At 37.4% G+C, this 138,452-nt stretch overlaps 1 protein-coding gene across 2 annotated transcripts; it reads left to right on the top strand.

Moving 5' to 3' along the window:
• The first annotated feature begins 25,601 nt into the window (after positions 1 to 25,601).
• Positions 25,602 to 107,698, top strand: epha5 (EPH receptor A5). Of its 2 annotated transcripts, XM_084401036.1 has the most exons (17): positions 25,602 to 25,929; positions 31,124 to 31,188; positions 45,199 to 45,862; positions 67,575 to 67,730; positions 67,809 to 68,144; positions 81,002 to 81,126; positions 83,571 to 83,730; positions 85,100 to 85,202; positions 89,148 to 89,215; positions 90,682 to 90,807; positions 91,226 to 91,411; positions 91,970 to 92,031; positions 92,965 to 93,174; positions 95,274 to 95,423; positions 103,205 to 103,398; positions 105,665 to 105,820; positions 106,220 to 107,698. In XM_084401036.1, the coding sequence occupies exons 1-17, from the start codon at positions 25,845 to 25,847 to the stop codon at positions 106,323 to 106,325; spliced, it is 2,952 nt and encodes a 983-aa protein (XP_084257162.1). In that variant the 5' UTR covers positions 25,602 to 25,844; the 3' UTR covers positions 106,326 to 107,698. The 2 variants fall into 2 exon arrangements, with proteins under 2 accessions (XP_084257162.1, XP_084257163.1); XM_084401037.1 differs by lacking the exon at positions 31,124 to 31,188 and having other exon boundaries at positions 25,882 to 25,929; positions 106,220 to 107,622.
• Positions 107,699 to 138,452: the final 30,754 nt, after the last annotated feature.

Raw genomic sequence — 138,452 nt, 5'->3', positions numbered from 1 at the left:
ACAACAGCCAAAAAAAGCAATTTTTTTGTTTGCATGCCCTGCGAAGTTTCGAGATTTTGGGTTATTTGGCTTCTGCTGTTGTGTGTTGTTCCAGGCTAGTGAAAAGAAAACATCAAAAATACACTTTTAAATGGTTTTGTTATTGCACTTTATCTATTTGCATTATGTCGATTTTTATTGATCTGATTTTTCGATCATATATAATAGGCCTGATCTTATACATTTATACATTATTGTGAAAATGTATTGGTTGACAGTATTTTTTGTCAGTATTTTCCCCTCTAAAATCATTTGACTCTAATACAGTTTGTCAACAAAATGAAGCAAAAATTTTGATCCCGCCTTTTTCGGATTTCTGGAAATGTATGCAAATGCGGTGTCCTTGTTACACGTTACATTTATTTACTGTAGTAATAACTTTCAATTATGTATAATTACATGCAACTAACCCTAACCCTAACCCTATAGTGTATTAATATTACTCATTAAAATAAAGTGACCACAAATGCATATTTAATTAGTTTACATAATGCATCATTTTCATATTTAAACATATTTCAGAAAACGTGTAAAAATAAAAATAGTAATGTCTTAATGTAATCGATCAGCTGGGGAAATAGTGATATTTAGTACTTAATATTTTATCCTTTTCACCTGAGGTGTCTTGCCTTAAATCAGATTAAAATAATGCTTTTTAAAAAAAATCATATAAACAAAAAACCCTGCCTTTCTGTGATAGTTTCCGCATGCGAGAAAGATCTCTACATCATTTAAATACAGCCAAACTCATAACAAAGGACGACATCTAATTAGATGCAATCAATAATGAGAAAACAGATGGACTTCCTCTATATAAAACGAGCTGCCTTCAAACCTGATAGAGATTTTTAAGAAAAGAGAAATGCTGACTTTGCTAATTTGCTGTCAGATTTGAATTTGCAGGCTTTGTATGATCTATATCAGCAGTTATGGCTAACATTGACGCCTCTTATTCACCAAAGACAAATATCTATTGATTTAATACTTCCTACTGCAGTCAAATACAGTTGTTCTGATAACATCAGCGGTGTAGTTATATAATAGGCTCTTTCCCCCCCATTGTGCTGCCTTTGCAAAGAGGATCTGTGGTAACAATCACGAACTACCGGGGATATGCAGTCGGGGATTTAGGAAACGACTCACATAACTTTTACTTCTGAATAATATAATTTGTTTTTAATACATATGCATTTGTTAGATTAATTTGAAATTCTAATTTATGCATCAAAACACAATCATTGCATTATTGAAATCTTCCTTTATTATTTTTGTGATTATTCTCTGTTCTAAATATTAAGTAAGCCTACTGCTAAATATTGTGTTATTGTAATACTTGGTAACACGTTATTGTTATGCATGCATGTACTTATTATAGTAATAACAGTAAATTAACTAACAGTAACAGTAAACAGTAACAGTAACAGTAAATTACATGTAACTAACTCTAAAAATTCAAACCCTAACCCTATAGAAATTACTATAGGAGTAATAAATTGTAATTATTAATGAGTACTTCATTGTATAATTACACTGTAACGAAGACACTTTAGAATAATAAGTGTAGCCTAATACTTTCAGTAGCACTAATAAAAAGACAATTCCAAGTAATAGCAATAGTAATAGCTATTCATACATTACTAATGTGTAATTACATTGTATCTGTGATTTGTGCAGGATGGATAGATGGATGGATGGATGGATGGATGGATGGATGGATGGATGGATGGATGGATGGATGGATGGATGGATGGATGGATAATTTGATGGATGGACGGATGGACAGATGGATGGATGGATGGATGGACGGACGGACGGACGGACGGACAGACTGATGGATGGATGATGGATGGATGGACGGACTGATGGATGGATGGATGGATGGATGGACTGATGGATGGGTGGATGGATGGATGGATGGATGGATGGATGGACTGATGGATGGACTGATGGATGGACTGATGGATGGACAGATGGACGGACGGATGGATGGATGGATGGATGGATGGATGGATGGATGGATGGATGGATGGATGGATGGATGGATGGATCGATGGATGGATCGATGGATGGACGGACTGATGGATGGATGGATGGATGGATGGATGGATGGATGGATAATTTGATGGATGGACGGATGGACAGATGGATGGATGGATGGATGGATGGATGGATGGATGGATGGATGGATTGATTGATTGATGTTGCATGTTTTTACCAAACTTTAAATCACCTAGTTGTTATGTAAGTTGTCACTTTTTTTTTTTCTTTTTTTTTTTTTTAAGTGCCTTCCCCTTCCATTCAAAAAAAAAAAAAAAAAAATGGTTTGGTTAACAATACACTTCCATTTAAGTGAAAAACAATCCAGTTGTTCACTTAGATGCTCATAAAGTTACTTAAATGCATATTTAAAAATTACATTTAAAACACTAAGTAGAAATACATTAATGTGATTTCATACTTCCTGACAGAATGATTCTGTGTATAAATCGACACTCTTAGCTCTGTTTATTGTCTCCGATTTGCACTCACAGTACATTTCCTGTACAGCACTATGAAATATTCACACTGAGGTTATCGCAGCAGCGGTTATGAAATTTTAAAGACCGTTATCTGTTGAAGCTATACTGTAAAAGCCCAGGCGAAGCGGTCCATGTTTATGGAGCACTTCTTCAAAAGACATCAAACGAATGATTGTGATCTTAAAATAATAACCACCACAATATACAATAATCTATTTTAAAACTAAGTCATTTCACCAGAGGTACCGCTTATCCAACTGATCAAAAGAAAACAAACCATTAGTTTTAAATGTCCCAGGCATTCACAGAGACAGTGCTCAAATAATGTATTTGATAAAATAACACAATGATAAAAATATCTGTTTCAATTAAAAATAAATAAATAATAATAATGTTAATTTAAAAGCAGTGAGATGGACATAAAATAATACTTTGGATTTCTGTGTGTAACATTTACATTTTACATTTTCCAAAATATGCATACAATTTTATTTTAATGTACAGTATATCTCGGACAGGGCTGCGTTTCCCAAAAGCATCGTTAGCCAACTATGGTCGCAAGTTCTGTCGTTATCAGCATAGTTCAACGAGTCCGTGTTTCCCGAAAATATAGTTCCAACAAACGTCCGCAAACAGCATCACAGAGTTGTGTGGTTGAAACGACAGCTCTCGACCTGTGGTTAGAAGCAGAGTTGTTGTTTGCATGACATGTGGACTCAATAAATCATTATATTGAGCAAAAATAAGCAAGCTGACATTCAGTAAAATTTTTATCTTTTATTTAGAATACATACAAATGTCATTTACGTCTTTTAGTTTGTCAAGAGATTTAAAGCACCGTTTTTGAAGAGTGCGCATGTGCGAACGTGCTCTAGTAAGCAGGAACCAGTCTATGATTGAATCTGCAAATAAAGCAAAATGAGAAATAGTCCTCAGATGACATGTCCTTAATTTAAAGCAAAACATCTAGCATTAATTCGATCTCAAACAGATTCATTAACAGAAGTTATTACTCCTCCACATTCATGACATCATTAACCAACGTGGTTGGATGACCAATTTGCGACAGTATGATTTTGGGAAACAGTCGTGACTAGCTAGTTGATTTCTTCAACGATGCATCATACTATGGTAGTGAAGCAGTGAGTTACGTCAGTGTACGGGAAACACACCCCTGACTGACTCAGTTTTGCACATCGGTTGTAACAAATCCATTCAACAACATCAATTTCTGACACCAAATTTCCTAAACATGTCCAAAACTCACAAACAACTATTCATGTATATATTAAAGACAATCATTTTATTGATGAAACGTCTTTATTCTGTTATGACATCCCATTTTTTCCCCTCCCCGAATATTCACCTACATTGAAGAGACATGAGTTTTTTGGACTGGTTGTGTCAGTGTGGTTCCTGCCCCCATCCACAAGTCCCGAGTAAAACATGGCAGTTACGAGCAGCAGGCTGTTTTGCGATGGTCTCGTCTGTCTCTCTCGCAGTAAGTGTCCTCTGCCCTCACTGGCTCGACTGCGTCTCCCGGGCTTGTCCTGTCAATCAACCGCCAGAGGCAGATGGCCCGTCCTGCAGACGGAGGCGACCGGCGGCCCTGCGAGCGGCCCCACAGCTATCCCCACCCGAATGGAAAGCAGAGGAGGATGGAGACATACAATGCCGATGATGCCACGATGTCAACGGTCTGCAAACATTCCCACATCTGACATGTTCTGAAAGAGCCCGAAGCCTTTCGTTGACACTGTGGCGTAATGGAGCCGTGCCAAGCCAGGGTGTGTGATGGGAACCGTGGCACCCTACACAACATCATTTGTCAATTTGGTTAATACACTATTATTCAAGCTAGCAAATCATTCTGAGTAGATTTTGGGCATCAAAGTCTCTCACGAAATAAGACATTTTGGTAACACTTTATTTTACAGTGTCCTTGTTACATATGTTACATGTACTTACCATAGTAATAACAGTAAATTATGCATAATTACGTGCAACTAACCCTCAACCAAATCCTAACCCTATAGTAAGTACATGTTGCTTAATATTACTCAGTACTTAAATAGATATAATTACACTGTAACAATGACACCTTAAAATAAAGTGTAACCAACATTTTTAATTGCAAATGAATCTATCAATAAAATCCAGATTGGACTAAAAAAAATAATTCAACTATTTGTATAACACAATTTTATTATAATATGAACAAGTGTGAAATATATGCAGTCAATACAAAGTGCTGTAATGTTTAGCTGGTCTTTGGCTGGTGTGGCAAACTTATGAAGGCGACTTTTTATCTCACAGTTCTGACTTTTTTCTCACAATTGCGAGTTTAAATCTGAATTCCATGATATATTGTCACAATTGTGTGTTATAAAGTCAGAATTGTGAGATATAAACTCGCAATTGCGAGAAATAAACTCGCCATTGTGAGAAATAAACTCTTTTCGGACTTTTTTTCTCATAATTGCCCATTTATATCTCGCAATTCTGACTTTATAACATGCAATTTGGAGATGTAAAGTCAGAATTGCAATTCGCAATCTTGTGTTATAAAGTAAGAATTGTGAGATATAATTCCTTAGAATTGAGACTTTATTGACTTTATAGCTCACAATTGTGTGTTTATTTCTCACAATTCTGAGAAAAGATGTCAGAAATGCGAGATATAAACTCGCAATTGCATGCTATAAAGTCAGAATTGCGAGACGTAAACTCGCAATTGCGAGAAAAAAAGTCAGAATTGAGAGTTTATTTCTCACAATTGTGAGTTTATATCTTGCAATTCTGAGAAAGAAAAATGTAAACTCGCAATTGTGAGCTAAAAAGTCACAATTATCTTTCAAAATGTTTTAATCTGTGGCGGAAACAATACAAACTAGATTCCATACAAACTAGAACGGAACAGAATGAAAACGAAACCAGAACTATAACAATTGTTGTTTTATGGCTATATAAAATGTTTTATTGTTAAGTTTATTAAAAATCATGGTTATACTAATATATTGCACGCTAATTATGAATAATTAGTTTATAAAAAAAAAAAAAAAAAAACTATGTAGAGGGGAATTATGGCATACAATGTAAACCGTGTAAAATTATTATGTATTATGTAATACTGTAGTCATAAACATTGCGCTTGTCCAGTATTTTATATATCGACATCCATTGAAAAGTGCTGCACAATGGATACTCTCATCTTCTAATTAGTCTGGGTCTCTGAATTATTATAAATGATGTTCATCAACTGGAAAGGGACATTTAAGTCTTTAAAAAGAACATTTTTGAGAAGGGACGTTAAAGTATTTAAAAATAAATTCTTTATCATTTAATGAAGTTGGATTACATTAATTTTGACAGGTAGGGCGGCAGCTTCTCTCAGTGGACACTCAGTCTGAAAACTCGCCTGCACTGAGGTTTGTGAAAAAACATCATTTAGAATAAGTCTTTAAAAACATTTTTATTTTTTTATTTTTTTTAATGTAAATGTTGTGAAATACTGCTGGATTTTTACCAGCAAAATCAATAAATACAGGTATCACTTGGTAGAGAAGTACTATGTTTTACATGTTCTGCATTGTGACAGCCTTGAGGAACAAAATTGTATTTAAAATTATATTTTTATATAATAATGCAAATAGATCATCACTTAAAAAAATTACAATAAATCAGCAATTCAATTTAGGGAGATTTACAAATGTCCTTTGCTGTTCTTTTCACTTTATTCTTTTTTGTTCATGCAATTATTTTGCCTTTCACTGTCCTTTTAGAGGAGGTTTCCCCTCCCCTTGAATCCAATAAAACGTTTTTATCTAAATTTAAACTGACAACTGTGGACGTTTTTTTAAGGCTTTTGAGAATTTACATTTCATTTGCATGCTGGTGCAGTTAATGGCATTAAGGTGTTTCTCTGGATGAACTCAGCACTTCTGTGCCTCTTCATTATCTCTGAAGATCCTGTAGATTTTCATTCTTTAGATCTATAATTATCTTCCAACTGGAAAACCAAGAATACATTGCGCTCACAAGCAGAATTCATTGTTTAAAACTAATAATATCATCACTACATATCTCTATCTATGCTTTGTGCCCTAATGAAGATTCAGCTGGGAAGGAAGCTCGATGGAATGCTTGAACAATATAAAGCAGTGGTTTACTACTGGTATTCTTCAGTCACTTTTCATCAAATATGGTGTAGCTACATCCTGACCGCGTCCTGCTAGAAACTCTTTACTATTTATAATCTCATTCCTTATCCCAGTGTGATTTCTCCTGAAATATTGGTAAGATCAGTTGGTGTCAATAGTTGGTTATTGCTCCCAGTGTCTGGAGCCACTGTGTTTCAAATTCATCTTCATTTGGCTCATATGGACCACTCGCAGATCATTCACTGACAGTGTTTTGAATATTGCACACAATTTTTACAAAAGCTGCCAATGCAAATCTGATTTGGTGGCTTACACAGCTTCCAAGAGTTAGGATGCACCAATCTATATGGAAACTAAACCATTTGTACTTGGTACAGTTTTGATACAATGAACACTTTGAGGAAGGTAATCACTCCACAAGCCAGAATTTGCCAGGTTAGAGGCATCAGATCTTTCAAAGAGACTCAGATTTGAGTCTTTTCCTGTGTGCTGGCGATTCTTTTTGGCCGGAATATTCGTAGCGTGGGCAAGACTTTGTGCCGACAGTCAAAGGTTTGGCTACGCAAGGCTAATGTAGCTTCCAGATTTTGAGAATCTCTCGGGCAAGGGTGTTCAGTCGTTCTCCGGGAAAGCTTCTGTCCCGCAGAGTTTATCTCCAACCCCATTCAAACACTCCTGAAGCAGCTGATCAAGGTATTCAGGGTTATTTGAGAATCACGGGCAGGTGTGTTAAAGCAGGGTTGGGACTGAAGTCTACAGGAAGGTGCTGTAAGTCTCTAGGAGCAGGGTTGGAGACCCCTGGGGAAAGGGTAAACATACTCACACGATTTTGTCAGAGACAATCAAGGCACTCGATAACAAGTGAACTTGAGTTCATAAGCAGAAACATGTGCTCTGCTTGTATGAATGAGAAGTTATCTCTATTTATTAATTGTGGCCTGACACCTTCCATCCATTTTCCAAACCACATGTCCTATTTAGGGTCGATCCCAGCAACTTGATCTGTAGGCAGGGAGACATCCTGGATCATGGGGTGTCTAATCTTGTTGCCGGAGGGCCAATGTCTCATAGAGTTTAACTCCAAACTGCCCAAACACGCTTCTAGTTATCTTGAAAACCATGATTAGCTGGTTACAGGTGATTAATTAGGGTTAGTTTCACGAGTTCACACTTACATATAATTAGATGGAGTAAAGCATCATGCGCATTTGGCGTGCTGTCCGGGGGGAATTTAGCCCGAACAAAGAGTACTCCCGCTGTGGTCGGAAGAGTTAGAACTAAAGGTGTGGAGAAGGGGTGGTGGAGGGATGCTGATAAACTGTCAATGAACAGAGGTAAGTCTGCTGTATATATACCTCTTATCGTTGATTAACAGAATGCTCTCCACTCGTGTTAATTATGTTAATTGTCTGAACGTGCTCCTCCCGAACTTTGTTAATAAAACATCATTTCATTATTTAAACTCTGAGATTAGATAGTGGCCCTCCAAGAGCAGGACTGGACACCCCTGCCTGAGATGCACCTGACCTGTATGTCTTTGGATTGTGGGGGAAACCAAAGCACCTGGTCGACGCCAACACATGCAAACTCCACACAGAAAGACCTCTTGGCTCAGATGGGACTCAAACTGTTGCTCTGCTGCAACAGCGCTACCCACTGAGCCACCTGAATCGTGATTGAATATAATGACACAAACCAGCTGTACATTACTTTCAGTCAGATGGCCTATTCCTGTGGGGAGTTCCTCAGAATCTGATGTTGTTGGTTGTCGTTCAAGCCCTGAGAATGATCGGCCAAACATCCAAGGTGTTTCCCTGCCTGCAGCCCCTAGAAGTTGGGATAGGCTCCAGGATTCTCTGACCCTACATGGGTCAAGTGTTTCAGAAAATGGATGGATGGATGATTCTCATTGACATTCCTGGACTACCCTAGAACTGTACATATTGAATGTTTCCCTAACTGACAGGCAGTTTGTGGCTTGATCCTCATACTATTGTTTTATAGCAACAGATTGCTCTAATGAATTGGGGTTAGAGATACAAGACCTTTTTTTTCTTTTTTTTAAATCAGCTTTTTATATGTCTAAATGGCTTCACTGTCCTCTTCATGCAATCATCACCAAAGCCCTTATAATGCTCCCATGGGAGTTTCACAAACATCTCTTTACTTCTTATGTGTCATTCATCCATTTGAAACCATTAATATAGTGTCCATAGTTTGGCTGTACGAAGCGATAATAGATCAGAGTGTTGCTCAGATTCAGATAGCGTTGATTAATAAAGCAGAGCGCTTAACTTTGTGTGGGTAAACACACTTTGTAACCTACACTTACATTTCTCTGTTGGATCAATAATTCATCGCCAGCGATGATTCTTTCATGAGACTTGCTGCACATTATTCATGCTGGGCTGCAGAAAGTAGGACACATATAGAGTGAGTGAGCTAGTGCTGCTAGCATAAGGATGAGAGTATCGCTGGAAACTCACAGGCTTCAGTCGAGGGGGGAGGGGAACGCTCAAAGACGTCTAAATTAGAGAGTTAGCAGGTTTGTGGCTGACACAAAGATGGAGAAGAGTAGTTGGAGATCCTTGGTGGCCACATTTGTGTTTAAGACTGAGTCAGGTAGAGGAATCGTCTGTGTGTGGGATGAAGACATCTCAGGTGTCGAATAAATGTTCAGGCAGCAGTTTTCTCTACCGTCGTTAGCTCAAGGGCAGTGTGTTTTCAGGAAGGTAACGGCACACACAGTGTGCTTTCGGGAGGGTGTGCGTTTGATGAAGGGAGAGAGTGATAGGATGCAATGTTTTCAGGCTGTAACAAGTGTCAGAAACCATCTGGTTTTATAGTTTGTGGCACATATATATATATATACTGTATTTTTTTTTCAAGATAAATATATATATATATATGACAACCATGACAGGGTCAAACATTTCAGCAGCCTTTTGGTTCCCTTGACATGAAACAGATGACAGGGGAAGACGAGTCAAGTCTAACAGAATGCATTGACATTCCAAAGGCATTTTTTGTTGTGGCCTCACAGCGACCATGTAATTGTTGCTGTACAGTACGTAGCCTGAATTACAATCGCCATGTGCTTATTGTTATGAATTTACTTTGTGTTCCTCTAGACCAGACGGCATGCCCACAGTCTGTTCACAGCCGCCTGGTGCATATTGCTCAAAAAACTGGCAAGAAATAGCGGATATTCACAAGCTTCAATCAGACTACCCAAATCAACTCTTTCCCAGCCAGCGTTTTTTTTTTTTTTTTTTGTCGGCCACCGCCAGTGTTTTTGGTCATTTTCACAAAAATGTCATGGCCCTAAGAATATTTTGTTGTATGATTATCTGAACATGCAATGATTTTTTTTTTATCAACACTTGGTAAATTTCATAAAAAAAAGAAAAGACAATTTTTGAGTGAAAAGCTGAGAAAATCACATTTTTTGTCAAAGGCTATGTTCAGATCGGATTCAGAATGATGATCAAAACACAGATGGAGTAGATCGAGTTCATCAACACCCCCAAAACGTCACAGTCCTGTAGCTCGTCCTGGGTCAACATTTCATTCAGTAACATTAGGCCATTTTGATTTTTATACTGTTTAATGTTTAATGTTTAATGTTGATGATCGCGTTGTTTTTCATATGCAACTGCTTACATATGAGATCGCTTGTTTCTGCTTCTTCTTTGCCTGTGTTTTGATCAGGACATTTAGTACTTTTTCAGAAGATGTGTAATAGCGCCACCTAACGTATAACAGTGAAAACACAGAAAGCCGTAAAACCAGCATCAGGGTTTGAGTTCAAATAGCATGTAGTTTGTTTTAAAATCACAGTTTATTCACCCATTTAGGATGTCTATGTTTCAGTGGTAATATTCTAGTAGTCCATTAAGAGCTGAAAGGCTCTCTCTCTCTCTCTCTCTCTCTCTCTCTCAACCAATGGAAGTGAGGAAATATGTTTCAGGTGAAATACCCAAGAGGTTAGTCTGCTTGTTTGTTGGGAATAAACACAATCTCTTTCTTATGTATTGTATGGTGCGGTTCATTGTTAGCACACCTGGACTTTGTTATCAAGGACAGGTTTGTTCTTTCCTTCACCTCGTTAACTGTGAGGACATGTTTTCATTCTTATCTATATTGAATGTGCCCTCATTGTGGTCCAGACGAAGTCCAACCTTTGCACAGGACAACAAGGCATTGATGTCGCATGTGTTCTGTGATAAAGCGTTTATGTCTGGTTTATGTTTGCTGTGACAATCGAATGTCACGTCACTTATGAAATAGCCAATTATGAATTGTTAATGAGTTGTTTCAGTGTGAAAGTACTATAGATTTCTCAAAATTGATCATAATAAACAGAAATGTTTCTTGAGCATCAAATCATCATATTAGAATGATTTCTGAAGGATCATGTGACACTGAAGACTGGAGTAATGATGCTGAAAACTCAGCTTTGATCACAGGAATAAATTGCATTTTAAAACACATTCGAATAGAAAACAGCTTTTTAAAATTGTAATAATATTCTGTAGTATTACTGATTACTGTATTTTTAATCGAATAAATGCAGCTTTGGTGTGCGTAAAATACTTTTTGCAAATCTTACCGACCCCAGACGTGTTATACAGTAAAGTTCTGATGACCACAGTTATATTCTTACGACATTTTACAGCCAAATTATCTATGTCGTCTTGCCAAATACGGTAAGATGTACAAGATCTTAATAGTACAACCTTGTTTGTACAGTACATCGTGTTTGCAGAGCCTCCCAGAAAATCAAGCCATAAAAACAGAGGAAGTATCAGTTTATCATGATCAGATTACTCTTATAGCGTTTACAAGATGATAACAATCGTCTCCATATCGACATGCACTCAGACGGTATGATGACCGGGAGCATATTATATGATGAAATAATTGTTTTCATAAACAAATTAGTCCCTTGAAATGGATACGGTCCCAAAGTGGAGAACACGCTTTTACTGTAACCGACTGCTTACCTCATTACAAAATTATATATTTATATTCATAAATGTATTATAAGCTAAAAGAGACTTTATCCATTCTGATAAGCCTGTAAAGCACATTTACTGCTTACCTTTTTTTTTTTTTTTTTTTTTTTGTCTGTGGCACACCAAAGCGATTTTTGCTCTTTGTACTCTTTTTTTTTTTTTTTCTGCCTGAAGACAAGTTCAAAGTGTCCTCCTAAAGCTCCATTCATCACTATGTCTACTTTAGAGGTCAGAAAGCCCTTCAGAAAAGAAAACACCCCCTCCCCAATGATACGCTATGAGGTAATGGATGATTTGAAGGCAAAAGTTGAGCTCGCTATCAGCGATTTGGCGAGGTATATTTGACAGATAAGAAGTCTGTAGTGGTCATTAGCGCGTGAAGAAAAGGACATCCAGAGAATGATGCAATCACACACCTGTGATGATAGACACATGCAAATAGCCATGACCGACCTTGCAAGGCGAGCTCTTTCTGGATCACTTGTATGTTTTCAGATAATAGCATCTGTAATATGTATGAATGTCTAATCATAAATCAGCTGTCGCATTTTAAGATGCTTTGAATGCAGATACTGACCTTTTTCGTGTGTCTGTAGGAGTGCAGAGAGTCGTTTGCACGCCTCATTTGACTTCAAGGAGGAATTTCAGCCAATTTCCATTCATTGCCGAGCAAGTGAAGCATTTTAACCAGTCTGTGCAAATTACTGTGTGTTGTGGAAAAAAGAGTAGAATTTCAGAGAGCTAAGATATTATCAAACCATTTATTTTAAAGAAAGATAGTGCAAGTATACATTTTAAGCACAAATAAATACATTTAGGATTTTTTTTTTTTTTTTTTTTTTTTTTTTTAATGAAGTTTAGGAGTTTATCAATTAAAACCAATAAGACATGTATAATGATTTGTATGAAATAAAATGAAAATGTGTACTGGTTCTTTCTTTATGTTACCAGCCTGACATATGAAATTATAGTCCAAAAAAATAAAAAAATAAAAATAAACAATGTTATTTTTTAAATAATACAGAAATATTTTGTTTTGTTTTTGTTGAGTAACATATTTAATCATATACTTTTTATAATCTCAGTATGATATATGATAATATGGAGGATGGAAAAAAAAAAACATTATTATTTTGCTCAAAACAAGCAAAATGAGCAATTTGGTGCAGTTGTTCATATTTATATGGCCAAAAGATAGAATGAATTTCGTATAGCTTGTAATGTAAATACATGATATCTTTATAACAATATTATATATGTATTATATATGTATTATAACAGATGACATACATAAATGCATATCATTATCAATGTCATTCTACTTCTCTCAATAATATGTCTCAATAAGATATTTAATTCTTAGATTTATGATCAAACTCTGTAGTTTTTATTGTTGGGGGGAAAACTGCAGTGCATTACAATGATGATAAATGATCATCAAAAGCTTGATGGATCATATTTGATACTCACAATTGATTTGTTTATTTGGATAATCAAGTAAACAAGTTGCTTCAAACTAGTAAGAGTTCAACTTGAAAAATTACTACAATATAAACGTTAATCTTCTGTTTATAAAAATCAATAAATATTTCACAGTAAAAAGACACATCAAACATAGAATTATACTACAAGGCCTTTTTTTCTTGCTAAATCTTTTTTATAAACTATCAATCAGATGTGGTAGATTGTGAAGCTTTTGAAGTTTTACTTATTTAGAGACATTAGAAATATAAAACGAAATATAATTGAGTTCTTTCTTCTTCCCCAACTTGTAACCCAAGTATAACTATAGCTATATTGTATGTTTGACTCACATTATTATTCTGTGTGTTGGCCACGACTTTTGGAAAGTGTAACAGCTAAAGAAACATGCAATACAAAAATGTGTTTGACAATGCTCAAAAACTATTTACAAATGTACCGCCCAATAAAATAAAATCAAATGTTTTAATTCTATACATGCATTTTGTTGAATTTCCTGCACCAAATATGTAATTCCACGGACAATAAAGTCTATCTAAAGTTAGTATGGAGCCCTGCAGCTGAACTTTAGATGTGTGTAACAGGATTCGGGCCGTGTGCGCGGGGCTAATCACTTCACAGTGAAACCCAGCGGTCGCATGGGGCGAGAAACCGTCTTTGATGTCCTGTGTGTGCATTGGGGTCAATTGACATCACACTCCCACAATTCTGCGCTAGTCCAAATGGCAAAGCTGGTGAACACACAGCAATTCAGCCCTTCGCTTTTAATAAAGCTGTCAGAAATGACACAGCCAGCCGGGGTCTGTGTGCGTGCCCTAACTCTCTCTCTCTCTTCCTGCGTTCGGGATGAGGGGGATTATGGAGATGAGGCTGTCCATTGTTATAGACTGGGGAGCATTGTCTTCTTTTTTTTTCACGCGGAGCAGTCTGCAGTTTTCCTCCGGTTTCATAAATGCCTGCACTGATGAGCTGTCTCTTTGTGCTAAAAAACACCTAACAAAGCTATTTAGCTCAGCTGTTAACTAGATGTGGCAGGCTTTGGCAGGAGGAAACCATGGTGTTTTTTTTTTTTTTTACTTCCTTTTCTTTCTGCCCTTTCAAGTTTTAATTGCCCTTGTCCTGCCAAGTGCAGCCAGATCTTTCACCACTGTCACAGAAATAGCAATTACGCAGCATGAGCACAGCATTTTGTGTATCAATTAAAATAATATCTGAGTTTGCTTTTTTCTTTTTTTTTTCTTTTTTTTGGAAAATGTAACGCATAAAAAAGTATGCAAAATTACACAATTGCATAAAATGATCAAACAAATCATGACTTCGAGCTGTATATACTCTAAGAGATAATTTCAAGATCTTATCTAATGTATGGTAATATTATGTATTATTTAATTTCACACAGGTCACAGAAAGAGTCCTTGTTTAAGTGTAATTAAGTACCAATATTAAATATCTTCATGTTCTTACTTTAGGGTTAGGGTTAGATTAGAGTTTGGTTTAGGGTTAGTTGCGTGTATTTATGCATTGTTTGTACAGTAGTAGTAACCCATCTAAATTGTATGCATTGTGCAATTTAGCATTCTTCTTCTTAGTTATTATTATATTTAACACACATTTTAAACATGCAACATGAAAATGTAGCATACTACTGTTTGAAACCTAATTTGTGCATAGTTTGTACTGCTTTAGATACTATTTTTTAATATACAACTTAATTTAGCATATACACTGCAGTATGCAGTGAGCAACAGCACTCAAAACTATTTTGAACATAAGCCTTGCAATAAAAGCATGATGATTCATTAAAAATAACAAATACAATCTACATGAAATATTTGTTTTAAGCAATATAAACAGGATTAAAACATAACATGTGTGTCTAGTTTTTAATAAATAGGATTTTAATAGAAATGCAATGTTGTTATACAATATGAGGTTACACTTTATTTTAAAGTGTCAGTATTACACTGTAATTATACATTTAAGTACTGAGTAATAATAATTAACTACATGTACTTACTATAGGGTTAGGATTAGGATGAGGGTTTGGTTGAGGGTTAATTGCATGTAATTATGCATAATTTATAGTTATTGTAACATATGAAACAATGACACTGTAAAATAAAGTGTTACCCAATATTAACACAGTTATTACATTGTTATAACATCAACTACAACATGTTCCCCGCATACTCCCAACTACGTGTAAAAACAACGGTGTTTCAAATGCCTTCAATGCAGAAAATGTGTTAACATCTGAACTTGAATTTACATTGCAGAGCAGAGAGACACTGCTTCCTCTATTCAGAAGTTCACCACTAATGACACTGTAAGTATCTTGACAGGATAAACGGCTATGCAAAGCAAGTGATGAATAAACTCATCAGCTAAGTCTCCTCATGTTACTCTCCCAAATCCCTGAGGCCCAATCAGTGTTGTGGGTTGTGTGATTAGGAGTGTCATACGCATGTACGACCTCAACAGCCACACACCGGCCACTGTAACCAGGATCAAAATGTTGGTGGTTTCTCTTTGCAGCCCTGAAGTGCCAGTGTCAGCGTGTCAGAGGGTTAGAGTATAAATCAGAGTATATTACTGGTTTTCCGTGTACTGTGGAGACAGGGATGTTTCTGTGTGAGATACTTGCACATGCACGGTAACAGACGGGCTTGCAATTTTAACAACCCACTCTTCTCCGCCCCCTCCCTTTGGACTAAGAAGATTTGTGGTTCAGACAGCTGGGCCTGGCAGTTCATGGCCCAAACCAACCCTCCTCAGTATTTAACAGAAACCCCAGACGCGTTTCTGAGTAATTATCAGTTGATAGATTGGGATAATATGCAAATATCTGCTCACATTCATGATGAATGAACTTTATAGCTACATTTTGAAAAAAAGCCTAATGCAATAATATGTAGAATGATGCAATAATTGCTGCACACTGTACAGAGAATTTCACCATGTCTTTGTGACAAAATGCATATCTGTGTCATATATGATTATCCACAGCCACTAGTCCAAAGATGACACACCGAGTGCTGTCAAGATCTATTATTCATTTCCACCCTGCATGTGTTATGATGGTTTTAACTAGAGACAGAACTTCTTTCTGACATTGTTTTGGAAGAATGAAGCTCTGAATGACTCTGATGTTAAATGTGTCAAGTTGCAGGACAGTTCTTATAAGCAGTTACACTACAGTAAAGATTTTACAGTGTGACATGACCAGTAATACAACATTCAGTCACACTACTATGTGACTGACATATACATTGTAAAAACATGTATGTACACAATAAGCACATTCTCTCAAGTTATTAATTTAAATGTTAGTACATAGTAGTTAAAGACACTTAATATAAAAAGTGGGACCAGCTTGTTAGCAATTATTAACAGCAATTATGGAACCTCAATAACAACCTGATCTCCTGAGAAAACATAATTGTACAAGATGGTGATCTCATATGAATTCATACAATTACATTTGTAAACAAAATAAAGCCTAGCCCTCATTGGGGGATGAGATTGTACCAAAATGTATGAATGACATCCTTTGAATTGATACTAATTTGCCATTTCGCCCCAAAATTGTAATAGTTACGAATTATGAAAAGAGTGTGTTATCTATAACGTAATATTTTGCATGAAAATACAACCATGGAAACACTGAGTTTTTGACCACAATAGGCTTTCATTAACAGGACTGTGTTTTTTGTGCTTTTGAGCTTGTCACATCATGCACTGAAAAACTGGACAAAAGACAGATATAAAACTTTGCACTTAAAATATTTAACCCCATTAAGCACTGCAAATAACGTAATCATTTTAAATAATTGCATAGAATTTTAAATCTAGATTAAATATACATCTCTTTAGCCAAGCATTCACATAATGCATCTCATAACCTTGCACTCCAGTTATATCAAACGCAGATGACTATGTATTGCTTGAAATGTTATGAACAGCTAATGTTATGTATGCTAATTATTTCCCATTTGCTTTTCTGTTCGGTAACAAGAGATGACACCAGCTCCAGCCTCTTATGAGGACTTCAGATGACGCCAACTCTGAATCAATATGTACTACTGCCAAATGTTCCATATATTGTAATCACTATGATCACGATTGCTTTATTGAGCTCATTGTTTGTCTAAATGAATACATGATGTTAGCTAACTGCTTGATTTGGATTATCTTAGATCTGTTTCTTACATATGGATATTATTTTGACACATCCACCTCTGATAACAGATTAATCTAAATTGTAATATAGAGAGATGCATTTTCTGATAGGCCGTTATGTATTGTGAAAAGTGCTATACAAATAAATGTGAATTGAACTGAATTGATCAAACCAGGAACAATGGTATAAAATAAAACTACTGCTGATTGATGGTGATTGATTATAAGTATTACAAAGTTTAAAATGAACATTTGTGCCAAGTACCGACCCAAACAAATGCTACAAATGCAATTTATAAGGTATGTAAGTTTATTGTCAGATTCCCAGACAGCAACAGAGCCGGCCCAGATCCGGCCCACATCTGGTACTTGTACGTGTACCAGATGTGGGCCAGATCTGGGCCGACACTATGTTGTTGTCTGGGTATACACAAATATTGGTAGTTTGAGATAGTAGTTACTATCTATGCCATTTAAAATTTCACATGAAAAAAGTTGAAAGGCATAAAATCATATCTTAAGCTGAATAGAGGAAACCTAATAGCACAAATATCCAAAGAGTCTGAAGTCATGTGGTTTGACTAGTTTGCAAGCATCGGTGTTGTTTAATATCACAGGAACATGTTAGCCAAACCTCACCACGGGGGGTTAAGCCTTTCACCCACAATCCAGACAGCAAGTGGGATTTTGCAAATTGCATCAGATGAGTTGACTTGTAACGAAGAATCAAATTAAAATAAAAAAGTTTGCATTCAGCATAACGTCTTTCAATGTGAGTGAATTGCATCTGGCGGTGTCATAGAGAGACGCAGTGTAGCAGACGTCTGGTCTGCTCGTATGCAGCTCACACACTCACCAGATGCTTGAGTTTCACAGTGTTACCTCAGGAGCCTCCAACATGCTCAAGGACTGGCTTAAAAACATGCTGCGATGGATCGCTCTCAATATCTCTCTCAGTTTATTTTGAGATATATGTGAAGACAGTCATTGGCTGCAGTGAGATCAGCTTTAAGCACTAGATTTTCAGTAGATTTTTATGATATGCTTTGAGGCAAGCTTCTCTATTACTCTGAGGAGAAACTCATTGAAGTTTCATTGAGATCCTACAGAATGGATAACGTAAGGGCAGAATGAAAAGGTGCTGACGAAATGCAGGATGTCCCATCGGAACCAAATTAATTGAAACCAAATGTATTCAAATAAATGTAGTGTAGAAACAATGTCCACTCAGTACATTTCATAATTAATTACAAATAAATAACACTTTTCAATAAGCGTACAAGTTTGAGACTGAAACAGTGTTTTCTTTTTAAAAATATTATCCAATATTTTATTTTATATTTTATATTTTCAATATTTTAACTTTGAAAAGTCTTCTTTTTTTTTACATTTTATGTGAAGATGGAAAAATATTTCACCATCATCATTTAAACACTCAAATGCTCAAAAAGGGCATAAGTAAACCAATATCCGTCAAAAAGGTCTCTTCAGTATAACTTCAAATAAATTAGTAGTCAAAACCTACTTGCGCTGGAAGTGCTGGTTTCGGCTGCAGTCGCGTCCTCGTCTCATATATGAAACACCTGCTAATGCACTCGCATTCACGTAAAGCAGCCATGTTGACCAGTTTGGGTGAGTGAGGGCAAAACACACAGATATAGTACCTTCAATGCCCTGTAGATGGCGATATCACTTCTACTGTAGCGGAAATAAACTGCTGCAAAAACGTTAGTTAAAAAAAAAGTAATTGCATCACTCATCACACATGTACTGGACTAAAGAGTACATATACTTATTCAAAAATGTAGTCAAGTAGAGAGTAAAAGTTGCTAATATTTTGATACTCCAAGTAGAGAGTAAAAGTTGCTAATATTTTGATACTCAGTAAAACTACAAAGTAGCCAAACAAAGATACTTAAGTACAGTAACATTAAGTCGTATACTTTACGCCACTGGTTAACCTTATTTGACACCCAGTTCTTTCTGAAACTGTTTTACGAGACGGCGTATGCTTTCTTTTTGAAAAATAAAATAAAATAAATCTATACATTGAGTATCTGAGCAAACTTAATACATATTTGAGGGTATAATATTTACACTCAAGGTCCATTCACATCAAAGACGATAACGATAACTATAATGATAGTTATAGTATCGACGACACCATCAACCCCCCTTAGCAACTACCCAGAACACCATAGTATTTACCTAGCAACATCCCTTCAGAACACCCTAGCCACCGCATAGCAACACCCTGGAAACCAACCACAACAACCTATAGCATTATAGCAGTGACTTTTACATGGACAAGAACCATTCACATTGCTTTAAAAAAATAACATAAAAAAACTTGTTTCTAAGTAATTGCATTAAGCAATCCTCTCAGTTTCATTGAAAGACCAAATTACCTTTGGAAATGGAAGGAATTGAAAGCTTCCAAACTGCTTTTGTTTTCATTGTTAATGAAATCATGTCATGTGTAACAATAGGGTGATCAATCACTGCTATTCGTCACTGTCTCACTGTCAAGCTTTATGAAAAGAAGGGAGGGAAAAAAATCTGGCCGTGGCCAGTGACCAGTGACTCAGTGTGCTTCATGTTTGTGGAAAAGAGATACAAAGTGAAATGCACAATTAGCAACTTCAATGGCACTTGCTAAGTTTACAAAAGTGAGAAGTACACCAAGTAATCAAACCGTTAATATTGCTGTATGCATCCGTGGCCTGTTACACAACTAGGTAGCACTTTATTTCAATGGTCCACTTTAGACATTGTACTTTAAGTAACTTTGCAACTACATGTCAACTAGCAGTCATTAGAGTATTAGTAGATACTCTGCTTAATATCTGCTAACTCTTTATTGTGAAGGTCCTCCAACAGACATTATACTGACTAGAAGTAACTTTGCAAATAGGCTACTTGAACTTTGTAACACAGTTAGATGTTGTGGGAAGAAGGAGGCGGGAACCGGCGAACACTATGGTGAACACATTATGGACTCTTATTTTGATATTCTGTTTTGTTCTCTTTAGTTCCTGTTTCTCTGCTCTGTTTAGTTTCGGTTTCCTTTGTTTCTGATTATGTCCTCGTTATTTTCCTGATACTTATTATCTGCACCTGTCTGTCATTATTTTCACTTTGTATTTACTCCGTTATATTTAGTCGCTTTTCGGCTCTCGTGTAAATTTGTGTTGTTGTGTTTCTATATTGTCTCCTTTGTCGTCTGATTTATACAGCTACGCATTACAAGAACATAAACTTATTTTATTCCAGCTAGGTGCCAAGGCAACATTTTTCATTTTCATTTAGTTTAACCTGTACCAAAATAACTAAAGTTGAAATAAAAAATGAGTAAAAACTAAATAAACATTCTTAAAAAAAAAAAAAACCTATTGTAATTATGCATAATTTACCGTTATTACTATTGTAAGCACATGTAACGTGTAACTACGTCACTTTAAAATAGTGTTACCATTTATTCTTTCAAAGCATTTTTTTTCTGTAATAAGTACTCTTTTTAAAAGTGTGCTAAACTGTACTTCTTTTTCACGAGGGGATTGACCAATCAGAGTCACATATTTCAGAGAGCTATAATAAAACCTTTTTTAGTGAGTTAATGGTTATTTGAAGTGTCCTCTTATGTCTAACCATATTATAGTTTGCATTTTATCAATCATGACTACCCACTGGCTTCTGAGTCACCCTACATCCCACAATGCACCAGTGTGCTGCTCTGAGATTGTGTGTGCTGACTCTTGGATTGTTCTCTTCCTGTACTTTTGTCCAAGTCCTCTCTCTCTTAAATGCCAGGACACGATTATCAGTAGTGACAGCTCAGCTGTGTCTGCCTAAACCAAGCCTCGGCTCTGAGTGTGGTGGCAAAGACCCTGCTGTTTTAGGATCAGACAGTGCGGGTCTTTGCTGAAGTCTATGACAAGTCCAGTTCCCTCTTTAATTCAGAAGCTGCAGCCTCTTCAGTAGAGTTGGGGTACTTGGACTCGGACTCAGATTGCAATTATGAACGAACTTGAACTTGGATGTTGAACTTGTCATTGACTCAGGCATTTCAAAAAAAAAATTGGGAATACAGCCGAATACACGTCATGTAAGATAAAAACAACAACAACCACAAACAAAAAAATAAAGATAACAAGACCGTAATAAACGTCTCCCACTCAAACCCAATTGGTTCAGGACTTGGACTCCGCAAGATGGACTCGGACCCAACACTGTGCATTGGAACCATTTTGACATCAACTGCCCTTAAGATTCACTACTTAAAAAAATGTGCTTTAAAAAAATTTAATCTTTTTAAAAGAAGTTTCTTATGCTCACCAATGTTGCATTTATTTGATTAAAAATACATAAAAACAATAATATTGTAAAATATTATTACAATTAAAAAAATTTTTTTAACAGCATTTATTTTAAATAGAATTTTAGCAATGTAAAAGTCTTTTTTTTATTGTCACAAAAAAAAAAAATATATATATATATAATATTAAAGTCAACACCTAGCAACCATTTATCAATGACTCATCAATGCATATCATAACATCTTAGATTAGATCAATATTTCTTTAACACATTTAACCAGATTTAAATACGTTTGCACTTGTTTGGCCATTATTTTTTATTGTGCTCTGTTCTTTATCTAGACATGTATCATCCGGACCTGACCGTGATTGTGTGATGTCACGTGCAACAGAAACAATGATGCTGTAACCCAACTCTATCCTTTCCTTGTTTTTGTTGACATATGAAGACAAAGCCGTGGTTGCTGTTCTTTAGTTTGAGATTTTGAACTCTTCAGTTGCTGCTGAAGAGTGTGTGGTGAATGAGGATGTTGAGGAGCGTGGGATGTGTCAGGAGGGCACGGCACGGGAATATGGATAATCATGCAGATGAAAGAGATTGAGCTGCAGTCACTGAGCACATCTATCTTGTGGGTGGAAGTGCTGCTTCGCCTAAAATTTGGATTTTAAGAATGCGGTGAAAAATACAGCTAAAGATAAAAAGGCCATGCAAGCTTAAATCACATTTGTTCGGTGAATACAGACTTGCTTTTGGAAATCTATACAGCTTGTTGATTTAAATGAATAGTTGTAGTTTAATGTAGGTTACATAAGACAAATTACTATGCCATATTTTTAGTGTTTTACTTTACATGTTTTCCTTACAAAACTACAGTATGCGCACATATTATATAAACACTAAATAAAAAAAAAATAAACTGATGCATTATCATTGCCACTAACATTTGACCTATTATTCCAATTGTTCCTATTTCATGAATTTAATTGTATGTCCTCATTATAGATACATAACCATACAATGGTTTTCCAAATAACCAGAAAATAGTTGTTTGTAGAAAGGTGGCATTGAACTGTCAAACCCTTTTGGTTTTAAATAGAACCATTATCACAGTATTATTATAGATAGATAGATAGATAGATAGATAGATAGATAGATAGATAGATAGATAGATAGATAGATAGATAGATAGATAGATAGATAGATAGATAGATAGATAGATAGATAGATAGATAGATAGATAGATACAGTGAGGAAAATAAGTATTTGAACGCCCTGCTATTTTGCAAGTTCTCCCACTTGGAAATCATGGAGGGGTCTGAAATTGTCATCGTAGGTGCATGTCCACTGTGAGAGACATAATCTAAAAAGAAAAATCCAGAAATCACAATATATGATTTTTTAACTATTTATTTGTATGATACAGCTGCAAATAAGTATTTGAACACCTGTCTATCAGCTAGAATTCTGACCCTCAAAGACCTGTTAGTCTGCCTTTAAAATGTCCACCTCCACTCCATTTATTATCCTAAATTTGATGCACCTGTTTGAGGTCGTTAGCTGCATAAAGACACCTGTCCACCCCATACAATCAGTAAGAATCCATCTACTAACATGGCCAAGACCAAAGAGCTGTCCAAAGACACTAGAGACAAAATTGTACACCTCCACAAGGCTGGAAAGGGCTACGGGGAAATTGCCAAGCAGCTTGGTGAAAAAAGGTCCACTGTTGGAGCAATCATTAGAAAATGGAAGAAGCTAAACATGACTGTCAATCTCCCTCGGACTGGGGCTCCATGCAAGATCTCACCTCGTGGGGTCTCAATGATCCTAAGAAAGGTGAGAAATCAGCCCAGAACTACACGGGAGGAGCTGGTCAATGACCTGAAAAGAGCTGGGACCACCGTTTCCAAGGTTACTGTTGGTAATACACTAAGACGTCATGGTTTGAAATCATGCATGGCACGGAAGGTTCCCCTGCTTAAACCAGCACATGTCAAGGCCCGTCTTAAGTTTGCCAATGACCATTTGGATGATCCAGAGGAGTCATGGGAGAAAGTCATGTGGTCAGATGAGACCAAAATAGAACTTTTTGGTCATAATTCCACTAAACGTGTTTGGAGGAAGAAGAATGATGAGTACCATCCCAAGAACACCATCCCTACTGTGAAGCATGGGGGTGGTAGCATCATGCTTTTGGGGTGTTTTTCTGCACATGGGACAGGGCGACTGCACTGTATTAAGGAGAGGATGACCGGGGCCATGTATTGGGAGATTTTGGGGAACAACCTCCTTCCCTCAGTTAGAGCATTGAAGATGGGTCGAGGTTGGGTCTTCCAACATGACAATGACCCGAAGCACACAGCCAGGATAACCAAGGAGTGGCTCTGTAAGAAGCATATCAAGGTTCTGGCGTGGCCTAGCCAGTCTCCAGACCTAAACCCAATAAAGAATCTTTGGAGGGAGCTCAAACTCCGTGTTTCTCAGCGACAGCCCAGAAACCTGACTGATCTAGAGAAGATCTGTGTGGAGGAGTGGGCCAAAATCCCTCCTGCAGTGTGTGCAAACTTGGTGAAAAACTACAGGAAACGTTTGACCTCTGTAATTGCAAACAAAGGCTACTGTACCAAATATTAACATTGATTTTCTCAGGTGTTCAAATACTTATTTGCAGCTGTATCATATAAATAAATAGTTAAAAAATCATACATTGTGATTTCTGGATTTTTTTTTTTAGATTATGTCTCTCACAGTGGACATGCACCTACGATGACAATTTCAGACCCCTCCATGATTTCTAAGTGGGAGGACTTGCAAAATAGCAGGGTGTTCAAATACTTATTTTCCTCACTGTAGATAGATAGACAGACAGACAGAATGATATATGTAACGATAGATAGACAGACAGAACGATAGATAGAACGATAGATAGATAGGTAGATAGATAGATAGATAGATAGATAGATAGATAGAACGATGGATAGACAGACAGACAGACAGACAGACACACAGACAGAAAGAACGATAAACAGAACGATAGATAGATAGATAGATAGATAGATAGATAGATAGATAGATAGATAGATAGATAGATAGATAGATAGATAGATAGATAGATATATAACGATAGATAGATAGATAGACATAACGATAGATAGAACGATGGATAGATAGATAGATAGACAGACAGACAGACAGACAGACAGACAGACAGAACGATAGATAGAACGATAGATAGGTAGATAGATAGATAGATAGATAGATAGAACGATGGATAGACAGACAGACACACAGACAGAAAGAACGATAAACAGAACGATAGATAGATAGATCGATCGATAGAATGATAGAATGATAGAAGATAGATATATAGATAGACAGACAGACAGACAGACAGACAGAATGATAGATGGATAGATAGATAGATAGATAGATAGATAGATAGATAGATAGATAGATAGATAGATAGATAGATAATAAACAGGTAAATCTAGGCTACTAAATATTAAATTATGAATAGGTAGCCTATATTACGTAGTTAATTATTTGGGATTCAGGCATTTTTAATAGAGTAGGATTACTTTTAATACTACAATGCTTCATGGATTCATATAAAGTGCAAATGTATCATCGTTACCTTTATAATGCATCTGCATCTTAATAGAAAAGCGTCTCTTTATTAATCTCATTTGGGAAATTGCCGAGTATTATCAGTCAAACACGATCAATAGCCTACTGACACAGCGTGCACATAGATGTCATTTTTGAACATTATTTGTCTGACTTACACCTTCATTAGTCTAGATGAGTCTCATGTCATGAGAAGTCATTGATGTCTATTGGAGAGCTGTAATCGTTTACTCCTCCTCCTCTTCCTCGTGCTGTCGGCTGTGTGTGTGTGTGTGTGTGTGTGTGTGTGTGTGTGTGTGTTTGTGTCTGACAGCTCCGCGTCCGCGACTCTCAAACACTCACCGCAACGTGCGCGCCGCTTCTCTCCGCTCAAATGTGTGTTTCTCCCTGCGTGTCTTCGGTCAGCGGTCCTCATGTCCCCCGTAACTCACGCAGGATCGTTCCAGTGCTGATGTGATTTCAGTGCGTTCATTCATTTCGACACATTTCTTCAGTCGACGAGTATGCGTTCACGGTGGAGTTACATCGCCTGGATTTGCGTCTTCAGTCTCGGCGCGTTCAGGACTTTCTGCATTCCTAGTAATGAAGGTAAGACATGGGGAAATCTGGGAAATGTGGTATTTGCAGGGATATGATGGTTGATGGTATTCCGCAAAGAGAACATACAGTTCTGGAAGTAAAGGTTCTTCAATGGTTCAGCAAAGAACGCTTTTCTGATTCAAAGCCATTTTTGGATGGGTGGCTCTATGGTTGAGACAAAAACAAAAGTTCTTGATGTTTCATTAAAGGTTCCTCAGATTAGTGAGTTGTTGTCTCGGATTTGGTGTCTGCATTACTGGTACACAATGGTTACTCAATGACCAGAAAATAATTTTTAAAAGTTGTTTGTAGAACTTAAAAAGGTTCTACAATGATATCCGATTGTCAACCCTTTTGGTTTTAAGTAGAACCATTTTTTATTTATTTTTTTAAAGATAGATTATAATCAGGGTTCACAATATACAGAAGTATAAATGCATCAAACCCCCATCAGATCTTCTCCAGAACATGTTTTATGGGTCTACATGGGTATTTGATGGTATACACGGGTACATGTGGCTCTCTAACATACATGTTCTCTACACAGGTTGAAATGTTGAAGCATTATGTAATATATTGTCTGCAAAGATTTCACACCAGAGCAGAAGTTCCTGAACATCAGTGATTACAGTTCACCAAACTCCCAGCCAGGTGTTATTTAAAAGTCTCAGTTCACTGCCTCACATTCACTGAAAACACGGATAGAAGTCATAAAGTGCATTGTGCATTGCATCATTTCCTTTGAACACGTTCAATGGAGCTTTTTAAAGACTTTATGAATCGTGTTGTTCAATATGAACATCCATTCAAAGATGATCAGAATGAAAGCACTATTCAGTGAAGCTTTAATGTAGATTCAATAGTCTATTTTAAGACCTGTTGTAGGATACAGATCTTAAATGCTTGATTATTGCAGGATGAAAAGGAATGCCTAAATGATTTCTACAGCGCACGGAGACAAAGATGAGGCACTTCATGAAGGTTTTAAATTTACATTTTCTTTTCAGAGGTTAAACATGTGCTAAAAAGATCAAATAGCTCTGAAAACATATCTAATGCATTGGACCACGATGACACGTTTGGTAATAAATATGATGTCTTATTTTTGTGATAGCTGAAGTGTACACGTGGGATGGCGAATTTGCATTAGAAGCGTAGAGACAAAGGGAACATAGAGACGGCGTGCATCAAAGTTCCCTAAATTTGCTTTGTAGTGGTCAGAGAACAATAACCACCATTCCATATTTTACAGCTTTATTTCCCAGGATACAGCAGTATATTTGCATGAAAACCCTTTCAAGCTTTTGGACATTTTAACTAGAAAACATAAAAAAAATAAAAAGATTTCACCCGTGGCTACCATGGAAAATGTCAGCAAATTATCTGCAACTAGAATGAATGTGTTCCAATTTATCACTCAGGCTGAAGTGTGCGGACTATAGAATATGTAAATATTGTAATGAGCAGAAGTCAGCATATGGATAATGCGATGACAAGTGTGGGGATGAGTTGATTGATTGTGCGCTGATGATGGCACAATAAAAACGAGAGCAGGATGGGGGGAGGGCGCCTGGGTGCCTACACAGACTGGCACAATGGCCTGGCAGACGCGCGAGGACAACGGACACTTGAAAATCACAATGGCTGCAAGTATGGCAGAATTGGAACGAACCTGTCGATTCTGAGAGCTGAGAACTGCGGTGAACTGTGATCTGCACGGCAGAGTGCTTTAAAAACACTTTAAATGAACATGAACCATTATACCCGTTGCATTTAGACTGTTTAACCTTGAGTGTTCCAAAGCAGAAAGGCAACAAATCAGAATAATTGCCTTAAATATCCCGCAGTGTTTCTTGAGAATCCTTCTTTCATGGTTTACTTTGTGCAGTTTTAAAATGTGTTTTCTTCCCCTCTCAAAGTTAGATTTCCATATGTCGCACCTCTTTAAACGCTTGTATTTGCCTAAGGATGGACATAACCTCTCTTTTATCTAGTTCAGAACTGTACTTCTTCATGCTAATTGGATTTATGGGATTCTCCCCAGGATATTTTCTTTCAGTTTAAGTAGGACAATGCACATCGGTGTCTGTCATTTCAAACAAAAGACATTTAGACTCATTTAGAGACTTTTAAATGCGCCACACAGACTATTTCATTTGATGTTAAAAGCAGGTTAAATGTCAATGTAATTCGGGGGGGGGGGGGGGGGGGGGGGGGGGGGGGTTCCTTAGCAGATTTGTTCTAATGTGTATGAGTGAGGGTACGTTTACACGATGTACAGACATTGTCAAAACGATCCCCATTCACACGGATCCGCAAAAACGACTAAAAACGCTGTATTCTGCTGCCAGGCCAGTAGATGGCGATGAAACGCTATCGACTGAACACGTAATACGCATGTGTATGACGTCATCGTCTTCAGAGATTTGTGTTTTTGTTGTTTACGTGGAGACCGTTCGAAACCCGTTTTCAAAAGTTTGCGTTTTCAGGCACTCCAAAACGCTGTTGTCGTGTAAATGAACGGCCGAAACGCATAAAAAGTGTTACATTTTTAGTTGAAAATGGTGTCATGTAAATAGGCCACGAGTCTAAAATTTTGGGTTACATAACATGTAAAATCAATAATCTCTCTCTCCCATCTGACTGCATTATTGAATAGGGCTTGAAGTGAAGTATTTTTTTTTTTTTTACCTTTGACTAATGTTTCTGATATGTATTTATTTAATTTTTTTTAGCACCATTGTGTCATTTGTGTTGGTTTCTTAGTCGTTAGCTTCTTGTTTTGGAGCCACAAATGATATTGCTATTGTGAGTCATCTCACACATGCTAAATAGTCTCGCCACACAACCTTTGATCAACACAAGGTCAAATTAAAATTCAGCCCATATCGGGCTGTGAATGTAAAGGTCATCTAATTAGCTGTTGCGGTTCTCATTCGTAAAAGGTTCCAGCAGATAAAAAAAAAAAAGGACCTGTGACCTACTCTGCGTATCAAATACTGGCACAGTAATATAAAAAAAGAAAGGATTGTTTTATAGACAGCTCGCATAGAATATGCACTCAATTTAACCAAGGGCAAAGATTAGGAAAGAAATTATTTCCCACTTTCTATTATACTTCCTATAGGGTATATTTTCAATGATTGGTCTCAGTGTTCAGGCAGATTTTGATCAATATTGTAACAAGCCAATGTGATTCAGCAGGTATTCAGATGCTAACTGTCTGGATAATATTTTCCATCTGGGATTGATTTTTCAGGTGTGTTTTCAGCTTTATGACGGGTTTCCTCACAGTGAGACACACTGTGTCATTTTAGTTTATTCATTGCAATACACTCTCCCATCTAAACATTTAAAATATGAAATATAATATTATATTATTTAGAATTTCACGTACATTTTTTGACACCAAATCCTCATACATTTGTTGATGATATTACAATATCACATACTGACAGCATTTAAAACACTTTATACATGTGTGCAGCTCTACTTTAAGGGTTTATGATTATTGCATTCATGGACTTCAGTGCTTTTAATGAGATTAATTACATTTTTTAATGGCATAACGCTTCAACTCTATTTTAAATACATATGTTCATGTGCATTCTTTCTTTACTTATTAATGCCTATAAAACAAATTGACTCAAAGGCTATGCTCAGACTGCAGGCACATCAGATCTTTTCTCAGACTGTCCCCACTATTAAATGCAAGTGATCAAATATGATTTGTGTGTCCAGACATAACCAACCAATCTGCATGGGTTGCTTAGACGTAGACGTACCCACGTATGTGACGAGGCTTTTAAAACAGATGCAGGACAAATGGAGGTGCATCATCTCACTCGCCAATTAAGTTACTGTCAAGTTGTGGTGCAGAACTCCTCCGTCACACAGGACAATGCTGAAATCTTCAGACACTTCTTCAGAAGATACTTCTGGCACTAGTTTTGACATTATCGTTGTGTTGTGTTAGGAGTGATGCAAAAGTGTGATTGCAATCGTATTTCAAACCACCTCCATAAGTGTTCTTTTAGTATTATTATTATTATTTAAAAAAAAATATATATTATGTATGAACACCTGTGAAATCTAAATCTAATAAAATGTCACCCTGAACTAGATGATATTGTGGCACAATTAATGTGAAGAATTAAGTGATTAATGTGAGAATCTATAGTACAAAAATGAATGAGATCAAGCTCTGTCATGAAACTCTAGATGGCGCAGGCTGACAGGTCCTTTACTCACTCTGCTTACAATCACATCATTCCCTATAGGGCGCAGCTGATTGGTTCCTGCTCTCTCAGTAGCCAATGAGCTCGCTGCTCAACCTTCAAATACTTGGTCAGCATTTGCTACAGCAGTGCAGCGCTCTCAGAAACCCTCCACCTTCCCCAGCTCCACCTGTCTAGATCTGCTATGGGTAAATCCAACCTGATCTCACGGGAAAACGTACAAATTCTACGAGGTGGCTAATTCGTACGAATTCATACGACCTCACTCGTACGAATTTTTGCAAAATCGTACATATTTTACGAATTGCACCAATTCGTATGAATTCATACGAATGACCTACCCCTGACCCCGCCCCTAAACCTACCCATCACGTGGGTTTAGACAAATCGTACAAATTCGTACGAGTGAGGTCGTACGAATTCGTACGAATTAGCCAACTTTTGATCATTCGTACGAATTCGTACAAATTGGTCGTGAGATAGTGTTGGTAACTCATGAACGCTCTATTGTACAGCAGCAGCGTTTCTTGCTCACGGCAGCGTGTTGTGTATGTATTGGCAGTAGCAAGTCCCGTACTTGCTCTGGATGTTGTATTAGTCATTATATTTGATTACTAAATAAGAAACGTAATTAACGGATCAATCACATCAACTAATTTTACAATCTTACTAGCCCTATATTTAGACTAAAACCCTTCTCATTCATTTGGTGAGAAACATGGCGTTTTGAGCAGTATTTACACCCTGTCATGCTGTTGGCTATATGCAGCAGACACATATTGCAGTATTAAGGCTAATGATGAATCGATGAATTGATCGTTGCTTTAAACGACCGTAGATCATAGGAATTTGTGTAAATTGACATCCCTACTGTGAAGTAAAGCAACCTGCATATGAATGTTATTTTTATGCAACTCTTACAGCTCCAGATCATTGACTTGTCCCCGTTTCTTGTTCTCCTGCAGTGAACTTGCTGGACTCCCGCTCTGTAATTGGTGACCTGGGGTGGGTCGCCTACCCGAAGAATGGGGTGAGTTCCACACATCTTCCTGTCTCTCAGCACTTTGAGTTAAGAGCTGGCTTAGGAGAACATCTCAAGGTCTCCAATTCCCTCGATGGCAGAAAAGACAGTTTCAAAGTGAAAAATAATAGAACGTGGCGCGCGTAGCACAGAGAAGAGAGAGAGGTAGTACGAGAGGTCAGAGACAAACCGAGAAGAAGGGAAGCCCGTTTTGTTCTAAAATAGGCACAAAGACACACTAAACCTGCTGCTCTAATTTCTTTGTGACACTCAAAATGCAATTTATTTCTGTCTAGTCAGCCGATTGGGAAACCCTGCGAACAATGTGTTGAATTTTAATGTCAAATGGCCAACTTTATATATATCTTTGTTTTCTATTTCCTTCTGTCGTTTGGCATAATACATTGAGAATACCAAAGTGAAGAAAGCTGAAGCTAGATGAAATGGTTTGTCAGCAGAAAAGGAGCATAGGCGTTGAGTATCTAGGTTGTTTTTGACAGGCTGTCGAATGAATAAGCAGTTACAAACTTGTACAGAACGGGACAATAAATATCCCAGTGTTCTCTTAGGTCTGTCAGTATTGTGCTGTTTTTATGCCTCCACAAATATCATCTTAAAGGGATAGTTCACCCCAAAATGAAAATTAGCTCATGATTTACTCACCCTGAAGTCATCCTAGGTGTATATGACATTCTTCTTTCAGACCAATACAATCGGAGTTATATTAAAAAATGCTCTTCCAAGCTTTATAATGGCAGCAAAAGTCCATAAAAGTGCATCTATCCATCATAAAATTGCTCCACACGGCTCTGGGGGTTAACAAAGGCCTTCTGAAGCGAAGCGATGAGTTTGTGTAAGAGAAATATTCTTATTTAAGGCGAGACACGGCAGGCAAAAACATCGATTTTTCATGCAGTGGTCAGTTTTGAGATTTTGGCCGAGTTTACTCCTTCAATATGTATTCTTTCAAGCTGCTATAAAGAAAACGCTGAAAATATACATTACGATGTTTATTTTATTACATTTTGTTTACTTGCGGCAGTAAGTTTCTCCCGAATTTACCAGGAAGTTAGTATTCCAACGCGACATGCCGAGCTCCGTCTGTTTACTGAAGTCTGTCATGTCCGGGATCGTTGTAAAGCTCTGAGTCTCCTGCACAACGCTATGTAAACCAAATATGGGCATTTCCTTTCTATCAGTAACCAATCGTGAATGTCCAAAGGGGGATTTAAAGCTAACGACGAAATCTCATTTAGAACTATTAAATCTTTAACTGCCGTTTTCTCAAAATTATTTTTTTGCGTTTTTTTTGTCATTCTCCAGTACAAACATCTCAGCCTATGTAGCACCTATGTACACCAAACTTTCCAGTTATACACTTAGCAGTATTCTGAAGATATTTTCAGAGGGATTTGTTAATAAATCATTCCTGGCCTGATTTATGTGACATTTTAATTTTTAAAAAATGGTGAAAATCTATATTTTAAGGCTATGGACAGTATATTTTGATTTCCTAGTTAATGAAAGCATATATCCTGAAATCCCTCTGAACATCTTTTTTCATCTTGTGTGTAATCAAAATGAAAAAATAATTTTGCTTCTGGCTTTATCATATTTTCAGATATATCTACTGAAAAAACATGCAAAATTGCACATATTTAATGAGATAATACCTAATTTGCATAATTAAACATACAAATTTCAAAAACTTGTAAAACATTTTTTTTATGAACTTGTGTAAGTAATGAACTGAGGAAGTTTCATGGTGATATCTATTATTTAAAATTTTTACCCTATTCACCTGTAGTGTCTCGCCTTAACACGTTACAAGTAAAATTCTATCTTTCGACCAAACAAACATACGCAGTCTACTTACTGTACACCTAAAGCGCAACTTGTGACGTCGGAATTAGCGTAGTGCGTCATGGCGTAGCGTAAATATCAGCAGTACGTCACATTACTTGCATATGTTGTGCTTTACAAGTCAAATTTTAAGTGGAATCCGTATGTACGTTTGGCCGGAAGCTAGTTTTTTACATTATAAAGTTTTAAATATGAATATGTTTCTTACACGAACGCATCGCTTCAGAAGGCCTTTATTAACCCCCCAGAGCAGTGTGGAGCACTTTAATCATGGATAGATGCACTTTTAACATGGATAGATGCACTTTTATGATGGATAGATGCACTTTTATCATGGATAGATGCACTTTTATGATGGATAGATGCACTTTTATCATGGATAGATGCACTTTTATCATGGATAGATGCACTTTTATCATGGATAGATGCACTTTTATCATGGATAGATGCACTTTTAACATGGATAGATGCACTTTTATCATGGATAGATGCACTTTTAACATGGATAGATGCACTTTTAACATGGATAGATGCACTTTTATGATGGATAGATGCACTTTTATCATGGATAGATGCACTTTTATCATGGATAGATGCACTTTTATCATGGATAGATGCACTTTTAACATGGATAGATGCACTTTTATGATGGATAGTTGCACTTTTATGATGGATACATGCACTTTTATGATGGATAGATGCACTTTTAACATGGATGGATGCACTTTTATGATGGATAGATGCACTTTTAACATGGATAGATGCACTTTTATGATGGATGGATGCACTTTTATGATGGATAGATGCACTTTTATGATGGATAGATGCACTTTTAACATGGATAGATGCACTTTTATGATGGATAGTTGTACTTTTATCATGGATGGATGCACTTTTATGATGATAGATGCACTTTTATGATGATAGATGCACTTTTATGATGGATAGATGCACTTTTATGATTGATAGATGCACTTTTATTATGATAGATGCACTTTTATGATGGATAGATGCACATTTATGATGGATAGATGCACTTTTATTATGATAGATTCACTTTTATGATGGATAGATGCACTTTTAACATGGATAGATGCACTTTTATGATGGATAGTTGCACTTTTATCATGGATAGATGCATTTTTATTATGGATGGATGCACTTTTATGATGGATAGATGCACTTTTATTGATTTCAAAACAGAAATAAATTTTAAAAGAGCCAGAATTTTTTTTTATATAACTCCGATTGTATTCGTCTGAAAGAAGAAAGTTATATACACCTAGGATGGCTTCAGAGTGAGTAAATCATGGGCTAATTTTCATTTTTGGGTGAACTATCCCTTTAACATCTTATCATGACATCACCTAGATCTAGTTTGCTGATGCAAGAATAGTTCAGCGATCCAGTGCTTGATTTAAGTGTTGGGCCCCTGCTAAGCTATGGCTTGATTCTCAAGATTTTGATTAGAAAAGTGTATTTGCTTTACGACTGTGCAAACACCGTGATTTCTCCATTCTCGATAATATCAGCTTGCTCGTCCCAGCTGCTGTTTAGAGGCCTTTATTGTTATCTCGCACGGCCTGCATCCAGTGTTTACAGTGTGCTGTTATAGCTTAATTCAGTTTCCTGTTGTGATGGTAAAAAAGAGCGCTTGCATTGTGCTTACCTGCACCTGCCCACCAATGCAACAATACAGGCCGACAATAGATCCTAAAGTCTCCAGGCACACTGCATAACACCTGTTATGAGAGACGATTATTCCTCCTTTGAGATGGAAATACAAACGTCCATGCATGATATCCTGAAAATGACGTGAAATCTAGGGGGCGATAAATCAGTGTCAGATTCATCAGAGGGCTATTCAGATCCTTCTCAATGGCTATTGAGATAAAATGATTTTTGCTCTATTATTAAATGTTCACATTACTCAAGGGTGACACTTGCAGTTTATGAAGATTATGTCAACAAGGCCGGGATGCTAACTAGTCTTGCTGTTATACAAGACGCATTGAGTTTTGATCGAACGGCTGACTGAATTGGTGTAGCTGTTATTTTCTTTCTTAAGTCAGATTTGTTTTGTGACACTATTCATAAAAATATTCTATTATTTTACTAGTCCATTGAGTGAATCTTTTTTCAATACAATTTCAATGGAAATGAAGGTATAAAAGGCCATCAGTGAAGTAGGAAATTGTTTAGCCTCACAGCCTCGGATTTGATTACCAGGTAATGACTTTAATAGGATGCTAATTTTTAAATCTATTCATTTATTTAAAACACGTTAAATTGTAGTTTGTATATTCAATAAATGAAATGCACCTTTTCTTTGATGAGCATGTTTTTCTGAATTAAAATTAATTTGTTATTTCGGTAATACTTTAATGCGATGGTCCACTTTAGACATAAGTAACTTTGCCATGTACATGTCGACTTATTCTACTCACCCAAACCTAACAGTCTACTAATACTCTAATGAGAGTTAGTTAGACATGTTCTACTAACCATAAGTAACTTTGCAACTACGTCTAAAATGGACCATCAAAATAAAATAGTTTTTTTTTTTTTTAAAGGGCTTAAAGTAAAAATAAATAAATAATCGATGATGATGATGATGATACATAATGTCTTGATATCATAGTGAAGGAAAAAGTCTCATTGAAATAATTGATTTTCCAAAAGAAATACTTAGAACTGATGTTTTGTTATTATTTTCAAAACAATACAATAAATAAAAATGCAAATAAAAAAAAAAGTCCACCAAATCAAAGTTGTGTGGTGCGATCAACATTCAGAACATGTTTATGTTAAATTGTTCTGCTGTTTGTATGTCCATATTGTTTTGCAAAATTTATTTTGCAAAATAATAATAAATACTGTAGCTGGACGATAATACAGTGACAATATCTGATGGTAATATTTTGATATGCACCATTATATTGCTATGTTCATCTAACATTGTACAAATAATAATAATCATAATAATAATAATTTAAAAAAAGAACAACAACAAAAAACCATGGTATGTCATTTATTATAATTTTTTTGGTGATTGTCCGAAAAAAGAAAAAAGAAAAGAAAAGTGGTGCGTGTGCAAGTGTACAGAGAGTGATGTTGGGTAGATAACCATTACAAAATGGGGTGTAGATACAAATTGCAGTTATAGAGAGAGTTCTCACATGAAATAAAACAGTTATATAATCCAATAGTTATTTTATTTTGGACCTAGGGTAGTGAGGTTGGTGGCAAAGTGAGATTTGATATTGATTATGTGAGTTAGGGAGGAGACGCTGGTTTCTGCGAGGCTTGGGGTGTTTGTTATGCTGTTAGAGTTGACTACACTCACAATCATATTAATTCAACAGAGCATCTGGAGTGTGAGATGGATTTAGCAACAGCTCAGCAGTTTCAAGAGATTCAGTAAAGCCTGTCACTAATGAGAAATATGCCACATAAACCCTCTTAATTTATCTAGCTATTGGTTAACAGTTATTTGATGTTTTAACATATTAAAGGGATAGTTCACCCAAAAATGAAAATTAGCCCATGATTTACTCACCCTGAAGCCACCCTAAGTGTATATGACTTTTTTTCTTTCAGACGAATACAATCGGAGTAATATTAAAAAATGTCCTGGATCTTCCAAGCTTTATAATGGCAGTGAATGGGTGTCTGTCTTTGGAAGTCCATCAAAGCACATCCATCCATAATAAAATTGTTCCATGTGTCTCCGGGGGTTAATAAAGGCCTTCTGAAGAGAAGCAATGCGTTCGTGTAAGAAAAATATCCATATTTGAAACTTTATCGACTAAAATAACTAGCTTCCGGCAGACGGCCGTACGCATCGATTTACGGCAAAAGACTAACCCTTGAACTTGACACAATTTTTTCATTTTTTATACTATAGAAGTCAATGGGTAAATCAGCTGTTGGTTACCCACATTCTTCAAAATATCTTCTTTTTTGTTCAACAGGTTTGAAACAACTTGAGGGTGAGTAAATGATGACATAATTATACTTTTTGGGTGAACTAACCCTTTAAGTTTGTGGAGTGCATTCTGGGACTCCGGAAGCAGAGTTTGAGAGAAATGAGGCCTAAAATGCTGTCTAGGTAGGCAGCTCACTAGATTTCGGAACAGAACTTTTGTATAATAACGGTTTAAATTCTTGTTTGCATGGTTCACGTAGGGAACGCAATTGGGTTAGATGCTTGTTTTTGAAGACGCAGAGGCTTTTGGGGCTTTTGGATCTACAATCAGCAATCTGTACTGGCAGGTACATCACAAAATACCAGCGATTATCTTTTCTCCCCGGTTTGTTTGTTTTCAACCCTGGCTTCATGCTGCTTTCACCGCTGTCAGAACAGGCCAGATTTGCCAAGTCAACGAAGCGGTTTACAGGAGCTCAGCTAAATCCGGGCTTTGTGCAGGCCTAGGGCACCTCTGGCTCACACCGCTGTCCTTTTTTCCCTGTCTTTTACCGAAGGGGAAAATGCATTGACGTGATGCTCAACAGAGGAATCGCTTCACCCACCCTGAAAAGTCACATTCACATGTCCCACCACACTCTCACGCAAAGAGCCAAAATCATAGCAGGGAGTTGTTTTCAACCGTGCTTGTCAGTCATGTTCAGCTCCCGCCCCCCATGCACCCCCCTGTGGAGCATGGGCGGCAATGACAGGGATGGCTGGGCAATGGTGATTGGTGGGTAATGAAGGGTTATTGTTTGAAAGTCAGTGGTGAAGCGTCAGTAAACAGCTGAGAAGGACGTGCTCTGGGAGTTGGGGTTTATGGGTAAATGCAAGCTTATAGCACATGCTAACTCACACTGGGAGAATTGAAGGTTTTAGGTGCAGACAACATTGGTAAATAAGTGTGCTGTGATAGCGGAGGGAATGATTTAAATGGAGAGAAAGAGAAAATGGAGAGGGTCTCAGTAGGGGATGAGAGTTTGAGTGATGATAGTTCACAGAAATGAATATCCTGAAAGGCCTGACAAGTGAAATGGCCACAGAGGTACTGCAACAAAAAACAAAAAAAATTCATGTGGTCGGTTAGACACATAATATCATAGATGTACAGGTTGCACTGACTATTGTTGTTAAAGGGTTAGTTCACCCAAACATATGAATTACTCACCCTCATGCTGTTGAAAACCCATTAGACGTTCGTTCATCTTTGAAGTACAAGTGATAGATGCTATTTAGATGCTGTTTATACTTAGTGCAAACAGTGGCAGATACTATTAGCTCCTCAGTATATTGTTTTTTAAAATATAACTATGCAATAAAAACAAAATATTCAGCGTATATGATTATATTTATAAAAATATATTCCTAAGTTCTTCTGTTTTACCATATTTGATGTGCTCTTTGTAATTGCGTTGATCATTGTTTATATGAGAATAAAAGCCTGAATTAAAGTGACACTGTTATGCTATTTTAAAGGTTCCTAATATTGTTTTGGAGGTCTTCTACAATACGTTTACATGCATCCAAAGTCTAAACATTTTATAATATACACTGTGTCTGAAACGTGAAACGTGTCAGAGATCATGTCTTTTCAGAAGAAACGGATTGAAATGCTTGACTCTGTTTTAAGTGTTAAAGTTTTGGTGTTGTAGACTCAGTGAAGGGACAGAAATCTCTCAGATTTCATTAAAAATATTGTAATTTTGTTACAAATATGATCAGGTTGTATGGGTTTGGAGCAACATGAGGGTTAATAAATGACTACAAACTATCCCTTTAAAGTTGAATAGTCTGTCTGTCGCTCTGGTGTCGATCCAGACTTTCTTCCATGAAACACAAGGGTTGTTTTGTAGACTGTTAATGCTACTCTTTTCCATTCAATGAAAGCAAACCAGAGAACTTTGAAAACAAATATTCAGGCTAAATTCAAGTAGGTTTTTTTTTTTTTTTTTTTTTCACTAAATGCACCATCTGGCTTTAAGCTATCTTAAAGTCAAACCCAGTCTGTTAACCTCCTCTTGATTCATCGGCACTAATTGGATTTATTCCCTCACCCCAGAACTGGGCCAATGTCAGACCCAAGACTAAACCTCTAATACAGTTACAGTACTCTGTTTTTTTTTTTTTTTTTTTTTTTTTTTTACACAAGCAGCATTACAGTGGAACTCCAACAAACAGAAGTTCACTTTCCTATTTCATTTTGTCTCGCACACACACAGAAAATAGCTTACTTCCACATTGATAAATAAGGTGGACAGGTGAAGGATGTAACATTTGAAGCATTCACCAAACCGAATGGTAAAAATAATAAACTTCCCTGTCTGTAACTGGTCAGACAAGAGCTTAGTCCCGCCCTAAACTCACGCTATTGGCTGAGCCAGTGTTGCTCTAGGAATGTTCAAATGAACAGATCAATGCTTTGATAGCACTACAGAGCCACAGTTTTCATGTTACCAGAAGCAAGTGATTATAGCTTATGACGTTATACATATGGATATCTTTCTTTCATCATTTTATGATGGATGGATGTGCTTTTTTGGGCTTCAAAATATCAGTTACTATTCACTTCCATTATAAAGCTTGGAAGAGCCATGGCATTAAAAAAAATATATATACATATATATATATATATATATATATATATAACTCAGATTGTGTTTGGCTGAAAGAAGGGTGAGGGTGAGTAAATTATGGGATATGTTTATTTATATTTTTGGGTGAACTAACCCTTTAAATAGGCATGTAAGGAATAGGCAACAGGGCAGCTCTCTAGGATTTGGCAACATTGTGTTAAATCTACTCTAAGAGAAAGTACGAAGACTATAAGGAATTTAATTTCTTTTTTTTTTTATTAAAACTACACACATTGAGGAATTAATGTTCAGATTTATACTGTATATAACAAATGAAGGGTTTAAGGATTGTCAGATTTTTTTTTTTTTAAAGGCATGCATTAACGTGCACTACTAGGGCCACCAAATATGACAGGCTGATGTCCAGGTGTGCCATTTCAATCTTTGGCTTGATATGATTCATGTTATCACTACACAGCTGTGACACGCATCCTTGTGCAATCTCCTTTTTCAATGTATTTTTGTAATGAAGGCCTTTTAGAATGATCTATTCATCTTCATCCATGTGTCAGAAATGTTGTCGTCCTGGGGTGCCTGTTAGCTATTAGTAATGCATTTTCACATGAGAGCTTGAAACGAATATCCAAACGCCCTTGGTTATCTGAATTATCCACATTCACACAGGCCCATTTTCATTTCAACTGGCGACTTTCTCTAAATTGCAGCTTTGCCAATGTAATTTACCCGATCATGGCCACAGTGACTCATATTGGAGAATTCTGTGACACACATTTTTTTTTTTATCATTGTGGTACTGATGCATCACCAAACGGCTCTATAGCCCTTGAATATGATCGAGTAAAATTCAGATGGTAATGTGGGTGTTTAGCTGACTGGAATGTAATTAAAACGGTCCATTGGAGTATTATAGTGTTAGCTTAGCAACATGCTAACACAAACTCTGTTGGAATTAATGAGTTGAGTCTTCACACTATTTGCATATTCCAAATCAGTCGCTTAAGAGGATTTGTTTAGGTTAGGATGTTGTCTTAAAAGGAAGATTATCAAAAGCAAGAGAGAGCAAAAGGAAGAGTAGTAATGGCACTGTGAAACGGATTTATTTTCCAGCTGAGACTTTGAAATTGGATACAGCTCATGTCAGAATTTTATGTAAGATACAAAACAGTGTAAATAAATGATTTCGTGACAATATTTCATTAGTGGACACATTGAGTGAAAGAAGCGATGCATATCTTTCTTAGCTGCAGAATGGGGGACTACGTGCTTTGAATGATTATTCATTGAATGGTTCATAATTCTAATGAATTATTGAATGTGCTTTGCCATAGTAATACTGATTTCCTTGCTAAAACCTTGTTAACATTTACCTATAACTGAAGAATATTCAGTGCAGCATGCTCTTTTATACTGCTTATTTTGACAAACAGAGTCTCCCCATTCCTCCCTGAAGATATATATATATATATATAATATTAATGAATTTAAAGGCCACTTAAGTGTACTTAGAGAGCACACTTCCATGACTGTTTCTGATTTCACTTTATTTTAAGGTGTCTTTGTTACACTGTAATGATACAATAAGTACTGAGTAACATTAATTAACAACATGTACTTACTATAGGGTTAGGATATATATATATATATATATATATATATATATATATATATATATATATATATATATATACACACACACATGTATATATACACACACGCACACACGCAACACACACACACACACACACACACACACACACACACACACACACACACACACACACACACACACACACACACACACACTTGTACTTCTAAGTGGGCCAAAAAAGCACTCAAAAGTTCAGCTAATTGAAAATTTAAACCATACTTAATTTTTATTTAATTACAATTAACACACAGTTTAAGTGGCTGAAACGGTCAGACTCAGTTTGCACTTAAAGGAACACTCCACCATTTTTTTCATATTAAACCATGTTATTCCCTTAACTAAGACGAGTTGATACACACCTCTCTCGTCTCAGTGCGTGCACTCAATCGCTCTGGCGCGACGACACTTTGATAGCACTTAGCTTAGCCCAGTTCATTCATTAGGATCCAAAACGAGATGAAGTTAGAAGCGACCAAACACCTCCACGTTTAAAAAGGATAACTATAATGTATGGCGGAATAGCACTTGGGAGCACTTAGACTCGGCGCAGTAATATCATCACTCCTGAAAAATCCTCTCCCCTCTCCCTCTCACTTCTGTCATTAGAACCAACGTGACTTTTTACTGTGCCGAGTCGAAGTGCTCCCGAGTCCCAAGTGCTATTCCGTCATACATTATAGTTATCCTTTTTACCCGCTTAGAAAAGCGCCACGTTTTATTTTGTCACCATACTTGGTCGTGTAACTACTCGTGCAACTGTATTTAAATAGGGAAAACGTGGAGGTGTTTGGTCGCTTCTAACTTCATCTCTGTTTGGTCCCTAATGAATGAACTGGGCTAAGCTAAGTGCTATCAAAGTGTCGCCGCGCGCCAGAGCGATTGAGTGCACACACTGAGACGAGAGAGGTGTGTATCAACTCGTCTTAGTTAAGGGAATAACATAGTTTAATATGAAAAAACGGTGGAGTGTTCCTTTAAGTATATTATTTTAAAATCTATTATCTCCATAATAAGTACTCTCATGAAACGTATGCTGACATTTACAGTACTTCTTTTTCACAAGGGCATACTGCAAAAATAGATCATGTATAGGATACTATTTCAAACTAAGTTTATAACTAGATTGAGATAAAGGCCCTGTGCTTGATGTATTTAATACATTTTGAAGCGGTAATGACTTTGAATTTAATAAATTAGAAACAAATGACTGCCAACACAGACCTCAACAGTTTGTGCTCCAGTCGTACTAAAAGAGCCCGTGAGTTTTCAGAGTGTGAACTGCGAGACTCTACGATTAGCACTCGCTGTATGACTCCCAGTGGTCCAGACTTCAGTTCTTCTACTGTCCACACAGTCTCACAATCGCTCACATTCAGAGAGTGTCAGGCAGAGGTAATACGAGGCCTCGGGAGGGTCTCTCTGGTCATTGACTGCGCTTTTGAAGAGCGCTGAAGGGCCGCTCGGGCCCTCAGGGTGCATTCCGTGGTCTTGCTTTGTTAACTGCCATGTTACAAGCCTCCTGACTGCGTAGATTATAGCTGGCAGATTGTTTTTCCAATCTCTCTGCCACCTGATGTATTGTTATTGAGCATCTCTACGGACAGCAAAACATACAGCCGTATTTTGTTAGAGGTGTGTGAATGGATGCCACAATGTTCTCATACAGTAGTGTTACAATACAATTATTTTCCCTAACATACTCTTAATTATAAGTCCTCAGAACAGTGTTATATTATTATATATAATGGAATTGACTAACTTTACTGGAAGAATGTAAATGATGTTTTTAGGGCTAGGACAGAAATATTAGATGTGTGTGATGCGATGTGGGAAGAAAATATAAAAACCATGTGATGTGTGAAGGAAACAATCAACTTGTGAACAGAATTTTTTTTAAATTTTCCCAGCAAGATTTTGTCAAATTATGCAGAATGTGTGAAAATGTATTTAATCTCGTGTATTAGGATACATTAAAACGCTAGCTATCAAAAATGATCTTAAACATAACTACGGCATCAGCCATTTTATTCCACAAATGTAATTTCCATCACAGTACACAAAGTACACAATTTGAAATGCGATGGTAATGATAATTTCGCGAAAGAAAAGAAAGTGAGGATGTAAAAGGGAGTTTTGAGGATTAGTCCACAGCGCTGAAAGTTCCCTCACTTGAAGAAATCCAGTTCCACTTGTATTGCATCAGCCACTGTATATCTTTTAATATATAATTCCCAGATTGCACTTGACCCAAATGACATGAAGTGTACTAGAGCACAGGGTGTATCATTTGTCATTTCATGATTCAGAGGGGCGAGCGCACCCTTTCCGGGCATAATGTGCCCTCAATGCACCCTTTTGCAGAGCACGAACATTATGTCACCCTAATGTAGACCTACATTTGGGACGAGGCCACTCTGCTGCTAGCGTCCCGGTAGCAGGAGACTGGAAATGCTTTTTTATTCCCTGATTTTCTTTTATTTTCACATTGTATGAATGTTAAAGGCTCAGGGAAGGAGGAGGCGGAAACTGGAGTGTGTTAAATATAAATGTAATAATAAAATAAGTAAAGCGGCAGCCCCTCACAGACTATATGAACCAACTCTTTTTTTTTATTTTTTTTTTATCTTAACAAAACATATCGTTGGAACGATCTGAGACTAAAGGTTCAGTTTGGCCATAATTTCCATCAATTATTTAATCTTTTTTGGGGATAAAAGTGATATTGCTACAGAAATGTATTAATTTGTGACAGGAGAATGCATCAAAAAATCCTTTTGAATGTGGATTTCACCTATTGATTTTTTTTGGAATAGCACCTAAACCAAACCTCATAGGAAACTACATTTTTGTAGAAACTTCAAATTTGGAACACAACCTGGTTGGACATGTGACTTTGATTGTATTACAATTTTAGAGCCCAAATTATTTTGTAAAATAAAAATGTTGGGTTATACTTTATTTTACGGTGTCTGACAGTGTTCACAAGTGTGACTTTGTGGCATTTTGTTCAAAATAAAATAATTTCAAAACAAACTTCCTAGTTAAACATTATTGCACACTAGTGTGTTAAACAGTGTGATAAAAAAAATAAAAAAATAAAAAAAAAATATATATATATATATATATATATATATATATTATTATTTTTTATTATTATTATTATTATTTTTTTTTTTTATTGAATATTGACACATTTATCCACAAATAATGCTTTTCACTCAAATACTGAGGTGCATAAGCTCAGATCAGTGAGGCCTATGATTAGTCAGTTCCTATAAGAAATACAAAACCTGACTTAATTGAAAGAAAACAAGTTAACAAAAAGATTGAATCCAATATTTGGTGATAATATAGCATAACACCAGATTTTTTATTTTTATTTTTTTTGTAGGCTGGTCATTTTTGCCCGGGAACATCACAAGTGTAACAAGGTTTGGGGGGAAAATCCCACAAAAGTACAAAAATTATTCCAACATTTTGGGAAGTAATTGTACCCTGTATGAGCAAAGTTAGTACGTTTTAGTCTAATGCATTAACATTAACTAACATTTTCAGGAAAAAATTACCCGAACACAGCATGAGTAATATTAATTAGCAACATGTACTTACTATAGACAGTTAGGGTTAGGATTTGGGTTATTTGCATAAAATGATGCATAATTGAATGTTATTACTACAGTAAGTACATGTAATATGTAACAAGGACACTAAAATATGTGCATGTGTTGCCAAATTTTGTATAACATAAAACATGTTTAGTAGAATAAACTTAAACTTGTATAACTCATTTTTTGAAGTGCTAAAGTGAACAACCTTACGTCTGTATTCCAAAGCATTCATTATATACAACCATTCAAGTTTGAAAAGTGCATTTCTATGTCTATGCTCAAAAAGGGGGGTGACAGTTAACAGGTTAATCTGCTTGTTCTCTCCTTGTGTTATAGTGGGAAGAAATCGGAGAGGTGGACGAGAACTATGCACCCATCCACACGTACCAGGTGTGTAAGGTGATGGAGCACAACCAGAACAACTGGTTGCAGACCAACTGGATTATAACCCAAGGCGCCCAGCGAGTGTTCGTGGAGCTCAAGTTCACTCTACGGGACTGCAACAGTCTTCCCGGAGGTCTGGGCACGTGCAAGGAGACGTTCAACGTCTACTATTACGAAGCCAACGACGATGAGAGAAGGAATATTCGGGAAAGCCAATACTCGAAGATCGACACCATCGCGGCCGACGAGAGCTTCACAGAGCTTGACCTCGGAGACAGGGTCATGAAACTGAACACGGAAGTTAGGGATGTGGGTCCGTTGACCAAGAAAGGCTTCTACCTGGCTTTCCAAGACCTGGGCGCGTGTATCGCACTCGTTTCCGTCCGGGTCTTCTACAAAAAGTGTCCTTTGGTTGTCAGGAATTTGGCCCTCTTCCCGGATACTATAACCGGGGCAGATTCCTCACAGCTTCTGGAGGTGTCAGGGACCTGCGTCAACAACTCGGTGGCTGATGAACTTCCCAGAATGCATTGCAGTGCGGAGGGGGAGTGGCTGGTGCCCATTGGGAGGTGCATGTGCCAGGCGGGCCATGAGGAAGTTAATGGCTCCTGTCAAGGTTGGTGAACATCTTCATTATTATGCAAATGTGAGTGCTGCCGATGCCACACGTGTGTAACATATTCCCCTTGAACTGCGTCTCTGAATGTCACAGACGATGATGAGAACCTGAACTCTTTGTGTGGCGTGGGTAGACTGTGACATTCATTTCACAATCTAGTGATTTTACGGTTTTAATTTCTCATGTATTATGCCAGGCGGAGTTTATATTTAAGATGTTCATAATGGTAGCGTGTGTATTTAAGATACTGCTGGTATTTAAGATACTTTCTCAGAATGGTTAGAAGGATTTACGTGACTCAGTGGTGAGAGGCGGCGTTAATCATGCAGGAGATGGTAGAGAAACAGCTGTCAGAATGTGTAAGAATGACAGGCAAATGATTCACAATATGAACAAGACAATCAACCTAACTTGATAGTAGCCCACTTCATGCCGGATACTGTTGTGTCCATTACACCATTTACTGTAATTATAGTAATGCAATAAACTTGAGACAATCTAGTTTGAAAGTTTTGTGAAGTTTGAGCAAAATCTTCGTGCCTCACAAATATGAACTTTTCAAAGGAAATGTCGTTAAATTTGACAGGAAAGTTGAATTTGCTCTCAGATTTGTGTTCCAGGAAACACCATAATCAAACTGTAATGGATCAGTCTGTATCAGTGTCCTAGAATTTTTTTTCTCTCTTTAACTCTAGAAATGATTGCCGTACGGAAGCTCATCTACTGTACAGTGCTGAGATGTAAATGAAAGAGTGCATTGTTTGGAAAGCGGTGTGCTCTAATTTAGCCATAATTATTGAATATAAACAGCTAATAAATAGCATAAAATGAATGAATTCAAAAAAAGTTATATTTGGAGAAAAAAGTTACGTTTAAAACAGTAATTAAAAACTCATTAACAAAATTAAATAAAAGCTGAAACTAGAGATGCACCGATGTATCGGCCAATAATCGGTATCGGCATTAAAGCTATTATTTCTCTAAATCTCTAAATTTAGAGCAAGCTAACGCGACAATAAGGCTTTAACATTTAAAAAATAGCAAATGTCTTTATTTGACCCTTCTGTAAATGCTATCACGGAATTCAAACAATAAATGGCATTTTGACACTCTTAAATGTGACGTGACAGATCGCCGTAACGCCTTTTCTTCCACTTTAATACAAATTATATCTCGAAAAACAATAAAACAGCTTGAGAACAATATCACTTAATGTTGCATTTACCTCAGGAAAGTCATCCAGTGTTCACAGTTCGTTAGTTAGCTATAAAAACACTAGAGAAGAGCTTATTTACTGTTAATTATATATGTTTGTTTGAATAAATTTGCCATGAAGTGTTTATGAAAACTACCTTATGTGTAACTGAGTTGTATACAAACAATTCAGTTTGTATTAGAGTGTAAATCTTATATCTGGAGCTAAATAGCAGTTGAATATAATAGCTCTGTTGTTAATTTTAACCTCTAATATTATAGTGTACCAAAATGAGAGGGTTCCTTGTATAGTTTGCAGCATTGCAGATTTTATTTCCAACTATCAGAATCGGCCAATATAATTCTGAATAAAATACATACAACTGAAACATCCCACAATATGAATGCAAATTTAATAAAATACAGAAATTTGATAATTAATCATCCAAAGATGCATTATGAAATAAAAGATGTTTTATTGAAGTTCTGGAGGAGTACTATCCCATCGGCATGAGAGGAGGCTTATATATAGAACTGACTTACCTCTGTTTTGCTACAATTTTCCAGCATTTGGCTCCACCCTAATTGCCCAACATGCCCGAATTCAAGCTCCTCCCATCCGGTGAAGAATCTTTCCTCCATGGGGAATCGATACCGCAATCCAAAGAGAGCTACTCTCCTACACCTAACTAGTGTTAACAAAATGACCGACTTCGGTACCAAGTCGGTTCTGAAAATTAAAAAAATGTGACGATACCAGCATTTCCCTCTAGCATGTTGAGCGCTATTGAATGGATTCTTAAACACCTCTGATTGGCCATTGTGTTCACGCGCTCAACATACAGTATATGTCTGTGATTGGCTACAATGATCAACACTTCAAAAACATGTTGCCTTCACCGAGCGCTTACACAGATACACATGGGAGTGTTTAAAAGTAGGTGTCTATCAGCAGATTCCTAATATGTCCCATGATAGACGGATCCGCTGATAGACGCCTGCTTTCAAACTCTCCCGTGTGTATGTTGAACAGCGCTCAAGATGCAAGATGGAAATGCTGGTATCGTCACATTTTAAAAATTTCAGTACTGACTTACTTTTGACAACACTACACCTAACACCGCCCATGAGCTCCCAGCTTCATCTCGAAGGCGTTAGCCCTTCCTATCGGGTCACCGCACTTCAAAACGCAGAGGCCTACCCTTGCCCCCTCCGGCGAAACATCCGCCATATTCCTCCGCGTCTTTCTCCACTCAGTCACTCCGACAGAGAAATGGACATTTTAAAGTTTTGTCAATCCTTCTCCTAAAACCAACCGAGTGAGTAAAGCCCGTCGAGCCCCAAGCTCAGCCTTCCTCCAGTGTTCCGTCCCGGCCAGCTTCCACCTCTCTGTTTAAGGCTTGATCGTCATACATGGGTACAAGGTTCATACAAGGTTTTCTTCGCAATGCCCCAGCCCGTCGTGCCGAATGTCGCTCGCCGTGGAACCGCCGCCATTGGCTAATAAAATCAGAATGCAAATACTTACAAATGAAGATACTGACTTAGCCTCCCACCCAGTGAATCAAATCTCTAAATTGACTACGGCGAATTATTCTCAAGAACACAGCTTAAAATCTTTCTCGTGTTCAGTCCTGGGCTGAACTTTGCATCGCTATCGGTCCCTACACTGAAATAGTTTGCTCAGCGTTCCCCCATAGATGGTACAAATTAAGCAATGATCACGTGGGCTTGAGAAACCAACATATTAGTATACTATTTAAACCCCTTTTTTTCAAAAACTCGCGGGCTTACCCATCCGATGCTGTGCGCTGCAGGCTCCCATTGGACTCAAAGTAAACCCTGCCAGTCAAGTGGCCAAGCTCCTCCTCATTAACACCAATTCGTCAACTCGCAGCCCAATTTTGGGGGTTTTCTTTGTCAATCCGTCTCCTGTTGGCTGTCCTGTGCTTATTTGCTTTTTTGGGGGAGTACTCTGGGTGAGGGCCAAATTCTGATCTCAGAGCCCTCTCCTCGGACAGCACGCCAAATTTTATATTTTATACTATACCTGATTGTATGTAAGTGTGAACTTGTGAAATGATATTTTATTAACAAAGTTTGGGGGGAGTATGTTCAGATAATCTACCCAAACAGCACGAGAGGAGGCTTATAGAGCCGACTTACCTCTGTTTCACGACAGTTTTCTAGCATCCCTCCTCCACTCCTAAACTCCTCACTCTTGATTATTCCTATCCCAGCCAGGGATTGGGGGGGTTGATCTGGGTTCGGGCCAGATTCTGAGCTCGGACACCATGCCAAATACGCATATGTTATACTATAACTGATTATATGTAAGTTTGAACTTGTGAAACTGGAGTCTTGTTTAGTTGAGCCAAGCGGCCTCATTATTGGCCTATAACTGTCAATGGGTTTTTCAATGGCTCATGCCAATATCTTTACAGAAGAGTGGCTAATAAGTTATAATTATACCTGTTTCAGTTAAAAAATTAACAATAACAAGTAAAGTGTTCATAACATTTCTACATGACTACAGGGTCTTTCACTACTAGCAGTCATTTTTTTCTCTCTCTTTAGTAGAAGTTCTTCTAAATTGTTTAGATTCTGTGCAAAACAATTCATGTTGCTTTCAAATACTGTGTTCTTCTTAATGCTTTCACCTTTCTGTTGGTACTTCGATGAATATATGCAGTATTCTAACTTAGGTTTCTGTAGCAACTGCAGTCAGTCTTTGATCGTCAACAGTATTAACATTTAAATTGATTCATCTGTTAGCATGCTAAGTTGCAGGACGATTAAAGTACTGTTGATTTTCATTCCCTGTGAACCATGCTTCTTGAGATTGCAGAAGATGAAGTGCGGTTTTCTCTGTAGTTTAAGTCTTAGTTATGATGGCTTAACCCAACCCCCATCCTCACCACCGGAGCCCAGAGGATATAATGATGGCTCGGATGGAAAAGGCAGGAAGTGATAGAGGGATCCACGCTCCAGTGCTGGAAGAGGGCAGTGTGTCCTGTGAATGAAACGGCTCCTTCATCCTCTTCCTCCTCTCTTCAGATTGCTTCCTTTGTCTGCTGCCAGAGTTGGCGCTTTGCGATAAGGATTCTTTTTGAGCGCAGTGTGATATTTCTGTGCGAATTCATTTCCATTGAGCTGTCCCGAGGGAATGTCCGGTGCTTCTGCTATGTAAGCTTTAGAGGGAGTTGGTTTGTGCAGTTGGCCAGGTTGCCAAGCAGACCGGGCGACAAAGTGTCGGAAACGCTTTCAATGCTTTTGTCTGGGAGGACGGGCTGCAATTCAGTGGGCAAAATGGTACAATGAGTATTCGGAGCTGTGGGTGTGGGTGTGCAATGGTGTTCCTATTCAGATGTTTTGTGCAAGCAATTATAAAATTAATGTAAACATGACAGTCACCTGAGATAAAGCGGGAAAGGGGTTGTCTGGCTCTTTAGGGAGACTCACTGAATACGTTCAGTTTGTCAAATAAACAAGGACATTTTATCAGAGCAAAGAAATAACGCAGAGGTTAATGGCTTAGAGGAGAATTTGTTCCTATTGCAATTAGATTAGCATAGAAGAATAGAATAGAAAGTAATAGAAGATAATAGAATAGAGGAGAATATAATAGATAATCTGAGCTGAACTGTGAAAGATTGTAGTAGGCCTATATAATTTTGTGCAATTACCCAGCAGGAAAGGCCTTAAAGACGGCATGAAATGGAAGTTGCGCTAGTCTTTTCTTCCCTATTGTAACGTATATCTGAGTGAAATGGCTTCTGGAACTAGATCAAATGTAGGGCGGGGCTTGATTTTTTTTTTTTCTGTGGGGAATTGATTGGATGATTGTGGTTTGCTATTGGTTGATCTCATGTGATTGACAGGTTGCTCCACCCTCATCATCAGAGAAGAGAAGAGATGAGCTGCAAGAGGGAGGGGAAGTTATTCTGATTAAAGATTATGAGGCACATGAATAAAAAAAATAAAAAAAATAAATGATGTGCAATATACCATAGAAGAAGAAGAATTCTCAATTTTGATTTCATGGTCACTTTAAGGCCTATTCATGAAATGAAAACGCTAACTGTAACAGGGCTGCACGATACTGGGAAAATATGCAATATTGTTGTTGAGTATTGCGATAACGATATTTCTTGCGATATAACTTTTCCCTAGAGAAATGCTATTTTTATTATGTTTTTTTGTTAAATCATTTATATAATGATCATACTAAAATAAACAGGTAGGCTAATAAATATTCTACTGATCCTTCTTCTGATATCTCAGTTTTTTCATAAGGAGTTTAACATTACACATGCAACACTTTGATTAATGGTTGTCTGTGAGACTGTTATTGTTACTTGGCATTTCGTTAGCAGTTTTGGTAGATTTGGGCTTACACTTTTTGAAGTCTTCATATAGCTCCCTGAGGTTGCGTTCCAGATGACTGTGGAGATTAGTTTCCTCTCGAAGTGGCCAAAAATTTTCGCCACGACTTAGTGACACCGTCATTTATGTTGACATACCGTGTTTTTTGCGCGTGCAAATTCGTTATTTCAAATGCAAATGGAAGCACATTTTTCCAGGCTTATGCCTATGCCGCGACGAGATGAGAACATCTCAACTTTTCAGAATTCGGCAAGCTCACGCAGGTCATGGTTGCATAGCAACGACAAACGCAAGCGCTTGTGGAAAGGAGAGCCGTGCTTTCCATGCATTTTTAGACGTGATATGTGAACGGCCCCTTACACAGTACCTGCATTTATGACACGTCTTCTCTATTGAAGCCAAAATCTTTTTAGGCACAGGTTCTTCGCTGTTGTCATTTTCCTCGCTTGTCTCTACTCCCGCCATTAGTTTTTATTTTCCTCTCTCTGCTCTGAGCCACTAGGTTCCCCTTTGGGCCCGATCTAGCCAATAGCATAATAGCACCTACTGGGGAGGCGGGTATAAAGATAGTAAGGCCCCATTTGATTGGTTGAATTTGGATAAACAACCTATGCATGCATGCATCACACAAATGCTTGGCACATAAAATAAATGCAATTTATCGCACCTCTCTGCGATACGGATATCGCATATACTATTATCGCGATAACGATAATTTTTCGATATATTGTGCAGCCCTAAACTGTAATGATAACCACACCAAAGAATGATGATGTTATGTTTATTATACAATGTGTGCTGTGAGCATAATTGCAGATTTAAATGTAAGTGGGATTGTGGTTGTCAGTGTTCATCAGCAAAATTATTTTAATTATAAATTTACTCTATTTATATTTTGCAATCCTTTTTTTTTCTTTTTTCTTTTTCTTTTTTCTTAATACTTTCTTGTGATTCTTCATTTTTGTTTGGAATTACGTGTGGCATCATCTCCATTGTGTTACATCCAGATTTTATTCCAGTAGTTTCTGATGAATATTTCAGATATCAAGATGGCCAACAAACTATTTAGCCTAAATAAAGAGTTTTGATGTAATGTTATACTAGAATTTCCTAATCATTAAAATCAGCTTTTTCGATGTACCCATATCATACATGGTTGAGCTGGGAATTCATGTAATTTGCACTAAAATGAAATGCCAGTCCACATCTTATATAAATGAACAGTGGTGCTAATTGGCAAAGACTGTCCTGCTAGGCCTGTGGAGGTGTGAGTGAGGGAGAAAAATACTGAGAAAGATGGACTGGATGGAATGGCGTCCGGCCCTCTGTGGAATTCATTCGGGCTCTCCGGGCCGGAAGCTTTCAGAAAGAGCTGGATCTCCAATGTTCTCCCTCTATTTTCATTCCTGTCAGCCGTTACTGCTGCAAATGTCAAACTCGATCCGGTCACTCGCTACATGCCAAGGGATTGAGCTATACTGTGGAAATATACCAAAGACAAAGATATTTTTTGTTGAGGACATCATGCTAACAGCATCGGGAGACGAGCACTGGCTGGGTTATAGTGAAATGTGGAGGATGTCATTTCCACTGTGTTGTCTGGCAATATCAAACCTATTGTTACAGATTAATAAGTTACAGATTTTTAAAGGAAAAGCTCATCCAAAAATGTGTCATTATTTATTCATCCTCATATCATTCCAAATCCACATGACTTTCTTTATTTTTGTGACATTTTAAAGAATAGTAATGCTGTTATTTTATTTAGGTTGTAATTTAGGGCTGCACAATATCATAAATAATCTCAATATGTATTGTGTTATAAAAAAATAAATAGGGATTTTATCTAGACAAAAAAAAATAAATCTAAAATATTTGGTGTGATTTTGGTGGAGAGTGTTTCTGAATTAAAATAATAATTAAAAAAAAGTATACTTTTTACTCTGAAGACTTTTTAATGCAAAAACTAGGGGTGAATAGTAACATAGTGAAAAGTTTTCTGTATTGCTATAAAATAATAATAGTCTTTATTATGATGATTTGCATTGAGTTTATTATTATTAAATTAGAATGTAATACTTATAATTATAATAATTATAATAATGTATTATTATTAAAACATGTTAAAAACAATACATATATAAAAATATATTGTAAAATATTGTAATACAACTCAAATATTTAACTAATTTAAGTTAAGTTTTAATAAAAACAAACTTAAAAAAAAAAACTCTCCAAAAAATCAAAATACAAAAACTCGGCAAACAGGACAACAATTTAACTTAGACTAGATCAGACTTCAAACACAGGTCTACAAACGCAGCCCAGTGAAAGGAAACAAGCAACAGGTGCAGTGCATTAATCAAACAATGAGTAACCATGGTAACGTACTAATACAGGAAACAGAACAGGAAACTTTCTGGAGCTTGACAGCTTCTGGTCACTTTTGTGCCAGAGAAACAAGAGCTCAGCCATCTTTAGAATTTTGTTTAAACTTCTGTTATTGCGGTAGCTCTGTATATTTCTATGGCATCACTGTTGAAAAGTAATTATCTGGTCAAGTCGATTTTATCATTGTAGAGTTAATGAAAGTTATCATGATCATTGTAATGTTTGAAGCGGATGCCAGTAGACCGGGAAGATTTTAAAACTAGCGGTTCATTCATAAATCCATAAGATCTTCCCTTCATACTGTGGAAATACAAACCGTAAGACAGAAGACAACGAGCGCAGCGCTGAAAAGGTATATATGTTTTTGATGAATGGAGAAGAACAGCATGAACATATTTTGTGTTCCGTGGAAGAAAGAAAGCCATACAGGTTTGCAATGACATCAGGGAGAGTAAATCATAACAGAATTTTCTATTTTGGCTGAATTATTCTTGATATTTGTCATATGAACTGACACTTTCACAATCCTGTGTGGCATGTAATATAATACAAGTATGGAAACCAAATTAGTGATTGATTTCTTTGAACGCACTGTTCATAAACGGCTTCGCTACTTTAGTAGGATGGTTATTTTATAGTGATCGACTACATTTTTCCTGTGCCGTCAGTATGAGGATTTAATAGGGTTTTTTATGGGCTCATTTGTAAGCCGTTATACCTGTGATTTCACCCACCGGTGAAGACTGCGGTGCGCTCTGAAAAGCGACACGTCGGATATTCTTCAGAGTCCGGAAATGACAGCTTCATCCTGAGACTCTTCTTCTCACCCCGTCTGGGGGCCCTGCTGGGAAAAGACCAGCTACACACACACACACACACACACACACACACACACACACACACACCGTGAAAATGACACAGCTAGAGCCGTCCACAGTCGCTGTTGTGTGTGAAGCAGAACCAGGTTGTCTTTAATTCTGCATTTCCTCCTGCACTCCGTGTGAGGTTTATACCTTTCTACAGTTACTTCACAACCTCATTGTGATTTGACATCGGGTTTCACAGTTGCAGGTGCTTTAGGCCAGACGTGTCTAACATGTCCATAGCTTGATTTGTTATTTGTGGATGCCAGTTGTGTGCGGGATAACAGTTTCTGATGTGATTGTGTGTGGGTGAACATTGAACATTGATCTGAGAACACTGAAGTGTTGTTCTTGAGCAAACTAGGTCTGCATTGACACTGAAGAAATGCAAGGTCTTTGGAGGTTATTTTGGAGTTGCAGTCAAATGCAAATCAAGCACAGGTTTTGCCTTATTCAAACACACTGAGAAGCTTTTGTTGTTTAAATGTTTCAATGACTTTTGTTAATTTTTTTGTCAGTAACATCAACAGAATCTACCCGTATCCCCCCTCAATAGCAGAAACAGTGTTCTGCAATACAATATGAACACAATATGGTGTACACACATTGGTAACACTTTACAATAAGGTTCATTAGTTAACATTAGTCATTGTACTAACTAACATGAACTAACAATACATTTGTTACTGTATTTGTTGATCAATTAATAATTATTGTTAGTTAATACAAATACAACTGTTCATTGTTTCTTTGTGTTAGTTCACAGTTAACTAATGTTAACAAATACAACCTTTGATTTTAATAACGTATTAGTAAATGTTGAAATGAATATTATCTAAGATTAATAAATGCTGAATAAGTATTGGTCATTCTTAGTTCATGTTAACTTAATGTTAACTAATGAAGCTTATTGTAAAGTGTTACCAGTACATTGAAGCTAACAATTATTATTATTAAGTACATAGTAGTTAAAGACAACTATATAAAGTGTAACCATATATTGCTTTAGACTCAATGCTGCACCAAATAAAAATTTTAATGATATTTGAAATTAATTTTGTATGCCCAATTTTCATGCAATATGCTTAATTGTTGATACCTGTATGACATGACATTTTAAAATGTGCAAGTGCTTAAACAACATCAGATATGTGATAGATAATGCATGGAATAAACACATCACCAAAAACTGTAGTATTAGCGTTAGCTATACCAATGAATGTTGTGCCAATGCAAAAAAATCAAAGTTGATATAGCTACCTGTTCATTATTATATTGTATAAGTAGTTGCACTTTATTATTTGTATTTAGCATTGTTTTTTTCCTGCTGTACTTGATTACACTAGACCTGTGAACCATTATTTTGGGGTGGCAACCCACCAATTGAGAATAACTGAATTAGATAAAATTACAGAAATGTTCCAATTATGTATAATTATGTCCAATTTTTGTCCCTATTATATTCCCTGTGAACACCTGCACACGATTCCTTTATTCCTTTTTACAAGCAGCATGCCACAGTTCGGGAATGCTAATCACTGCTTTTCAAAATGTTTTTTTTTTTTTTTTTTTTCAGGGATTTTATCAAAACAGAAAGATGAAAACCTGAATCGAAAGCTCCTCAAATCATTCAAATGTTGATAAAACATTGACATTTTTGCTTTGACTGGATGATTGAGGCGCTTTCGATACAGGTTTTCATCCAAAAAAAAACACACAAAAAAACACATTATGTAAAATGATAATTAACTAAGTCAATTTACATCATCATTATGCTGCATTTCATTCAAGTCAGATTTGTAATATTCCCACTTATACCTTTCAGAAGATTACATTAGAACTAAAGCTAGCTTTGCCATTTTGTTTATCAGATATAAATGTACCTTGTTTTACACATCTGTCTATGAAAATGTCTGCTGACCAGGTAAAAATACAACTATGACTTCAATTCAATTTTTGCTTAAACAGTTTATCATTAACTAAACCACAGTGTTGTGTGACTTCTAACACCCATTTCTCAGTGAAACCTGAGATTCCCACAGTTTCTACAATGGAAGTCTAACATCAAGTGCTGTTTCTTTGTTGTCATTTTTCAAGTACGAAGCTGTAAATTCTGGATGTCTGTGTTTAATGTAATGCAGCATTAACCATCAGACTGGTTATTTATGCCGTATAATTTTGCGTAGATAATATCAGAACTTAAGCTTAATTTGCTCCATTTCCACGTAGTTTGCACCAAATATGGAGAAAATCTAATTGATTATTCACAATGTGAACAGTCCAGCATTACATCCCTTCTAAGCTCTTTTCATATCTCACAATGAATGACAAAACCCAACAATGACAATTTTGATGCGTTTTCAGGCCTGCGTATACCGGGCATCAGCTAGAGATGACAAGCTGTGGGTATTAGCAGACGTCCAACTAGATGTCATTGACATAATGGAATTTAGATAGCAGATTTGCTATGCTATAAATCAACTTCAATCCGCCCCGCTATTCAAACAGAGCACTGAGGAAAAATACACAAGTTTGGCCTCAACAATAGCCGAGCACAAAGACCAACACTAGACGCTGCCAATCAAATGTTTGCATATTGGCATTTGAATGTATTCGTTTAAAGTCACGTTTACTCACAGGGCGTTAAACATAGGAAAGGGATGTTTATCGGTGTGAGTCGATAGCCATCTGGGGTGCCATTGTTACAATTTATTTTGCGGTCTGTTTCTGTTTTAAAATGCATTCTTGGAAAAGCAAGTTTATGTTTTCTCATTGGTTTTTGTTTGACGGATTATTTTTTTTCCCCCTGTCTGTTCTAAATAATAATGTACCATAGATTTCAGCTAGAGATGGAAATCTTAAAGGCCCCCTGAAATCAAGTTTTTTAGCTTTTAGTGTGAATATGTTAGCCTTAAGGTTATGAATAAGCTGGAATAAGCATATGTAACCCAAATATGGGCATTTCCTTTCTATCAGTAACCAATCATGAATGTCCAAAGGGGGATTTAAAGCTAATGACGAAATCTCATTTAGAGCTATTTAAATCTTTAAATGCCGTTTTCTCAAAATTACTTTTTTTGTCATTCTCCAGTACAAACATCTCAGCCTATGTAGCACCTGTGTACACCAAACTTTCCAGTTATACACTTAGCAGTATTCTGAAGATATTTTCAGAGGGATTTGTTAATAAATCATTCCTGGCCTGATTTATGTAACATTTTAATTAAAATTTTTTTAAGGCTATGGGCAGTATATTTTGATTTCCTAGGTAATGAAAGCATATATCCTGTATTTTTTTTTTTTTTTTTTTATCTTAATATTGCTTAATAATTTTGCACCTGGCTTTATCATATGTTCAGATCTATCTACCGAAAATATATGCACAATCGTCGATATTTAATGAGATAATGCCTAATTTGCATAATTAAACATACACATTTCTAAAACTTGTGATACATTTTTTTATATATACTTGTGTAAGTAATCAACTGAGGAAGTTTCATGGCGATATCTATTCTTTTAAAATTTTACCATGTTCACCTGTAGTGTCTCGCCTTAAAAGATTTATTCATTCATGAGCTACACTTTTTTTGATAGTAGCCTAGTAAAGAAATGTATTTATTTTCTAATGCCTACGTTTATCTAATGCCTACCTCGTGGTGATTCGTAAACCACAATTAGCGTCGGGACGCAATAATCGAGTTTTTTATCTTGTGTAGTGTGTTATAGTGGACGACAACAGACTGCGACGCTTCATTGACCAATAGGAGCACAGAAGCTCTTCCGTACACAGCTTTCAAACATGATGAAACGAGTGAGAGACACTGGTATTGGTGCTGCTAGGTGGAATTATGCAATGGAGGAAAGGTTCGTTGAGCTACTCTATATCAACAATACGCTTGCCTTTATGATGTTTCCTCAAAGGACGACCACGGCAGAGTGAAAAAAGATAAACACTGGCAAACAATAGTGGAGGCACTTTAGAAACTGGATGAGTGCTGGAATTAGCATTAAGCTAACGCGCCGCTTTGGTAGCCATTGTTTGTTTACGCTCTTGTTTCCAGAAGTCAGCCGCTAGTTCCGGATTCTCAATGACATCACGCATGTCGTCAAAGATGGCAAGTGATGATTGGTCAATGACATGACAAGGATTTTAGGAGTCAAAATCTCATAATCTGATGCAGTGATTATAATAACAGACAAAAATATTGTGTAGACTGAACCCGGCTGAAGATGTTTATTTATTGTCTTATTTTGCGTTGCCCAGTCTTTCCCACAAACTTTCACATTCAATTCATTTTGAAGTTATTTAATTTTGTAACAAAATGTAATTTTGTTTGTGGTGATACTGTAGATTCAGTAGCTTTTAGAAGCAGTGTCACTGAATTGTAATGAAAATCAGTTGTTTCCAGTATTTAAAAAAGAAGGATTTCAGCTGAATAGTTTATCCTTGTGAAAAAAAAGGGACTTCTAGTGTACTTCAAATCTTAAAAGCAAAACTGCACTTTCATATTATTTGTACATTAATATTATACAGGCAATTTAATATTAATGATACAGGCAACTTAAGTGTACAGTACTTGACCATGATTCTTAACACACTTGGTAAAAGTAAAAGTTTTACTTTTAAAGTACATTTTTAAACATTGTTTTGTAGTGCTTTAAAGAAGTACACTTACTTTGATGGCATTAGACGTAATTATGAAATTGCAAACAGTATAAAGACACACTTACTGTATAGTTGACCCAAAAGTGACAAATCTTTCAAAAGAAGATATTTTTAAGAGTATCAGTGACCAGAAGTTGGGGAAAAATACTACAGAAGTCAATGGGGTCCATTAACTATCTGGTTACCCACATTCTTCAAGATATCTTCTTTTGTGTTCAACAAAAGAAAGAAACTCCTACAGGCTTGGACATCATCAGTTAATGCTGATATACATTTTCATCGTTGAGTGAACTATCCCTTTAAGTCCTGCTTAAGTGGTCAAAATCATTCTAAAGCTCAGCTAATTGCACTTAATACACATTTAAAATATAGTCCATTTGCATTTTAATTACAATTAAGTTTATGAAAGCATTGCATTCAGTTTGCACTTTGCACTGTAATTAGACTCTCTTTATAGTACGCTAATGTGTACTTCATTTTCACAAGGGTAGTGGTGTGTGCTGTTGTGTTATAAAAAGAATAATTGAGCACATACAATTAAGCAACAGATAATCCATTCTAACATTTAGCTCAATTCGCCCTTTATTAAATGCATGTCGAACACTCAACTTCCTGTTGTAATTAGCATCAAATCTTTTTGTCAGGGCATTTATCAACCGCTTTCATCGGAATGTTCTCCAACCAATTAGCTTTCGTTAACTTACTCTGGCTTGCATCTTACAGTGAGCATCATGGTTTCAATTATAGGACATGTCTGCTATCAAAGCTAGTTTGGAACGTTTTTTTTTTTCTTTTTTCTTTTCTTTCTCTCTGGTATATAAAGCCTTATTAATCAACACTTCTTGTCTCAAAATGTCTATCTTTTAACGGCGCTTATACTGAGATCCTTGCCGGCTCGTTAATTGCCAGGCGCACCACTGTTTGCTGCATATTAATTACCTATTAGCCTTTTGCACAACGCATTACGACTTTGGATAGACTCCCTGCCACTGTGAGCAGCGATGATCCCTGCATTATCAATGAGACGCTGCAGTCAAGCATGTTGGAATCAAATCGCATTCGAGACGCAGCCAGGCCAAAGTGCACTGGAGTGATTTAGGAATTTCATGGCCACCGTTTTGCTTGGACGGGTTGTGAGATAATATTTAGCATCTGTCATTGTTTGGTGGGTGTTTGTTTGGGTTAGATGTGGTGCGGTGTTGTAGGATTCTGGGTAATGTGAATGTTTGGAGGGGGTAAGCAGCTGTAGGGATTGAGTAATGAAGCGGATCTCAATCGGCTTGGTATGGTGTGATATATTTTGCTGTATACATTGAGGGTTGGTGTTTTTGAAAAAGCATGCACTGAGGAATAATGCTCAATGAGAGAGGAATGTGCAATGCGCAAAAAGTGTAGCTCCACCAACTGCACAATATCATTGGTTCAATGATATATTCCACTTATTAAAGTTTATTTAACATTTAATATTGCTTAGTTGCTGTGATTGAGTCATATTCCAATTAAATCTCACAGGAAAAGTAACTTGTTTACCAGGTGGCTTTTTCATATGATTTTGTACACTGTAAAAAGTGATCAGTTGACTTAACTTAAAAATATATATATTTGAGGAAACCCGTTAAATATTAAGTAAATAAACTTCATGCGTAATCGAAAAAAATAAGTAAAATGGAATTGTCAAGTTCACATAACTTATTTTTTTCAATTAAGCATTACGGTTATTTACTTAATAATTTTAAGGCAACAGGTTTACTACATTTTTGTTAAGTAAGTGAACTGAACACATTTTACAGTGTACGAAAATGTATGATTTTCAGAAAAAAAGTAAGCTCTGTAAACAGATCGTACAAAAACATATGAATTAGACTTTACAAATTAATTTGAATAATTCACCAATTAGCCAAAACGTAAAACAGTAATGATTGCATATTCCATGTTCATGAAAATTACTTGGTTAAAACATTTCAGGCCAGTTAATACGTGAATGAATGGCAACAATGAAGCCATTTTTCTAGTTTCACCGGTAAAACACAGATTTGCTGTGACATATTTCACTCTCTTGTGTTGGAGAGACACGGAGGTGATGATTGAGTTACCACCCAGCTGAAGAGCGATAAGAGCGCGCGCGTGTGTGTGTGTGTGTGCGTGCATGCGTGCGTGTGTGTGTCAGAATTGAAAGAGCCTGGTGACAGTGATGAATCGAGCTTGTGAGCAGGTCTCACAAAAGACTAAGCCATTGAGAGGTGATAAACAGGACGGCTGACTATCAGGTGTGTGTGTGTGTGAGTGTGTGTGTGTGTATATGATACATGAGGACACAACTTTGTATAATGACATGATTATTACACTGGTATTACAATGTAAAGTGGTTTATGTGGACATTTCCTGTGTCCTCATAATTAAAATGGCTTTTAATACATGTTTTATTAAGTTTTGTGTGATGGGTATGTTTAGGGGTAGGTTTAGTGTAGGGGGAGAGAATATACAGTTTGTACAGTATTAAAATCATTACACCTATGACATTTCCTCATAATGATAGGTGCACCAATGTGTGTGTGTGTGTGTGTTCACAGGTGCTTGTTGGCTAAAAATCTGTGCCAAGAATCTATTCTCAAAGATATCTGGGTCAATGCAGAACAGCTCATCATAAAACATACTCTCAGTGGTCATTCAGTACAGTATCTGATTCTGCACTGTCTCTGTTTTATATTATAATTAGTGAACAGAAATAATTCATTTATTTAATAATTACTTATTTACTAGTTTTTCATTTCATATTGATTAATTTCCTTATTTTAATTTACTTAAAATTAATTGACTTATTTAATGCTTTTTTGTTGATAGTTATCTTAATTCTATTTTTTGTGTGTGAATTAAATTCTTTTTTAATATTATTAATTTAGATAAAGATAATTTAGTGTTCAGGTTTGATTCATTTATAGAATCTTTAACTTGATAAAACATTTTCTGCCACTTCCAAGGCTGGTAGTTTTTACAAATCCGCACATTTACAGACTCATACACTTCTGGTCTGTGTATGTAATATTTTTGTCATGCTTTACCAATGTGTTATCAGCTCTATTTCACACATGATTGATGATAAACCTTCTTTTTTTTTTTTTTTTTGGTTAAATGAGAATTAAAATGTACGTGCATATATACGTGTTTGTTTGTGTGTGTGTACCTGTGTATATACACAGTATACATACAGTGTGTTACAAGCCTAACGATAGAAAACTGTGTGAAAACTGCAAATGATTAATGCTCATATCATGCCTAGGTATGACCTAGTTTCATTCTTTTAATTCAGATATTACATTATCAACCATACAACGTTTCGGTTATCCCGAGTGACATCTGGGAATGCTTTAATTTCTGCTTTGTTATTCTCTCGCTGTTGTTAACAGGCTTGCCATGAATGCTCAAAACAAATCAATAAAGCCATGGTGTGATAAAAATATGATTATATGTTCAGTTTACAAATCAATACAAAGACATCAGAATGCTTTCAGTCCTAGACATCTATGCCAAATCAATAAGTGGAATGAAATAAAAAAAAAAATAAATAAATAAAAAAAAAATCCTGTGTGATGGAAGATTTCAGTATTGTGTTTCCTGGTCTAATGTTGCCTGACAAGAGAAAAACAAAAATCTGTCGGTGACTGACTTTAAAAAGCCCTGCATGGTTTACAAAGGGAAAAGGTCTTTGGGAAAATAATAAATACATAAAATAAGACTACCAAATCCTTCATTTTGGAGCTATTGGATTATAGCTTGAAGCACTTTAGTAAACAGAATGCATTTCTTTTCTAATCTTCAAGGAGGCATCTGCACGGCTCATGAAACAATTTCATGAAATATGCATTTTTAGATATTTTTAAATATCAGTTCTGTGCTGGTTTGAGCCCAGCATGTCATAACAGATATATACTTGTCTGGTGACTTCATTATGTAGACAAACTGTTGAATAATCCTGTCGCCTGAGCTGTTCATTTAATAAAGACATGTGTGGCCGATGGACCCGAGTGTAATGCAATCAAAGCTTCCTACAAGCTCCATTAGTGCAGCCCAGCACCAATCCTTTATTTAATCAAAACTTGTTTCGTTTCCATTAACACGGGCTTTTATATCATAATGCTGCATGACATTTGTGGGGATTATGCAGCGTGGAGTTGAGTGAAGTGTGGAAAAATGCATTTTGCCATGTCGTGATCTATATCTGTCAAATTGCCATCTCTTCTAAATGGATCATGGTCAGATGACAAAATGTTTAAATGAAGTAGCTGAATCGACAGGCTGAAAGTAATACCCTAGCATCATTGCTCTAGTCTTCAGTGTCACATGATCCTTCAGAAATCACTCTAATATGATGATTTGCCCACCTATGTCCCTACCAAATAGGACCAGTTACATTTTGGTGCCGTGACCCGGATGGGAGTGAGGTTTAGGGGGTTGAGTGTAACGGATGCCAGCTAGTAAGAGCTGTGCGAGTAAACCTCACTCCTTTGGCCTCAAGAGGTGCAACTAGAGACTGCGGTCTTTAGTGTGCCCGCTTCACATGCCGGAGACGCCGGGTTGAATAGGACCGGTTACATCAGCAGGACACAGGTTAATGGTAATTGCAAAGTCACTAAGATGTCTGTTATTAAGGGCCCTATCTTATAACCGGCGCAATGCAGCGCCAGGCACGACACAAGTGTTTTTTGCTAGTTTCAGCCTGACACAGTTATCATTTTCACGTCCTGCGCCGCGCGTTGTTTAAATAACAAATGCATTTGCGCCTATTTGTTCGCCCATGGGCTGCTGGTCTGAAAACGAGGTGTGTTCAGGCGCATTGTTGGCGCGTTGCTATTTTGAGGCAACTGAAATAGACTGAGCCATTGACCAACTGAAACCTGGTCTAAAGTCAATGGCGCAGTATTTTTTTGTTATTTAAAGAGTGTGTTAGTAATATGCCCCTATAGGTGGGTCCACAATGAGCGTACACTGCTTATTACACACACAGGGACTCACAGCAGCACACAAACATGCCAAATATTAAAGTGGCGCTATGCAGTTTTGGCAATTTCGCTTTTTGCTCGCAGGTTTCTTTATAGAGCTCCCCCTACAGCTTCGCAATAGATATTTGACAACACTGTCATAAAAACTCGTTGGCGACTCTCCACCCTCCCATCTTCTCCCTCTGGTCATGTGCATTTGTTTTCAAAGAAGCCGGCGAACACACAGAGCCATGTCCACTAAGGTGTGTATGATACACAGAAGGCTAGCATATAAATGTATGTGTGCAGTGCCATAAAGCAATTCGTTACATCGCGAGACCTGATATCAAGCGATACTTCCTGACGCTGAGGCTGGCGGCCCGCCGGCCCAAAGTTGCAAGGGTGTTTTTTCCGCTCACAGGTGCTAGGGGGAAGCGAGATGGCCACCATTCAACCCGGAAAAAGTCATATAACCATTCCAATGACTCCGAAGCTGTTCAGATAAGATAAATTAAGCTAAAAAAACTGCATAGTTCCCCTTTAAACATAAAAGAATTACAATGTAAAAGATTAATATTGTGTACATATGGATATGGTGGAATCCGGCTTGTCCCGTAGATGGTCTCGCTTTAACCTCGCGCACGAGCAGATCCGTTTCCTCGCTAGAGAAGCGTTCAGTCTTTCCTCTTGCAAATTTCGCCATGTAAATAGCGAAAACGCCATGGCGCGAGCGCAACTGGCTTTTAAAGGGAATGGGAGATGAGGTTGGTTTTATGAATTGGTTTATGACATGTTACGCCCAAAACACACCCATTACTAATTAAGAGAATAGGGACAACCCTTTTAGACCATGCGCCGGGTGCGCCGACCATTTTTCCCGTCGTTAAATTAGCAAAAGTGGATTCAGACACGCTCTAAGTGCATTGCGCTTTAGACCATGCGCTTAGATCGTTAAAATAGGGTCCTTAGAGTCAGTTCTAGGTGAACTGTAGGGCCAGTATGGTGATTTTAAAGGGATAGTTCACCTAAAAAAGAAAATTCTGCCATTTGCTCATCGTCATTTCATTCCAAACCTGTATGTATATTTATCCTCTGTGGAACACAATTTTTCACCATACTAACCAAAAACAAGCAATCCATTTAGCTCATGTGAGGGTAGTCTCGCCTAAATGCTGCCAATGGGGCAAAGATGATCTATTTTCAGCCTCAGACAGGCGGCTACAGTTGAGCAAATCTTGTCTGGAGGCCATTGGGTTGGCACTGAAAAAGATGGATATGCAAGTCATGCAGAAGAAAAAAAGTCATGAGATCGTTTACCGGGCTTTTAGATCAGGCGATTTGGCAACAGATGAAGAGGAAATGATCATTGATGAATAGGGACAATTTGGCTAAAGAATATTATACCATCCCAATGTATAGATTACGATACGTGCTTCCTTTTCAACAAGGAATTGACTGTACCTGTATATTTTTGGTCATTTTATCTAAAATACTTGCTAGTTACTCTGCAAAGCTAGAATTAGAATTTGACATCCGATCAGAATCCAGCCGACTCTGACAAGCTTTAGCATTTAAAGCGGCAGGAGACAAAACTGCAGTGCATGCTTATAATAAATAGTAAATTATCGTTCATTGGTTTGGACACTAAGGGCCATAATTACTAAACAGGGCAAATTAGCGTGAGAGCTCAATTCCAAAAAAGTGCCGATGGGAGTGTGAAGTTCTGCTCGTGATCTACTGACGACTGTCAAATGAAAGAACAAAGACGCAACAGGATCATTTCCATAATGGCAATTAAAGTCTGGTTTAAAACATGCTTCTTTTGGGGGTGGTAAAAAATGGTGCAAACACCAGTAAATTGATGAGCACACACCTTAGTAAATCACCTTGCATGATTCATTTAAATACTCTCTGCCTATAAATTTTGCGTCTGAAAGGGAAACTCCAACAAATGCATTTGCAATAAGGTCAGCCACAAAAATAAACCTGTCCACCTCTTTTCAGCGCTAATTGTGTGTCTTTAGTAAATCCTGTCAGTCGTTTTTTACCGCCAAACGAGGGTTTGTGCTTTCGCAAGCTGTTAGAAAATCTGGTAAAATGTTATATAGTTATAGTAATCGTTCTTTGTGTGAATGGGCCTTAAAGCAATAGTGGTTGGTAGATATTTATAGAGCACATTTATTGAAATCATTTTTTTTTTTTAAGTTTGATTTACTTAAAGATTTCAAGTTTGAATGACACTGGAATGTGGAGTTTAGCCAATCATAAAAGAGATTATTTATATAGAAGTTTTAAAATGGATGTTGAACCTCATTTGCAACTTGTTTACTTCAGTAATCTTTCGAGTAAAACAGCTTACTCAATAAGGGGAAAAAACAAGTCATGATTTTATCCTTTTAAAAAGGATTAGATGCATATTAAAAAAGTAAATAGGCTCAATTTTGATTTCATATTGACATTTAAGGCAAAGTAGCAAACCTACAACTTGTTTTTGGTGCATATACGCCTTAAGTGGACTTCAGGGAAAAGCATAACATACTACAGAAGCGCTGGATATGGCCCATAAATAATAGTTAGATGCTGAATTATATTATACATCATATTATTCCACATTAGCTGCCGGTTTCAGCTGGGCTTGTTCTCGCTGTGGCTCAGAGTTGGGTTGAATTCACAGCGCACCTCTGCTGTCTGCCTCTTAATGCACACCAGGGAGGCTTTAATTAATGTCTTTGTGTGCACTTTGGACTGCCGAGGCCATTGATAATCTATCTCTCTCTCTCTCTCCACAGCAATACATTATCTAAATGCGTTTTGCGCTGACAGGATGTCTGCTGTGCATAAGCACCTGTCCTGAATCAAGAAGCATTTAAGTAGTTGCAAAAAAAAAACAGATATACTGATTCCATTTGTCGGTGTGATATTGTAAATTGTGGTTTAATGCTTTCAGTGCATGTTTCTGTGAAAATGGTGGAGTTACAAAGAGGGAATGTTTGAATGTTTTATACTATGGCTGTCAACGTTAACGCGTAGCGGTTCAATTAAAATCCTGAGCACTGTTTGTTCAAAGCATCAGCTCTCTATTGAAATAAGCACCTGCTTTTTTTAATGAAGTTGTTGAATGTTTGACTTTAATGACTAAATTTTCTCATCAGCCCTGAACAAGTACAAAGGCGCCGATCGATCGTATTAGTAATGTAATCGCCTCTGTATTGTGTTTGATATCTCTGCAGTCTGTAAGCCGGGCTTTTACCGATCAGTTCTTCAGACCAAAAGCTGCAGTAAATGTCCTCCCAGAAGTTTCACCAAGGTGGAGGCTTCCACCTCCTGTCAATGTGAGCAGGGATACTACAGGACCGAATCGGACCCCACCAATATGGCCTGCACAAGTAAGTGCCACCTCCGTTATGTGCACCATATTTTGTATAATGTCTGTCATTTAGTCGTGATACTGTATCATCTTGCAGAGCCCCCTTCCGCCCCACGAAACGCCATCTCCAACGTGAACGAGACCAGCGTCTTCTTGGAGTGGACCGCCCCGGAAGAGACAGGCGGACGGAAAGATGTTCGATACAATATCCTGTGTAGTAAGATCAGCACAGATTCGGGCCACTACGAGCCGTGCGGAAGCCACGTGCGATTCCTCCCCCAGCGGACGGGTCTGAGGAACACCTCCGTCATGGTCGTGGATCTCCAGGCTCACACCAACTACACCTTTGAGGTGGAGGCTGTGAACGGGGTGTCGGAACTAACTGCCCCTTTGCGCCAGTATGTCTCGCTCAATGTCACCACCAACCAAGCCGGTGAGTAGATTCGTCCCTCTGGAATTGTTCCCATTATATGCTTAAGCCTAACGTGACAGAGTTCATACTGTCTGCTAGAGCTTACAACAGCATTTGCAATTCATTTCACTTGTGCAGTGTGAGTATATCAGTCAGAGTAAAACAAAATGTGCAGCTTTAAATGATGTAGAGCGGGGATATATTTGATCCTTAAACGCAAAACATGATCAGGACAGCCATCTAACGTTGACAAAGTGGACAAATTGGAACTGAGGGGTATATATAAGGGAAAATGAAACTAAGGTATTTAACTAGGTATACACATAGGAGCTGTTTACACAACACCGCTTTCAACTTAAAACGTACAACTTTTTATGCGTTTTGGCCGTTCGTTTACACGACACCAGCGTTTTGGGTGCCTGAAAACGCAAACTTTTGAAAACGTTTTTTTTTTTTTAAACGGTCTACGTGTCAACAACAAAACCACAAATCTCTGAAGACGATGATGTCATGCACATGCGTATTACGTTTTCAGTCTATAGTGTTTCATCGCCATCTACTGGCCTGGCAGCAGAATACAGCGTTTTTAGCCGTTTTCGTGGATCCGTGTGAATGGGGATCGTTTTAACAATGGTATTGTCTATACGCGGAAAACTCAAAGGAAAAACTTCTCCGTTTTAAGCGTATCTGTAGCAAGGTGACATGTTGTGGGAAGAAGGAGGCGGGAACCGGCAAACATTCAAAAACTTTAATAAACGTAAAATAAACAAATACGAAATTAAAGTAAAGACAGCAGCCCCTCACGGACAACTGCTGTCACATATAACAAAACACAACATAAATCCAGGCCTGGCCTCTCTCGATCTCCACTGTTGTCGCTCCTCCTTTATGCTTCCGCCATGGCCTCGCACCGTTCTCTCGCAGCCCTCGGCCTCGTCCTGCTCGCCACAATATCATTGTCATGTAAACGTATCCATAGAAACACTAGAATAAACAAGGTATTTAACAAGACACAGGTGAAACACATGAAAAAAAAAAAAAAAAAAAACGGCAACAGAAGAGCATGAACAAAGAAAACACTCAATATTAAACTGAGAACAGTGTAAAACTAACTTAAAGACCTACGAACTTGTAAGCAGGAAAAAAAGCACATAGATTCCGATATTCTCAGATCGGTTTCAGGCCTCTTTCATATGTGGAAATAAATCTGACGTGAATCAGATACGTGCATTTGCGTCTGCCATGTAAGCGGACAGATTGGATATTCCCGTCAATGTACGTTATTATTGAAAATGTGACGGTGTCGAATGACGTCAACTCAGATGGACACCAACCGTGATCACATGACTCTTTTCAATGGCACAATGGAGGATGAAGGCTCAACCCAGTGGAGTCATGCTGAAGATCAATGTCTTTTGAGCCTTTGGGGTGAAGAGACAGTGACTTTTAAACATTTCTTCTGCGTCCATTGCAAATTGTGCCGTTTTTACTTCCTTTTTGGCCTAAACTTATCCATGTCAGTATTTCTACCTTGGGTTGTTTCGCCAAGTGTGTTGTGTAAATGCAGAGATCGGATATGAGTTAATTTTAAAAGAAGACGACACCTGGTCGTCGTCGTCGTCGTCAAAAAAAAAAAACTGATATAGTCAACAAATTGGAATTGGGCATCAAGACCTGCAGTGTAAATACGGCCTTAAATGTACTAAAGTCCTACTAAAGTGGATATAAAACCTTTTTTTTCCACTATAAAGAATCTTTTGTGCAATGGAAAGATTAGGGAAACTGTTAAAGTATCTTCATGGAACATGAATGTCAATAAAAAAAATCTTTATTTTTAGGAGTGTACAAAAAAAAAACAAAAAAACAGTTGAGATATTAAACAATATAAATGAGTTTTCTTTTCTACAGGGTGATATTATTGGTTAATCTCATTTCCCCCACCCACATGACCTTGTTTATATTATTAAAACAATAAAATTATTTCAGAGATGGCAAAAGTTATTACATTTTAAAGAAAAATCATGAAAACAGACAATTTAATTTAGAATAATGTGCACAATAATACCTGAATTAAATAGAGTAAATCCTTATAAAGGGAAATTGCATTACTTGTTGTCTTTAATGTGATAAAAAAAAAGAAAGAAATTGTTTACTGTAAACAGCAGGTATTTTTTACACTCTTTGACCAGTCAATTCACTGCATTTATGTCATTTCCATGGTTGTCATACCTCTTATTCACATATATAAAAAGGGGGATAACAATAGTAACTGGCACTAAAACCTTTTCAATTCAGTAGGACCTCTCCTGACTACCATTGACTTTTCATTAAGCTAATGATGACCCTAATGGACACTGAAGCGTAATCTGCTTTATCTGTAAGCGGGTCTGTAATTGCTGGGGATTGCCCAGAGACAGCGGGGTGGGGACTCCTGTGTTCCCCTAATGAGTGTGTCTGTGTGTGTGTATCGTGGAAGTGTTAGTGTTGATAAGGCACTTTTGAAATGAAGGATTTTGCGTGAGCCGAGTGGAGGTTGCGGAGGAATGCTGAGCGCTTTGCCTCTACGGTCGGGATAATCCGCTCGTTCGATGTGTCGAGTAGCGGTCATGTTTTATGTGAACTGGATGGCTGGAGGCTAAGCGAGAGGTTTGGCTGGAGTTCTGAGACCAGATGTGCTCACAAAGGTGCTTTACTGTCTGAACGTCAATCGCTATAGAAATATTGAGGGGGAATTCAGGCTTCCACTGTGTCGACTGACTGAAAATCACTTTTCCGTTATCTTGCTTTTGTCTTCCCTCGTTTGAAGCACAACTCTATTTGAAGATCTTTTGTAGGCCAGCATTCAAAGCAAACACGTTCTGGGATATTCCTTCTGTGCAGTACATTACATGTATGTCTTAAAGTGCCCCTATTATGCTTTTTTCTGATATTACCTTTCAAGTATAATATGGCTGTTTGTTAATGTAAAAGGTCTGCAAAGTTTCAAAGGGCAGATACGTGGAGTTATTGTCTCTCAAAAGAAAGAACTGATTCTGAACTGCCTGAAATGGAGTCGAACCTTACTTCCTATGTAGGTTTGTAACTAATTTGCATAATGACAGCCTATGGTCTTGATTGGTTGCCCACAAACAAACACTGTAGTTGTTGCTGAGGCCTGTAAGAATTTGTTTCTTGTTATCAACATGTCGAGAAGATACTGTTTTCTGTGCTGTTAATGTAAATCCACTTCCAAAAGATGAGGACCCGTTCTAGAATTGATAGAGTAAAAGTGACGCCAAAGCTACTGTTCGTATCACTGTGTATCAAGTGATGAGGAAGATCCAGAGCTGCTGTAAGCAGAAGACCAATCAGAGCAGAGTAGACCAATCACAACAGACTGGGTCATCTGACCAATCAGAGCAGAGTAGACCAATCACAACAGACCAGGCCATCTGACCAATCCTTAAAAATAGCATAACCCTGGGGCAAAAAAATAAAAATAAATAAATATATATATATATATATATCAAACTTAAAATAAATTGAAATAAAGTTGAATATTTTGCCTTGGCAACTAACTGAAATATGTTTAGGTTAAAATATTACATGTATAAAACCAACACAGGAATACATAAAAGCTTTTTTTTTTTTTTTTTTTTTTGACTTTTTTAAATTGTTAACACAACAAACTTACTCAAACTTAATAAAAAAAAAAAATCTAAATCAAAATAAATAATATAATAATTTATAAATATACTAAATTAACATGAATGAGATTATTTAAAACTGCCAGTTTTTATGTAATTATCTAGGTGTCTTTTTTATTTTTATGTAAATATTTCTAATCAAAAGGTTTCAAGCAAACAAGTTTTCTTAATAATTTATTTTTAATTGTCAGTTTTTTTTTAAGTATCCCCAAGTCCTCAATTGTACTGTTTGTCTTATAATATACCATAATAATATAGTAATAACAAAGTTCTTATAATCAAAGCAATGCTAAACCGATAGTGACCTATAAATCAATACATGAATACGGAGGTGTACTTCAGGCTTACAGACCCGCAGCACAGCAACGCAATAACAGGCGCAGGTGTTGCAGGCGTAAAACATTTATTTCCACTTTGCGTAGGCCTAATCCATTATCCTAAACTCTCAGGCCTTTTTTTTGCCACCTTTACGTACAAACACCGCATTGTAATTTAGGGAGAAATATTTAACATAATATTTGTGCCTATTTCCGTGCCGATGCATCTCTGTCACAAAAGCACAGCAGATGCGGTTACAGAAACAGTCTTAGGGTGCTAATTTATTTCACCAGGGCTGTGAGGGTACAGTATTTCCCCCTGAAGAGACGACTTCAACATCTGCTCAGCTCATTAAGTTACTCTCAAATCAACAGAGGAATTATGCTCTTTAAAACACTATTAATTATGACAAGCAAAATGATCATTTCTGCAGCACAAGGCGAGCTGCCACGCATAGTCAACAAGGCTTGTGTGTGGAACATTAGCACGCTAACGCGGATCTTTACAAAGACGCAGATGATATAAATTCTGTTTTTACTTCTGAAGTGGGGAGATTTTTAGAACTGGAAGCAGATTGTACAGGTTGATCAAATGCTCGCTAATTTCCAGCATTTTCGAGTGAGCGGGATTTCAAAACAAACTGAATAGTTTGCAGGTGCCAGCGATTAGCGCTTAGCATCGGCATGCCTCTCAAGTGCTTTCCCTGATAAATGTCGACAGACGCATGAGTGGAGACATTTGTGGAGCTCTTTTTTTTTGCCGAATTATTTTGTGAGCCTTGACTGTTTTCTCATTGACTGCTGAGTACTTGAAGTATCATTCTGAAAAGAGTTGTGACACTAAGTATTCTCAAAGCCTCTCAGCAAAGCTCTTCTGGCAAGCGGCTGTGAGCACTTGTGCTTTACTAAACTCGACACATCCGTTTGAGTCTCTGCAGATGGTGACCCGGTCACTAGTAGGGAGTAACTAACTAAAAGTAGCAACACAGCTAACTTTCAATAGTTTGATAGCCATCTTTAAAATAGAGTAGCTTTCCATTAACATGCTAATTTCAACTAGTAGCGTCACATGATATTGTGCATACGGCTTTACAGTCAAGCAAGCTAATGATCAGCATCTCATGTACAATGTTAGAAATTCATGTGCATGCTAATTAGCTGGTTTGTTTGGCCAGATCATGTAAAGACATTCATTTATAAAAAATCTATAATCATTTTGGTATAGTTAGCTATGTTTTGTTTTTAGCCTGTAGCTACACTTCTAACTACATTGTCAAAATATTAGCTTGACTTTAGTTTGACTACTTTCAATTATGAGTAGCTTGTATCTGCAAACTTCAGTTTCAAAGTAACTTTGACAGCTGTGAAGTAATTTAAAGCTATGATTCAACTTTATCTGATTAAAAAACAACAAAAAAAGTTCTTAATGAGAGAGTGCAAAAAATCCCTCATCCAAACCCTGTGTTTACCAAATGCACTATTCACCTATGTGTGTGTCATGTCATATCCATACACAGTGTAAAGTAGGCTATAGCATGACACTGAAATTGTTTTGTCACAAAAAACAAACAAAAAAAAATGGAAAAATGGAGCCTTGTTTCCGCCATGGACTAAACTAATAAAATAAAATATACAATAAAATAAATTAATTGGGACTTTTTATCTCACAATTCTGACTCTCCCCTTGCAATTATGAGTTTAAACTCAAAACTGTGAGCTATAAACTTGTAATTGTTAGAAATAAAGTCAGAATTGTGAGACAGAGGGCCAGATTTACTGCTTGCTCCAACGCAAACCCCCTTTTTGCGTTGAAAAACTACTGTCGGCATTTACTAAAGACGCGCAATGAAAAGTGAGCGCTGATAAGACGCGGACAGGGGTATTTTTGCGGCTGAACTTATTGCATATGCATTTGTAGGAGTTTCACTTTCAGACGCTAAATGTATGGGAAGAGAGTATTTAAATTAATCATGCAAGGTGATTTACTAGGTTCACTAGTCAACTTACTGGTGTTTTTACTATTATTTAACAGACCAAAAAAAGCATGTTTTAAACCAGACTTTAATTGGTAGATTGCATTTGTAATTGGAAATGATCCGGTTGCGTCTGTGTTCTTTCATTTGCGTGTCATCAGTAGATCACGAGCAGAACTTCAAACTCCCATCGGCACGTTTTGGAATCGAGTTCTCATGCTAATCTGCCCCGTTTAGTAATTCTGGCCCAAAAACACGCAATTGCGAGAAAAAACCAAACAGACAAAAAGTCAGGATTATTTTTTTTTGTATATTCTTTGGCGAAGACAAGCTTTCATAGGGGACTCGCCAGTTCTCACCAAGAAAAAAATATTTATTTGATATTTTGTCCCTCAAACTACATTCATCTGCACAGAGGAGCAGAGCTGAAACACGACCAAAACAATGTTCTTCCGCAAGAAACATACTGTATATGTTTTGAGCCAAAAGTTAACTAGTCACTTATTTATTCTGACTATATTTAAAATAAGATATTCTATAATAATCTGAAATGTTTCTCGATCATCAAATCATCATATTATGATGATTTCTGAAGGATCATGTGACACTGAAGACTGGAGTAATGATGCGGAAAATTCAGCTTTTTATCACAGGAATAAATTACATTTTACACTATATTCACATAGAAACCAGCTATTTTAAATTGTCATAATATTTTGTAATATTACTGTTTTTACTGTATTTTTGATCAAATACATGCAGCATTTGTGAATACTTCTTTCAAAAACATTAAATTCTAAAAAGTACTGACCCCAAACTTGTGACCGTAAGTGCAAAAGAAAAAAAAAGATATAATGTAAGATATATTGTTTGAAAATATACAATATAAAACTGACTTTTTACTTTTATTGAAGACGGTATTGCTTCTCAAGCACATGTATCCATCTAATTTGTTTTTCAAGTTGATGTTTCTTTTAATGGAAATCGAGACGATGTGTTTTTCTTTGTCCTAGAATCTGTGCGCTTCTTTCTAGCCAGATGCTATATATAAGGGCAGATATGTTTGGCAAATACAAGATTGTATTTCGTAGTTAATAGTTCTCAGGCCAGGCCTCTGGCTGCATGGCACAGGAGTCTGTTGGCAGGAGTTATATCTCAGGCCTGGATTTGGCCGACGGGCCGCTCGGCTCTGCCAGGGGTTCTTCATCTTGCTTCTCGGCGGGGCTCCCCAAACAACACTTGTTTACAAACACACGGCCTGTCGAGATCGTGGTGTTGGCATCGATCCGGGGCCGGAGCGGAGGAGATGACCTTTCTTACCCGGATGAAAACCACAGCCCGGCATGCTAACTTCAATCAAATTACATGCAGATATTTGCTTGGAAGATCTCGCCTACGCAAAACCCAATATTGCCTGGAGTGGCTGTGGATTCGCCAGGAAGTGATGCTGTCGGGTTCTTGTTTGACAGCTGCGATTAAGCTAAAGTCTGTCTGAAGCAAAAGACTAAAATAGTTCTCTACATGAGTTTGGTGTGGAAGTAGTGACATTTCTTGCTGTTTCGTGTTAGCGATTCCACGACTGGCGCTGATATCGAGCAGCTTCCGAGTTTAAGGATTCTCACACTAGATGAAGGCAACACTTCCCATTTGGAGGCATAAATCCGAGTGCTATCATCACACTTCCTCTGACACGTTTTCCCGGAGAAGGCTGGCGTTCCATCTGTTAATGAACTGAGAGCGGGACCTTTGCACTGGGAGTTGTCAATGGTGACAAGATCTGTTGAGGACTTACTGTTTGGCAAGTGTTCTGAATCTTTGGCCTTTTGGTCATTTTCAAGCTGTGAAAATAAACACATTTCTCACATTTATTAGATGGTCCACAATTTACTCATCATTGAACTAAAGATAGGGTTGTGAAACTTCACACGGAGGAAAGCTGTACATCTTTTTTTGTGTTGGCGTCATATAAAGCAGGTCTATGCCAAATCTGCACATTTGTTTTGCATTCCTGTGTTGATTCTGGGGCAATATATGTGGAATTAGATTAAATGGGTTTTACACTCACAGGTAAATGAAAGTAGGATCAAATTATTCCAAAATACTCTATACGTTGAAAAGCTATAATTGATTTAATGCAGGGTTCCTCAAACTCGGTCCTGGAGGGCCGCTGTCCTGCAGAGTTTAGCTCCAACCCTGATCAAACACACCTGAGCAAGCTAATCAATGTCTTCAGGATCACTAGAAACTCACAGCTAGGTGTGTTTGATCAGGGTTGGAGCTAAACTGTGCAGGACAGCGAGTTTGAGGAACCCTGATTTAATGGGACATTTCATGCAATTTTACAGTATAAAATACTGTTAAATGTTAAGTTTTTGGAAGTGAAGATCAAGTGATCTTTTGCTGTAAGTTGCAGTGAAACTTAGTGTTTTATGGTGGCTTTCAGTATATTACAAAGGTGTAAGAAACTATTTCAGTTAATAAAATATATCGTTTCTTCGGAAGATTTGGATCGAACCATTATTTTCATATAAATTATTTTTATGAGGTACGTTTGTATGAAAATTTGGTTGGACTTTGAATGGATGGACAAAAATTATCAGAAAATATTTAGAATTTTTATATTTTCAGTATTCTTTCTGATTTTGGTTTTAGTAACTTTATGTGCTTTTGTCATTTTCGTTTAATTTTAACTTTAAAGCTACAATATGTAATCTTTTCGCCGCTAGGGGTCGCTAACCTCTTACAATAACAAAAGTGTAGGTTGATGACGCATAAGCGGAATTATGGAACTTGTCGTCATGCCGAAGGATCTAATAATGTTTATGGATGAGTGAATACATTGATGTTTTTAACATGACTGTGGAATGAAGCAGGTCGCGATTGCTAATGAGAGACAGATATCAGCGCCACACGCGAGTCCCGCGGATATAAAGGAATAAGGACATTTCATTCTACCGAACTACACGCAAGTGCCGAATTACTGCTCACACAGGTCAGCTTATTAGATGAATTAATCTTGCGCTGTTTCACTTGGTATACACTATCACACTAAACTGCATTTGAGTGTGTTGAAAGTTATAATGTTATTATATGCGTTAGTTTGTTGGCTATATGAGACTATCAGTAAGCTAGATCAACATTAGAATAACATACTGATCATATTCTAACATTTCATCATGTTGAGCTATATAACATTGATTAGTTTTGTGTACATTTGCTCACCTGTCTAATAAAGTACATGCAAGAGCGGCGTCTCTGTCAAGTCGAAGTTAGTCACGGACGAGGAGCTCTCGGCATCTCGAAAACGCCACGCTGGTATTGATCCTTGTTTTATTTCTCCTTTTGTCCCAAAGTCTGCTTGCCATGGTCCATAATGTTTGAACGAAACAACAACAGCGTGCCGCTAAACATTACGCTGTTGTCCACATCTGTCGCCATGGTTACTATGGCAGTACAAGCGGAAACCAGGGATAACGCGGATATTACATCATTGACAGGCGACAAGTGACAGGCAGGCACTATATAAAATTGTGAATTTCTCTGAATTTATAAATTCTTGAAAACATTTAGGATAATTTAAATGCATAATTGAAAGAAATATATAACACTGTGCAAGTGGTTTTGGGATATTTTGATAACAAATTCTTACATAATGTACCTTTAAATTATTTTTATTTCAATTTTAGTTTTAACTCTTAAAAACAAATATTCAAGCCATTATGACTAATGTGTATGTGTGTACAGAACTTTTTCCTTTAAAATTAACTTACATTAACTTAAAATTAACTTTTTCAGTCACCTGCCAATTTGGCTACTAAAGTTTAAGTTACCAGTCATTCAGAACTTCTACTAGCCACAAAAAAAAAAAAAAAAAAAAAAAAACCCTGAAAGGAAGAAAAAAATAAACCAGATTACCTATGTCACAGCTTATATCTGTGATATATATCATGATGACTCACGAGTTGAGTATTTGGGCTAAATCTGCGCAGATTTGGTTTACATGTTGAGTAAACATAATTAAATAAATAAATTATTAATACTACATAAATAAGTAACACACCAAATTGACTAGTGATTTGACAGCGTTACCTGCCACAGTTGATTTTTACCCGCATTTGGCTGGTTGGCAGGTGTTAATTTCATTTAATAATTTGTGTGTGTGTGTGTGTGTGGTTAGGGTTGTATTTATATTCTCACTCTCTGTCATACTTCATGACTATTTTGATGGATCCCCTGCTGATGTTTTTGTTCCGTGCCATCACCAATATAGATCAAAATTCCCTGTGCTGGCCTTAAGGATTATTGAGAATCAATAACTCAAAGGGCTGCGTCTCCCGCTTGACTGAAAGTCAAACATTTAACAGGCTGCCAGAGCGTTTAAGTGGCCCATCTACCCTCTACAATACCTCTCTTTCCCTGCAGGCCTGCAGATCAGGTTGCCATAGTATACCATTTCAGGCTTTTAAGATAGGAATGATTACAGTTTTGTCTGGGCAAAAAGGATACAGTTACTCTTTGTTTGGGGAAAAAGAGGATGGGGGAAACACTTTTCTTTGCTTTCCTATGGTGGGGTTCTATTGAGCTATTGGATCAGCGCTTGAAGGATCGGCCAAAGAACTTAAACGCGTTTTATCTCTAGGACACAGTCCGACACTTCTGTTGAGGAATATAAAGCCGGGTTTGATTTCACCGTTCCACATATAGACAGATAGGGGCTTTTTTTCTCATATAAGACACTTCACACACAGTAGAGAGAGAAGGAGAGAGGGAACTTGCCAAATGAACAACTGAATTTAAAGTTTTAGTTTACTGTAAGATTTATGTGAATATTCTACACAGGATGATATTTTCTTATAGTTCCTACAGTGCAACAACAGAGTAATGAACTAGTAACAGTTTCAAGTCTGGCTCAATAGTATACAGTGGCCCCAAATATGACATACTTAGGACACTTTAGGCACAGAATAAGACTATTCCAAGTATGTAATACATAATTCATCATTATGTTGTTCCAAACTCTTAAGACTTTCATTCATATTATTTTTAATATTCTTTCACCATTTTTTTCCCATCCATTGAAGTCTACAGAACCAACATTTTCAAGCTTCAAGCTTATTGAGACACATAGCATCTTTGAAACGCCTCTCGGGCATGCGAGTGCAGCTCTATCTCTTTGAATGGGGAAACATCAAATTCTCCAAAACTGTTCGCCAAGCTTACGATTCAATTTCATATTTAAAATCACCAATGGAATCTGACAACAAACTGTCTCATAAATTTTGTTTCTAAACGATTGAATCTATAAGAGTATATAGATTAAGTAAGAGTAATAATTCACTTAACATATGACAGAAAACTCTAATGTGCATAACTGATATATAATTTATATATACATTTATATATATATATATATATATATATATATATATATATATATATATATATATATATATATATATATATATGTATGTATGTATGTAATCATTTAGATGATAGATAGATAGATAGATAGATAGATAGATAGATAGATAGATAGATAGATAGATAGATAGATAGATAGATAGACTCTTGTTTTAATGTTCTTTTCATTCTGTTGTTTCATTGTTCACAGTTCCTGTGTTTAGTTCCTGTTTCCTCAGTTCCCTAGGTTATTAAGTAGTCACTTGTTTGTTACTATGGTTACTTATTTAGTCCACCTGTGTCTTGTTTAGCTATAAGAAAAGTTTCTATATATAACGGAAAGAGTTATATCAGGCATTTCATATGTAAAACTTATTAGGGGTTCCCATCATGGGATCATTTTATGGATTTAGTTGTTATTAATGTTTTGATAACTAAACTAAACTAACTTTTGAACTAAATAGTTAGTAAACGACATACTTTATCTCTAGAAAAATTAAACACCTATTATACATGAAAGTATCATGTAAGTATCATTTAAGACGTTTCTCTTTATAAAGAACTTTTCTGGCATAAAGGGTTCTTAAAATGTTGTCAAGAACCCATATAGAACCCACTGAACTTTTTTCTGATATATATATATATACATATATAGCCCTGTGGTTCTCTTTAGTTTGTCAGTTATTAGCAAACTAAAGAGAACTGTTGGTTATCTTCCTCTTGTAGGATCATCTTCTTGTTCATTGCTGAACTTAGATTCCTCGACTCCACTTTTCCCCATCCTGCACCATAAAAACATGTAGCCATTTCATACCATGCATTATAGTGATTTTAAGATACAAAAAAAAATGAATCATAAAATCTGTGTAATACTTCATTTAGAAATTTCAACCCAACATTTAAAAGCCACTCTTGCCACTTACAGTTTGAACTCCATTTGAACTGTAAAACTATAATGTAACACTGTGAATATTTAACAGAGTTATTGTGAGTAGTATCAGACAAACTGTTTTATAGACAAATTATATAAACTATAAAACAGTTTAATTCGTGTTCAGAGTGATGAAAGGAGGTAAATCAGGACAGATTTCCCCATGCATTATTTTGTCCGCAATAATTAGGTTAGACTAAAATGAAAGTACGTCATTGCCTGAATCCACTTTCAAAGCGATTTCTCAAAGCAATCATCTAGTTAAGAAGAAAGACATTCTCTCTGATAGTCTCTATCACTGAAGTTTAGAATATTTCACACTTCTGAATTGCTTTTTGCTCTGAACAGTATGAATCACATTAAAGTAATTAGCACAATGTGATCTCTTCATTTAATTGGAATTGCTAAGGGGATGGACTTATCAAAAATAACTCTCAAACATATAGACTTAGAAACTTTCAAATGACAATTACAGCACATTGCATCAGGACCTCACTGCATCACGCAAGAAAATACATTTTCTGCCTGATTTGATGAAAAATGTTGAAGTGAGATGTAACTTTGTTCCCAGCTCCGTCTCCTATAACCGTGGTGAAGAAAGGCAAGACAGCGAAGAACAGCATCTCAGTGTCCTGGCAAGAACCCGACCGACCCAACGGCATCATACTGGAGTACGAGATCAAGTATTTTGAGAAGGTAAATATTGCATGGTGTAAAGATCCCATTTTACCTTAAAACAAAGAAACAATATTCTACAATATAAAAAAGAAACAAATATGAAATATCTTATGAAATTTTCTAAACTTTTTTTTTTATATATATATATATATATAAAACCTGATGATCATGATTTACAGCTTGGTTTGAGAATGTTTTAAAGTACATCAATGGCCCAGAAATATGACCTTGAGTTTGTATGGTCAAATAACACAAATTTGCTTACATTTGTTTATTGACCTTGAAAAAGTGTAGACTATTCCTTCTTAATTTTGTTTCGTTCAGTTTATGTTCTAACTAGGGCTGTCAGCAATTCATTTTTATTTATTTTTTATTTTATTTATTACATGATGTGCTGATTAATTAATCAAATTAAATGCAAATTAATCGCACATACATTTTGGCTGAAAAATTACCCCACAAAAGATCATCTAAAGTCATTATTGTGTTAGTTAAAAAAAAAGTAGCTGTAAAAACAAAACAAAAAAAACTTATTGCACATACAATTTTAAAACTAAAATATGGCCTTTTTAAAAATTTTTTATAATTGTAATATATATTTTTTTAAGGAGCTGCATCTGAAGTTGCATTTAGATATTTTTTACACAGACTTTAATGCAGCTCAGAGGTAGCATGGATATGCGTGAAAAAAAATAATATATATATATATATGATGTGTTACTTGGAGATGCACAACAGTTCTGCTGTGGCTTTTTTTGCAACTATTTGTATTGGTGAAAGGAAAAATATTGGAAAATATGAAGATAAGAAAAATATTGCAGACAATAAACTATTGTATGAAGTCATTATCACAGCATATTCCGGATATTTCTCAAGTGATATCAAATAATCTATAGTTTTTTGGGCTTTTCTTTAGACTAAAATACCATTTAGTTTTAGTCATGTTTCAGTAATTGAATTGTTTTAGTTCTAGTCTAGTTTTAGTCGACTAAATATCATAAAATAGTCAATTTAGTCGACTAAAATCTAATGGGTTTAGTTAAATTGTATTGCATCAATTAAACATTTCTCAAAAATGTCCAAGCTCATAATAAACTCCTGGAGAAAACATCTATTAACATGTAAATATGAATGATATTAAGGTTTGAACATGCAATACAGACACAGATTTAACTGCTGTGACATACTGTATAACATGTCTTTATTTATCTTAATAAAGCCTTGCATACAACATTCTTCATTTGTTCAAGCAGACATATTTAGTTGTATAAATTAAATATAGATTAACCCTTATTAAAGTCATTCAGTCAAGAACAGTGAGTGATTTTCTCTTTTTCGTTTGTTGTTTGATTAACATTAATGACGGACAGTATCAGGTTTATTAGGCTGCTGTCACTTTAAAGCCAATTGCACGGACACAATATACTGATACACCTCCGATATTCTAAACTAATTGTTTACATTCAATCATAACCAACTGGGTTTACGTGAATACTCACACATTTTGACGTAATTGTGTGTGTGTTTGTCCGTTCAAGTTTGGAAAGAAGCGGAATAGATCTCAGTTCAGTACTGAGATTTTTTGGGGGGGGGGATTTATCCATGTGTCTGCTCTTCTCTTTCTCCCAGACTTTAACATTTTTTAATGTTTAATGAGACACGAAGCAAGTGTATGCCAACTTATGTCCCGCCGGGTAGATCAGCACATTACAATTCAAACGTGCGCATCTACCACAAACGCAGGACATCAGTTCTAACGGGCTCTCTTCCCACATCATCCCCCCCTAACTTTTCCGTCTAGCTTTTATTCGTTGACGAAAATTTTAATCGATTTTCGTCATAGTTTTTGTCACTCAAAATTGGTTTTTATTTAGTTATCGTCTCATTTTCGTAGGAAAATGATGGCGAAAATGAGCTGTGAGAAAGAAGGACCAGTATATCAGCCATACACCTGTACAACAACATGTGATTGAGTGAACGATGACAGAATTATTCCTCTAATGAAGTGACGTTACCAGCGGTTGTTTTTGAGCGTCTCACCAGACCTCCCCGCTGGCGACAACCCTCACAAAGCCTGAAACTAAATCCCCTCTCCGATCGCCATCTCTGATTGCTCCTCACCTTGCAGCATTTTCCGGCTGCTTTGTTGAGCCATTTAAAGACAGAAACCGTCTGAAAACGAGCCTTAGCTCCTCATGACCTCAGTGTTTTGGACCGTTCTGTGAAACACTGATACGATGCACTTAGAAAAAGAAAAAGCTACGACGCCCCACACCCGGTCATATGAAAGCTAATGGACGGAGCACTTAACACAGGGCTTTAAAACAAAGCCGATGAAGACCATGAAAGCGATCCTCTCTACTGGCCCTAACACACACACTTTGCCATTCTCTCATGGGATGCAAGGCCTTTATCCCACTCTGACCGTTTTTGTCTTCTCTTGTCTTCTGGTGGCTCTATAGGATCAGGAAACAAGCTACACTATCATAAAGTCAAAGGAGACGGATGTTTTGGTGGACAGCCTTAAACCTTCCTCAGCATACATCTTTCAAATCAGAGCACGCACCTCTGCAGGCTACGGAGGCTTTAGTCGGCGCTTCGAGTTTGAAACAAGCCCTTACTGTAAGTGAAACAGGATTTTATTTGAGGTTTTTTTTTTTTATCTGAATTGATGATCCACAGTCAAAGTCATTGTAAAATAACAATATATGCACTGTAAAAAGGAATTTGTTGAGAAAACTTAAAAGTTCAAGCCAACTTTATGCATTCAGATTTTTAGGTTCTCTCAACTATTTTCTTAAAAATTGCCTTTATGTACCACTAATTTGTTTTGTCAATTTGAATTTGTCCGTTCACTAAATGCGAAGATAGGTATTTTTCCAGTTTACAGCCCCTTTAGAGTCATGCATGCTAAGAAATATTGAATTATCTAGTTATATCATGAAACTCTAGATGGCGCAGGCTGATAGGTATAACTATTTTGGTAGCGATCATGTCATTATCTACATAGCACAGCTGATTGGTTGCATCTGCGGCCAATGAGCTGCGTCATAGCATTCAAACAAATACCGGTAGTGTTGCTGTTAGTTTGCACCACGCTTTCAGAAGCCCTCCCCCTTCCCCAGCTCCACCTGTATAGATCTGCTACGGGGTTATTCATGTATGTTACATGTGCAGCAGAAGCAGAATGCCTTACATGCTCACAGCAATGTCTGTGAATGTATTGGCAGTAGAAGTCTCTGTACTTGATCTGTAGCAGCAGCAGCATAAGGAGCAGATCTATTCCGTCAAGACCAAATACATTAACATTGCCATATCCATTACCATGCCAATCTCTATTACCATACCAACCTCACGAGAGTTGTCATGACAGAGAAATAATCATATCAAAAGACATAACTTTTGGCCACTTCCATATATTCATGTTCCTAATTGAAATCTGTTACCTCAGTGTATTTATTGGCTAAATAAATCATTTTGCATTTATGAACAAATTAAAAATTTTAAAACAAATGAGTGAAATTAGTGACAAGCCCCCTATATCAAAACTTTTGCGTTCCCCCAATAAACTTTGCATTCGTTCGCAAAGAACTCAAAAGGTTGAAAAGGGAAACGTTTCTCAGGGAGCGCAAAACATTTGCAAGAGAATGAAAAAGCATTGCCATTGACCATTTTTTCTCCCATCTCATATTTTTTCGCCCAACCACATACTTTATTCATGCTGCAATGCTTGCCTGGAACTCACAAGCTGTTAACATTTGAGTAGTATTGTTCAATTTGAAAATCTTTGTTTGACTAGTTGGGACAACATTTTGAGGAATTATCGAGTAGTTCATATTTCTTAGTATTTGTGACTCAAAGATCCCATAAACGTATAAACATACCAGCAATCACCTATACATTTAATAAAAAAAATCTAATAAAAAAAAAGCTATGATGTTTCTGACGGGCTCTCGACCTGCTCTGGTTTCTCTTCTCTCTGCCCCTGCAGTAGCGGCCTCAACTGACCAGGGTCAGGTGCCCATCATCGCTGTAGCTGTTACTGTGGGTATCATCCTCATCGCATTGGTCACAGGTTTCCTGATGAGTGGCAGGTAAGAACCCACCATAACAAAACACAGATTTACGGACGGGAATGTTGTTCCAGGATCTACAAAATATGTTGATCCAAGAACATGTCTTACTCTGCAAAATCACAGTTACCTTTATTTGAAGGATAGCACAATCCAAAGCAAAACATTTGACAATTTATGTTTGCTGTAAATTATGTGATATGGTTTGTTTTAAATGATAACAAGTAGGCTTCAAAAACTAATTGATAATAAAAATAATCAACAGTAATTGCATCAAGTAACAAGTTCATAAGCTGGTATTTCACACTGTACATTCCTAAACCCTGGGAAAATGATCTTATTTGCATATTTGCTGTGTCAGTCATTGATTGGACGAATGCAGCATGTGACCTGTTTACATTAATGCTCTAGCATTAAATGTGCATTTTGTTGGACATTAAATGTATATTTAAAATAAGACATATAACTAAGTATAATTTTTTTTTTGGAGGGCAACATTGGGCATAGATTTTTTGTTCAAAATAAAATACTAAAAATGAATTTTTTTTTTTTTTTTTTTATACATTTTCTCAAATAATCAATAAATTGTATACCTAATCGACTACCTAGTCGAGGACAGTGGCTGAGAATGGGGCTCTTGGCCTCGCTTGTTAAAATATCACTTCATAATGGGGTTTTTCATACATATATATATATATATATATATATATATATATATATATATATATATATATATATATATATATATATATATATATGAAGAGTTCAGATGCAAAAGCCTCTAAGTGCCATCTGAACTTTTCATCTAGAATGATCATGTTTATCATTCTAGATGCTATCATTTTATCATTATTGCCATTTAAGTGAAATTACTGAATTTAAATATACGAGCTTGATAAAAACTATCATTCTAGAAGAAAATTTCAGATGGCACTTAGAGGCTTTTGCATCTGAACTCTTCATATATATATATATAATTATAATATAAATTGATTTAGCTGTCATGTATGAAGCTAGTGAAAGAGCTCACAGAGGGAATTATCTGTATCTCTGATTAGTCATAGTTCTATTGTGGGAAAAAAACTGCATGCAATATGTGTCTCCCGCTTCTTAATGTAAACAGCGGTGGGAGATTTGTTTTCACGATCACAAAACACAATGGCAGAGCATGACGAGGAGCCAACAACAATATCCTGTTCCATACACGCTGTCCTATTCTGCATTTCAGGCACAACATTTTAAAATGAGTCCGTAATGCATGCCATTGTCCTCCTTGGCTAGAGGAAACAAACTGAGACACGTTCTATCTATAATAAGCAGCACACAATTTTCCAGAATTACACTGGAAGTGCATTAGGTGTAGATATATATATGTGCTCATCTTTTATTTGCTCTTATGAGATGTTATGTTTTTTCATAATAATTTTTTTATTTTTTTTTAATCACTACAAGTGCACATTCGGTACCATTAAGCACAGTTATTATTATTTTTTTATATAAGAGTTTTTGAATGTTTGCCAATTAAACATTACTGGCATTACTTCTAGGCAGGGCTAACTAGCCAATGATAACCTCGGAGAGTGTGTTCTATGCCCTTACACTATTCAATTTTACAAGGTATTTTGTCATCCACTATCGGAGTCTCACAGCCCCTTCCTCCAGTACGTAATTTAAGCTGCAACATTTGAGTGCATGAAGTCTCCAACATGCCTCACATTTTTGTAATATTTTTTTTCTGGTAAATTAATTGCATTGAAGCACAATTTTAATTGTTGGAATTTTCACTCGCCATATAATTTATACTATGGAATGCCATAGAACAGTGCACACAGTCATGCACTTTACCCTTGAACCGAGCTGCGACCTTTAATTCGACGGTGTCAAGACCTCACTGAGATTGACGACTGGCACGAGAGGAAGACCTCAGAATCAGACATCAGCCGGTGGAATTTCTTACAAGCCTCAAGATTGCCACTTGAAGGGAAGTTGGAATTGTTTAAGCAAGGGTTAGGGTGTCTCTCAAGGGTGTAACGGTTTCAAGCAATTACTCTTAAAGTGTGTATCAGTGTATCATGTGGGCCACAGCCTTGACACTTGCATCACCTTTCATGTCACAGATGGTTTTGAAGCACGCTCTCCTGCAGGAAGCAATCAGGGTTGTTAATAGCCTTCTTGGCCTTACTAGGTCAAGACTTATTCATGAATGAGCTGCAAGGGCACCATCAGAAGGCAATTACAGCAGGCTGTCTGGAGAACAAGCTTACCGGACAGGGCTGTTAGTATAGCTGTCAGAGAACTGCAGTGATTTGGAGGTGATGGTGCAAAAATTCGGGGTTGAGTCGAGGACAGTGGCTGAGAATGGGGCGCTTGGCCTCGCTTGTTAAAATATCACTTCATAATGGGATTATTTTCACATACAGATATATAGCTTATACTATTCAGAAGGGTAGACTTTCTTACAGTCAGGATTTTGGTTTTGTAACTTAATGGGCCTTATTTTAACGACCGCAAGCGCACTTTGTCCGAATCCACTTTTGCTAGTTTAACGACGGGAAAAATGGTTGGTGCTCCCGGCGCATGGTCTAAAAGGGTTGTCCCTATTCTCTTAATGAGTAATGGGTGTGTTTTGGGTGTAACATGTAATTAACCAATCAGAGTCTCATCTCCCATTCCCTTTAAAAGCAAGCAGACCATCTACGGGACAAAGTGTACACGCGTTGTGGACCCGCCTATAGGCACTTATTACTAACTCACTCTTTAAATAACAAAAAAAAAAAAAAAAATAGCGCCATTGACTTTAGACTTTTAGAGTTCCAATCAAATCCAGCAGAAGAAAGTGAAGCGAATAATGTGGAGCGCAGGAAGAGGCGGGGCTTCAGGGTTGACACACTGGTCAGACAAACTCATCAGCTCTGCACTAGTGTGTGAAGTGTGTGTACCTCCCCTGGGGCTGGAGCCATACAGACCCATCCCACGGGACTACACACACTCACACATGGAGAGTTGTCTACAACTATACTCCTAAACAGAGCAGGGATCTGCCTGAAAGGGAAATTTTTTTGTCCATATTAATGTCCATGTTAAAATACTAGTGTGCTGCATAATATATAGTTTATGCTGCCAGTAGTTACAGTTACATATTGCCATTAGCAATATGCATATATACTAAATTTGCCAAGTACACAATCACAGCACTGTGTGACATTCTGTATCCCGCAATGCTCTTTATGGATTTGTTCTTTATTGCTGCGTATTACAAACTGTTTCTTTTAGCAGCATGCAGTATATATTATATAGTATGAATCTGTGTACTGCAGAAAGCTCCCATACTGTGAAATACTGTAAAAAATACTGTAGTATCATATTTGGAACGTACCCTAGAATCATTATTAATCATATTTTTTTATAATAATTAAAACTGTCATTAAATTGGTAATCATAATTACATGATTTGTACATTTTTAATGCAGTTATATATATATATATATATATATATATATATATATATATATATATATATATATATATATATAACAAAAATGAATAGAAGATAATATACAGTGATAACGTACAAATAGTTTTTACCCTATTGTCTGTATCTCAGTTCAGAAGTGGATAATGCCTTGTTTATTCTAGTTGGTTGTGGCTGAATGTTCACACACACACACACACACACACACACACAAACACTGACTGCTGGCAGATAAAACAGTGATGCATTGGGTTCACTTAAGACTGCTGTCATATTGCATGCGTGCATGTTTGGATAGTCCTCTCTAGAGTATTCTTGTGCTGAAAGCAGATAAAGCCATTGCCAGCCATTATCCACTCTGTTTACTACCCCTCCTTTATTAGGCGATTCAATTAGTGGCATTGCATCTAAAAATGGAGGAAAATGAGTGGAGGGGGTTGTTTTTTTTTAGAGAAATGTTGTATGAAGAATAACGCAGGTCTTGTTTTTCACAGACGTTGTGGCTACAGCAAAGCCAAGCAGGATCCAGACGAGGAGAAGATGCACTTCCACAACGGTCACAGTAAGTGTAACAGAAAGGGACAGACAGACACATTTGGGTTCACCCAGAGTTCAGTGGGCGAGTCTCATCCTCTCATAAGCTCCAGTCGTGAGGGCAAACATGACGTCAAGGCATTCGGCATGAGTGAGTTTTGTTTTAACAGCACTTTTGAAGCCCTCGGGTTGTTTGTATTGCTATTTTATTATGTATTTATATTAAATCAAGGGTTTTCTCTCTGAGGGAATTTTATATATTTATATATATATATATATATATATATATACATATTGATATACTTTTTTTTATAATAATATAAAATAATAGTATTATTATTTTGTTGTTAGTAATAAATATATTATTATTAATTACAAAGTTGTTAACAACTATTAAAATGTTTGGTACTACTACTACTACTGCTGCTACTAATAATAATGATAATAATTATAAGCATAAAAAAGTTGTTGTTAGTAATAAACATATTATTATTAATTACAAAGTTATTAACAACCATACAATTTGTTAGTACTACTACTGCTACTACTAATACTACTAATAAAACTAATAATAGTTTTGTTAATAAAAACACATTATTATCATTAATGTGAATTATTATTGTTAATCATATTAGCATTATTAATATATCAAAATTACAACAAAATACACAAATACAACATCATCGACAACAACAATAGCAATAATATCAATAAAAACCCTAATCATAATTAAAATGAAAACAAAATAATAGTATTATTGTTTTTGGTTGTGTAGGTGTAGTTATTAACACCTACAACATTTTTTGCTAATAATAATAGTTTTGTTAAAACGAAATTATTATCATTATCATTAATATTAATTATTTTTGTTAATATTATTAGTATTATATAAAAAATTACAACAATAAAATACAACATCAACAACAATAACAATACAAATACTATTCATAATTAAAACAAATTAATATTATTATTGTTTTATTGTTAATAATGCATTATTAATTACAAAGTTAGTAACGTCTACATCATATTTTTCATATTAAAAATAATAATAATATAATTAGTAGTAATATTCGCTGGCAATAGAAGGATGATAAAAAAAAAAAAAAAAATCCCGCTTACATTATTTGCTGTTTATCATCATTACAGTTACTTGGGCACCCATCCGTAATCTAAAAACCTCATCGTCCCATGAGGCTACAGCCACACTAACCACGTACCCAATGATACAGTGGCATATAAGTGTGGCATGCATATTTTGGCGTATTCTTATTATGTAGTCCTAGAGCAATCCATCAATATGTTGTGCTTGGCGCAGCAGGGAAGAACAAACACGGTCTCCAGAGATGAAACCTCAAACAGCATCTCCCCATCGTTCCTGCATGCGTCTTCTTCCGTGATATCACATAACCCAACCCAAGAGCTGTGAAGTGCCAGGAATCAACATTTCATCCTCTTTTTCTCTGTTTCTTGTCCTCTCTCGCTTCATCACAGTCAAATTCCCAGCGGTCCGCACATATATCGATCCCCACACCTACGAAGATCCCAACCAGGCTGTCCACGAGTTCGCCAAGGAGATTGATGTCTCCTGTATCACCATCGAGAGGGTTATTGGAGCTGGTGAGTGAGTTATGTGCAAGTCAAACAAAACAAAATTCAAATTAGCTTACATGTGAAATGCTCACCGCCTAAAAGAAAAATCTGAGATGGTTTGGAGCCCCAAATTCCAATTTGGTTTTCGAAACTCATCTTCACGACTGACTGTTCATAGCATTTTGTGTGTGATGAAATCTGTTCAGATCTTTTCCCAGTAAAAAATCCTTGAAACAAGAGGCTTGGGCTAAACATTTTGTATAAAATCTTGCTCTGGAAGCGTCACACTGCCAGACTTTATTCGTTCAGAAGGAAGCAAGTTCATTCCTCAGTAGTTTTGCACTTTGTCGCTTCACGAGGGAAATCTGCCCGAGCACAATGAGGCGTTTCATTGTCTGGCTCTTTCGTGCAGCGGTTCATTGATGGCTCTGCCTTCCGGTTGCAGGAGAGTTCGGTGAGGTGTGCAGCGGTTTGCTTCGGCAGCCAGGGAAGAGAGAGATCTCAGTGGCCATTAAAACTCTGAAAGCCGGTTACACCGAGAAGCAGAGGCGGGACTTCCTGGGAGAGGCCAGCATCATGGGCCAGTTCGACCATCCCAACATCATACACCTGAAGGGGGTGGTCACCAAGAGTGAGTCTTTTGAATATGATTATTACTGAAGATTACTGCATGTTATCTTTATTTCAGTATTATGATCGGTTCAAAGTTGGAAACATTGCTTAAGATTAGCTCAGTACTTTCACAGTATGAATAATTATTATTCATTACATCTAGTGGTGCCAATAGCAAATTATATTGCCAAGGGTGAAGACCCCTCTTGTAATCATCAGTGTTATTGTTATTATTATTCCGCCATGGAAGTCTATGGCAGCACATAGAACCATATGGTAAAAAGTTGTGAAATTTGGCACGCAAATAGAGGATGGTCTGAACACTATCCACAGCAAATTTGGAGTCTTTATCTCAAACGTTCTAGCACAAAACAACAGCATAAAGTTGCACTCGTGTTTATGCTAATACCATTTTAACCCTATAAGGGCTAGAAACTCCCACAGCCTTACTGTGTAACAAGTGCTGAAAACCTGGTTTAATGTTTTATCTTTTGGTTTGTTTTTTGCCTATAACTTAATGTGTCACACAATAATAACATAGCAATTCCCTGAAATGAGTGTTATTTATTTCCACAAGGTAAACCAGTGATGATAATAACAGAATTTATGGAGAATGGATCCCTTGACACCTTTTTGAAGGTACAGTTTCTGCTTTTTGGAAGTACAGTCAATAAAGACACTACTATGACATTCGTCAACAAACATCATTCTATGAAATGTATGGAAATGTCATGAAAAACTTACACTTGAAATGCCAGTGATGTGTAATTACACAGAGACAGTATATTATTTTAGGTTAAACTTTATTTGGTAAAACTTCATTGTCCTTGTTACATATGTTACATGTACTTACCATAGTAATAAGAGTAAATTAGGCATAATTGCATGCAACTAACCCTCAACCAAATCCTAATCCTACCCTAACCCTATAGTAAGTACATGTAGTTGCTTAATATTATTCAGTACTTAAATATAAACCTTAAATACCTTAAAATAAAGTGGGTTACACTTTATTTTAAGGTGCCATTGTTACAGTGTAATTATATATTTAAGTACTAAGTAATATTAAGCAAATACATGTACTTACTATAGGGTTAGGATAGGATTAGGATTAGTTTGAGGGTTAGTTGCATGTAATTATGCCTAATTTACTCTTATTATGGTAAGTACATGCAACATATGTAACAAGGACACTGTAAAAATGAAGTGTTACCAAATAAAAAGTAACCTAAAATAATATACTGTCTCTGTGTAATTACACATCACTGGCATTTTCACAAGTTTTTTCATGACTGTACATATAACATATGTAACAAGGACACTGTAAAAGAAAGTGTTACAGTAAAGTGTAACCCTTTATTTGAATGTGTCCTTGTTACAAATGTAATTACACAAATAGGTACTGAGTAATATTAACATACTATACTATAATTAACTTATTCGCATACTTACTATATGTAGAGGTAGGGTTTGGTTTAGTGTTAGTTGCTTAATTATGCATATTATTCCTGATTTAATTTGATATATTACACTCATAATCATACGTATTATGTGTCTTTACTGCTCCAACAGAAGAATGACGGTCAGTTCACTGTCATCCAGTTGGTTGGCATGATGCGAGGCATTGCTTCGGGAATGCGCTACCTCTCTGAGATGGGATATGTACACCGTGACCTAGCAGCCCGCAACATCCTGGTCAACAGCAACCTGGTGTGTAAGGTGTCCGACTTCGGCTTGTCGAGAGTGCTGGAGGACGACCCAGAGGCGGCCTACACAACCCGCGTACGTGCTTCAGAGCATAAACACCGGCTAACCTACTACACCTTCATCTATTAGCTACCTCCCAGCAGACCTTTGTTTTAAAACCCTATTCAAATCCAGTGCCAATATCATCCTACTTTTCCTGGACACCCTCCCTGCTCTCTAATAATGCAGTAAAGTATTAAGCTGGACTTTTACTTGATTGGATTGCATTGAGGGCATTTTAAATGGTATGTGATCATCTCCTTCACAACCTAGCACCCAGAACTAACAGGCAAGATCCAGAATTTTCTCCATGCAAATTGTTTAGCATCCCTTTTTGCAGTGATTTGCATAATTATATTAGTGAAGGGTGCTTAAACAATCCAGGAGCTGCATTCAGAAAAGTTATGATGAATTTGTAACTCTTAAAAAATACTTAAAGTGCCGCTATTTTGCTTTTTCGAATATTCAAGTGCTTGTAACAAGTGCTGAGGAAGAGCTCCTCAGATATGGTAATGAGCATTTTGTTTCCGACACGTGCCGTAAGCGGTGGACAAATCGCAACAGACTGGGACATCTGAACAATCAGAGCAGAGTAGACCAATCACAACAGACTGGGTCATCTGACCAATCAGAGCAGAGTAGACCAATCACAACAGACTGGGCCATCTGACCAATCAGAGCAGAGTAGGCCAATCACAACAGACTGGGCCATCTGAATAATCAGAGCAGAGAAGACCAATCACAACAGACTGGGTCATCTGACCAATCAGAGCAGAGTAGACCAATCACAACAGACTGGGCCATCTGACCAACCAGAGCAGACTAGACCGATCACAACAGACTGGGCCATCTGACCAATCAGAGCAGAGTAGGCCAATCACAACAGACTGGGCCATCTGAATAATCAGAGCAGAGTAGGCCAATCACAACAGACTGGGTCATCTGACCAATCAGAGCAGAGTAGACCAATCACAACAGACAGGGTCATCTGATCAATCAGAGCAGAGTAGACCAATCACAACAGACTGGGCCATCTGACCAATCAGAGCAGAGTAGGCCAATCACAACAGACTGGGCCATCTGAATAATCAGAGCAGAGTAGACCAATCACAACAGATTGGGCCATCTGACCAATCAGATCAGAGTAGACCAATCACAACAGACTGGGCCATCTGACCAATCAGAGCAGAGGAGACCAATCACAACAGACTGGACCATCTGACCAATCAGAGCAGAGTAGACCAATCACAACAGACTGGGCCATCTGAACAATCAGAGCAGAGCAGGCCTATCACAACAGACCGGGTCATCTGACCAATCAGAGCAGAGTAGACCCATCACAACAGACTGGGCCATATAGCCAATCAGAGCAGAGTAGACCAATCACAACAGACTGGGCCATCCGACCAATCACAACAGACTGGACCATAGGCTGGCAGTAAGGAGTGGTTTAGAGAGACTGAATCTTCTAACAAACCATATTCAGACTCTTTGAGAAATTAGGTTATGTGCAATGGATAAAATGAGAAAATTAAAGTGTTTTGACCTTTAATGCATGTAAACCCATTGTAGGAGAAAAAAGGTTTAACTCCAAAACAAAATTAGCATAATAGCATAAAAGAAGCAACAATCTACACTTTAATAAAATATATGTTGCTAAAACACATCAAGAATTTTCAATTTTGCCAGAGCAAATAAATCTACAGTGAAAATAAATTATTGTAGAGTCCTGAAAAAGGAGCTGCCTTAGTCTGAAAGAGGATTATTAGAGGTTTGGTGGTGGCTGTCATAATTAGCTTTTTTTTTTTTTTTTTTTTCATCTTTGTTTCTTGTTTTGGTGTGTCAAAGTATCACTGAAGAAAGCATTTTGCGTGTGTGGATGTGTGTGAACTGTCGACAAAGTAAATTAAGACATGTCTCCCCAGTGCGTGAGTTGCCAACAGAAATTGAGAGCGCTAACACCAGGACAGTCAATTAGCGATTAGCATGCAACAGCCATCCACAGACAGAATGCTTCCTGTCAGTTTTCACAGGCTGACAGCATTCTTTCCCAGTGATAATCACCCATTAAGATCTCTTGACAAGACGTGTTTCTGATCTGAGACGTGGAATTCAGCATGCGGTTTGTTTCGCAGGGAGGGAAGATTCCCATCAGGTGGACAGCTCCAGAAGCCATCGCCTACAGGAAATTCACCTCAGCCAGTGACGTGTGGAGCTACGGCATTGTTATGTGGGAAGTGATGTCATACGGCGAGAGACCATACTGGGAGATGAGCAATCAAGACGTAAGTCGGAACGATTCTATTAAATTCTGTTCAAATGTGGTCTTATTGGTGCTACATAAAGTCTTTGTAAGTGAATACGTTGAAAACAATTGAGCCTGTCAATCCCACTTTTTGAGCAAAGACCTGAAAAAGATATTTCTAACTTAAAATGTTATAAATCTTGAATCTACTTCAATACTGGAACACAAACTTAGATTTGGACTTAGACTTAGACTTTTTAACCCTCATGTTGTTTTTGGGTCATTTTGACCCGGAGAGGATTTTCTTCTTCCCGAAAATTCTAGTTAACGTTATCGCATATTGGACAAAGGGGCTGTTTACACGGTACCGCTTTCAATTAACGTTCATTTACACGACAACGCCGTTTTGGTTGCCTTAAAACGCAAACTTTTGAAAACGGGATTCAAAGTGCAAGTTTTGGGTACATTTACACGACAACGGTATGTTTAAACTGGAGAAGTTTTTCCTTTGAGTCTTCCGCATACAGACGACACCATTGTCAAAACGATCCCCATTCACATGGATCCGTGAAAAACAGCCGCGTAAACTCCATGTAAACAGCAAAATTGAGACTCTCTGAAGACGATGACGTCATGCACATGCGCATTACGTGTTCAGTCTATAGTGTTTCATCGCCATCTAATGGTCTGGCAGCAGAATACTGAATACTGCGTTTTTAGTCGTTTTCACGGATCCGTGTGAACGGGGATCGTTTTGACAATGATGTCATCTGTACACGGAAAACTCAAAGGAAAAACTTCTCCGTTTTAAGCATATTTTAGTCCACCTTGTTACAGTTGTGGTGTTCCCGGTCAAAAATGACTGGCCTACAAAATTTTTTAAATGTTTATAAATGTAATGTTGTTTTTAAATATGTAATTGCAAACGTCCTACTGGTGGGATGGTGACAGTTTTTTTTAAGTAATAAATAAAACAAAAATAATTTAGGTACATTTTATAAGAAAAATACTTCACTATTTTACATTTAATTCAATGTGTTCCTTGCTGTTTCTTTATAATTGTTTGTGAAATTAATAGCAATTTCTGAGCGACAATTGTTTCTACACCAATTCTTTTCAGTGTAGCTGTTATTTATATAAATATAATCCTATCTTACAATCCAGTGATTATATAGTATACATTTATGAAAAGATTCTGTGTAGGGCAGCGTTACAGCCAAAGTGCAGTTTTACCCTGCAGTGTTTTAACACTACAACACAATAATTGCTTCCCATGGCCGTTTTCAGCGCTCATATGCTCTCGGATTTGCCTTAGGGGAAATGAGAGCGATAGAATGCTGATGTCTATAAATGGATCGGGAAGTGAGGGTAAACTCTGAGCTAAACCGACATATCGAACCCCATCAGTGGGCAGAGATCCATGCAGATTTTGGGGTTGGGTTGGGGGTAGATCAAATCTTTCTCCCACTGCGGTACATCTGCCTGCGGTCGAGTCAAAGGTCATGTGAGAAAAGGAACACGCGGGATGCTGGGTAATGGGTGTTTGGGTTGAAAACCAGGTTTTGGCCACAGAGATTTTATTCTTGGCTTTTCTGCACGGAAAGAGCATCAGATCCCTGCAGACTGAAATCTGCCGGGCGTAATGGAGTTTGGTGTTGGACATTGTGTACAGTAGCTTTTACCAGAAGCTTACAGGATCTATTGTTTCTGTCTCTGACTGAATACAAACATGATCTCACTGGCACGCATCCCACATTTTTGTTCTTTGAACATTTGAATAGACACTGAAACATACAGCATATAATAATGTATGGACAGCTTATAAAGCATGGTGTTTTTTATTTAATTTTATTTTTAATTTTATTATAGTTTTATTATTCATTATTATACATTTTAAGCTTTCATACTAATTTTAGTAGAGTTTTTAGTAATTTCAGTAATTCAGTAATTTGTATTTATTTTTTTGGCTTTAATTAGTTTTAGTGTTTGTTTATTTATAGTTAACAATTTTGGTGCTTCAACCTCAACTTATTTCAGTTTATTGCCAAGGCATCATTTCTAATTTTCGTTTATTTCGTAAATTTATTTTATTTTATTTTATTTTATTTCAGCTTTATTCCTTATAGAATATTTTTAATAATTTTAGTTTTAGTTAACGATAATAACCCTGAGTGTAAGTATATTTATTAAGACCAATGAAGCTCTTATTTATTTTATGAAACCTCTAAGTTTATAAAGTATTGTATTTATAATAAATTATTAATTAAATTCATAAATAAAATGTCTAATTTACGAAAAAAATATTTTGAGAATTTTATTTGGTCAGAATCAGAGTCTTGATACTAATTTTATTCCACAGCGAAATGCAATTTACCATCTAACAGATTAATTAATTTAAAAAGCTAAATATTTATATAAGTATTGACAAATTAAATTATAATAAAATAAAAAAAATCTCCATTAAGTAAATATTGCTGGCAATGTGACGAGTCTGGAGAGGCAAACAGATGTAACTGTGCGGCCCCGAAGTGGTCCCAGAACAGCTGGACCGCCCGGGGATGGAGTCTCAACTCTCCCTGGGCCATAGGCTGTTGTGAGGCCTCATCGATGGCACGATTGAGCAGGCCGGAAAATTAAGTGGAATGAGGCGACCTCAGAAGCTTCTGACTCCATAGGAGGAGGTGACGTAGCGCAACGGTCGCAATGTTGTCTGTATAGACCAGTACATGCTTGCTGAGCAGCGGCATTTTGCGGCGTCTCAAAGCAAGGTGTACTGCTAGCAACTCGAGGCAGTTGATGCCAATGCAGTCGGAGGGCCGCCCAGACCCCCGTTGTTGCATGCCCGTTGTACGTGGCCCCTCAGCCGGTGTTGGTGGACACTTGTTCTAGGGGCGGCTGGCCCGGAGAAACAAAAGGTCTGATCACCTTGGGACTCGGCTGTGAAGCCAGTGTTGAAGCGGTCTTCATATGGAGGAAGACGTTCTATTGCGGCTGCGTCTGCCATACGCCACAGGAGCCTCTGAAAAGTTTCAGTGGGACCCTTTCTCACTTCTGTATAGCACCGACTGGACACGTTCCTCTTGAGAGACATGTTGGACCGAGTCCATCGCCATATCGGAAAAAGAGATCCTCAGCCCGTGGGCGAGTTTACTCTTTTCCCAGTTGACCCGAAGACCCAACTTGCTGTGGAGCACTCGAAGGGTAGGACTTTGTACTGACTTCGAACCCTCGAGCGCAAAAACACAGACATAGCCTGCGTTGTGGAAGGATAGAGATCTGAAATACGCGTCCTTCAGGTCGAACTCAGCAGACCAGTCTTGGGGACGGAGCATCTCTGAAAATGCGTCTCTGCGTTAGCCACTTGAAGGCCTGGTTAGAGGCTGCTGCGGAGGCCCAGCGGGAGTGGAAGCGGTGGCAGGGCCCTCGGGGACGAGCAGGCGGAGGATCTCAACCGCTTCGCCGAACAGCCCATCCTGGGAAATGGGGGAGTCCAGGAACTGAACCTTGTCCGCATCCCTCATATCTACCAGGTTGAGCTGGAGATGGTGCTCCTGGACCACTAGGGTGGACATCGCCAGACCGCTCGGTCAAACCGCAACGCTCATGCCCCGGAGGGCAAGGTCGGTTGTGATGTAGAGCTCACCTATGAGCACACGGTCTGGGCTACCCTTGTGCATGTCCATGAGTGCCTTGGCCTGGTAGACCTGTAGCAACGCCATGGCATGCAAAGAGGAAGCAGCTTGCCCACAGGCTTTTCTCTTCTGGCAGAGAAAGGTGGCGTCCACGAACTGGTAAGCTCTCCATGCACTTCGGGAAAGAAAGGCACTGGGGCGGCAGGCTGAGAACCAGCGCGGCCTGCCCTGAGAAACCAATCATCCAACCGAGACTGTTCGGGACACGGTGGAGGATTCCACGCGAGCCCGACAGCCTCGGCGGCCCGTTTCAGCATAGCTGACATTTCTGGATCTGGCTCGGGCAACGTTACACTCCCAGAGGGAGATAACACAGCCGAGTCATCATCTCCAGAGGCCAGCTCATCCTCCGATGCTGCAATCTGGAGGGGCCCCAAATGAAACGGCTGGTCGGTCCATTACAGAGGGACCAGCGCGCTCAACGGTGGGTCCCACTGGCTGCGGTGTGATAGAGGAGTGAGGGGCCCACAGGGATTGGTTACTGGGTGGGGAAGCCATCACTATGATCCTCACAATGAGAACATGAACTATCCACAAAAGCTGCCTCTGTAAACCCAAACGTGATGCAGCAATTGTGAACGTCAGAAGGGGACAGGGAACGACCGCATCCAGAAATGCACGGGTGGCATGACATCTTGAAAAAGACGCAAACACACCCGTGTTGCTCTTTCAGGAAATGAAAAACTCACCAGTGCCGGAGCACACAGGGGAATGATCGGGGCAACACTTACAGTGATGGTGCAGCCTGTACCAGTGAAGCACTCACTTTCTTCGCCCTCAACCGGCCGTCAGACAAACAAACACAAAAAGGAATGCTGTTAAAACAGCAGTTGAGCGCTCAGAAGCTCACGACCACCACTGCACTCGCGCTGTAGAACCACCAGCACCGGGAGAGACTTCCAGAAGAAGCACCGACACACTCGCTCATTGAATGAATAAACACTCTTCAGAGACACTTTCATGAAGACCGATCGGCTCCGAAGCGAAAGACAAGTGGTGCGTGCATCCGGTTCCGTGTTTATACCCGCGCTGCGGGGCGGAGCGTGGATGCAAAGCTTGCACGCCAATGTGTGCATTGGCTCGTTTTATCAATACTCGCAGATGACAGGCTCCCTAAGCGTGATCCCAATCAGTCGACACGTCTACTACGTCGAACGTGAGCGACTGAATGCGACATTTATTTGAAATGGAAATGAAATATATTTGGTAAAAATGTGTAATTTCTTCTTCTTTTTTTTTTTAAGGTGCACAATAGTGTACGGATCAGTGTCTATCCAAAACAAAACAAAATATACACCTAAATGTTAAACACAAAAGTTAATGTTGTAAAAACATAACAAACGAGGACCATTTTTTATTACTACAGGCTATTGAGTTTTGTTTGCATATATTAAGCCATTACAGCTTCAGATATTGAAAAGCACATGCCGAGCAGCCGCCTCGCTGTCTTTTGTTATGTAGATGCGCATGTCATATGTCAGCGCATGAGATGACAAGTATATTTGCAGGCAGAGATGAAACGCAAGGCGATGCTTATGTTTTCCCACCATATCCCAGAAGGAGGTGCACACAGCAGTCATGGTTTTATCAAGCACGACTGACCTTTTTTTTCCTCCTTTACAGTTGCCAGTGACGGCTTCATCTGCGCCTCACATCTTGTTCTGCGCTCCATCATTAATCTGTTTCACACACACTCGGGAAGGGAAAGTTATTTGATGTTTTATTTCACAGTTTCTTGAGGGTTCCCCTCAGATCTCGGCTTCCTCTGCTCAGCCAGACACTTGTGTGTTTCTCTCTCTCTGTCTGTCTCGGCTCTCTCTCTGTGAGGCTTTTCCGCGAGGGAGCCACTGTTGATGTAGTGTTGTGATGTGGGAGTGTGGGGGGGATTTTATTTTAGCTTGGAGGAGAGGAGAGACGCTCTTTGTTGATTCAGATTTCTGGTTTATCTTTCCAGTTTTTTGAATCTCACAAAAAGTTATCAAATAGATATATTAAATTCACTCTGTAGCACAACATAGCTGTCTATTCATGTTCATTAATTATATGATATAATATGATCAAATTAGGCACTACAAAAACACATGCTTAATCTGAAAATTCTGAAGAATCTTCTGATCAAAGTACAGTAAAAACAGTAATATTGAAATGATATTATTTTAAATAACAGTTCCGTATTTTAATTAGATTAATCGCAATTAATCGTATCCAACATAAAACTTTGTATCTACATAATAAAAGTGTGTGTACTGTGTAATTATTTTGTATATATAAATACACACATATGCATATTTGCATGTGTGTGTATATATATATATATATATATATATATATATATATATATACATATACATATATACATATATATATATACATATATATATATATATATATATATATATATATATATATACATATATATATATATATATATATATATATATATATATATATATATATATATACATATATATATATACATATACATATATACATATATATATATACATATATATATCTCTCTCTCTCACCTTTCGCCGCTTCTATCCTTTCCTCTATATACACATACATACATACATTTTATATAAATATAAATATTTGATTATATAAATAACAATTTTTTCTTAAATATATACAGGCATATGTGTGTATTTATATATACAAAATAATTATCCACAGTACACACACTTTTATTTTGGATGCTATTAATTGCAATTAATCGTTGCTTAGCACTAATTTTAATAATTTCAAATCGATTTAAAACAATCTTCAGTGTCACATGATCCTTCAGAAATCAATGCAATTTACTGCTCTAATAAGAAACCTTTTTTTAAAGATTCTTTGAATAAAGAAAAAAAAAATGTAAAAAAGTCTTTACAGTGACTTTTGATCAATTTAATGTGTCCTTACTTAATACAATTATGAACCTTTTAACCCTCTGTTGGGTCTTTTTTAAATGTATAATTATGTTGTTGTGTGAACTCAAACAAACAAACAAACAATCATGGACATGATTCGAAAAGGTTAAATGGTCCTAAAAAATTTGTCACACTTGTATTGTTCACGGTCAAAAATGACCACATTGAAAATTAATGTGAGACGACTTGCATCTAGTGGAAAGGTTTGGTATTGCACACAAACAAACTCTTACTGAAAGCTCATTATTTGAGATATCAACCTCAAATTTGGAGCACAACTTGTTTAGATTTATAGCTTTGATTGTCTGAAGTTTTTGAGTAAAACTTGATTTGGAAAATCTATATTTCATATTAAACTTTTCTTTTTTTTTGTATTAAATTGTATTTTTTTGTGTGTGTGTGCAGTTTTCATAACAATAAATATAAACATGTTAACTTTTTTTAAGTCAACTTTTTTTTCAACTTTTTTTCACTTCAGAAATAATCTGCCAAGTGTCATCTTTAAAAAGATACCAAACTTAAGTCTGTGCTCCAAAGCATTTAAGATTTACGGCAGTTTAAGTTGGAAATTTCATTTTCAGGTCCATGCTCAAAAAGTGAATAAATGGATTATAACTACTGCATAAATATAATTTAGTACCATCAAATCCCCCCAAAATACTAAATATTAAATAAAAAATATTATCTAACTAAAATAAAGGACAATCATTTCATAAAAAAAAAAAATTTATATATGTATATGTATATGTATATATATGTGTGTGCGTGCGTGCGTGCGTGTGCGTGTGTGTGTGTGTGTGTGTGTGCGTGTGTGTGCGTGTGTGTGCGTGTGTGTGCGTGTGTGTGCGTGTGTGTGCGTGTGTGTGTGTGTGTGTGTGTGTGTGTGCGTGTATATGTAATTTGTTAATTTTAGCCCGACACGCGAGCAGCAACAGAGGGTTAAAAATCTGACCCTAAACTTTTAAATGTTATATACTGTTACTGTTGTTGCTGCCTGTTTAGAACATCCAAATAAGTCACTATAAAGGTGCCAGTTAATGATGCCTAGGAAGCCATCTGCCTCTGTAAGCCATATATGGCAAGGTCAAGTGTTGACTTTGCCACCTAGCAACAATTCATGAACCAGAACAATCAGTGTTTGGACACGTAGGGCACATCATATATTTATTATGGAACATGATGTAAAGTGGTTGCAATCTTTTCTGTTGTCTCAGGTGATAAAGGCAGTGGAGGAGAACTACAGACTCCCGGGTCCCATGGACTGCCCGACCGCCCTCTATCATCTCATGATGGATTGCTGGCAGAAAGACAGGAACAGCCGGCCAAAATTCGAAGAGATTGTCAGCTTATTGGACAAACTCATCCGCAATCCCAGCAGCCTGAAGGGTCTGGTTAACCCATCTAACAGGTAAACGACCAGCCGTTATTGTTTACTTTGCTCATGATTTTGATTTGTGTGACTGTCCTTTCAATAAACTTTCTTTGTTCTCGTTCTTTATTGTTCCCATCAGAGCATATGCTAATTATGTTGTTATTTACGGCATGTGATTGAGATCACAAATGATGTGACGTCTGTGAAAAATGGATAACCGAGGGTTAACCACCGTGCTACACGCTTGTCACAGGAAATCAAGGTTTAATGACACTTGTGACAAATACGCACTCACATTTCATGATTTAATGTCGCGTTAAACAGAAGTGACAGTGTGCAAATGACTTCCAATTACTGTGATTATACGTATCGAATACATTTGCTGCACGTGGAGTGTTCTTCATTCTTACACGTTGGAATCATCCATTATCAGTAATTGTGTTATGCAGTTACATTCAAGTTTAATATGAAATTGATTTGGAGTCTGGGAATGTTTCGGTAGCTGTTATTGCACTGTAATTTTCTTTCTTTGCCCTGGATGATAATATCAGCAAGTGTGGCCAAGGGATCACTGATTTTATTAATATGTATAGTCATAATAAAGTTTGATTTAACTTGCATCGGAAAGCAGGATTATAAGCTTAGTTTCATATAAATATTTGTTCTGAATTTTAAGGCAGGACATTATATAGACAAATGCACTGGTCAGTTTTGAGATTTGGGGCTGTTTGGCTTTTCACAACCTTTTTGGGATGAAAAAAAGCCTTTTTGCTGTGTGCCCCGGTATCGCCATCGTTGATAGGTTTCAGCACTGCCAACGCTGTCATTTGATAGGTTTCAGCACAGCCAGCGCCATCATTGATAGGTTTCAGCTCCGCCAACATCGTCGTTGATAGGTTTCAGGCGGCGAAGGATCAGTCGGAACCATTCTAGCAATTTATCCCTCCATAAAGCCTGGGCCCTCATCCTCCTGTCCTGCAGCTTAGCTCAAGGAGGGAGGAGTAGAAGCCCAGTGTGGCTGATCGCGTTCCCCCTAGCAAAGACTTGGGGCTCGAGCACCGCACCCAGTCCCAGCCTGCCAGGGGTAGACCTGCGGCAGGGTTCCTGGTAGGGTTTCTCATCCAATTCGGTTGGTTCCTTGGGTTCTTATAGAGAAAGATTGCAGAGTCCAGTTCAAGTCTCATCCTCTGTTTCAATGGCGTGCTCCCCACTACGGTGAAGCCAGAGAAGATTCCTTTGCTTTCACAGGAGTTTGAAGTCTCTCCTGGACAAAAGGGCCATAGATAATGTTCCCCTCCAAGTAAGAGACTCAGGATTTTACAGCCGGTACTTTTTGGTAACCAAAAAAGACTGAGGGTTGCGTCCCAACCTTGATCTTCGTCTTTTGAACTGTACTCTTCGTATTTACAGTTTCAAGATATTGACGTTAAAACGTACGTCTCAAATCCAATTTGAGGATTTTTTTTGTTACGATAGACTTAAACTACGCATATTTTCAAATAGAAATATTAAGTTCCTGAGGTTTGCTTTTTTTTTTTTGCTGAAGCTTACCAGTATCGGGTTCTTCACTACGGCCCAGCCTTGTGTCCTCACACCTTCACCAAGTATAACCTGTAGTGCAGGCATTCTCTCAGTATGGCGGCGTGGGTAATAACGCATAACGCAATGACGCGGCTTCGGTGTTCCCTCAAAAAGGAACTGAACATTGGATACTAAGAATGGGAACGAGACGCCACGTTGCATTGCCATACTTCAAGTATGCCAGCTTGGCTTCTTCAGACCAGTGAACCTGGTGACGCTCTCGCAAGCGTCACCTGACTTTGCCCGTGGCCAATAGATTACGTGTACTACACGTGATTCAGACACCGGCTTATACTGAAGACGTTCCCATAGCGTCAACGCAATGATGCGGCATCTCGTTTCCATTCTCAGTAAGTTTTTTTTTTTTTTTTTAATCCAACAAATTAATTACAATTATTTTAGGCATACATTTTTGTTTTTTTTTGTTTTTTTGGATTATGTGAAGAAATTGTTTTTGTGTGATCTCAGACTTTTGGACCTTACTGTGTATTATAACAGTTATAGTATTGTAACAAATTTCGAGGGGGAAAAAACGTGCAATATACATTTGTGATATGCCTTTTTTTTTCTTTTTTTTTTTTTTTAAGCCTGTTAGATGGTACATTATTCTGCTTGTGTCAGCTCAGATCTGTAAAGGTTTTTAGTATCCAGCCTTCACCTAGAACTTTAATGTCAGGTTTATGCATCCATTTGTTCACCACTGTACCTGTCTCTCCCGCAGAGTGTCCAATTTATTAGTGGAGCACGGGAGCCCCGAGGGCTGTGTATTCAGATCGGTGGAGGAATGGTTAGAGGCCATAAAAATGGGTCGATACACCGAGCTTTTCATGGAAAGTGGATACACTTCTCTGGAAGTAGTCACTCAAATGACCTTGGAGTAAGTCATCTGTTGTGGAGGACATTGAGCCTGTTTGCTGTTCATCTACTGTTAAAATTACTGAGAGTGTAACCTCCATTTCATGTTTTGATCTTTGATTTGGATGCACTTTCTAATGGTTAATTGTTACAGCATAGTTTACGTGATCTCTTGAGCATCAAATCAGCATAGTAGAATGTTTTTACTTGTGAGGCATTTTTTAAGGTCTTTTCTTTCATTTTGTGTATCAAACAAATGTAGTGGCAAAAATAGCTTTAAAAAAAGACGTTTTACTTTCATTATTAGAAAGTCAAATTTTACAAATCACTAGATAAACCTTGATTGATTCCAGCTTTTTTAATCATTATCAATGAACCCTAAGAGAAACATATTTTATAGCTGTATGTTGTTCTTTTGCAGAGATCTTAGGAGGGTTGGAGTCACTTTGGCCGGTCATCAGAAAAAGATTCTCAACAGCATTCAGGAGATGCGAGTCCAAATGATGAACGCCACTTTGCCCATCTGAGACCTGCTTTAGAGGAACTTCCAATAGTAGCCTAGCACTTTCTATGGACACTTATTTATTGAGCGGAACTATTTAACGAATGGAAATCTGACGCTAAAGAAAAAAGAAACGCCGGATAGATGTACAAACGGTGACTGTTTCGTTTGTGCAAAGCCTCCGTCTAAGAGTCGCGGGAGGAACTTGACTGAAATGTTGAGTCGTTGTTTGGAAAAGTGTGGCACATCTCCAGATAGGACAACTGACTTGGGATCAGGTGTCTCTGGGCTGAATGTATAGCGTTTTTCCATGACCTCATTCAACAATATTATTACCTCCGGAATTCCACAAAAGACCAAGGTCGGCTCGGATGTTTTTCTCACACGAAGTTCACCTGGGGCGAAGTTCAGGCAGTGAGACTGAAGTCATATCACGGGCTGAGGGAACGAATGGCAGTGTTAAACAAAGCAATAGTAGATTTCGAGCTTGATGTTGATTTTACTTTGTTCTAAAATGTTGCTTCCTTGATTCAATAAGAGGACAAAGAAATGGACAGGATCATTTTCCTTTTTGCACAAAATATGTGTCATGAAGGGCGGAGGAAGTGTGTTTGTATTTGAAAATGTGACACGTTTCCAAACCACATGTTTATTTAGTTCCACTGACGTTTTGATGTTTTACTTGTAAATAGTGTACAGTTGCGTAGATAAAGTGGAGCTCAAATGCATCCATCCATGTTCATGTGGGGTTGATATACTGTACTTTAGTGCGCGGGTGGGCTAACATACTATGTATATTCAGTCCAGTCAATAAATGTTTATATTGCCTCTCAGTGCTTCATTAGATAGAAAATGAAAAGTTGTTTTAACCATTGATGTGTGAACTCTACTATATTTTGCTACTCATACTTTTGCCTACGTTTTTCACAGCATGGTGAGATTAAAGTCAACATGAACTCAAAACGGACCCGATTTACTTTCTTAATTAATACAGGTTTTTGGTTTTTCATTATTGTTTTCATATATCTGTAGAACCTCTAAAATTCTAAATGTAATAACTTAGGAAATAATTGTAGATTGGGATACTATGAAGCACATCATGTTAATGAAGTACACTGGGTTGCAGATATCGTTTCATGTTGACTTTAAGTTGGTTCAATATGTCAGACATTACATAAGCAAAAAAACTGTTAAAGTAAAATATATGTGCCGTATCTGAGGCAGAGTGTCGGTTACTGTTGACAATAATCCAGATGTTATATGGTTATATGGCTGTCAACGAATGTGACTCTACATTTTATTCAAAATTAAATATTTTCAGTACATTTTGACTTTTGACCCCAATTAATAGGAAAGGGTAAACATTTCCAATAGAACATGAAGGATGCCTAACTTCTCAAAAAGAGCAGTAAAATAAGTTTCAATTGTCTTTTTATGTACACTGAGGTATAAATTGAAATTATTGTCTGTTAATCGACAACTTGCCACACATGCATTATAGATATAGGACTCATATTCAGAAATGACAGGCATTAGGTCATTCCTAACCATATTTTAGGTTCATAATTGTTTATTACAGCGCATTATTTTCCTATTAACACTACTGAAAGGCCACAAGATTGTATTAACAAGTGCTCAAGTATGTCACATATTTCCTCAAAACCTCTTATAACTGCTCATAATTATAGTCAGTGTAATATTTCCATTAAAACCTCTCTGGTAGATATATATATATTACTTTTAATTTCTTGAAATTTAATCGTATCACATAAATAGCAGCATAATGCTCCTAAATTAGTCAAAAGGAAGTGTTCAGTGCCGATCAGATTTAATAATGGTCAAAAATCTTATTAACAAAGTTAATGACAAATTTTCAGTTAATTTGAATCTACATTGATTTGCACTTATACATCTGCTCTGTTTGTTATATACTGAGTGAATATTATTTGATGTGTTGCAATGAATGTTACTATACTATACTTGGAAATTGGTATTTTATGCAATGCAGTTTCTCTTGCTCTGACATTTACTTGGGTTAACTATGTATCATATTAAGTTAAATATAATTTTAGATTGAATTTATACACGTGTTTTAACCCCATTGTATTTTCAAAATAATGGCAAAAAAAAGTAATGGATTTGAAAAAACTGTTTGACTGTAGATTGAAAAACATTTTAACCTGACCAACCACACGCCATGCTTTAAAACTGCAAAATGCTTGAGTGTTTTCAGATTTGTGGCTGTTGTTTATTGTAGTGATATTTCTTCATAACCATTGGTCATGTCTGTCAGAATGAAAAGCCAGATTCATCATGTTTTCAAGCATGTTTGCCCTATTATCAGGTTGTTTACTTAGAATATGTAAATTTAGATAACTTAGTTGTAGCCATAAACATAGAACAGTTGCCTTTTGTTTGACATTTATGATTGTGGTTACGCAAAATACATCTAATTCACACTTGGAAATGTCAAATGTAGCTGCAATTAAAAAGCTTACTGATTAGCACAGAAAATTGTTCTGTAGCCCTGTGAACTTTGGGGTTAAAGGCAAGCACAAGGTTTAACAATTTTGCATAATTACTGTATAACTTCACACTACTATTTGATCTTTTGAACCCACCACCCCAAAAACATGTCTAAAATCACTATACTGACTAAAATAATTTTAGCATAAATCACTGATGTTGAGTGCATCAAATCGTTTCCAAACATTTATTCTAATACAAAATTATCATCATGGTGTTGGTGGGCTGCGCATTACAAATGCATTTTATCAGCAAAATGAATGATATATTGTTTAAATATTTCATCATATTTGGTCCAATAAAGGCAGAGGGAAAAGAATGAAAAGCACAGAAAAAAAAAAAGGTGTAGTTTCTATGTGATAATTGTTTGTCTATTACCTTTTACTGTGTGTTTTGTTGTGTAAATGTCTTTTGTAGTGTAATATATAAAATTTTATATTTTTTGTAATAAACTGGAGAGAAACCCAATATTGCTGAGTTCTCTATGCAATGCAATATCGCAATACTAGCTGATATTCACCAACACCAGGTGATGTGTGGAACTGGGAATATCCCAGTTGAAATGTCGCACTTCAGTCAATATGGCAAAAACAGAATAAAAATAACATATTGCCATTCACCCTGAAAACAGCCGACAAAAAGTAAAAATGAAGGTATCATTATATAAACTTAATGTCTAATGTTAAAGTTGACCGCTTGACATACGGTAGCTCTATACGCTATGCTCATTGAAAACTTGACTTTCCGCCATCTTGGAAGTAACATCAAATGACACGTCTAGCTGAGGTCGGGGTTGATCGATCTGTCTAACAATGTCCAACTTCAAGTGGTATTTCAGATGTTATTTCCAAGTAGGAGGTGGGAAAAATCCAAATTCAGAGCTTTCTGGGGCCCCGTTTACACGTATATGGTTATTTTGAAAAACTGAGACATTTCCCTTCGGTTGTGCCCCTCGTTTACACGCAAATGGAGAATTCGCCTCTGAAAATGATTCTTTCTAAAAAACTCCGGCCAGAGTGGAGATTTTGGAAAACTCTGTTTGCACGTTTGTATGTAAACTGAGAAAAACTGAGTTTTAGGCAGTCGACGTCACAGTATGCGACAGAACTTGCACTGCGTCAAAGGTGCGACCAGAGCCCGTCTACGGAGAGCCTGCCCACTCCCTATTAAGTCCTATTGTACCGAATTTTGGTTGTAGTTCCACCAGAGTTATACTGGGGGCGATCGCCATGAGTGCAAAATGAATGGGAGTCTATGGGGCTAGACGGCTAAATGTGTCTCTTTCACCCGATTGCCGTTGAGAAATTTCACATTTGAGTGTAGGTTTTGTAAGTTCAACATGGGTTATAGGTCGAAAGTTGAATGAAAGAGTACTTATGTCCTTTCGATTTCTCACAGGTTGAGTTGTTGTTGCCCATAACACGCTAGCATTCTGCTAATGAACGCTGATTGGTCAGTGAAGGACTGATTACGACCAGAGATACCGCTTGATGGCATCCGAAGCGGGACCAGAAACAAACAAAACAAAAACTCTTCTAGCACGTGTGTTTACCTGTGTCAGCTGTGTTGTCGATGCCTCCAGAGAAAAGAAAGTGCAGAGCGCGAACGCACCAGAGTGACTGAAGGATTGCCGTAAAGCAGTATCTCTGGTCGTACGATGTGTATGACGTCATTGACACTTTAAAACATTTTTTTAAGCAAATAACTCTAAAAGTGACTCTAAAAAATCTAACACCCAGCAATGTGTAATTTCTTTGCATCTCCTTTCGAATACAACTTTCAAATTACTAGACAAAAAATTATATCCTGAGAAAAGTGGATTTTGGTTGGTGTAGCGCCATAGACCTCCATTCATTCTGCACTCGTCCTGTGAGCGCCCTCATATGGAATCAGAGTGGAACTGCAACCAGTTCAGAAGCCGGAAGTGTACTGAGAGTGAAACTTCTCGCCATATTAGACATAGATATCATATAAAGGCTAGATGTCTTAAGGCGGAGTCACTTCCGGCATCACCGGCGGCCATCTTAGGACAGGGCTCTGTGAATTAAGGTGAGTGAGCAGCACGCACACAAATCCTCTTATCTCGCTGAAATCTGGACGGATTTACAAACGGTTTGGTTTCTTACAAACGTTTTTAACGTGGCTATAATTCTGAATGCTTAAACATTTTGAACATAATTATTCATATGTATGCAGTATAATAGCTACATCTCTGACGTTTATAACAAACCAAACCGTTTGAAAATCGGTAGAAAATTGAGCAAGTTATGGTTATTTAAAAGTACATGCACCATGTTATGAGTGAGCGAGCACCCTGTCTTAAGATGGCCGCCGTGTGCGGATGTCGAGCTCCATTGGCCAGCAGCGCGGACGAGACATCTAGCCTTTATATGATATCTATGATATTAGACATTCTCTGGTGCGACCTATATTTCCGGGATTCTGATTAGCTAACATGGGCTTGAGCTTCTCATTACACTGCCACCTACAGGTTTGACATGCTCTTGACGGCATATACACAGGTTTGTGTAAACCCCGGGTGAGTTTGATCAGGGTTTTTGCTGGAACTCTGCAGGACAGTGGATCTCACAGCAGAACTGAAGAACCTTAGCATTAAAGGAGAACTCCGGTCAATTTTAACATTGAGCTAATTTTTTTGTACATTTGGAGTGCTGTCAATACAGAGAACAACGACAAAAATCGGTGTTGCCTACACCGAGTTATTCTATTTTTAAAATTTGCACCCTATTGACTTCAATGGGGCAAGTAGTAAGCCTGCTTTTTAGCCTCTTAACATCCTTTAAGTGTCATTACAAGTGCACAGAAAATGTGAGTGATTCCTTCCGAGTGAACACGGGTGGATCTGACTGCAGTAGATGTTAGAGATATTAATAAAAATGAAGTTAATTCAGCCAGCGCTCATACCTTTGTTTACATCCTGTTTTCGGTGGAAGGCCATAGTAATCAATTGTCGAGTTCACGTGCATAGGTTTAGTACCTATGATCACGCGCGTGAACTCGACAATCGACTACTATGGCCTTTCACCGAAAACAGGATGTAAACAAAGGTATGAGCGCTGGCTGAATTAACTTCATTTTTATTAATATCTCTAACATCTACTGCAGTCAGATCCACCCGTGTTCACTCGGAAGGAATCACTCACATTTTCTGTGCACTTGTAATGACACTTAAAGGATGTTAAGAGGCTAAAAAGCAGGCTTACTACTTGCCCCATTGAAGTCAATAGGGTGCAAATTTTAAAAATAGAATAACTCGGTGTAGGCAACACCGATTTTTGTCGTTGTTCTCTGTATTGACAGCACTCCAAATGTACAAAAAAATGAGCTCAATGTTAAAATTGACCGGAGTTCTCCTTTAATTGTTTTCTGTGGGCAGTTTTCTCTTTCAGGTCAACTGCCAAGGTGAAGCAACAGTGTGAAGGCATTTGATGATCAAGTTAGTCACACTTTGCTAAACTGTATAGACATGCGTATCTGGTTGCTTGAATAATAACACAATTAGTTTAAATGCACATTTGAAAGCAACTGTATCGCCACAGATTCTGTGCAAATCCCAAAACATATAATTAATTGTAATTAATGTGCATTTGTATATATATGTGCATGTATATACAATATGTATGTATGTATGTATGTGTATGTGTGTTTGTGTGTGTATTATATATACACTATATAACCTACTTGCATATATATATATATATATATATATATATATATATATATATATATATATATATATATATATATATATAAACGCTTCAGGAATCTTTAAAAAAAGAGTGTTTTTATTAATATTAAAAGTTTTCCTTTTAAAATACATATTTGTCACGGACTGCATTTCCCATCATCCTCCCTGGCACCTAACCACACACACCTGGGGGCAGTTGCATAAACATAGCCATTATGTTAAGCCTGTGGCTGAATCCAAAATCGCCCCCTATACCCTCAAATAGGGCATTATGCAAAATACCATTTGTTGTGGTGTCGAAACCATAGTGGATGTTATTGAGTGCACTCATTCAATCCCATAATGCACCACAATAATGAGTGTACAGCCGATGTGCGTTCAACGGCTGTCCGAATTCACTCACTCGTTTTCATTCACCTCTTCAGGTGAACTGTATAAGTGGACTAATGTAGGGAGTAGTGATGGAGGGTTTAGGGGGCGATTTTGTATTCAGCCTATGTCTTAAGTACTAGTATAACCAAATAGCGGTTAGTCAAGGGGCAGTCAGTCTTGCTTTTTAGTATCAAATTAGAGCAATCTACATTTTTATGTAACTGACTTAAAACAGTTATGAACAGTCTTAAAGAAAAGAAATGTGATGACTAACTTTTAAAACAAGTCTTAGCAGTTTATGCAACCAGCAACTGGGACTCAAGTACCCCTCATCATCAGCACTATATAGAGCACACACTTCCTCAGTCGTGACCTCGTTTGATTATACAAGCTGTGTCCCAATTCAGGGGGTGCATCCTTTGAAGGCCAAGTCCTTCGGAGTGCGCGGCCGACGCGGCCTTCGGGGGGCGCACCGAGACTCGTTTAAAGGGGAAAGTATAGCCGATTGCGTCATCGTGGCGCGACGAAGGCTGTCCCAATTCGAAGGTCCTTCGAAGGCTCCTTCAAAATGCGGCAAATGCGCACTTGGCATTATATCTCTCATTTTCCCTCTTTTCCCGTGAATGCAGGATACATCAGAAGGATCCTTCACAGCCTTGCCTACCCCAGAATGCATTGTGCGCCGGAGATGAAATTGCCAGATTACACTTTTAAATGTAATTATTGGGTTTCAATTTAATCGAGTAATCAGATGTACAGTATCTAATGATAAAAATGAAAGAAAAAAATACAATAAAGGTTCAAATGTTGACTTATATGTTACCAGTATGTGATTTGATATAGGTTAGTTTATACTCTTTAGACTTTATTATGCACTTAAATTGACCATGGTAAACATTTTTAGACATTTCAACCCGTTCAGACGTTTTGTTTTTAGGCAGTTATATATGTTATATATATATATATATGTTATGTATACATACATACAAATATATATATATATATATATATATATATATATATATGTTATGTATACATACATACAAATATATACATACATTAAAAGTATAAGTATATATACACTATATAAGTATATAAAGTCCAGTACCAATGTTACTGCCACTCGTCACAACGGCTGTCACACTTGCTAGACAACAAAACCAGACCGTCCCATTGAACAACTCCCGGTACACAGCTAGCAACAATTTGTTAATGTGACAATACATTTTGTTAGTTTCATTTAAAAAAAAAAAAAAAAAAAACAGTGGTGGAATGTAACGGCATAAATTTACTCTGGAATAAAGTATAACTTTGAAGTACTTTGAGATTAAATGCAATTGAATAACAATCTAGAGGCAAATATTGTACTTTTTATGAAAAACGGACTTTTTACACATGGATATTAGATTTTGATATTAGATATTTGTTTAAAAAAATATGAACAGCATATAATAGAGAAACACTAAAAATATGTCTGATAGATCAGGGATAGGTAACGTTCGGTCCTGGAGGGCCGCTGTCCTGCAGAGTTTAGCTCATAGAACGGGTTTGCATGTTAAAATATTGTATATGAGAACGTCTCAGTGACATGGCAGCCCACGCCTGAGGCATCCCTACAAACCTGTTGGTGGACAATGGAAATATGCACTCATCACAGATGATGTCCCACTGGCAGAGGCCTTAAATGTTTTCTTCCAATCTGTTTTATGTATACTGTTAATTTAAACTTTTATTTTGTATTTCTTATCTTAAAAGTAACTTGTCTTGTAAATAGTTGTAAAATGTACTGTAAGTGAAAATGTATAGAACAATTTATTTAGTATCAAATGTACAAATTAATTGACACGACAAACATAATTGTACAGAATAATTTCATTGCATTTACAAGGTATAACTTGCATTACAAAAATAAACAATGCACAGAAATTATTTTTTGTTTCATTTACAAATTATAAAAATAATGTATACGATTGTTTAATTTACAAATTTTAATTCACATAACCAAAAGTTTTATTTCTCTACCAATCTGTCAAGAAGAGAAAACGATCTGTCCATTCTCTCCCTGCTCTGCCTCTCTGAAACTTCATCTCCTCCCTAAATATCTCGATCAGCTCTTCCTCTGGGTCTCGATTCTCTTGGCTGGTGCTGTTCCTCGTTCTGTCCTTCGCGGCCCTGGGAAAGAAGGATGGTAGGAGTGTTGCCAGGTCTGTGGAACAAAAGTAGCCCAGAAAGCCCATCGGCTCTCTCTCTACTGGATTGTGCGTCTGAGGGATGTTTTGGGGGTGTTGAATCATCGAAAACGTACTTACGGGGATGGAAATCAACCAGCGGAAAAAATGTTTACCCGCGTAAAAAGTAGCCCAATTCTGCTGGAAAACCTCGGACTTGGCAACACTAACAGTAGGCCGCATTAGAAGGATCCTTCGACTTGGGACAGCCTTTGTCGCGCCGCTGTGACGCAATCGGCCTTCAAATGCAGCCCTCCGGAGGATGCAGCCCCTGAATGGGACACAGCTTTACAAACGGTTTATCTTGTTGCTGAGCTGCTTAATGTGTCTAGCTACCCTGGTAACTACTGCTGTTATCTCCAGTCAGCATTGTTCCTTAGTGTGTGTGTGTGTGTGTGTGTGTGTGCCCCAGCGATTCTGTAAAACTAAGACTCAAAGTAAACAACACAAGTCTATCTCTAACATTCATCAACGCACACATCAGTAATGGTAAACTGAAACTCAAGCATGCTTTCTTAACGTGCGAGAACCAGTGAGGTTCATTCTCATGTTACGCAGCATGTTTGAGCTTCAGCAAGATCCAATGAGGTTCATTCTCGTGTTACGCAGCACGTTTGAACTTCAAGAACCAATGAGGTTCATTCTTGTGTTACGCAGCACGTTTGAGCTTCAGCAAGAACCAATGAGGTTCATTCTCGTGTTACGCAGCACGTTTGAACTTCGGCAAGAACCAATGAGGTTCATTCTCGTGTTACGCAGCACGTTTGAGCTTCAGCAAGAACCAATGAGGTTCATTCTCGTGTTACGCAGCACGTTTGAGCTTCAGCAAGAACCAATGAGGTTCATTCTCGTGTTACGCAGCACGTTTGAGCTTCAGCAAGAACCAATGAGGTTCATTCTCGTGTTACGCAGCACGTTTGAGCTTCTGCAAGAACAATGAGGTTCATTCTCGTGTTACGCAACACGTTTGAGAAATCAGAAAACATTTTCCTTTGCGTTTTTGTAAAGTTGTCAAACGTTGTCAAAACAATCCCCTTTCACAAGGATAAAAATCTTTATATTACGCTGCCAGGCCAGTAGTTTACGATGTCACTTTGTAAAGAAACACAGTATTTGCCTGCGCACATACGCATTCTTTTACAAACAATAAAAATGGCAAAAGCATCAATAAATTTTGTCTCAGCGGACGATGAGGTCGGTTTATTAATACAAATGTCCCTGGACTATAAAGTGGCAAAATGTTAGGAAAATATGGACTGGGAGTCAAGTCAAGTATTCATGCCTATAGACTGAACACGTAATGACGTCACCATTTTCACAAATTCACATTTTTGTAGTTTACACAGACAAAAATGGTATTGTTTTCAAAAACTTGCGTTTCCCATAAAACGACCATAGTAACAAAACATTGTACCAAGCATCGTTGAAGAAACTAATTAGCTAGTCACGACCCGAACATGGTCACATTGATTCAGCGATAAAGGACTGGCGTTAATGACGTGCATGTAGTGGAGTAATAAATTCTGCTTTTTAAGCATAATAGGTCCTCTTTAAACTTAACATAATGTCCAAAAAATGGCTAAAAAAAACATCATGTGTTCATTTAAGCATTGAAAGTTAATGTGTAGAATTTCACAATTCATTGTTCAAGTCATTATTTACACATATGTTAATAGGGGACTCAAAAGACACAGATTCTGTAGAATAACCCAGAGATGTAGAAGTTCTTCACTAGTTCTCTTCATCACTCGTTACTTTAAACTACCAATAAATGTACTATGTATGAAAATATAACCTCTTATGTGTTTCATACCAATCCAGTTGTTTGTTATGACACAAAGTCTCATCTAACCATTGCGCTCCTTTGGGAAATCACATTGCTAAACATCGCCTTGGGTGTTAATTATCAATCCCTGTTTCTCAACCTCAAGGGCAACGTCATATATCAAATATCGAAATGGCCATAGATTCCACATCAGCAATACAAGAAACCTCTCTGTACCATTTATCTGCTAGTGCTGCCTTGCCTAACGTCATATTTGATTGTTCTTTTGATGGCTCATTGCTTGCGGCGCGGGCTGTCTGTTCTGATGCTGGAGGTGCGAGTCCCTGGACAGTGTCTTTGGCTGGTAATGCAATTTCCATGTATAGAGGTGCCACTAGACCCACAATCCCCAGGGTCATTTATGAATCATTTGGATTTTAATCATTATGAATGACCTTCAACAGCGTGTCTCCAGTCCTGCCAGTATGAGGGTTTATGTGACTAAAAGTGTATTTTAACACTCTTTGTATCATCTCATCTTCCCGATAAAGTCTTTTGTTCAACACAGGCTCATTTGAAAAATACATCTCTGCAAAAACTCCAAAAACATGCATACAATTCACTGCAGTTTCCAGCTGAAATTAACACTAGTGGCAGTAAAACACAACAACTTTTATTCTTCACTATATATTCGCAAGCTAAAATTGCATGGTTTCTTCAGGAAGTATGTTTCTCACTTTTGCATGTTGTTTTCAAAGACAATAGAGCCTGTGATTAAAAATGATATGAACAATAAGTTATGACAACTTTTGTTTTTTTATATTGCTTTAACTCATCAAATTAAGTTCAACTCATTTAAGTCAGTTTAAAGTAATTTAAGTTGAAATGACTTAAACATCCAAGTTGACTGTACTTAAAAAATTAAGGCAGCAACTTTTTTTTCTGTTTTAGATAAAACGGAACACACTTTTAGTACTACTCACTATATTTCACTTTGAAACTGTCAGGAAACATGCAAAAAGCAACATAATATCATTTTGCAGAAATGTCGCCACAGGCATGTTTTTTTTTTTTTTCAATAAGGCTGGGTTGATTTTTTTTTCTATAGAATTTTTTTTTTTTTTTTGCTACACCATAAAACAAAATAATTATGCAATGTGATAGGCCTAAATAATAAATATTGCATATTCATGTACAATGCAATTTGCTGAATATTTAATATTATTATTAATAATAGAGATTTTTCTCGCACCGATATTTCTCCGCAGATACTGATAGCCGATTATTCAGAATGATATCGGCCGATGCCAATACCGATCTCTCCCAAATAATGCTGCAAACTATACAGGGAACCCTCTCATTTTGGTACACTATAATATTATAGGTTAAAATTAACAACAGAGCTATGATCAACTGCTATTTATTTCCAGATATAAAATTTACACTCAAATAAAAGCCGAAATGTTTTTATATACATATACATATTTAATTAACAGTAAATAAGCTCTGCTCTAGTGTTTTTATAGCTAACTAACGAACTGTGAACACTGGATGACTTTCCTGAGGTAAATGCAACATTAAGTGATATTGTTCACAAGCTGTTTTATTGACGTCTTTCCACGATTGAAGCGCATATTGAGTGATTACATGAGACATGATTCGGATTTCGGTAAGTTGTACTGTTTCTTTCAACATACCTTCTGATATTCATGCATGTTTTTCGAGATATAATTTGTATTAAAGTGGAAGAAAAGACTTGAACTGAGGCACTACGGCGATCTGTCACGTCACATTTAAGAGCGTCAAAACGAATTGAATTTCTTGATAAAATTTACAGAATTTAAAAGCTAAGACTTTGTTTCTTATCAGAAGTAACACAGCACAAATCTCATTGCGATTATTGGATGGCAGGCGCTACAAATAATGTTTGATGTAGTGGGGAAAAAGCAGGTCTGGCAACCCAGGCTTGAACCTAAAAAAAAAAATGTTTTCCTGTTGAACACAAAAGATATTTTAGTAAAAATGTGTTTTAGCACAACATTCGCTAAAAACTCTGTCCACATCAAATCCTCATGTCACGCACACAAAATAAATCCGCTTAGCTCTAATATTAGCTTAGTGCTACGTTTTTGTTTGCCACAAAATTCTTCCTAAACGATTTATCCACAAGTACCACCTAGCACCAATAACCTTTGTGATTCATCTTATCTTGCAACCAATTATCAAATAGCCTAACCTTTTTTCTTTTTTTTCCTAGCGCATGCTAATCTGCCTGTGTGGTTAAACATCCCTCCTGCCATAAACAGCCAGTGCAATTACGTGCTCCTTTGCTCCGGGCTCCTGCTTTATTTCCCTCTTATTTGCCCACCTATCCCCTCATATTGATCTCGGCCACGACGTGTGATCTCAATAATTCCGCCCTTTGTCGCTAGCCTGCGCTTGCCAGCCTCTGCGGTGTTCATCGAGCCCTCAGGCACAGGCCCAGGAGAGCCCGAAAGGTGTGTGCCGATAGACCGCGCAAGTGTGTGATGAGGGTCATTGTGTTTGTCACTTCAGCAGAACTCTCAAGGTCTCCCGTGTTTTAAAAGCGTGCTATCCCTGTAGTAAGTGTGGACGCCGCTAAATTGCTATTGTCAGCAGGGGAGCTGACAGCAGTATTAGGTATGTTTCGCTGGAGGTCGTCCAAGGTGAAATGAAATAGTAGTTAACCTGTGACATCCCCGAGCTAAGGCATATTAATAATGGCCAATGCATGTAAGGAGCGCCATTATTTCTTTCTAATGAGCACTGTCATTGGTGTTCAGAGGGCACGGCGAACGCTGCTATCTACTCCCTGAGCTGTTCTGTTAGAATTACACACGGTTTCCATGCTTGTTTTTTGCAGATTGGAAAGGATTGCTAATGTGTTGAAGCGGATATGTGCCACTACCTTGACTTAGAATAATAGTTCACTCATAAAGAATTCTGCCATAAAATGTATTTATGAACTTAGACAGCCACTTCATAATAGAAAAGGATCAGTCTCTCAGTTAATGCTAATCATAACATGTTCTTATTCGATTCAATTCAATTCCCATTTATTTGTATAGCGCTTTTCACAATACACATCGTTTCAAAGCAGCTCTACAGAAAATGCATGAGTCCACATTACAATTTATGGTGTTATGTAATATATGAGTTACGTATTTCAGAAATGCATTAACAATTTAAGGCAGAAACAATGAGCTCATTGCAGTAATGAATACTTGTTTGTTAACAAATGATTATGACATTTAGAAAAATGTAGCATTGGTGCATTATGATATGAAACATGATATCTAAATAAATTGAAATTGATCAATTTTAAAATAAATCAATTATTTTGATAGCTTCTTATTGTAGAATGATGGTTTGGGGTATGTCTCGTTTTCTCATGAAGGCTGAATTTATTTGATGAAAAAATGGTAAAAACTGTGATATTGTATAATATTATTAAATATTTTTCATTACTTCATTACTCCAGTCTTCAGTGTCACATGATCTTTCAGAAATCATTATAATATGCTGATTTGCTGCATATTAGAAACATCCCTGATTATTATCAATGTTGAAAACAGTCGTGCTACTTCATATTTGTTGTGAAAATCTTGATACATTTTTTTCCATAATTCTTTGATGAATAGAACGGTTAAAAAACCCCACATTTTTAAAGTCTTTGTTGTCACTTTTTATACATTTTATGCATCATTGCGGAATAATTATTATAATTTTTTTTAATAGTAGAGCAGAGTAGAGTGTATATACAGAGTATATAGCAGTAGTAGAGTATATATCGCACAGGTTATGGACCACTTTGATTATGCTTTTAGCCCTTTTTGGACATCGTCGAAAAAAAGAGCTGTTCAGTGGTGGAAAAGGGGTTTGGATCCGCATGAGGGTGAGTAAATAATGACATAATTTTCATTCTTGAGTGAACTTGTTCTTTAATCTACAATAAAAACCGGTCCCATACCCCAATGTCCTTGCTATTGAATTAAACTTCCTCTAACACAGGCATATAAATGCTTATAAAGCTGGTTTTTGCTGAATGACACAGCACTTTGCCTGCGGTGAAGCAAATGTGATTGCAGCCTACTTATTCTGCCTCACTACCCAGAGACACTCAGGCTTGGTTGCGGTATGCAGACATATTCAAAGTAATGAGCTGTGTGGACGTTCTTGTAGCAGAAATCACTTGAGAGCTCCGGTGGCAGCCATAAGCCACAGCATGAGTTCACAAATGATCGTCCTCATTATACTGATGAGCGAGGGGAGTTTTCAGAGCCAGACTGGTCCAGGACGCTTCATCATCTGTCAGCGAACTCCAGATGGGAGCACTTTCAAGAGCAATCAGGGACGCCATGTGATTCATCTGCATGGACTCACAGTTATGCTTTAAAATGGCGTTAAAAGAGAGTCATATTTCAGAGTAGCATTGGAGGATTATGTTGTATCTTGGGAACTTTACTCAATTTACTGTGTTCTAGTTTAATTTTCCTGGAATTGGCAACAAGAATGCAAAAATCTCACTCATCATTATAGTCGTATCATATCATCTATATTTTAAGCATGTGCATTTTCAGAATTAGCGAGTGGGTTGCCTGAACAACAACAAAAATTGAGGAATTGTTGATTTGTTACTGTGATGCAACAACTTATTGGTATGTAATTTTCTTTGCGTGTGAGTTTATTAACATGCGGGGACAATGGCGGATGCACAAAGTTCAATATTATGCTTTTCCAAGAAATCACGGAAAGATGAGTGTGAAGGAGAAAGAGAGTCTTTCCACGAAGAGACAGCGAGTGAAGCGGCACCTGTGGCATCCCATTTCCAGGACATGGTATTTCATCACTGGACTGTAGTAACGTATCCAGACCTGATGAAGGACCTGCGCCTGGACATGACGACAACGCAATCCTGAAGTGTCAACTAGTCTCTCTCCTGTGGAGGCCCCCTTCCCTTCCCTTTACCTCTGTACAGATAAAACGTTGTCAGAATGATTCCAGTTCACATGGCTACTCGGAAGCAACAAACAAATTATGAATATTATGAATTTTTAAGCCCAGACAAGTAATTTTGTGAGGTCAATCTGTAAAGAAAGACTACACGCCTGCGCACATATATATTCAAATGCGCATACCTATACACTAAACATGTAATACGCATGTGCACGGCGTCAGCGTTTTCACAGATTTTTTATTTATTTATTTTTTTAAGTTTGCGCAGAGATGGTAACATTTTTAAAAAAGTGCCCCCCTTCTGGATTGAAGTGTGGATTGCCTGTGACTGACTGTATTCATTGTCTGACTGTATGCACCAAACTGTATGCATCAAATCCCTTTCAAGCCCCCAAACTTGTTACATCCTTGTTACATGCAGAGTTTAGCTCCAACCTTAAAGGAGAACTCTGGTCAATTTTAACATTGAGCTCATTTTTTTGTACATTTGGAGTGCTGTCAGTACAGAGAACAACGACAAAAATCGGTGTTGCCTACACCGAGTTATCCTCTTTTTTACATCCTGTTTTCGGTCGAAGTCCACAGTAGTCGATTGTCGAGTTCACGCGCATAGGTTTAGTACCTATGATCACGCGCGTGAACTCGACAATCGACTACTGTGGACTTCGACCGAAAACAGGATGTAAATACAGGTATGTGCGCTGGCTGAATAAACATCATTTTTATTCATATCTTTCACATCTACTGCAGTCAGATTCACCCGCGTTCACTCTGAAGGAATCACTCACATGACCTGTGCACTTGTAATGACACATCAAGGATGTTAAGAGGCTAAAAGCAGGTTTAAAACTTGCCCCATTGAAGTCAACAGGGTGCAAATTTTAAAAAGAGGATAACTCGGTGTAGGCAACACCGATTTTTGTCGTTGTTCTCTGTACTGACAGCACTCCAAATTTACAAAAAAATGAGCTCAATGTTAAAATTGACCGGAGTTCTCCTTTAATCAAGCACACCTGAACCAGCTAATGAATGTCTTCAGGATTACTAGAAGGCTACAGGTAGGTGAGTTTTATCAGGGCTGGAGTTAAACAGTGGCCCTCCAGGACAGAGTTTTCCTGTCCCTGGCCTAGGGGATAAGGTAAGTAACAGTAGGCGATTGGTGGGGGTTTGAGGGACAACCAAGAGACCTCCCGATTCCTGCCCCAGCACTTTCAGCAAATTACAAACTCGACTTTATTCCAAAAATACCCTAGCAATATACTCTAACTTCCTAGCTATTCAAAAACAGAAGAGAAAAAGGTGCTCAAAAGTAACAGGCACATGTTACTCTCGCAGTTACTCCAAGCACTCTCGCATAGGAGAAGAACTTATAGGCAAAGACAAAAATAACTACTGGACACACCAGTCGTTCAGAGAAGTCAATGAGTTCACACAGAGGGGTGGGGGGGAAGACTGGAGTAATGATGCTGAAAATTCAGCTTTGATCACTGGAATAAATTACATTTTACATTATATTACAATAGAAAACAGATCTTTTAAATTGTAATTATGTGTAATCATTTAAAAAATATTGCTGTTTTACTGTGTTTTGATCAAATAAATTAAGCAAATAGACAATGACCTCTATGTAGAAGCACTTTAACTTCAAATGTCTATTGTTGGATTACTTGTCTGTTCTGACGTCTTGACACACCACTAGAGTGTCTGCACAGATGGATTTGGTTCTTCGGTTTCAAACAAAATGTGCAATGCTTAAAGTAGGGTATAGTGATGTAAATATAAAACATTCAACATATCTTAAATGTTTCCTAAATAATAATAATGAAATGCTTTTGAAATGACTGCATGATAGCAACGGCAATCAATGAATGATACCATCAAAAATTGTTCAAAATCTGTTGCGCTATCAATGCCTCACTTTGTAATTCACCTTGAGTCACTTGACAGTGAGAAATGAACTTTGGGCATATACTGGCCAGAACCAGAAGGTTAACCTTTCATCACACTTTGTATTTGCTCTTTTCTACAGTGGTGCCACTAATGGCCATAATCGATCATCAGAAAATGGTGTTGCATCGTGGGGTGACTTTCCTGCAGCAAAAATACCAATATTACCTCCCACCAAGTCATCAATTTAGTTAGTTGTAATATATTTTTGCAACATTTTTACTTGGTTTAAGTGTTTTCTTTGGATTTTTTAGGCTAAAAGGTGGGAAAAAAACAGGAAGTACCCTAGCGAAAAATAAATATACCAAAATGTAGTATACTACAAATACATTTACATATTTATGTTCTTAAAGAGATAATATTTTTAATTGAAAATGGTTGCTCTTTCATTTGTCCGTCTACATTTCATGCGTCCAATTTATGTCTACATATTTAAAAGTCTGGGGACGGTATGATTTTTTAAAATGTTTTTGTATTTGTCTCTTCTGCACTCCAAGGCTGCATTTATTTAATCAATAATACACTAAAAACAGTAATAGTGTGAAATTAATTTTACAATTTATTATAGCTGTTTTCTATTGAAATACATAGTAAACTGTAATTTATTCCTGTGATCAAAGCTGAATTTTCAACATCATTACTCCAGTCTTCAGTGTCACATGATCCTTCAGAAAACATTCTGATACGATGATTTGATGATCAAGAAACATTTCTCATTATTATCAATGATGAATTCAGAAACAGTAGACTTTGGTGAAAAGGAAGTTAAAAAGAACTGCATTTATATATAAAAGACCTAACTAGGATTTTTTACATAATTAACTGGCAACTGTGTTGCCAGGTGCTTACTGGAATCAAAGTATTTGTGATTAACTGGTAACACTATACACTCACCTAAAGGATTATTAGGAACACCTGTTCAATTTCTCATTAATGCAATTATCTAATCAACCAATCACATGGCAGTTGCTTCAATGCATTTAGGGGTGTGGTCCTGGTCAAGACAATCTCCTGAACTCCAAACTGAATGTCAGAATGGGAAAGAAAGGTGATTTAAGCAATTTTGAGCGTGGCATGGTTGTTGGTGCCAGACGGGCCGGTCTGAGTATTTCACAATCTGCTCAGTTACTGGGATTTTCACGCACAACCATTTCTAGGGTTTACAAAGAATGGTGTGAAAAGGGAAAAATATCCAGTATGCGGCAGTCCTGTGGGCGAAAATGCCTTGTTGATGCTAGAGGTCAGAGGAGAATGGGCCGACTGATTCAAGCTGATAGAAGAGCAACTTTGACTGAAATAACCACTCGTTACAACCGAGGTATGCAGCAAAGCATTTGTGAAGCCACAACACGCACAACCTTGAGGCGGATGGGCTACAACAGCAGAAGACCCCACCGGGTACCACTCATCTCCACTACAAATAGGAAAAAGAGGCTACAATTTGCACGAGCTCACCAAAATTGGACAGTTGAAGACTGGAAAAATGTTGCCTGGTCTGATGAGTCTCGATTTCTGTTGAGACATTCAGATGGTTGAGTCAGAATTTGGCGTAAACAGAATGAGAACATGGATCCATCATGCCTTGTTACCACTGTGCAGGCTGGTGGTGGTGGTGTAATGGTGTGGGGGATGTTTTCTTGGCACACTTTAGGCCCCTTAGTGCCAATTGGGCATCGTTTAAATGCCACGGCCTTCCTGAGCATTGTTTCTGACCATGTCCATCCCTTTATGACCACCATGTACCCATCCTCTGATGGCTACTTCCAGCAGGATAATGCACCATGTCACAAAGCTCGAATCATTTCAAATTGGTTTCTTGAACATGACAATGAGTTCACTGTACTAAAATGGCCCCCACAGTCACCAGATCTCAACCCAATAGAGCATCTTTGGGATGTGGTGGAACGGGAGCTTCGTGCCCTGGATGTGCATCCCACAAATCTCCATCAACTGCAAGATGCTATCCTATCAATATGGGCCAACATTTCTAAATCAATGCCACGTAGAATTAAGGCAGTTCTGAAGGCGAAAGGGGTCAAACACAGTATTAGTATGGTGTTCCTAATAATCCTTTAGGTGAGTGTATACATTTATAGTACACATAAAATAATACATGTCTTATATTATAAGAAAATAATGTAACTAATCTTCACAGTTCATTTTTTTCCTTTTAAAAAGGGAAAGCATTTCCCTAAAAATATATGTATATTATAATAATTGTATTAGTATTGCAAACATATATACAACACATACAATTATTTAAAAAAAAAAATCATAACATAACAATATTTTATTCAAAATGAACATGAACGCTGCCATGGTATGACTCCAAGTAATTCATTAAAGCACATTTTTAATAGAATGGCAAACAGAAGGATGTCATATAACCACAATAAAAAAAAAATAATAATAAAAAAATACAATTATTATTGTTTTTCTTTACAAAACCACACAATGAAAATAATACTCCCATGATATGACTTCAAGTAATTCATTAAGCACATGAATGGCCAATATACTTTATATATAACACCTTTGGTAACATAAAACAGCAATCACATGCACATACACAGTTTGCCAGGCATTACTGAAACTTTCATTGGGACTGCTTGGGTTTTATGCTCAGATGAGACTAGAACCAAGCTTTTTTTGGGAAAACAGATTTGGGTTTGGCATAGACAGAAACGTAGCCATGTAGAAAATTACCTCATCCCCACTGTGAAGTCTGGTGGTGGATCTTTAATGTCGTGGGGCTGATTATCTTCCAAAGACCCTCGCCAACTTGTTAGAATACATGGTATCATAAACTATATTAAATCAACACCTGATTGACCAGCATGACGATCCAAAGCACATCTTAAAATGAAAACCAGTGGGATGAGCTGAAGAAAAGGTGCTCTGAACAAATGTTGGCACTCATTTACCAGCCCAGACAGCAACATAGTGTCAGCCCAGATCCGGCCCACATCTGGTTCGTGTGGAATCCAGGTGTACCAGATGTGGGCCGGATCTGGGCCGACACTAAGTTGCTGTCTGCCACTATTTGGAAGGATGCCACTATTTGGAAGGATGCCCCCCCCCCCCAATTAATTAATTAATTTATTTATTTAATTGTAAACAAAATGCCATTAACATAACTCTAAATCATAATGTAGAGGCTGTAGTTGTGTTTTACGGTATTTAAGTCCCAGTCTGACACTAACTGATACAAACTAAACATTTTAATATATCAAAGATCTGATGTAATGAAGCTCTCTGGTAAAACCAGCTATTTCTTCTTTGAAATCGGCTTATTCTTCCTTGAAGTCAGATGAGAAACTGCCCTAAATTAGTGGCCAGCTAATAAGAAACTGTAAATGTGTCAGTCTGTAATTGAGCCCTGTGAATTTGAGACTAGTATTTAAACCGTCAAGGGGCAGAGTAGTCTTATTTATGTTCCCAGTATACCAGAATCAGGATAGTCGTGCCAATTTTACTTTTATAGTCGTAACCTTTAGCCTTTTAATAGCCAGTTTGCCCTGATGAATATTATATTACATAATATAAGGACCTTTTCAACAGGGTATTCAAACCGTGTTGCAGTGAATATTGAGTCCTGACCATGACCTAAAGAAATTCCCTTAAAAGTGCATCATTTTGAAAGTCAGTTTTTAATTTGCACAGTGCTTGAATGAAATAGTCAAGTGCCCCATTTGAGCTTTATATCCACAATCATCATGTTGCTTATAGCTTCTCTAGTGTGTCTGTAGAATAACGTGATGCTCCATAAGTTTTCTACAATACTGTAGAAACTTGTTGTCATTCTGAGCTCATTTAAGCAATTGTGAACATCTTTTAGTCTAACTAGATGCTTTGGACCTTAAAACAATAGCTTAGTGGATTGTTTATTGAAGTTTCTGGGTGATACACACTTGAAACGCTCCTGTAATGTGGCATGCCTATTAATGTGTGAGATGTAATGGAATCTCGGGAAAGGTAGAGCCGAACACAAAGCGCCTGTGATAGGGATTCTATTATCTAGGTCTTGCTTCTGGCACCTCATGAAACATGGATGAGTTTTTACCCATAAAAGACTCAGTTTCCCTTTGATTTATACAAGAAATAAATTCTGAAAAGGTGAAAAGTCCAACGGATGCATATTTTATGTGCCTTCCACGGGCTAATGCATTTTAAATAAGCATCCCTAAAATAGAAAAATAAAGTGTTGTAGAAAAGGATTAGACATTAACAAAATCTTTTCTCACATATTGTCGGTGATCTATTTGGGTTTTTAGTTGCAAGTACAAGTCGACAGATGCATGAATACGCACAATGAGAGTGTTTACTATTTCAGACGAGACTAGAAAAGTATGTGGATGTCACTGATGCTGTGTGTATAATCCAACAGACGCCTGACACTGAATGAATGAAATGACGACGCAACCACTAGAAAGACAACACAACAAACCATAAATGTTACCGCGAGACAATGAACTGAAGAAACAGAGGGCTTAAATACACAAAGGAAGATCATCAATGGAACAGGGAACAGGTGAGCACTAATAGGAAACCATGACAACAAATGATTAAATGAGAACACAGGCAACCATATAGAAACATGACAGCCATGACTAGAACGATAACTGTAGAAGAGTCTACACAGATAAAAACATTCTGTTTAAATGCATTACTGAATGTCACCTGCTGCTTTTAATGTTCAAGCTCTTTAGTCGTGTGGATTCATATCAGCAGTCAATGTTTTTTTGTATTTAAAAAATAATAATTTATCAGTTGGAAACATCATTTTCTGATTCCAGTTATATAGTTCTTCTGTGTCATTATCATTATAGTTGCGGTTGCCCCGCCCCCATTGACTTCCATAGTATATATATTTTTTTTACTACTATGGAAGCCAATGACTACCGTCAACTTTCTGGTTGCCAACATTCTTTAAAATATCTTATTTTATGTTCAACAGAAGAAAGAAACTCATACAGGTTTGGAACAACTTAAGAGTGAGTAAATGATGACAGAATTTTCATTTTTGGGTGAACTATCCCTTTAAGTACACAATCTTCTACCTTTGCCATAATGTCCGATTTTCAAATGCCCCTTTGCTTAAAATCAAAAGTTTGTAATATTTTGATTCATCCCGCAGCTGATTGCATGGTTTATGGCTTATAACTGTATAACACTTTTTATAAATGGTAAAATGTACTTCCATACTGATTGGTATCAACCAATCATATTGATGTTAAGGGACGTTGAGAAAAAAAAAAAGGCTGCTTTACACATTATGTATATTATGTATATTACATATATATGTATATCATATAATCTCATATTTCATTATCTCTTGTATTATTTTTATACTGTTATTTTTGAGGAGCCGCTGCATCCTTTGCCTCCTGAGAAAGAGTTTAATCCCTTTACCCTTGTTTAAAATCATTCCTCCAACAGGAGATGTTCCTCCACTATGACTCTGTATAGCTCTTTTCTTTTCACACCCTTACAGTGGGAATACTTGCTGTCGAGTTCACACTCGTGGCCTTTGCGATTTTCTGCCTCCTTCCTCTTAACAAATGTCCTCCCTTTCTCCTTGCCATTTCTGCTTTTCTCTTCTCCCCCAAAGGATGTTGGGTAGGATGGTGTTTGGAACTAATGACCTGATGAAGAGAAGGAGAGTTATGAGAGTTCACCTCCTCATGGGGAAGTGTAGTGATACCCTGCCATGGCTCTCGTTAACAACTGTCTTCACGCGCTGAGAAGGACACACACACACACACACACACACACACACACACACACACACACACACACACACACACCTCTATGAAAAACATCACACAGATGACTAGCAAATTTCATTAACATTGCAAATCCAGATATGGAACGGAAACAGAATTGAAATGTTTCTTCTTTCCTAGGATACCCAGTCAAGACCAGACTCAACAAACTGGTTTTAGGCTGGGTTCAGGTAAGTTTTGTAGAGTTTATTATTATGTAAATACTGGTAGAAGATTTTTATTGTAAATGTAAAAATTAAGAAATAGTATCTTGTAAACACTCTGTGCATATTATATTTACTTTTACTAATGGTAAATTGTCTGAGAAATGGTGACCAGCTGGTGAAAATAGTCATGTTTAGACTCTTACAGTTTTTTCCGATTGCTAAACAACAGTGAGCACAACTGGAGCTACATGTGCAAAACTCTAACTACAGTCTGCACTACCAACAGTCACCTGAGCTAAACAGTTCACATCACCTGCAAAACTCAATCCAAGCAACACAACTCTTAACACACGGCTCAAAACAGGCTCAGTGCAGCCAAACACTATGCACAACCCTCACTGAGATAACACACACTGTCACTCAGAACACAAGGCAAGGCAAGGCAAGGCAAGTTTATTTATATAGCACATTTCATACACAATGGCAATTCAAAGTGCTTTACATAGAAGAAATTAAAATAATAAAAGAAATAATTAAAACAGTTTAGAAAAATAAAATACAGTACAGTACAAACAGTCGGACGAACAGTGGCACAGTGCTCATTCAGTAAATGCATAGCTAAACAGATGTGTTTTGAGTCTGGATTTGAAAGAGACTACTGTAGGAGCACATCTGATCTCCTCTGGAAGCTGGTTCCAGCATAATAGCTAAAAGCAGATTCGCCATGTTTAGAGTGAACCCTTGGTATTTCTAGCTGATATGATCCTAATGATCTGAGTGATCTGTTGGGTTTAACACACTGAGAGTAAAAACACTAGCATCAAACACCAATACAGAAAATACTAACTTTTCATCTTTACAGTTCGAACAATTTCAGTGACTTCATACAAAGTAATATTTTCTTCAAAGAAAAGAGTGACATTCTTTCACATGATTTATTAAAAATTTTAGAACATAACAATTCTTTAAGGTAAATAAAAATGAGCAGTTTGCTTCAATAGTCTGTAGTAATTTACGGAATTACAGTAATGAGAAAAAAAAAGGTAGAAACTAAAAGTACATACTGTAATTCGAACAAATAATTGAGGGGCTAATCCTGCCTCTCTCTAGCATCAGGCCACAGGTTTTCATCAACATCAGTTCCCATCAAAACCTGTCTTCCTTGTTCCATTTCCAAAATTAGTCTTTCTGAGCTCTACCTATATATATATATATATATATATATATATATATATATATATATATATATATATATATATTAGGGGTGGCACGGTTCACAAAACCCACGGTTCGGTTCGTATCACGGTTTTAGGGTCACGGTTTTCGGTTCTGTACGGTTCATGTTGTTGTTTTTTCTTTTAATCTTTAACACTCCAAAAATTTACTTCAGCATATGATATATAGCTGAATTATCTAATTATTTATTTATTTATTTCATAAATGGGGTGTGTTTGCAAAACGCAGCTTCTCATTTCCCATTCTGAAGTAATATGAGTGAGCAGTCACCCTGAGGAAACTTTCAGTGGCCCTGGAGGTCCATCATCTGTAGAGCTACGTGGGCTGTGTTGGACCGTTATTTGTCAATTTATCCTCGTGTCTCGTCATCATAGGCGGGACATGTCCCCACCATTTTTTGCCAGGGTTGATATTATCTTGCAGCACGGGTGTACCAATACAAATAAATAAAACATTTCCAGTTAACTAGCAAAGTATTTGTTTCATTCGTTTGTTAAATAAGAAGCAATTTAGCGCTGAAATGTGTTTTTTTACAGTTTTTTACAATCGCTATGACAGATTTTTCAATACATTTAACAAGTTTCCTAAACTCTTAACGCACCAACACACCTAAAACACACAATTGGCAAAACGGTTAATTTCATGCTCAAAATCACACATTATAAACTAAACTGCAAAACTAATTTTCAAAATACAATAATACACTAATACAATACACTATGTCTACCAAAACATTAACACATGTTCTCTTACACCAGGAACATTTAGTCAATCATAGCACAATGTCATAAAAAACACTAACATCAGATGGAATTACAGAAACTGCATTATTTTATATGTGTCAGGTCTGCCCTTATACAACAGACATATTATTCTATAGGTATATTATACTATATCTATTATATCTATAGATAATGTATTGATCATAGATTGTGTTTTGCACTGCAGTTTCTTTTGAAGTCTCTCTACATTTTTGTTTTGTTTGTAATGTAAATGCCTTTTTGTTGTTGTTTTTTTTTTTTGCAGCAGAAATTCAATACAACAAAATAAATGCCCCTTCTTAGAGTAGCTTTATGGAATGTATGGTTTATGAAAAAAGAAGACAGAGACAGAATTGCTGCAGTAACGGTTTTATTTGCAACAGGACATTTCTGCAAGATAACAAAAATATGCAATATAGCTGCCATTTACAGTATTACTGTATGTGAAAATACTAAATATACAAACAGAAAAGGTCATCTTCTAATCTGCCCGGTCTTCTGCATTTGTCCACATGTTCTCATCCACATCACACCTGATATCTGCCCTGGCAAGGCATCTTGGGAAGAATCTTTTACAGTAACATGCCTTATCCACTCCTGGCAGTGTTCAGCTGTGATGTCTTGTATACAGCATCTTTTGCATACAGGAGGGCCATTTGGTCCTGTGGACTATGGTCAAAAATCTTTCATCTCCAGGCTGAGAAAACTCCTCAATGGGGTTGAGGAAAGGAAGTAAGGGGCAAGGAAAGTGGACATCATCCTCTGATGGGCGTCAAACCAGGCTGTGACTATAGACGGGAATGGTGGAATGCCACATTGTCCCATATTTGCATAACTTCAATCAGCTGTTTCTCACTAGCAATGGAATAATGTGAAAATACAAAATATACGAACAGAAAAAGCACCAGAAGAATAAAAAAAAGAGTCATCTTCTAATTATTTGCATAATTCAATCAGCTGTTTCTCAGTAAGAATAGAATAAAATACAGGGGATATATTTGTGTTTCAGTTCACAATATAAACAGCTGTTCACCTTGACTTTATCCTGTAAGGTTAGGTTTAGAACATGGTGTTATCTGTTCTGACATACAGTGTTAAAGCATTGGTAAATTTGGCAGTAAAAATCCATTGTTTTGTTCTTGTTTGATCTTGTGTGTAAAAGAAGTTCAAGCATTTTAAATTTGTGTTAATTGTATGCATTTTGTGTTAAAGCAACAAGAAATGTGTTAATAGTATAGCTTACACAGACGGATGTAGTGCTAACTGTGTTAAGAGTTTTGGAAAATTGTTAAATGTATTGAAAAATCTGTCATAGCAATCGTAAAAAACTGTAATCAAGTGATCAAAGTGCTCGTTGCAGTTGCGATCAGTGGTGCTGATACAGTGTTCTCGTGGCTCGCGCACACACCGCAGCGGCCGCACATTCATCACTCGGACGCGCGCTTCAATCCATTGAGGAGACTCAAGGCTACTCGTTCCGATTAAATAATAAAACAAAATTCATACAAATCGGTCCCTGCTTGATATACAACCGCTGATAAACATAATCGGTTTTGATAAAGAAAAAAATATATACGAGCGCAGATTAGAACTCAGAACCTTTGATACGCTTGGCAAGTTCTGCCACTGGACCATTAGGCTACGTGGAACAGTCGATCTATGTAGCCTATTTATTCACATGAAAAAAACAACATATAGTGTGGAGTAGATCTCATTAAATGTCTAGGTAAACTCAGTGTACTATATAAATCGATTGCTGGACATTGTAATGTAATTCTACATATGTCTGATTTATGATTTAGCATTGTATTAGCACGGGCACGAGGCTACATTGCGCATGCGTCGAACCGTGCAAACCGCGCGACGCACACGCGCACCGAACCGAGACAAGCGAACCGAACGGTTCGGATGTTTTTTCATGTACCGTGCCACCCCTAATATATATACAGTGGGTACAGAAAGTATTCAGACCCCCTTACATTTTTCACTCTTTGTTATATTGCAGCCATTTGCTAAAATCATTTAAGTTCTTTTTTTTTTCCTCATTATTGTACACACAGCACCCCATATTGACAGAAAAACACAGAATTGTTGACATTTTTGCACATTTATTAAAAAAGAAAAACTGAAATATCACATGGTCCTAAGTATTCAGACCCTTTGCTGTGACACTCATATATTTAACTCAGGTGCTGTCCATTTCTTCTGATCATCCTTGAGATGGTTCTACACCTTCATTTGAGTCCAGCTGTGTTTGATTATACTGATTGGACTTGATTAGGAAAGCCACACACCTGTCTATATAAGACCTTACAGCTCACAGTGCATGTCAGAGCAAATGAGAATCATGAGGTCAAAGGAACTGCCTGAAGAGCTCAGAGACAGAATTGTGGCAAGGCACAGATCTGGCCAAGGTTACAAAAAAAATTCTGCTGCACTTAAGGTTCCTAAGAGCACAGTGGCCTCCATAATCCTTAAATGGAAGACGTTTGGGACGACCAGAACCCTTCCTAGAGCTGGCCGTCCGGCCAAACTGAGCTATCGGGGGAGAAGAGCCTTGGTGAGAGAGGTAAAGAAGAACCCAAAGATAACTGTGGCTGAGCTCCAGAGATGCAGTCGGGAGATGGGAGAAAGTTGTAGTAAGTCAACCATCACTGCAGCCATCCACCAGTCGGGGCTTTATGGCAGAGTGGCCCGACGGAAGCCTCTCCTCAGTGCAAGACACATGAAAGCACACCTGAAGGACTCCAAGATTCTCTGGTCTGATGAGACCAAGATATAACTTTTTGGCCTTAATTCTAAGCGGTATGTGTGGAGAAAACCAGGCACTGCTCATCACCTGTCCAATACAGTCTCAACAGTGAAGCATGGTGGTGGCAGCATCATGCTGTGGGGGTGTTTTTCAGCTGCAGGGACAGGACGACTGGTTGCAATCGAGGGAAAGATGAATGCGGCCAAGTACAGGGATATCCTGGACGAAAACCTTTTCCAGAGTGCTCTGGACCTCAGACTGGGCCGAAGGTTCACCTTCCAACAAGACAATGACCCTAAGCACACAGCTAAAATAGCGAAGGAGTGGCTTCACAACAACTCCGTGACTGTTCTTGAATGGCCCAGCCAGAGCCCTGACTTAAACCCAATTGAGCATCTCTGGAGAGACCTGAAAATGGCTGTCCACCAACGTTTACCATCCAACCTGACAGAACTGGAGAGGATCTGCAAGGAGGAATGGCAGAGGATACCCAAATCCAGGTGTGAAAAACTTGCATCTTTCCCAAAAAGACTCATGGCTGTATTAGATCAAAAGGGTGCTTCTACTAAATACTGAGCAAAGGGTCTGAACACTTAGGACCATGTGATATTTCAGTTTTTTCTTTTTTAATAAATGTGCAAAAATGTCAACAATTCTGTGTTTTTCTGTCAATATGGGGTGCTGTGTGTACAATAATGAGGAAAAAAAATGAACTTAAATGATTTTAGCAAATGACTGCAATATAACAAAGAGTGAAACATTTAAGGGGGTCTGAATACTTTCCGTACCCACTGTATATATGTGTGTGTGTTCACTAACAAGTCTAAAGGCACAAGGCTGAAATCTATTCTGTTTTGAATGTGTGGTTCACAGTTTTGACAGCAGTGTGTTAGCATTTGAACAAAGTGCTGTAGATCCACAGTGTTGTGGTTAAAGTCATGGGATAAGTGTGTAGAGTTTTGAAAACTGTGTTCAAGCAATGAAAAACGAACTAGAGTTTGGTCCACATGAACTGCTGCTGTGCAGACTGTAGTTAGAGTTTTGCACATGTGACTCCAGTCGTTTAGCAATTGAAAAAAAACTGTAATAAAGGTACTGTGCATGAATCACTAGTGTATACTCTTTATTTGATCAAAATTATGACATTATCCCTCACTAAATACATTATAAACAGTTCAGGGCGCTAACATTTTTTAATGTTTTTGAAAGAAGTCTCTTATGCTAGGGGAACAAAAGAGGCTATTACGAATGTATTTTATATTGCACAATAAAGTTTGAAAATATATTGAGCCCACCACCACTTTAACAGCTGATGATTTCGCTAACTACTTCACATACAAAACTATAACAATCAGCAGTCAGGTCTCAGCATCACACGGGAACTCAAACCAACCACATCCACTGACAGCTAACAATCTCCTCTCACAGAAGTAATAGTCTCGGAAACACTTTAGTTTAGGTCCAATTCTCACTATTAACTACTTGCTTATTAGCATGCATATTACTAGGATATTGGCTGATTATTAGTACTTATAAAGTGCATATTAATGCCTTATTTTACTTTCTTTGCCACTGCTGTCTGTGAAAAATGGATGCGCGTCTGTGCCGCTGCGCGCTCAATCTACTGCGCGTTTTCGCTTGTCAGCTCGTGCACCACAGCAATAGGCGTTACTATATTTAGTTTAAAGTCCCTGTAAAGGCAATTCTAAAAAAAAATTCTAAACACATTATAAATGTTAGAAATGTATTGATAAAACATATTACAAAGACTGTGAACTGTGAAGTACTGAATTGTGGAGTTAGACCGTTAAACAGTTTTTCACCATTGCTGTGTTCTGGATTTTTTGGGCGGGGCTAAAACGGGGGCTCGATGACGCACTGGAGCCCCTGAGCTCCTGGACACGCCCCTACTTGATGACGCACTGGAGCCCCTGACGCTGCCCCTCCCCTAACAATATAGCACATTCATTCACATCAGTTTGCCGATCGCGAGTTACTGTCAGTACTATTAGTTACTACAGCCTACAGTTTGCTAGCTAGCTATGCCTTCGTCACGGAAATGAGTACTACCTGGATGCGATCATGTACAAAACAGATCGGTGTCCTTATTTAAATTTCCGAAAAACGATCACATCAAGAAGAGGTGGATTAATTTTGTGAAGAGCCACCTTGATGGAGAGCTTAGGATCACCGCCAAAATCCGCCTCTGTAGTGATCATTTTACACAGGATAGTTTTATAAACTTTCGTCGGAGACAACTGGGATTCACTGATAATCCGCTGTTACTGGTGAATGGGGCCGAACCGATTATCTCCCGCCTCGGCCTTCATCCTCCCGTCGCGCCGACAACTGGTGCCATCGTCGGCTGGCTTTCGTCAGCTTTCCCACGAGTGGGCGTGGTTTCAGCGCAGCCTGTGGACACGCCCCCAGCGTTTGAGAGCAGAGACTACTGCTCATTTTAGCAAGATTTTGATAGCTTATTTTATGTACTTGCCGGCTTTTTTTATCATTCAAATTTGGCTGGGTGGCTAATAACACCTTTTTCTGTGGTGTGACCAACTCAGAAAACATACTTAATTTTGACTTTACAGGGACTTTAAAGGCCCACTGAGGTGCCTTGGAACGCAGAGCTTTGAATGATGCGTTGACGTAATTTCCATTGAAACAGGAAGCTAAGGCGGGACATATTGAATGGCTCCTCCCCCTTTTCAAATAGCTAATAGTGTTTAGTTTACCTCACAGACTGCATGTCGTACTTGACAGCACCATGGAAGCAAATCCGAGCGCTGATGATACGTTGGATTCAATAGTAGAGGTGAGAATAAATTCTAGCTATTTCATTCTTAGCCAACGCACAGTTGGAAAACGGAATAAAACTCGAGTGTTTGAGCAACCGAACACACATCTCCAGCTCATGTTGCTCCGTGACGCGCCAATGGTCGCTTTGGCCAGGTGGTGTTTATAGCATAGGGGGCGGAGCTTTAGATTCTAGAGAGCATTTGATTGGACAGAAGATGTGATGAGAAGCTGAAGTCGAGGTGATGTCATAAAAATTCGTGATCCATTTTAGCGGAAGTGAGAGACTGTAAGTTAATGCTTGTATCTCCTAAATGCGAATTTTGTCATTGTTTTGGAACACACCAGCTTATTCATAACCTTAAGGCTAACATATTCATACTAAAAGCAAAAAAACCTGCATTTTGATTTATCATTCCAGTTTTTAGATACATTTAATTAATAGACAGCTTTATTTTTATCCCCATTATACTTTCTGTTGTCAGTGTTTCCTTGTCTGGACACAAACACTGTGCACATTGTGTGGTATCGGTTGTTGGTATCAGAGCATTTTTTTGAGTAAGTGGACACGAGTACAGCATGGAGCTGATATACAGTAGTCTGTTGGAAACCATTCTGTATTTATTATTAATCAAAGTGAATGCTATATTCTGTATGTCAATATAATATATATTTGACATGACAGGACACATCATTTTGTTGACATATTGAGTTACAACAAGGAAATAAATAAATTATTTGAGAAAATGGAAGAAGTGTGAGGTTGCACCAACATGTCATTGAATGCTTCTTAACAGGTTTGACTTTGAATTTGAATTCATCATTATTCCAAAAAAAATTTTTTATTTTTATTTTTTTTGTCCAGTATTGCCCCGGTCCTCAAGATTCAGTGATATTCATTCTTTTCACATCACTGCGGATCTAAAATGCTGCATGTTTGCTTTTGTATTCAGTGCACTGACTGAAGCGTAACTCTTGTCAGCTCTTCCCTGGACTTTGTAACATTAGCATGAGCAGAAAAACTCACAATCTGCTCCCTAGGTCATGAATCAGTATATAATTTACATGAATCCAGGCACTGGTAAGGACAATAAAGGCCCTGCCTCACTACACATCGGGACATGACAACATCCTCATTGTACAACATCACT

The sequence above is a fragment of the Rutilus rutilus genome, assembly GCF_951802725.1.
Source record: "Rutilus rutilus genome assembly, chromosome: 25".
Taxonomy (NCBI): domain Eukaryota; kingdom Metazoa; phylum Chordata; class Actinopteri; order Cypriniformes; family Leuciscidae; genus Rutilus; species Rutilus rutilus.
This window is presented reverse-complemented; position numbering and strand designations above follow the sequence as displayed.

What these genes read in the sequence shown, in the direction of transcription:
- epha5 (XM_084401036.1), top strand. Translation starts at nt 25,845, where the DNA reads ATGCGTTCACGGTGGAGTTACATCGCCTGGATTTGCGTCTTCAGTCTC. An exon ending in AGATCAAGTATTTTGAGAAG is followed by an intron (nt 81,127 to 83,570) that starts GTAAATATTGCA and finishes GTGGCTCTATAG; the next exon opens with GATCAGGAAACAAGCTACAC. An exon ending in GGTTTCCTGATGAGTGGCAG is followed by an intron (nt 85,203 to 89,147) that starts GTAAGAACCCAC and finishes TGTTTTTCACAG; the next exon opens with ACGTTGTGGCTACAGCAAAG.